At 34.5% G+C, this 139,585-nt stretch overlaps 18 protein-coding genes and 1 long non-coding RNA gene across 31 annotated transcripts in view; 7 read left to right on the plus strand and 12 right to left on the minus strand.

Moving 5' to 3' along the window:
• Nucleotides 1-4,616: 4,616 nt before the first annotated feature.
• LOC118047836 (aluminum-activated malate transporter 9) lies at nt 4,617-8,365 on the plus strand. 2 transcript variants are annotated; one of them, XM_035057248.2, is made up of 7 exons: nt 4,617-4,709; nt 5,297-5,682; nt 6,261-6,401; nt 6,520-6,789; nt 6,876-7,012; nt 7,095-7,241; nt 7,449-8,365. In XM_035057248.2, exons 2-7 carry the CDS (start codon nt 5,340-5,342, stop codon nt 8,046-8,048), a joined length of 1,638 nt encoding a protein of 545 aa, XP_034913139.1. In that variant the 5' UTR covers nt 4,617-4,709; nt 5,297-5,339; the 3' UTR covers nt 8,049-8,365. The 2 variants fall into 2 exon arrangements, with proteins under 2 accessions (XP_034913139.1, XP_034913134.1); XM_035057243.2 differs by having other exon boundaries at nt 4,700-4,825.
• Nucleotides 8,366-9,273: 908 nt separating this feature from the next.
• Nucleotides 9,274-15,821, plus strand: LOC118047819 (uncharacterized). Of its 3 annotated transcripts, none has more exons than XM_035057224.2 (13): nt 9,274-9,429; nt 9,688-10,104; nt 10,672-10,918; nt 11,226-11,338; nt 12,250-12,329; nt 12,486-12,627; nt 12,747-12,827; nt 13,319-13,423; nt 13,831-14,013; nt 14,509-14,601; nt 14,931-15,070; nt 15,162-15,228; nt 15,373-15,821. In XM_035057224.2, the coding sequence occupies exons 2-13, from the start codon at nt 9,712-9,714 to the stop codon at nt 15,490-15,492; spliced, it is 1,764 nt and encodes a 587-aa protein (XP_034913115.1). In that variant the 5' UTR covers nt 9,274-9,429; nt 9,688-9,711; the 3' UTR covers nt 15,493-15,821. The 3 variants fall into 3 exon arrangements, with proteins under 3 accessions (XP_034913115.1, XP_034913123.1, XP_034913128.1); XM_035057232.2 differs by having other exon boundaries at nt 9,700-10,104; XM_035057237.2 differs by having other exon boundaries at nt 9,285-9,429; nt 9,675-10,104.
• A 2,189-nt stretch (nt 15,822-18,010) lies between these two features.
• On the minus strand, nt 18,011-19,335 carry LOC118047795 (probable carboxylesterase 6). The gene has a single exon (XM_035057172.2). The coding sequence runs from the start codon at nt 19,233-19,235 to the stop codon at nt 18,195-18,197; it is 1,041 nt and encodes a 346-aa protein (XP_034913063.1). The 5' UTR covers nt 19,236-19,335; the 3' UTR covers nt 18,011-18,194.
• A 3,890-nt stretch (nt 19,336-23,225) lies between these two features.
• On the minus strand, nt 23,226-24,934 carry LOC118045807 (protein PLANT CADMIUM RESISTANCE 11). Its single transcript, XM_035054526.2, has 4 exons — nt 24,694-24,934; nt 23,854-23,925; nt 23,541-23,753; nt 23,226-23,443 (listed from the first exon to the last, which is right to left on the minus strand). The coding sequence occupies exons 1-4, from the start codon at nt 24,932-24,934 to the stop codon at nt 23,364-23,366; spliced, it is 606 nt and encodes a 201-aa protein (XP_034910417.1). The 3' UTR covers nt 23,226-23,363.
• Nucleotides 24,935-26,507: 1,573 nt separating this feature from the next.
• Nucleotides 26,508-28,852, plus strand: LOC118047803 (protein PLANT CADMIUM RESISTANCE 9). Its single transcript, XM_035057183.2, has 4 exons — nt 26,508-26,685; nt 26,791-26,862; nt 27,460-27,669; nt 28,179-28,852. The coding sequence occupies exons 1-4, from the start codon at nt 26,571-26,573 to the stop codon at nt 28,253-28,255; spliced, it is 474 nt and encodes a 157-aa protein (XP_034913074.1). The 5' UTR covers nt 26,508-26,570; the 3' UTR covers nt 28,256-28,852.
• A 1,206-nt stretch (nt 28,853-30,058) lies between these two features.
• Nucleotides 30,059-31,374, plus strand: LOC118047814 (uncharacterized). Of its 2 annotated transcripts, XR_012170891.1 has the most exons (3): nt 30,059-30,686; nt 30,773-31,156; nt 31,238-31,374. XR_012170891.1 is itself a non-coding variant. In XM_035057213.2 (2 exons), the coding sequence occupies exons 1-2, from the start codon at nt 30,308-30,310 to the stop codon at nt 30,826-30,828; spliced, it is 435 nt and encodes a 144-aa protein (XP_034913104.1). In that variant the 5' UTR covers nt 30,059-30,307; the 3' UTR covers nt 30,829-31,194. The 2 variants fall into 2 exon arrangements, 1 of the variants encoding a protein (XP_034913104.1); XM_035057213.2 differs by lacking the exon at nt 31,238-31,374 and having other exon boundaries at nt 30,773-31,194.
• A 91-nt stretch (nt 31,375-31,465) lies between these two features.
• LOC118047811 (transcription factor TGAL1) lies at nt 31,466-34,062 on the minus strand. Of its 3 annotated transcripts, none has more exons than XR_012170889.1 (6): nt 33,593-34,062; nt 33,276-33,473; nt 32,607-32,684; nt 32,444-32,519; nt 31,853-31,948; nt 31,466-31,738 (listed from the first exon to the last, which is right to left on the minus strand). XR_012170889.1 is itself a non-coding variant. In XM_035057196.2 (5 exons), the coding sequence occupies exons 1-5, from the start codon at nt 34,004-34,006 to the stop codon at nt 31,905-31,907; spliced, it is 810 nt and encodes a 269-aa protein (XP_034913087.2). In that variant the 5' UTR covers nt 34,007-34,062; the 3' UTR covers nt 31,466-31,904. The 3 variants fall into 3 exon arrangements, 1 of the variants encoding a protein (XP_034913087.2); XR_012170890.1 differs by having other exon boundaries at nt 31,466-31,758; XM_035057196.2 differs by having other exon boundaries at nt 31,466-31,948.
• A 2,645-nt stretch (nt 34,063-36,707) lies between these two features.
• LOC118047784 (uncharacterized) lies at nt 36,708-42,931 on the minus strand. Its single transcript, XM_035057162.1, has 7 exons — nt 42,590-42,931; nt 41,627-42,096; nt 40,629-40,812; nt 40,282-40,506; nt 40,061-40,177; nt 38,315-38,551; nt 36,708-37,295 (listed from the first exon to the last, which is right to left on the minus strand). Exons 1-7 carry the CDS (start codon nt 42,644-42,646, stop codon nt 37,080-37,082), a joined length of 1,506 nt encoding a protein of 501 aa, XP_034913053.1. The 5' UTR covers nt 42,647-42,931; the 3' UTR covers nt 36,708-37,079.
• Nucleotides 42,932-49,738: 6,807 nt separating this feature from the next.
• LOC118047776 (protein ASPARTIC PROTEASE IN GUARD CELL 1) lies at nt 49,739-51,722 on the minus strand. Its single transcript, XM_035057151.2, has one exon. The coding sequence runs from the start codon at nt 51,514-51,516 to the stop codon at nt 50,062-50,064; it is 1,455 nt and encodes a 484-aa protein (XP_034913042.1). The 5' UTR covers nt 51,517-51,722; the 3' UTR covers nt 49,739-50,061.
• A 3,597-nt stretch (nt 51,723-55,319) lies between these two features.
• LOC118047770 (lysine histidine transporter-like 6) lies at nt 55,320-59,338 on the minus strand. The gene is made up of 8 exons (XM_035057140.2): nt 58,969-59,338; nt 58,729-58,868; nt 58,249-58,632; nt 56,241-56,634; nt 56,016-56,121; nt 55,824-55,915; nt 55,664-55,732; nt 55,320-55,561 (listed from the first exon to the last, which is right to left on the minus strand). Exons 1-8 carry the CDS (start codon nt 58,990-58,992, stop codon nt 55,463-55,465), a joined length of 1,308 nt encoding a protein of 435 aa, XP_034913031.1. The 5' UTR covers nt 58,993-59,338; the 3' UTR covers nt 55,320-55,462.
• A 4,720-nt stretch (nt 59,339-64,058) lies between these two features.
• LOC118047752 (GDT1-like protein 4) lies at nt 64,059-69,407 on the plus strand. Its single transcript, XM_035057118.2, has 13 exons — nt 64,059-64,218; nt 64,328-64,396; nt 65,839-65,898; nt 66,000-66,047; nt 66,444-66,532; nt 66,632-66,668; nt 66,743-66,790; nt 67,577-67,645; nt 67,801-67,845; nt 67,942-68,003; nt 68,118-68,190; nt 68,300-68,387; nt 69,097-69,407. Exons 1-12 carry the CDS (start codon nt 64,201-64,203, stop codon nt 68,366-68,368), a joined length of 687 nt encoding a protein of 228 aa, XP_034913009.1. The 5' UTR covers nt 64,059-64,200; the 3' UTR covers nt 68,369-68,387; nt 69,097-69,407.
• A 306-nt stretch (nt 69,408-69,713) lies between these two features.
• LOC118047760 (ATP-dependent Clp protease adapter protein CLPS1, chloroplastic) lies at nt 69,714-71,280 on the minus strand. The gene is made up of 3 exons (XM_035057129.2): nt 71,083-71,280; nt 70,481-70,637; nt 69,714-70,247 (listed from the first exon to the last, which is right to left on the minus strand). The coding sequence occupies exons 1-3, from the start codon at nt 71,144-71,146 to the stop codon at nt 69,986-69,988; spliced, it is 483 nt and encodes a 160-aa protein (XP_034913020.1). The 5' UTR covers nt 71,147-71,280; the 3' UTR covers nt 69,714-69,985.
• A 1,290-nt stretch (nt 71,281-72,570) lies between these two features.
• On the minus strand, nt 72,571-82,851 carry LOC118047722 (mediator of RNA polymerase II transcription subunit 25). Of its 3 annotated transcripts, none has more exons than XM_035057090.2 (15): nt 82,683-82,851; nt 82,557-82,587; nt 82,105-82,168; nt 81,345-81,475; nt 79,272-79,481; nt 79,113-79,178; nt 78,681-78,891; nt 78,023-78,090; nt 77,042-77,893; nt 75,961-76,014; nt 75,800-75,828; nt 74,895-74,963; nt 74,712-74,796; nt 73,501-73,587; nt 72,571-73,276 (listed from the first exon to the last, which is right to left on the minus strand). In XM_035057090.2, the coding sequence occupies exons 1-15, from the start codon at nt 82,778-82,780 to the stop codon at nt 72,917-72,919; spliced, it is 2,415 nt and encodes an 804-aa protein (XP_034912981.1). In that variant the 5' UTR covers nt 82,781-82,851; the 3' UTR covers nt 72,571-72,916. The 3 variants fall into 3 exon arrangements, with proteins under 3 accessions (XP_034912981.1, XP_073268048.1, XP_034912997.1); XM_073411947.1 differs by having other exon boundaries at nt 82,105-82,314; nt 82,683-82,792; XM_035057106.2 differs by lacking the exons at nt 82,557-82,587; nt 82,683-82,851 and having other exon boundaries at nt 81,812-82,242.
• Nucleotides 82,852-84,599: 1,748 nt separating this feature from the next.
• Nucleotides 84,600-87,820, plus strand: LOC118047715 (uncharacterized). Its single transcript, XM_035057078.2, has 6 exons — nt 84,600-84,959; nt 85,510-85,677; nt 86,068-86,329; nt 86,413-86,579; nt 86,809-86,961; nt 87,232-87,820. Exons 1-6 carry the CDS (start codon nt 84,915-84,917, stop codon nt 87,577-87,579), a joined length of 1,143 nt encoding a protein of 380 aa, XP_034912969.1. The 5' UTR covers nt 84,600-84,914; the 3' UTR covers nt 87,580-87,820.
• Nucleotides 87,821-96,985: 9,165 nt separating this feature from the next.
• LOC118047695 (transcription factor HHO3) lies at nt 96,986-99,593 on the minus strand. Of its 2 annotated transcripts, none has more exons than XM_035057060.2 (5): nt 98,952-99,593; nt 98,539-98,861; nt 98,145-98,448; nt 97,963-98,036; nt 96,986-97,486 (listed from the first exon to the last, which is right to left on the minus strand). In XM_035057060.2, exons 1-5 carry the CDS (start codon nt 99,070-99,072, stop codon nt 97,136-97,138), a joined length of 1,173 nt encoding a protein of 390 aa, XP_034912951.1. In that variant the 5' UTR covers nt 99,073-99,593; the 3' UTR covers nt 96,986-97,135. The 2 variants fall into 2 exon arrangements, with proteins under 2 accessions (XP_034912951.1, XP_034912944.1); XM_035057053.2 differs by having other exon boundaries at nt 97,963-98,039.
• A 7,710-nt stretch (nt 99,594-107,303) lies between these two features.
• On the plus strand, nt 107,304-109,306 carry LOC118047687 (zinc finger protein WIP6). Its single transcript, XM_035057041.2, has 2 exons — nt 107,304-107,810; nt 108,038-109,306. Exons 1-2 carry the CDS (start codon nt 107,424-107,426, stop codon nt 108,476-108,478), a joined length of 828 nt encoding a protein of 275 aa, XP_034912932.1. The 5' UTR covers nt 107,304-107,423; the 3' UTR covers nt 108,479-109,306.
• Nucleotides 109,307-114,719: 5,413 nt separating this feature from the next.
• LOC118047680 (uncharacterized) lies at nt 114,720-118,595 on the minus strand. 4 transcript variants are annotated; one of them, XR_012170931.1, is made up of 10 exons: nt 118,394-118,595; nt 118,087-118,301; nt 117,493-117,789; nt 116,915-117,085; nt 116,658-116,799; nt 116,316-116,395; nt 115,731-115,826; nt 115,439-115,626; nt 115,122-115,170; nt 114,720-114,926 (listed from the first exon to the last, which is right to left on the minus strand). It is a non-coding gene; the product is annotated as an uncharacterized lncRNA (long non-coding RNA). The 4 variants fall into 4 exon arrangements; XR_004687347.2 differs by having other exon boundaries at nt 115,122-115,626; XR_012170933.1 differs by having other exon boundaries at nt 115,122-115,626; nt 115,727-115,826.
• A 4,360-nt stretch (nt 118,596-122,955) lies between these two features.
• Nucleotides 122,956-124,234, minus strand: LOC118047664 (AP2/ERF and B3 domain-containing transcription repressor RAV2). The gene has a single exon (XM_035057015.2). It carries the CDS (start codon nt 124,103-124,105, stop codon nt 122,996-122,998), a length of 1,110 nt encoding a protein of 369 aa, XP_034912906.1. The 5' UTR covers nt 124,106-124,234; the 3' UTR covers nt 122,956-122,995.
• A 13,683-nt stretch (nt 124,235-137,917) lies between these two features.
• LOC118047650 (receptor-like protein 4) overlaps nt 137,918-139,585 on the minus strand; it is an 8,998-nt gene continuing 7,330 nt past the window's right edge. The window contains exon 9 of the mRNA XM_035057002.2: nt 137,918-138,381. Coding sequence (XP_034912893.1) covers nt 138,275-138,381 — 107 coding nt within the window. The 3' untranslated portion in view covers nt 137,918-138,274. The remainder of the gene's footprint in view (nt 138,382-139,585) is intronic.

Here is a 139,585-nt window from a genome sequence, read left to right on the forward strand (position 1 = left end):
TTGTTTAAAGCAGCTACAAAGTTGTGAAAAAATCTCAAACAAAAATTGGATTTTTCATGGGCTATAATCCCGGGCTTGGGCTTGAAATGTAAGCTTTCATATCTGGGTCTGGTTGTTGGGCTTAATCGTTGGCTGGAAGTTTGCGTTAAAAATACACGTCCCTCTTGCATGAGGGACTCTTCAATGTTTAAATCGAAGAATGGTGGACTGGCTAGGGAGAAACTAGCAAAAAATTAAAAGTTATGAACTGATTTATCAGTGGCTATATACATTGGGGACTAATTTTGAATTTTTTATTTAATCCGGGATACAGACGGGAAGCTTCTTTGCACTTTGCTTTAAAATTTTAAATACAAGCATTCTTCGGGGCTACAAACTTACATGTCTATAAAGGAAGTTTTCTCTTTTACATTGGTGTAAATATATATTTGAGTGAACCGTTATTAGAGTTATTGTGTGAAAAAATTGAGATTTTATAGTTTAATGTTACGTAAACATGTGATTTGTCTTAAAAGAATAAAAGAGAAACCTCTCTTTAATTTACTCCTTTAATGAAAATCAAGTGAAAAGCAAGCGATATTTAATAATATCAGTATCTGTATTTAATAAAATAACTCAATAAAAAAATACTTTGAAGTTTAAAACGTCCTAGAAAATTGTATAAAAATTTGAAGTCCTAGAAAATGAAAAAAAAAGTCTTCTAGAAATTTAATCACTTTCATTTTGTGTCCCCGTTAATTATATCCGTTATATTAATCCAAGGAAGTAGATTTCTGCTATATATTAATCGGTACTAGCAGTAAAATGCACTTGGAATCTTAAGTGCGCAAGCTTATGCAAAGTGCAGCTCGGTCCACGTATGCCTGTAAATTCTCATTTTCTGAACTTTAAAGCTATATTCTCAGCTGCATCATGAACAAAACTGAGATTTGATGTCAAGCAGTTGGTATGATACACTTGAATACGGTCTCGACCAGATATATTTACCAAACAATTGTAGCCCATTTCATTTGATTCATTAATTTTAAGTCATTGCTTGTTTGCAGCTATTAATTATGATTTCAACCCTTTATTTATTTTCCTTTTTCTCAAGGAAATTCTCATACGTTGTTAAGTTAAATCTCAAGTGGAAGAAAAAGGGGGTGATCATGTAAATAAGCAACACAGGAAAATGGGGTCACATAGCTTGAGTAGAGATTTTTTTTTTTTTTGTAAGATTAGAGATGCTGATTGTAAAATAAATACCTGATTCAAGTTTCTCAATAATTCTTCCAACGATTTAAAAGCTTTCTTTCATGAGAAATGAGTTGCCGATCTGCTTCTAAAAAAGTCATATTTCGGAACGAGAGTCGCACTTAATGTTTTTGCGTGGTTAGTGATGAGCTTAACTTTTTGGTTAATTCTTTTACAAGGAAAAATCATCATAAAAAATTTATATCTTACTAACATGTTAAATTTAAAAAAACTTCAACTTGGGAAATAATCAAATACAAAATAATATAAGTCTCATAAATATATAAAAATTTAAAGAATTTAGACTTAAAATTCAACTAAATTTAAGATAACATGGATTCATTTCATACCAGATCTAAAAAATTTAAACTTGATATTCATCCAAACTCAAAATAATATAAATTTGACAAACATATCAAACTTAAAGATTTTAGATACTATCAAGTTCTAAACTTATATGCTTGATAATGAATGAATCTCTGTAATAAAAATATTAAAAACGTGATAAATTATCATTTATATATTTATACATGTATAAAAGGTTTCTTAAAGGACATACAACATTTATTATCTCATTAATAATATGTAAGAGATATTTGTCTTTCATTAATGTCAACGAAAATATAGAACTTTTTAGTCTTTTTTTTTCCCCCCCTAAAAACAACAAGTTTAGGGGATATAAATACTCCCGAACCATCCAAGTAAAAGATTTACAATCTTTACTCTCTACTAGATGTGCGCGCGCGCAAAGCATCTTTCTTTTAAAATATTATTGTACTTGTTTTTCTAAAAAGCACCAAGTATCAGCTATTATCTATTTTAATTAGAAAAACAAATAAAATTATTAAGACTCATTAATTAATTAATTATCCAACCGGAATTTCTATTTTTAAACTACTTAGTACTTCATCAGTTAAAAGTTATGCATGCATACACATAAAATGTATGCATGTATGTGTGTATTTGCATAGTTATGAACCATCAAGGCTCCAGGAGAGCTAGAAATTTATTAAATAATCCAGTCTATCCATTAAAAAAGAGATGTGGAAAATTGTTAATTAAGTAGATCCTTTTTACCCCACTAGGAATAGGACAAAACAAGTAAAAACAAGGCATAAGAAACCAACTCACAAGAAATTTCCTCAAGACTAGAGGGGGTTACATGGTAGGCTGGCTAGACTAGCTCTCCGATGGCTTCACCTAGCAGGAAGCTTCGTGGAAAATGGCTTGTAGCTTTATTTTTCTATGAAATTCAGCCGGAGTACCATAGATTGAAATCAATAGCCGATCGTGAATGGAATGGAATATTGCCTTTAACAAAATATAAAATTGAAGAAAATTAATTTAATAAACTAAATGGAGTCCACACGTAATTACCTTTTAATCGTACATCTTATGCATTCTATCCTCTCTGTGGCCCCGTTAATAATGTTGGAATAAGAAAAGTTCAAGCCCATGCAAGTCTCTTTCTAAGTTTAATTGTGATTATTTTTAAAATATTTTTTAATTTAAAATATATTAAAATTATTTTTTATTTTTAAAAAATTATTTTTAATATCAATATATCAGAATAATCTAAAAACACAAAAAAAAATTAATTTAAAACAAAATAAAAATAAATAAAACTTCAATTTTTTTTTAAAAATATTTTCAAAATAAAAAAACAAATAAGGTTTATTGGACAGCAAAGTTAAAAATCAAAGGCGGCAAAATTCAAAAAGCTTGATTGGGCTGCAAATCACTATTGTAAAGTTTCAACTTAATTATACTATTTTTTTATGCTACTTAATGTATTAATATTTCAATATTCCAAAGCTGCAACTTAATTATACTATTATCTATTTAGCAAAACAATAATTAAGGGAGGCAATTCAATTCCAGACCACTCTCATTACGCTGACTTTAATTTGCCTCTGTACTGAATTATGGTTTTTTAATTACTCCATTTTTTAGTTTTATATAGCCTTTAGAATTTATGAATGAATGATATAAAGTTCTTAGCAGGAAAGAACGCCCCTTTAAAGACTGCAGCAATGTAGTTCCTCGTTGTTTCCTTCCTCGCTTCAAGTCAAAAAACTTAAATGGAGAATGTACCTGGCTTGTTGTTTTATGGAGAATGCCCCCCCCCCCCCCTATTATCTATGATAATATCTTGTTGCAAATAAAGACCTGTCACAGTTAAAGAAAGAACAAACAATAATGGATTCGCACACATGGTCCTGTCCTAGCAAATAATTTTCTGTTTTTTTCTGGCTGTTTGTATCCAAAACAAAGTAGCAAAAGTATCGTGCATATAAGAACATGGCCAATGATGATGTTTTAAAATTTAATAGGTTAAGAAATGAGGATATTTTTTTGAGTGCATGGATAAACGGTGATTATACATTCATATTAATTTGTTTTTTTAGAATTCATGAAATTAATGATTAGTAATATAAAATATGACATTTTACAAATAATCTTTTTTATTGGATCTAAAGATTTTCTGATAATAAAATTAATAATTTTTAATAAAAATTTTCAATAAATAAAAGAATAAGTTTTAAATTATGAGAACAAAAATGTTTGTTTTTAGTTGTATATGATAAATGCTTTTTTTTTTGTCTAAATCCCAGTATTTAAAAATTCACTGAACCCTAACTAATCCGGTTGAACCGGGTCGGTTCACTAAAGGGTAGAGCTCTTTCAATGATGGTGTACTCTATTCACAAGGCTCAGACATATGATAAATACTCTGAAAATAAACATATGGAGTACCTTGGAGAATAAGAAAAATATGAGATTTTATTAAGATGGTTAATTTAAAGGGTATATAGAACATCTAAACTTTTTCATATTGCTTGAATAAAGGGGTTGAAATGTCATTCTTTTCTTGTAGCATTGATAAAGAATAAATATCCTTTGCATGATATTAATTAGGGATAAATTATTCTTATAAGATATTAATGTTGATGGAAATATGGTAGATCTTTAAGAGACTTCTATACAACTAGAAATGTAGGGAGAAGATTATTCTTGACTTTTAATTTTTTATGTTAAAGTACATGAAAATAAATAAATAAATACTTGTGATAAAAAAACATCTAAATATATTATCTATTTGGATTTGAAATGATGAGTATGACAGTTTACTAGATATATTTGTATTCAGGCTTGATATATCACCAAATCTAAAAATATTGAGTATGATATTTTTCTATATCTTTTTGTACTTAGATTCAGTGTAGTTTATCCCTAGAAGATAATACACACGAGCATATATATATATATTTTGCTGGAAAAATACAATATTACGTGGAGCAGATTATTTTTTGTATTTTCTCGAAAGCGGTGCGTTATCATATGATAGGTAACATGTCTTTCTCCATTAATATGACCACGATTGATGTCCATATATGTTTGCGCCACTTTGTTCCAGCTGTGGCTACAAACTTTCAAGATTTTGTTAATTTGGTTTCAGAAAAGAATCAAAAGAGGTCAGTGGGATTTTTCTAAATGCTTCCATGACTGCTAATGTTGTAAGAATAAACTGCAAATGAATTAGTTCTTAAGTACTGAAATCCTTTTTGAAACACCACTTCCCGCTTATTCGGTAAGTGTTCTAATCAGTAAGCTATATGACAATATTCTGAGTAAGAACTATACTATAATCCTCTTCTTCTTTCATGTCAAAGAAGTAGTCTGATGTGCCATGCTATTCTTTTCACGTCAAAGAATAGGATGTGTTATGGTATAGCATAATCTTCATCTTCTTCTTCTTCTTGTGAGCCAGTTCTCCAAGCTTTTACGTCGGCCTGCACTTGATGGTTTCTATGCATTGATCTACACCACCTTTGATCCAAAATTTTAAGCTACTGGGTTACAAAGCCATTTTTTGTATTTACTTCATTTTTTCCCCTAACCGATGCAGGATCCCCTCTTATGTAACTCGACATGTTGATTAAAGTTTTCGTTAGTATAGCTATTTATGTTTACTCAACTTCTATACTACTCTTTCATCAATTATTAATATTTTTTTTGTTATTTTTTCTGTTCTTAATTAAATGATGGTACTGCTGCACAGTGAATTTTCAGTTGAAGGAAGATCGAGAAAAATCAACAAGGTGATGAAAATGGCGCCATTTAGGCATAACTACGTGGAAAGTGGTAAAGAATGGCAGCCTCTTTTAGGCAGCTTGAGTGGAGATGTTGAACAAGCAGGAAAATGCAAGTATTTGAACTTGTTAAGTGAAAAAATCAGCAAGTCATTGAATGATTTCCAAGATTTTGCTGTGAGAGCTTGGGAAATGGGCCGTTCTGATCCGAAGAAAGTCATATTTGCTATCAAGATGGGATTAGCATTGTCAATTGTATCCTTGCTCATATTCTGGAAAGGATCCAACGAGGACATTTCTCAGTATTCAATCTGGGCAATCTTAACTGTCATTGTGATGTTCGAATACAGCATAGGTATGACTTTCAAGATCCTAAGAAATTTGTTCTGATTTTGTTTCTCCTTTTGGATATCGTTCCTAAAGCCTTTGATCCTGACTTTAAAACTATATCATTATGAAAATTTAAACTAATGTTAAAATTTAGGTAATTGCTGGAATCAATTTTGAAGTTTACATCTAAATAATTCATTTAGTTGTCCTTGGTGCACAACTGCACATATACAATGTATTGCTGATGTATTTATCTTTTAGATCTCTTGAATTATCCATACACTAGAATAAATATAAGTGCTGACAGTATTGCAATCTAAGTCCAAGTACGTGGGACTTCCTCTCTTATGCGATAAATATAACACAGAAAGAGTTGGCCTTCTCTCTTAAGTTTTTTCTAACAGTAATAATCAGTGTAATTGATCTGTTTGTGGGGAAAAACCACTTTGAAAGATAATCAATCTAGTTTCATAAACAAAAAGAACAGTCTTAGTATGTCTTATTGAAATTTAGAAAGTTAATTTTTTTTCTTTTTCTTTCAATAGCAATGCATTTTTCATAATTACTGATTAGAGTGCTCTGCAATATCACCATTATGTACAGGAGCAACATTTATAAAAGGATTTAATCGTGTATTGGGTACAATATGTGCTGGAATTCTTGCCTTCTTCTGTGCTGAGCTCTCTATGTTGGCTGGTGGTCAAGGAGAGGAGGTCCTAATTGTTGCTAGTATTTTTATTGCAGGTCTGTATATATTCTTTTGATTTGCTAGTGTCTGATAGATCGACTTATTTATTTTCTTTTCTCAGAGAATTTTGTGCTATATGTTCTAAATTTACCAACCTTTCCCTGTGGTGATCAGGATTCTTCTCATCCTATTTGAAGTTGTACCCGACAATGGCGCCATATGAATATGGTTTTCGAGTATTCATACTAACATACTGTATTCTTATGGTAGCTGGGAATCGGACCCGGGAATATACCACGGCAGTCTTAACTAGATTAGTACTAATTGCAGTTGGTGCTGGTGTTTGTTTTGTTGTAAATCTGTTCATATACCCCATTTGGGCCGGTGATGCACTGCACAGTTTGGTGGCAAAAAATTTCATGGACCTGGCTGTCTCCCTGGAAGGTTGGCTTTGACCTCCTGTTAATTATATTGCGTAAAGAGGCGTATTGTTCATTCGTGAGTGCATAATTATCAACTTTGTTCTTTAGGTTGTGTTAATGGGTACCTGAAATGTGTTGAATACGAAAGGGTTCCCTCAAAGATTCTTACATTCCAGGCTTATGACGATCCACTTTACAATGGCTACAGATCAGTGCTGGAATCTACAAGAAGAGAAGATAGTCTGGTATTCTGACAGCAGAGAACTTATGCTAATAGCAGTTTCACTGGACAACACACGTACTAACTTCTGGTTGTCATTTCTGCAGTTTGGCTTCGCTATCTGGGAACCACCTCACGGTCGTTTCAGAATGTTCAATTATCCTTGGAAAAACTATGTCAAATTGAGTGGTGCACTGAGGCATTCTGCATTTATGGTCATGGCACTACATGGATGCATTCTGTCAGAAATACAGGTGATTATTCATTGAACTCCTTTTAATCCTAATTCTAGAATCAAAATATACTAGTATTAAAGTTACCAGTCAATAACTAAGAGGCCTCTTATCCGGCATCCTTGTGGTGCAGTCACCTTTAAGACTAATTCAATTTGGCGCAGAAAAACCGAGTTTGTGGCATGCATGGCTAGAATTAAATTACCAGAAAGTAATTTGTGCATGTAGGCTCCTGCTGAAAGGCGGCAAGTCTTTCGTAGCGAGCTCCAGAGAGTAGGAGCAGAGGGTGCAAATGTTTTGCGTGAGCTTGGAAGCAAAGTAGACAAAATGGAGAAACTAAGCCCGGGAGACATACTAAAAGAGGTGCATGAAGCAGCAGAGCAACTACAAAAGAAGATAGACCAAAGATCATACCTTTTAGTAAATTCTGAAAGCTGGGAAATTGCAAGAGATCCTCAGGTATTTCAAGAACTTGAAAATCTTAAAGAGAACGGGAATATTAAATTGGGATTTAAATCCGCAAGTGAAGCAGTATTGGACTTAAGGTCACTCACTCTTTCTACACCTTCCCTACCTCCGAAAGACTCCCAGGATAATTTGTTTGCAAAACAAGCATCCTGGCCTTCCCGTCCTTCTTTCAATGCTGATACAGGCATTGAAGAGAGTGAGCGCAGAACATATGAAAGCGCAAGTGCCTTATCTTTAGCAATGTTTGCTTCACTTCTGATTGAGTTCTCTGCTAGGCTTCAAAATGTAGTTGAATCATTTGAAGAACTAAGTGAGAAAGCCAACTTTGCAGAGCCAATTATGAACTCTTCGATTGTTTAAAAGAAGGCTGGGTTTTGGACCATCCTGCCTAGGTGCTGCGGGTTACAAGATTAGGAGCTGTATTTAGGAAAAGAATAATGTATATGTTTTCTCCTGGGAAAGATAAGGAGAATTATTGTTTTTTAATTGTAATTCCAATAAAATCACGCTCTCTGTCGCGTCAAACGCACGCTTGGCATAGCAGTCGTCTACCTCATCGCGCTCTTTTTAGTGAAGCAGAGTTCAAACCTTAAACTAACTAGTTTTCCTTGGTTAGTTAAGGTTACAAGAGGGCACTATCTCATTGTGTAGCTCAAGATCTGTTCAGCGAAATACATAAATTAAATTGTATTCTTAATCCTAATTTTTAGTTCTTATTTAGACATCTTTGTATATATTATCACGAGATTAAATTATTTTAGAGATTTGGATGTTCTCGCCTTCTAGGAAAAGAATATGATCAGTCATTTTCTAAATTTCACTGTTGGTTTTGAATAAAAAATATAGATCAGGTAAGAAAAATAATAAATAATTAAATTGCTTTTAATTTCATCATATTACAAATCATATGACCAGTGGAGGGAGCCCAAGGGGCAGGTGGGAGCCATGGCCAACCTTAGGCCCAAACAATTTGTCAAGCTTGCAAATAGTCGTTAGCCCAACCATTACTCTGGTGATGAATCAGCAGGGAACAAGGAAATAGCAGATTTTCATTTTTATTTTTATTTTTATTATAGTCAATGAATTATAATTCAATTGATAATAGTATATCCTTTTTCCTTTAAAATTTCTCGAGTTTGAACCTATCTCGTGTAAAATAAATAAATAAATAAATCACTGTGGTCTATATAACTTTCAACAAGAAAAGTCCTCGTAGTCTATCCATTTACAATTTGGACCTTGTTCAAGTATTTTTGGTCCTATCTTTATAAAAATTACAGTAACCTGGTCTTTTTTTTTTTTGAACACCGAGTACTCTTGATCATGGAATGGCTCATTACATGAGTTTTTTTATATGATACTTGCAATGAATGCAATAAATCATTGCAATTGCAATCATTTATCACAAGATAATCTTAAAAATCTCACATTCAACACACAGAAATATAATGCAGCATTATAGTGTTCGTGGCGTAGCTTGTTAGCCTCCGGCTTAAGAGAAGAATACGGGCAATTTTCTTGGCCAAAGCCCGTTTCACAAGGATCCAAGTATTTACATACAAAATCCGGGCCTCACTTTAAGATAGTTTGGTATCAACAACAGCAATAATCCCAAAAAAGAAAGGCATATAAATACTCCAAACTATAGTACAAAAATCATCACATAAAAAAGAGATTAATAAATTCTCTCCCAGCTTCTGTAACTATTCAGAGGCAACCGGCGGGAACGCATTTCAGATCGGTAAGAACACTACAAACTTCGCTCGGTTTTTATTTATTTTTGAACCCTTAACTTCCTCTGTTTGGTTGTCAGAGAAAAAAACTGCGCATAAACCTTATCAAATTAAATTATTATTTTTTTCAATTCAAGATTGTTGACGGTTTCATTTTCTTATTATAATTGCAAAAATTAGCTTGTTCCTTTTTCTCAGCAAATCTATCAATCTGATTTGTTTATTATTATATATTATATTCACCAATCTATAGATTTGAATTCTAGGGTTTGTTACAGATCTTGGATATAATGTCAACGATGGAAGAACCACTATATCCAATAGCCGTTTTGATAGATGAGTTAAAGAATGATGACATTCAGCTACGGTTAAACTCAATACGTAGACTATCGACTATTGCACGTGCTCTCGGGGAGGAACGAACCCGGAAGGAGTTAATTCCATTTTTGAGTGAAAATAATGATGATGATGATGAGGTACTCCTTGCATTGGCGGAGGAATTGGGGGTGTTTATTCCTTATGTTGGGGGAGTTGAGTATGCTCATGTTTTGCTCCCACCTCTGGAGACTCTCTGCACTGTTGAGGAAACCTGTGTGAGAGATAAAGCTGTGGAGTCGCTGTGTAGGATTGGATCTCAGATGAGGGAGACTGACCTGGTTGATTGGTTCATTCCTCTTGTCAAGGTCAGACAACTTCCTTTTGCTGAGTTTGTAATAATGCTAATTCCATATGATTTAATTAATTGCATCTACCTGCCCAGCATAATGATTTTTCATTTTTTTTTTCTTAAAAACCCTGTCGGTCTTTGCTAGATTGTTATATTTACTTCGGTTACTCATGCCTGTCCTATCCATCACATATTGCTATTTCTCATCTTAATGAGAGTTACTTTTTTTTTTGGTTGCTCTTCCAAAGATACGAAGATTACAGAAAAAAGAAAAAAAGAGACAAAATTGGAAACTAATTAGTTTGAATGAATTGCAGTATGGAACGACCATTGGATTCTTCCATAGTTCCAATTTATTCAACTTATATCCTAAATATGCATTTACTCTGTGGCCTGCTATGGCACTTGTATTTGTGTTTGTATGCATGTTTGGGAAAGAGAGAGATTTCACTCATATTTTGAACCCCCGAGGAGTGTAATAAATTGTAATTTTGGATGTGTCCTGTTTGTGTTAACTGCTGATTTACTTTATTTTCCTGCTCTTGCCTACCCTCATTACCTTATTGTTAAATTTTATCTCCAGAGACTGGCAGCTGGGGAATGGTTTACCTCTCGAGTTTCTGCATGTGGGCTATTTCATATTGCCTACCCTAGCGCCCCAGAGATGTTGAAGACAGAGTTGCGGTCAATATACAGTCAGTTGTGTCAAGATGACATGCCCATGGTTAGGAGGTCTGCGGCCTCTAATTTGGGGAAATTTGCTGCCACTGTTGAATCTGTGCATTTGAAGGCTGACATCCTGTCAATTTTTGAGGATCTTACCCAAGATGGTAATTGAACTTTCAATATGTTGAAGGAGTGTGCTTTGAACTGGGCATGTTGAAAATGGAATAAGGTTAAGATTACTACTATCACGTGGTTGACTGCACATGGAACTCGTATAAAGTTTTGACTTGGAATGGTGGAATAGTCAAACAATGCATGAGAAATGAACTTGGTATCACGAATTCTGTGTTTATAATATAATATTCTGATATATGCAATACCATAATTTGTAGTGACATCAACTTGCATTTTTAATTTGATATGTTTGGATTTCTTCATACATGTAATAATTATATTATTTTTATCCTTCAGATCAAGATTCTGTTCGTTTATTGGCTGTCGAGGGTTGTGCTGCTCTTGGGAAATTATTGGAGCCTCAGGATTGTGTTGCACACATTCTTCCTGTTATTGTTAATTTCTCTCAGGTATTAATGAAGTTTATAGATCCAACAAAAGGAGCAATGTAGTTTATGCTTTCTTGTGTTCTGTTTAGTTTGCTGGAATTACTTTGGTTTTTCATTGTTGCTGGTGTGTAAGGTCTAGACCTTTCAATTCCTAACTAGAGTATCAAGTTGCTGAACATCCATTTCAGTAATCAATGTTAAAGATAGATATTTTCTTCTCTTGGTTTTATTAAATTGTGGATAAGGTGATTTGAACCAGAGTTACCAGGATAATGCTACCCCCTGCACCGTTATCCGGATTACATGTCCCAATTCATGGTACATTTTTCTTCCAGCCCAATTTGATGACTTGGCCTCCCTAAGTAATGGAAGCTTCCTATCCATTTCTTTTTCCTCTCCGTTTAAACTACCACCACACTTGTTCTATTGCCTTAGGCATTATACTAGAAAAATAAATATGGGTATGCCTGATACCTTGCCTTGTGTCAGGTTCAACCCTTAGGAAAAACCCGAATAAGCGGTTTAAAGTGTACCACCATCCAAAATGTGCCAATAAAGCTCCTCCCTCCCTCTGTGCCATAAATTAATGTGTACCATGTCCCAGAAGTTGTGCCACAATTCAGAATGCACCACATTTTGGATAACACTGATTTAAACCATTTGGCCCAAAAGCTGGCAGTCATTGACAACTTGGAAGATATGTATGAATTTGCTAGGATGAGGGATGGAATTTTATACTGGATTACATCCAATGTTATTAAAGTTTTATTGGATAAAAATTTGTACCGATATGATACCATATTGGAAGAAAAAGTTTATACGTTGCCTAGTGGCATTTGTAATATGATATCTGTTTGCTGATTCTGCGAGCTTTTAGCTTTTATCTTTTAATTTGTTTCATATTGGGATCAACTGTTATTGTCTCTGTGTAGGACAAGTCTTGGCGTGTACGCTACATGGTTGCAAATCAACTATATGAACTTTGTGAAGCTGTGGGGCCTGAGCCTACCAGGTGTCTATCTAACTTGAAATTGCTGGATTAAATGCGGATGTACTTTTGTGCCCATTTTCTTTTGTTAAGTTCCAATTCCATGTTTGATGGTGATCTAGTGATGGATTCTGTGGTATCTTAATAAATAAAAAATTGTTTGTGGTAATTGTTTCTAAGGATGGACTTGGTCCCTGCATATGTGCGGTTACTTCGTGATAACGAGGCTGAAGTACGTATAGCAGCTGCTGGAAAAGTAACTAAATTCTGCCGCATTTTAAGTCCAGAACATGCTATTCAGCATATTCTCCCCTGTGTGAAGGTGCATATCCTTTTCAAACTTTAGAATTCTGCACCTGAGTATGTTGTTTCTTGTTAAAGCATGAACTGATTTTTTGCCTGATATTTCTTTTAATTGTAGTGTTCTCACTTATTTTTCAGGAACTGTCATCAGATTCTTCCCAGCATGTCCGCTCTGCTTTGGCTTCCGTTATAATGGGAATGGCTCCTGTCTTGGGAAAGGTGAGGATGTAATATAGTGGGCTTTCCATGACCTTATCATTGTTCACGTGGTTCTTGTACAATAAGACGTGTTATTTATTTAAATGCTGTTGTCCTGATCTGACTTTGAGTCATATGAAGCTTTTCAACCCCATATTTTTCTTCAAGTTTTGGATGATATATGAAAAGTTTTGAAATAGATAGAGATGCATCTTTTGGGCCAATTTTGCTAGGTTTACTCGAATATTTACATGCTGTATTGTAGATGCTATATAGATGGCTATTTAGCAGTCCTCGTTTCAAAGTTCTCATTTCTGTAAATTTATATAGGTGATTAGCTGTCTGGTTTTCATTTTGTTTAAGAAGTGGTATTGTTTGCATGGTATTGTCAAATATCCTTGGTTATTTTATCCATGTCATTGTTCTTCCTATTTCAATTCCTAGTGCATGAATGTAAATTGTCTAAATTCCTGGGAATGGATTTCTAAGCTTTATTTTGTTTGTCAATGCAGGATGCGACAATCGAACAGCTTCTTCCAATTTTTCTATCCCTCTTAAAGGATGAATTTCCTGATGTGCGACTGAACATTATCAGCAAGCTTGATCAAGTCAATCAGGTTTGCAACAACTTAAGACAGCTCAATGGGTTTCAGTCTTTTGTATCACATGGACCAGCTCAATCATCTCTGTCACCTGGTTCTGCTTGATAGATTGCATTTTTTGCCTAAATGAATGCCCTGAAGCTCTCTGCTGTCAAAAAAATCCAAACATTCCTTGAAACATGTTTTGCAATAATTATTCCTTAGATTTTGTCTGATTTCCATTACTTGGATATACCAATATAAACGAGTAGGCTAATGCTGTAATCACTGCCAGAACACATGATATAGGTTTGACCTTTCTTTTGGTTCTGCGGGCTCTTAGAAATGTGGCTCAGCATGCTTTTAGCTCAAAGGAAACATGTAACCAAAATGCAATTTTTTCCCCATTGCCTATGATAATGTGGAAATAATCTTCACTGCAGGTTATTGGGATTGATCTACTATCCCAATCACTATTGCCAGCAATTGTTGAGCTTGCAGAGGATAGGCATTGGAGGGTTCGGCTTGCAATTATAGAGTACATTCCTTTATTGGCAAGTCAATTGGGTGTTGGGTTCTTTGATGATAAACTTGGCGCTCTTTGCATGCAGTGGTTACAGGATAAGGTTTGTATTTCCACATCATGTGTGACAACAGTTAAAGCTTTCACTTTTGCTTATGTATTGTACTAGACAACTTTTGATCTCAGTTTTTCTCTGTACCCATGTTTGATGCATCTCTGTTCAATGATTAAAATTTCTCATGTAAATAAGATTTTCAGTGATTCGTTTTCAAAGAGATGGATAAAAGTTGTGCATCATAGAACTAGAATGTTCAGGTCTTTATGAGGATTTCAGCTCTTCTTGGAATTTGTTTTGAAGTCTTTACATGAATCTTGTTCAAGTAGTTTGTTAGCCTTTGTTTACTTTTGGTTTTGTTGTATTTTCCTCTAGTGTTGCTTTCTGGAGGGTGTTTTTATTTTTTTGTTAAAAAAAAGGAAAAACAATCTTTGAATTTCTATATAATCCTTTACTATTGTAATTAAGCTCTTTTCTGCCAATCACGTTCTCATGAAGGTTAAATGGTTTATTTGGAACCATCTTGTCTGGATATTTCTGCAGGTTTATTCGATTCGCGATGCTGCTGCGAACAATTTAAAGCGCCTTGCTGAGGAATTTGGTCCCGAGTGGGCAATGGAGCACATAATTCCACAGGTCTGTGTTACAGTGTTTGTTTGAATTTCACCACTTTGTCTTGTGATTCTGACATTTCATTGCTATTTATTCCCCTATGGTGGGGTTGGACTTATTGAATGTAACACCGTACTTTATGATCAGTATAAATCCTGTGGTGATGGTTTAGCATCTATTCTTTCCTGATTATTCGATGGTTTCTTTCTGCTTCAATCTAACAAGCTAACTGTGTAGTAAATTTTTTTTAGCAGTTTCTTGCATGATTTTTGTGTTCTATTTCTTTCACATAAAATTTATGTTCTTATCATCAAGAACTGGATGGTGACATTTGTCTCATTTTGCTTGTGCAGGTTTTGGAGATGAGCACCAATCCCCATTATTTGTACCGGATGACAATTATACGAGCTGTCTCGTTGCTTGCTCCTGTCATGGGTTCAGAAATTACATGTTCTAAACTGCTGCCAGTGGTCGTCAATGCATCAAAAGACAGGTAATGGATATGTGGAACTTGTCAATGTGGTTTGTAAAATTGTGTCTTAATTGGGCAGTTTCTGAATGCGGGACTTGATTACACTATGCAGGGTGTCAAACATCAAGTTCAATGTGGCGAAGGTGCTGCAATCCCTCATTCCAATAGTTGATCAGTCTGTAAGTCTTTTCTTTTTAGCGAATATTATACTTATTTTTTTCCTTTTTTATCTGTTCAACGTTTTATGCAAGTGCTGGTTATGTTGTCCATGGGCGTCCTTTCACTTTTTAAAGCTCACTGGGCTGTAAATTATGTTCCCCCAGGTTGCAGAGAAGACAATCCGTCCCTGTTTGGTTGAGCTCAGTGAGGACCCAGATGTCGATGTCCGTTTTTTCGCGAACCAAGCTCTTCAGACAATTGATAGTGTCATGATGTCTAGCTAGTCAGACTCTTTGTAAGATTGGAATCTCGTTGCGAACCCCATGTTGTACTGAAGTGAAGACCCTTGTTGGAGTTGCCATAATTTCTGCTCATCGAATCAGTTTCGTCTTGGCTAACGTTTCGAGTGGCAGGCAATTGTATCTCTTGTGAGTTGTGACTGGCATGTAAAAAGCTATTTTTCTTTTGGCTCCTGAACCGCCCTAATATATTTTTCCCCTCTAATAACCCCCCCGAGAAATATTGTTTTTGCCTTTTTTGGATCCCCTTCCCCCTTTCTTTGTATCCTTTTTCCATAAGAAAGATATTTTTTATGAAACTACTTCCGTTTTAAGGAGTGGAGCCCAAAACAGTGAACTGAACGTATGGCCTGACATGGTTTAAGTAACGTGATTAGGAATGTGGTAACGTTTAAATTTTTTATATTAGAATATTAAAATGATATTAAAAATATTAATTTAAAGTAAAAACAAATTTAAATTTTAACTAAAAGAAAATTGAAATCTAATGTCAATCACTTTCTAAACCATTTAGTTGGTGTTTGTATTTGTATTTTTAATTATGCGTATCTTGACTAATTTTATAGGCTTTAAAATTAACAATCATATAAGTTTTTAATAGCTCTGAAAGGAATCAAATTCATAGTCATTGAAAAGTAAATCAAGTTTCAATTAATAGAGCTACTCCTAAGGGTTGGAAGCCTCTAGCTTATAGCATGCTTATAGTATGACTAGAAGATGCTCCCCTTGGGTTCCATGAGTGTCCTAGATCAACTATTTCAATGAAAACTAGATAGGTGATATATGATATGCTAAAAAGTTAAAAAAAATTAATATAAAAAAAATATTAAAGTGATGCCAGTGTTTTTTTTTTTAATAAAAAAAATATAAGATCTAGATCATTAATTTAACTAGGTTTAATAAACATAATTAATTTAATAATATGATTTAAAAAAGATATTGATAGTAAATAAGATAAAATATTTTTTTGGCAATAATTAACTATAAAAAATAAGCTATTAATATTACATTCAGGAGGAGAAGAAAGAAAAGTTGACAACCACATACGAAATATTTTTGGCAATAATATATATATATATATATATATAACTCCAACCCTAAGGAAATATATAGACAACCACAGACGGAATATTTCGTTGGCGGATTTTGAAAATTTGAAAAATTCATAAAATAACTTCTTCAGTAAATGTGTTTATCCACTGGATGCAACTGCGAGAATAAACAAACCTATTAATCAGGATACTCTCTCACCTGCCCTTACTTGTCGAGGTAGCCCGATTAAGGCCCATAATATTCAAACCAAATGGCATTTAAACGGCCGAGGAGATAATTGAGTTAGGCCCGTATCGTATTGACCACCCATTACCCTACTTTTTTTCACATAAAGCCAAGCCCACAGAAAATAACTAGGCGTTCAATGGGCTCGCGAGAAATTTAAAAACCCTCAAAGGTGGTCGCATCCTATAAGCTATAATTTGGCTCTATTAAAATAGATGCCACGTCATCAGCTTTATTTATAAATTATACTCATTTACTTAAATAAAAAATAAAATGAGTTGAATTATATATATATATATATTTTTAATTCAATTTATTTATAAATTGAATTTAATTTAACAGTGTAGTTGAATTTAATTACAATAAAAAAATAATTAAATTAATTCCAAACAAGCTAATAATAAAACCACGACCTGTTCTTGAGGACTCAAATTCTCACAGAAGAAATAGCGGGTTTTCTCAGCATCATTATTAGACTCCAGAAACAAAAACTTGTGATGTTGAAAAAGGTTCCTCCTACAGGAGCACTCAGGTTACTGAATCAATATTTTCTATAATCAACCAATCCACTCTCACATTCAACAACGAGAAATTCAATACATTAATCAATTAATAACCTTGCAATAAAAAGGCTCTTCCCACAACAACACTCGCCATGTTGAAATCGCGGGAGGAGCCTTTAATTTTTGTTGAAATATAATATGAGAATAATAATTTATATATTCTTGAAAAGAATATTTAGGCCTTCATGCACCTGCCCCAAACAAACTTAGATCATATTTATCAAATTTTACTTCTAGACTGGCCTATGTATAGTCACGGTAACCTGTCTTCTATACTCTTCTTCTTATTCTAAACCACTCTTAATTATTAATTATGTCACACTAGTAAGGGTATAGTCCACTATGTATATCATGAGCCACTTCCTTTATGTTTTCTTATCGTAAATTATATACACACACACACACACACACACACACACTCGGATAAGTGGAACAAGACATTCATTCTTAATTGACGCTCCTATTTAAATTGGTTTTGCTTTTCATTTCATGAGATCTGTTCAATTTTGTCTAAATGCAATGTGACTATCTAACATTTCTTCTTTCGTTTTCCTCTTTCTTGACCTACTGACATGCACGGCAGTGGCTCTATAGCCTAATTCTATTTGTGGCACTGAAGGCATTGACCTTTGCATCGCGATGGTAAAATCAATGTGCACAAGTACAACAATCATACGTTATATTGACATGCACTACACCACACGCATAATGGGCTACAGTTATATATACGTAGACCCTAATGTCAACGCTGGGAAGATTAAAATATTGCTACAATTGAGAATTAATCTCTCTGTTTTGTTTTTACTAAATATATAGAATTCTGTGTATTGTGGCTGAGGGAGGGGATCATATTCCACTAATGAAGACCTTGATCCGTGCCATAATTTCCAATGTTCGAGTTTGTGAGAGCTGAGACTTGCTTAGAATCTGAAATGCATGCCCTACACCTTTATGAACCACATGCTCCACTCTCTTACCTGCTCTACCCAAAGAAGCAACAAACTCCAAGCTCCTGTCCTTCAAAATATCCATCTCTGATATGCATACCATAATTGGAAATCTCACAAAATCCTCCAACTTCACTGACCCTTTTGCTAGAGGGTTGCACCATGGATGGTCCCGGTTAGCGCCGCAAGGCAAAGCTAATCGCCAATATGTATCAGAGGCTGCCAAGTTAAGCGCCGAGCGAGGTGATTGTACGGAGTGTTTTTCTGAATGAGTACGAGCCTCTCCTCCGAAAAATGGTTGAATCAAGATAATGCCTTTCAGAGTTAATGGCTTTATGGCCGCAGCAGCTTGTCCTGCATGAAAGGAATCAAGTCTTGTGATGACGTTGAAGGCTATGTTGCCACCAGCACTATCTCCAGCTAGAAACACGTCGGAGAAATTCCACTGACTAGTCCACCAATTATCAGTGCAAACAGAAAGAGCTTGTTGTTTTAGCCACATTAGAGCCTTAATTCCATCATCATAGGCTGCTGGGAGAGGATTTTCAGGGGCTAAACGGTAATTAACTGACATGATTATGCAATTGGCCTTAGCAGCTAGCCTTGCCAGGAAGTCATGGTAGCAACTCCAAGCAGCTGAGCCTACACAAAACCCACCTCCATGGAAATATACAAGTAAAGGCAGCTTACCATGGAACTTAATTGGGACATAAAAACGTGCCCAAATGTTTGTGAAGTTGTCAATGACTGTGTCCCGTGAAGTCACACCGAGCCCGGGAGCTAAAGTACTTGTGACACATGGAACAATCTGCGTTCTCTCCACACGCCCATCTTTGTACGCTTTGATGAGGCCATCAATTTCCTCGGCTACAACCCCATGTTGATGACTGTCTTTGCCAGTCTTATGACCTAAATTTGAACCAACCTTAACAGCAGCCATTCTTCTAGTTCTCGTGAGATGGAGGAATGAGAATGAAGAGCAAAAATCTTTGAGGGTTTTTAGGTCACGCACAGGCACTGCGCTGTCCCTTACACTTCCTAGCGCTGTGTGTATATATAGGAGGGTAAAAAGATAAGGGCTGACCTATCCTGATGTTTCTAGGCAAGTGGGCAATTAAAAATGGACACATGTCTTCACGAGATTCAAGTATGGGATAGGGTCGGGGCTGTGCTCCTGCCTCCTGGCTAGAGCTCCTCACTCTCGAGTTTAAATTAAAAAAAGTAAGGTTTCGTTAATCATAATGTTTTGTTGTCGTGCCCTTGCACGTTAGTGCGCTGCTCTAGCCTACCAAAAAGTGGGGGAAATTCTAAACAAGTTGTTCGGATTTAGGTGTGTAGGAAAGCATCAAAAACCTGCCGTTTTATATAGGGTTACAATATTTGACTAGCAATTTAATTAAGAATTGTAATATCATGATTATACCTGTACAATATGTCTTTTTATTTTTCTAAAGTTTTGTAGTTTTATATTTTACTTGTGGCAGGCCATGATAATATTTGACTCTCACTGAACGATATTTGCGTCAATTAAGCTAGCCAGGCATGAGAAGGCCATCATTGATGTAACCTTTTTTTTTTCCATACAAAAAGGTTTAGATTCAGGATCAGTGTTTTTTTTTTTTTTTTTTTTTTTGAGGAAGAGTAATTGGGTTCCAGATATTTTTTTTCCATCCTTGCCATGGGAATACATTTATCAAACAAAATGTGATTTTAAACCAGGGGCTTTGGTGGGCCTGAAAGAAGAAGAAGAAGAAGAATTCAGCCAGAGTGCTGGATGTACTAAAAAATCGAAGGTCAGACGCGGAAGATGCAAAAAATTAGGACAAGGAAGGAGAGCACTTAGCACTAAGAAACATTCGCTAGTGCGTGGCATGACATTGTTGACATTTGGAGAAACAAAAGCATATTGGAAGTAGTGGAGTCATAAAACCCATCAACATAACTTTTGGCTGCCTCCCAATAACATCTTTTCGAAACAACTGTTGGGACAAATTTCTCACATAAGTTGAAGTGGAGCGTTCTGGATTTTTTTCTCCCACTGAAAGGAAGAGTACGTGTCATGTGTGGCCTTGGATAGGGCATGTCGACAGAAGTAACTTTTTAGCAGCAGCAGCCCTTCAATTCCCTGTTCTGAGGACTGCCATGGAACATGCACTTCCTTCTTCATAACATCTCTTTCAGGACCCATAACCATAGCTGTTTGGTCAAAGGCCTTTGCTTGTCAAGTCTTTCTAAACATTTTCACATTCAATGCATACAGCTCGGGTTCGGGCATCTTATTGGACCATAACTTAGCACGCATTTAGATTTAAGGGATAATACCTACCTACATTATAGAAAAGAAAAAAAAAGAAAAAAGAAGGAACTTAATTGGTACAACTTAATTGTTACACAACTCTTTTATATATATATATATATATAAACTATGTATATGGGGTTTGGGTCAGCTTATGTACATTTCTATTAATCTTTTAAGATTCTGAAATTAATAATAATATAAGTCTACAGCGACTCTGAGATTTGTAGCACTCAAATTAGTAATCTCTAGAATACAAACTCAGGATTTGACTAGTTAAATTATATCCATCAGAATTCTCTTTTATATTTACCTATATATAAAAAGGATTCGGTTGCTTCGAGTTGTTTACCTTAAAATTATTTATATACATATCTTATATTAAATTCTAATTTAAATAGGGTGTTTACATTAACATCTCAGTTCAATGGATTAGTCAGATATAATTTCATGTTACAAATCATTGAATTCAAGTTTAAATTTATGGTTATCATTTAAATTTTTTTGGGTGCCATCTTCAAATTTCTTAAATAATTTGAGAACATTTTGCTATCTTAATTATTCTTGAAAAGATATTTCAAGATCAATTGTCATAAGATTTCTCCGAAACACTTGAAATAGTGACGCCTAAAGGGAAAGTTCCGATCGTGGTTAATTTTCCACTAAATTTAATTTAACAAGCATGCTTTTGCATCAAAATATATAATGTTCCTGTTCCTAGAATATTATTGGCACTCCCTTTAATTTATGTCTTATGTCATCACAACAAAATTAATTTTTGATGGATTTAATTTGTTTTTAAGAAATTACTCAAATAAATGTTGTCATATGTGTGTAGAAGAATAATGGGATTTTATAACTGTCATTACTGTATGTTTTAAACGGTATTTTTTAATTGTAGTATATTTTTATCAATATTGGATATGAAAGCATTTATTTTTAAATGTCATTAAATTTTAATGACCTTTGAAACAAATATCTCTAGATAAACGTCTATTGATTGTTAATAAAATTGATATAAATTAGTATCTTTAAAGATAATTGATAAAAATACGTATAATGTAGTTATTGCTACTGAAATTCTATTTTATAGCAGCGTGCATGCAAGCAAATGATATATAAAGTGATGCACCATAACAAATTAAAGTCATCAATAGAGTTCACGAGAGTAATACGTACAGTGAATATTCGTGTATAAGTGAAAGGGTTCTTGAATTGAGTCTCTTTTCTTGGGGAAGAATATCCCGCTGTTGTCATGTACAGAATACATGACAAATGTGTATGGATACTGCTAGTCAAGCAAATCTTGCGAGCCCTGCAATTTGGAAGCCATTTATCCTTTTGCACATGGCATGTGTCCGAGCCTTGCCGACCAGTCCTCCTCCTTGGTATTGCGCAGCGGGTTGGAGAGAAGGATGAAAATGAAGCCATGATCAGATAGATGCTATTGCACATGGCAAATGAACGGGGATAATTTTTTCATTAGGTGTGCCTGGAGGAAATTCGAATTGTATTATTTCTTGTTCGTGGAATAATTCTAATCTAATCAAATCAAATCGATCCTATCTTCTTTATGTTTTTGGGTACCATTTTTGCCTTTCTGAGATAAATCGATGTCTTCTTCTTCTAGAGAGAAAAGAGTAGAACAGAGAGGGTGTGTGACCGCTATGACAACCTTCATCATAATCTTGCTTCTTTTCTCGCGTCGAAGAACGATTCATGGGTTTAGATGAGGTGTTTGCCTGGTTGAGAATTGGCTTTTACTCATACAAGTGCTTGAATCTTAATAAAGATGGAGGAGGCGATGGAAAGCTGTAGTGAATTGCTGTTTTGTTTCAGGTGACAGTAGTTTTTGAAGAGCTGCGAGTTAAAAAGAAGATCCAGCTTCGCTCCAAATAAAAGAAGATAAAAGTTATTTTAAAGTTCATTTATAGTCCTTCAATATTAAACAAAATATTTTCTTGGTCCTTTGTATAGCTAAAGAGTCTGGACACATTAGGATAAAGTGTTAACTGAATTACAAAATATTCATAAATTAAAACTGTTCAATTCTTATTATGTGGTCAATATAGCTTACTCCAAGAGCACTTATGATTCTGTTGCTGTTTTGACAAAATAATTAAGCGTCTTATTTCTCGAGTATGATTTGTATTCTAATATTAGAACGTTAAGAGGTTTTGGATGTGTTTGAGATGGGATTGAGAGTTTTCCATAAATTCTTGATTTTTTTTTACTCTATATATATATCCTGGACGTAAGCATAGTTGAAGCCTTCTTCTTTGTCTTGCAGTGATTTTCTCTTCATCAGGATCTCAACATATTTATGGAGCAATCAGTTATGGTAGCTCTAAAAGATAAACAATATGCAGCTTGCTCCCCTTACGAAACAGAGGATGATTAAGATTGGCTGATGTCTTGGTTTAATTTGCTCCGATGACAAAACGCCAACACATAAAGTTACCTGCATGCATTTCTCAATTGCAATAATTTTATAAGCGGGAGGCTGTATGGCTGTACATGAACCTTTTTTGTTTGAAAACACAGCCCTAATATTGTAATCCTCTTCGCATAACCTTTTTCTTTATGGACTTGCGGGTAAAACTTGAGCATTAATTACAGGGTGGTGCTGCACTTTCTTTTACATTTACGGATCTTCCACGTCACAAAGGCAAGTACTGCTCAATGTGCAGAATAAAATCGAAAGAAAGTTTGTCCATTTAGGGAGCAAAAAATAAATAAAATTGGAGAAGCATTGGTTTCCCTTCCTTCAAGTCATGATCTCGTCATCCTCTCTTCAGTTGGAGGAGCAGTGGCAGCTAATCTTTTCTGCCTCTCCATGTTCCCGTGCCATCCTTTTCCATCAGAAACAGAAGAAGTGAGCCAGATAAAAATACAAGATAAAAACAAAAAACACTATTTCTCCAAAAAAGAGGGGAGGGAGGGGGTCACCGATAGACAAGTCGAAGCCGCGGTTCTTGAGCTCTCTATACTCTTGACACAAAGCACATTCCTCGCAAAAACAATGGACACAACAATCTGTGCATGGGCTTTCCTCCAAGAAAAACTGTCCTCTCAACTTAGATCGATAAAAGCACGAGTACATACAAGAGCACCCAGTCAAACATAGTATTAATGTATAAAGGGTTCCACTCGTTCCACATGCTGCATATTTCACCTTAATTAGTTAAGAAACAGTCAATTCTTACAAAAAAAACCAATGTAATCAGCATTAATTAAATTCATTTGAATTTTCAGAACTTACAAGTTGATCCTCTGTCAACAATTTCTGCAATTCGTCCAAATGCAACACATGGACACCAGCATGTTAGGCAACCTGCAGGACAATATATAGTCCGTTGTTAATACTCTTATTTCTTCCTTGCAAGATCCAGAATATTATATCTCTACAATAATGAGAGAAAGGAAAGCAGAAGAAATCGTACACTACATGTTAGTAGAAAAAGATTTTGGCAAATTGAAGTACTCAATCACAAAAAATAAAGAATAAAAAAAAAGATATACATGTTCAACTAGCATTTTTGGAAATCTTATTCTAACCGCATCTGTTTTTTATATACATGTTCACGTTATATTTGAAGAGCGATTCCTTATAAAAGAATATAATGTATCGGGTTTTCAAACATATAATACGAGAAATTATGCAAGTCTAAATACTCAAAATTTACTTATTTCTCGACACCACTTAATTTTTGCAGGAGATAAAAAAAACACATGATAGCACCATTTATCTCATTGAAGAGGATTCCTATGTATAAACATATAACATTGGGTTCGATTTACATGGCCTTTTAATCTTCAGAATCTGATTTTTGGCACCAGCGTTCATGCGATTTTGAAAAATCCACTGAAAACAAACTTTAAATCTTAGAATTGCAATGGTGTAGTAGAATCTAATTGTTTCTACAAGCACCATCAACTACAAAACAATCTTAATTACTTTTACACGTTATTAACTTAATTACCATGCAATGGCACCACACAAGTGCTTTGAAAATAAACTTTTGGTGACATCCAATAAGAACTGTAACACGGTCCATCCATAATGACTGTATATATATGTGTGCACATAAAAAGTACTCACAGCTATTAAGATCGCTAAAACAACCACAGAGACTAGTGGACCAAGGCCCTGAAGAAAGAGAATGGCTGGCATTGTTGAGCGGGAGAGGAGGACTTGGATCAGGATTATTTTGATTCGCTAAAGGGGCCCGGATTCCAGTAGCCACGGCGTCTTCATAATTGAAAAAATGTGGCTGCGGTGGTGCAGATGATGTTGCATGTGATGGCTCCTTTTGGAACTCACTGGAAATTGAAGGATACATTTCGTTGCAAAGGGTGAGGAAGGGGAAGGGGAAGTCACACAGTTGATTTTAAATAGGAAGATTGCACAGGAACGTGTCTCTTCAAAAATTAACTGTCAGCAACCGTTTTTTTTCCTTAGAAAATGATTTGATGATACGTGAACTTATCAAATTAATGTGTACTCTTTTGAGTAGCCTGTAAGAATTCATGTGCATCCATTTTTCTCTTAATGTTCTTCAATTAGTGGATAAAAATTAGATTTTTTTCTTAATATAAAATGTTAGTTTAATTTTAAAACTATCACAAGAATTTTTCCTAGTATTGAGAATTTTTTATAGAAATATAATATTAGGATTGGGATTTAATTTAAATTCATGTTCATCTATGTGATTTTTATGGATGTCTGGAAAAAATATTTAAACGAGGAGCCCCAATCCACGTTGAAGATCGTGTGAGGTCCAAATGTTGGATAAATCTAGGTTGAACAAGAGATATGATGATATGGAGTGTGGGTTTAACTTTAGATACATCAATGAGCCTATTTTAATAAAAAATTTGGAAAGAAAAAATCATATAATAATTAGATATTTCCTGCGAACCTCGTAAAAGTCCAGAATCTTAATTGGATAGTCAATGTATCAATGAATTTCCAATGAGATCCTTACATAAATTCTAGTCAACAAAACTATTAAATAGTAGTATGAAATTGAGATAGTTACTGGTCTTCATTCAAAACTATTGAATCTTGTAAGGTCTTGATTTTAAATTACATGATGAGCAAGACTATGTAAAGGCATATAAAGTCCTTGTGTTTTCTTATATCATGTGATCGGATGAATTTCAGTGAAATGAGAGAAAGAAAAATCAATCAAATATGATTGAGAATCTATTGATACGTAGGGTCTGATTTGAGAGAGAAAAAAAAAAGGTATGCTGGGGACCTTTTCAAGATTATCTTTATAGGTTGGGGACTTCTTTTCTTTTTTAGATTGAAGGAGAGAAATTTTAAGGTTAAATAATCACAATCCTTGTCATTGACCGTAACATAGTCAGGTAGAAAACGGATGTGCTCGTATGTCTTGATCTCATGAGTTTTATAATGAAAACATTATCCATCTCTCGGCTAATTGCGTCTCTTACTAACCTTGATTAAGATAATGTCAGGATTTTGAATTTGTGAATCTTCCTAGCAGGTTTCGTATACTGTTTTTTTAATAGGTTATACTTACAGCTAATCTTCCTCTATTATAAATAGCTGCATTTAGATTGTATTTGGTATTATGATTGTATTTTTATATTAATACAAATTTTTTTTTGAAAAACTCGGAGGCCGAGTCCCAGATCTGTTGCCCTTCGCCAGGAAAGAAATAACCAGGAAACCCTACGCTTGAGAATGACAAAATTAAGAAATGGCCAGTTCAACCATTTGTGAGGTCACATTTATAAAAAAGATTGAATAAAACAAAAAATAATAATTAGTCCACTATTTGAAGTTAATTAATTATGCACAGGAATTTCCACGCAAAATCGACTTCCAAAAATGTCAGCGATTGAGAGCCAGGCTACATGCCTATAAAGGGGAAGTTACACCTCCATACCCTTCCACCATCTTCAAATCTCCTACAGCAGCAGTATTATTTCAACCAAGCAAGGGCAATGGCTTCAAGGAGGGAAGGGACTGAATACCCTAAAGCTGTTCCACCACCTTCACAATTTCCTGAAGGGCAATGGTCCACTGGGATATGCAATTGTTTTGATGACCCTTCTAACTGTAATATATATCCTGCTGCCACATTAAAATGTCTGCTTGTTAATTATTTCTCTTGCTGATTTTAATCACACGTCTGTTGCCTTCTTTTTTAAATTCTTTTTGAAGGTTTGCTCACCTGTTTCTGTCCATGCATCACATTTGGACGCATCGCCGAGATCCTTGACAGGGGAAACACATGTGAGCTCTACTATCTTATTCAATTTTTCTCAATCTATACGCATGGTTGGTCGTTTTTATTTTATTTTTCATTTGAAGATTTATTGGATATATATATATATATTAAATTGTAAAGATTCTTGACATGTAATTATAACCAAACACTTTTGGATTATCAGCCTGTGACACTGTATATCATAACCTTATTTATGGGCTCATCCAATCTACATCCACTACTACCAGAGTAGCGTGGTTAAGACTTTTTTGATTTTAAGATTTATTTTTCAAGAGGTGATGGTAGGCGAAGAGGTGGGTGAAGCCGCCATCTCATCCGTCCTTGCTTATTAGGGTTGAATCTCTGTCAATCTGTAAGAAATAATTTTTGATAATTACTCCCGTAATGACAGCGTGAATTGCGTATTTTTAGCCAGAACTTAAAAGTTGTGGAATATGAAAATTGATGCAGGGACAATCCATGTTCCTAAAAACAAAAGGGATGTTGTTTTTTAAAGTAAAGTAAAGCATCACCAGCATCAAAATCTAACAATTCCACACCAGGTCGAATGTATCTTGTTGAAAACAACAGCTATTCTTACAATCCTTCCGTTTGATGAGCAGCATGTCGACTTCAAGGCCTCATCTACTGTGCCATGAACCATATTGGCTGTGCGTGGCTATATGGTGGTGTTTACCGATCTAAGCTGCGAGGTTTCCTTTCATTACCAGAAACTCCATGCGCGGATTGGTTGGTCCATTGTTGCTGTTGTGTTTGTTCTCTGTGTCAAGAGTACAGAGAGCTCAAAAATCATGGAGCTGATCCCTCTCTAGGTAACTATCCCTTTTCCTCTTTCGACAAGACCTATCTATAATTATATGTTGTAGATGGTCATACCAACCAATCAAATTTCACAGTTAAATTTGTATTATGATTTTATTGGATTTATTTTTCCTAGTTTTATATAGTTTTTTCTCCGGGTATTAAGCCTTGATTTTCAATAAAAAAGAAAGAAAAAAAAAGATGGCATATAATCCAAATTAATATAAATGAATTTAAAATGCATAGAATTACAAACTTGTTTATCTTAAAACTTTCCTGGTACGCGCTTCAAGAATCAACACGGGCATACAATTAATGTATCAAAAGAAACGGAGCGCGTCGTGTTCTAAGATTTTAAGCCGGGAGGAGTCTGGTGTGGCTGCCTGAAAATTAAGAAATTAAAAATATGGGGACGGTGTAAAATGAAACATTAACGGATAGAGCTATTTTGCATGATTCTTTGTTATCGTTAAAAATGATCTATAATGATTCCTGACGGTGGTTATCTTGAACTTTGAAGGTTGGCAGGCTAATGTTGAGAAGTGGAACCGAGAGGGACTTAAACCCCCCCTTGCTGCGCCAGGCATGGATCGCTAATATTGCTGGCTGCGACCCATGCTGTATTTATTCGGAGGAAAATTATTAGGCTAATTGGTAAAATAATCCTCAAATTATTGGTCAAGCTCAACTTAGCCTCTAATCTTTTAGTTTTTTTAATTTTGATCTCTCGAACCATCAGACGAAACAGGATGGGTGAATTGTTTTGACATGATAGTTCGAAGGATCTAATCATAAAATCAAAAGGTAAGGGTTAAATTGAGATTGACCAATACTTGAGGGATTATTTATCAATTAGCCAAATTGTTACCCCCGGACCTTTATTTGCATGTTAAAGAAGACAGTAATAGCCCAACAATAGTTACTGATTTATGGGAATAAGAAGAATTATGGGTCTGTAATATTATATTCCTTCTGGCGCACCATGGCGATGCCTCCTGTATCTGTAATGTATCTCTCTGTGTTTGGACCGTTTGTTTACCTCTTTCCTAGTTTCTTTCACTTGAGACATTCCAAGTGTAATTTGTTGATTAAAAATAAATATTGTAATGCTAATTAATGTTGGGCTAAAGGAAGTCCGTCAGCGTGGATTGTGATTTTTCAATTTTTATTTCTATTGTCATCAAGACTTTCCAATTCCATTTGTACGCGTGATGGTATTTCTTTCTACACACTACCTTTTCTTTTCTTTTGTAGAATGTGTTTGCTTGTGACCCTCGAATTTAAAATCTAAACAGAAAATTAAGAGTTTTAATTAAAAACACTTCGGGAATATAAAATTAATATAAACTAAAAAAATTGAATTGCGGTCACTATTTGTTTACATGAACAGTGAGTCGTTAGTTAATGTCAATTTATTATATTTATTAGGCAATTTTTTGGGACGTTAAATAAATAATAATTTTTTAAGATTTTAATTAGAAGTTTATTTTTAAATTTACAGGTTTGACAAAGATAATTTTAACTTATAAAAGCTTAATTTTGGATTGAATTTTTTTGAATGGTATGATTTTTATATGAAATAAGCGGTCAATTAGTTCGAATCTACATCCCTATTTATTTGATAAAATTAAGCACAGGTAACTGTGCAAGTTTCAAGTTCAAAAGGGCTTTCACTTGTGTTAGAGAATAAATATAAATCATATTGGGGCCTCACCTAACAGCTTTTTTTTTGAATTGGTTCTTTGATATTTTGTATAAATTTTTATATTTAATGTGCTAATTTTACTGGAAAAAAAATCCATTTGTTTCAAGCATTTTTCATGCGGGAGATTGTTATTATTACTTTATGACACAATGAAAACAAGATACATGTTGGACAATTGAAAATCAACAGGCTGCCGTCAATTGCTGGCTTGTATCTTACAGGCCGTTTGTTACTGTTTATTTTTTAAAATGAATTTTACTTTTTTTTATTTAAATAATATTTTTATTTTTTAAAATTTATTTTTATACCAGAACATCAAAAAAATAATAAAAAATAATTCAAAGCAAAAAAATATAAAATATATTTTTAAAATACAAAAACAAATATGCTTTTAAATTAAAAAACACCACCCGTCCAGAAATCCGTGTCTGAACATTTGACTAATAAATTATTATTACTGCTAGTTGCGATGGTCAACAAGAAGCCAGCCTTTTGATTCTTCTAATTGAGTTCACATATATCCCTTTAACAGCCGGAAAAAAAAATGGCCGTGTGAATCCAATATATGATCAATCCCAGGTTCCAGTAGCATTCACATTCATTGGATTCCCTATTTTAACCCTGAAGACATAATCATTCACACGGGCTAAAGGCTTTGCAAATGCATATATGAGGTTATTTAATGGAGAATCTCCATCAAAAAGGAAAGAAAAGAAAAAAGTTAACGGAGCCGTAATCAAGAACCAACAGAACAAGACATCCAATAACGTACAGAAAACGGAGAAATTCCATGTCCCTGGACTATTTGACTCCATTTGGAAACATTTCATTCAAACGTGGACCTGACCTCAATATAAGAACTTACTTACCGATTCCTTTATATAAACCCCACCAAGGTTTTCCATCAGAACATCCCATCCCAAATCTTCAACTCAAACCTTTCCATGGAGTTTCATTGTAGCAGTCATACTCGATCTGAAAGGCAAATGGGAACAGACCCTAATCTTGAATTCGAAGGTGTCGAGTACAGCGATGTTTACTATGCGGAGCTTAGGAGGCAGATTTTGCTTTTGACCGCCGATGATGACGAAGAAGTTGATGTTACAAACCATTTCAGGTTGGTTGATATTCAAAGGAAACAGGACTCGAACAGGTTAACCAACAGTTTTCCTACAACATTACAGCCAGGAAACTACTTCAACTGGTGGGAGAGGCAGAAAACTGATTTGGTACCAGCTTGGCTTGAGAACTTTTGGAGATCTAATGGCAATGGAACTGGGGTATTCATCCCTCAAATTGTGAAATCTAGAAGATACACGCGTGGTATGCGCTTCACATGATTCTCTAAACAGGTGAACCTGTTTCAAAGTATTTGATTTTCTCAACAAATGATTTTATGTGGATTGCAGGTAGAGTGAACAACGTGAGGAGACGATCACACAAGCCAGTGGAGTATTGCAGATAGCTAAATTTGATTCTTCCCAATCATGCTATTGATAGGGGGTTTTAGGTTACAATATAACGCCTGCAAAAGAATCAACAGCTGTAACAGTACCAACAAAAAGAGATGTGCTTTAACATGTATGCAAATCGATGGAAATATTTGAACACTGATGCCACATGAATTCTAAACATCACCCCAGCTCTGGGATCATAACCAAGAAATGGGATTTCTGGGTGCCAATTATACAGCAGAGCATCGTTAGATTACTAGGTATCTTATAACACTATTGTCGCAACGTGAGGTGACGATTACGTCCATCCATGGCTATAAGGCATGCCTAATTACACATGTAAGATAAATCTACTCAGCAACCACTCGACCTATAGTATTGCATGTTCTTCTCAATAACATACACTTCTATATGATGCAGAACCTTTGACAGTGGGGAAGGGGAAAAAAATACCCAGCAACAATCAAAGAGATCAAACAAAAAACAATATGACATGCATGGGGTACTCAAGTCATCTCTTAAGGTAGCATCACATCTAAGCATTTACTGCAGCAATGAAGTCACTTAGTCCATAAAGTAACTTCTTCATTTGTAAAAGGTAAAAGCACACTCACTCCAAATTGCAAGATTCATGTAACCAATGTCTAGCGGCATGAAATACAGCTTTTTCAAATATCAATAGAGTATTCAAGAATAAACAACTTAGTACAGATGGTTCGTGCATTCACCAAAATCTAACATACATATAACTAACTAATTTGTAAACCATTTCACAATCTATTTAAAACCATTTGAGGAAGAGACATTCAGCTGTGCTCGACATTAGACCTGAATCCATTTTGGTATATCCAAAATCCCTTACCATTTCCATCCATTGAATGGCCATGATCCCCACAAAATCCAGATGCAATAAAAAAATCCCTGCAGTAAAATTTGCAAAACTAGGAATGAAAGAAATTTAGCCTATGTACTTAAATAGAAACAGGACACTTCTCAGCACATTGCACTAGAGGATAAAGAAAAAACTTCTTGCACCTGCTGGCGTGCTCGTTGAAGCTCTTGCTCTAGTTGTGTAAGCCTGAGTCGACTATTCTCGAGCTGCTGGACATATGCCTTTCCAAAAACCAAAACCTATAAATGATCCAAATATGTTTCATCCATTAACTCAAAACTTCAGAATTCCTATAGCAAGTCAGCTCGATGACAATGTCAATTAATTCAGGTCCAAAATTAGATGTTTCTGATTCTCAGGGTGAACTGTTGTTCCTGGCAAAAGAAGCATTGAATTTTTTTACCACGTTCACAACTAGATATAGATTAAGGGACACCTCGTACAGAATATGAACTGGTGTGCTTCTATTATTTTTCTGTGAGTTTTACATGGTAGCCTTCAAGCTAGAAGGGTATGGATGAAACAGCACAATCTTTCTAATGAAATTTCTCTTAAACAAGTGTTGTTGGGCGTCTAGTGTAGATTCACGAGTTTCAATCATTATTTCCTACAGTAGGGGAATTCAAGGGCAAAACTGAAAGATAAAAGAATGTAAGACTTCGAAAAACAAGTTTAAAAAAAAAGAGAGATTTTAAGAATCCCAATCATCAGCGTGAGGAAACAATATAACATACCTAGCAAAGACATTACTTTCTTCCTAAGTCGACCCCTCCTTGCAGCTTCACGATTCTGAGCCAGCCTTCGAAGGGTCTGCAAGGAGTAAACACTTGAAACCTAACCATCGAAAATTAAACTATACTGCAACATAATCACCAATGCAACATCATGTCAAAAAACCTTTTGGTCACTAGTTCTTCCCTTGGATTGATCCATAGAATTCACAACCATGTCTGCACCGTGCGGAACTCCACGAAGCTACATAATCTTAACAAGACCACAATCAGAATCCTATATTTATCGAAAAGTGAGGCGCGATGTAATTCCTAGTTTTACCAACTAATGCGACTAGAAAAGTCCAAATTATTAACTGAGCATACAAGTAAACAATTTTAACGTTTAACAGAATTAACCACAATAGGTGGATCAATGGTGCACGGTTTTAAAACTTGAGATCTCATATTCAGGAGAGCTCAGGTTAAACACTCCCCAATGCCTGCTTCCTGTTTGTGTGGAGAGTGAGTGGTTGAGGAAGGGACGGGTTCCTGCCTTTGTCAAAAGGAAAAAAAAAAATCGATAGAATTGGAAAATTCAGGCACCATGAGTTAGCTAAATAGAGTGTAAATTAAAGTCACCATCACCAAGACCTAACTCAAGCAAAGTATTCTACAAAACCAAGCAAAATCTTAACACAAAATACAATGCAAGTACACAGTGATCGATTCCTCAATTGCCAAGCAGACCACCTCTCACAAAAAGATTCCCATTTTAAGAAACCAAATAAAGTACACAGCATAAATAAAACAACAAGAACACGGAGCAAATTAACAGAGAAAGCGACAAAAACACCTGGTTTTTATCATCGGTATTAACATCTGTTGAGGTATCAGTCTGTAGGCTATTATCTGCCATCCCTGAGTCTCCCCAATTCTCATTACTCTGCCCGTTTCCCAACGAGGAATCAAACCCAGTCCCCTTCTGGTACATGTATTGCCCTGTCTCCAAACACCTGGCTCCAGTTGTTGATATCTCTGCTGACCCAATACTCTTTGACAAATTATAGAAACAAAAGCAAAATACATTAGCAGCATTAATCAGCATAAATACAAACAACAAGTCATGTGTTCAAGAAAGAGGTGGGTGAGGATGGTGGAAGTGCACTGTACCGTGTTCAAGGCAGCTGCATAAGATAAGTTATGGGACACAACGGTGACATTGCCTGATTTTAGACAGAATATGGAGCCTCCAGAGTTTTTATTTTTTAAAACAAACAAATAAAAAAAAACACTAGTGGTTAGAGAAGCTGAATTCCCTGTAGACAAAAAACGCATACATTTTTTATTATACAGCAAGGCTTCAAGAGAAAGAAAGAAAAGGTGATGGATACTTGAGCTTAAATCGACAGCATCGTCGTGGAGAGAAACAGGAACTGGTTGATGAAGCTTTCCAAGATCCGCGAGACGCGTCTGATTCCTGCTACTAATATCTTCTCCTCTTTTTTTTCTACTCGACATAAAAGCAAACGAAAAGAGAAACAAAACAACAAACGAATAAATATACATAGGTATGAATATGATCATCTTTTACTGCACAAATCATTCCTTAAAAACCCAGTAGGCAACAGAAACCAAGAACTGAAATGAAGGAGAGCGGGAGAAAGTGAGTACCGAAGAAGGAAGGAAGAGTGGCACTGTGGCAGTACATTTCAGGTTGAGGAATAGCTGCGTACTAACCTACTGCTTTGAAGCTTTGCATGTGTGTTCCTGACTTTTACTTCTACGACTCCCGATATGTTTGTCTCACTATCAATAAAGGATTGTCCAGCTAGGTGCGTGTTTGGTATCTAGTATATTTTTAAAAATGATTTTTTATGTAAATATACTAAAATAATTTTAGTATACTTTTTTATATTAGTATATAAAAATTACTAAAAATGTTAATTTAAAATTTTTTTAAAAATAAATATATTTTTGATGTATACCTGAATACAGTTAAAAATGCAATTTTACACCATACACTAAAAGATTGTTTGGAATTGCATTGGCATTTTTTAAAAAAAATATTACTTGAAATTTAATTTTTTTATGTTTTTATTATTTTAAAATATTTATTTCAAAAATAAATTTTAAAAATAAAAAATTATATATTATTTTAATACATTTCTGTATAAAAAATATTTTGAAAAATAATTATTAGACTTTCAAACAACCTAATATATATATATATGTGTGTGTGTATAAAATAATTAGGTAAGCACATGTATGATATAATGGGAGTTTTTGCACTATAGATTAAAAAGCTAGATATAAATTATTCATAGCCCGGATTTTATAAAAAGAATTAATGTGATTTCATAATGTGTGTTAATTAATCAAGAAGAGAGTTTAAGTATGGTTTATGTAAAATTATAGTGCTGCATGATTAATTAAATATTTTTAAATTTATAATTATAGCAAAACATATCTAAAACACACAATGCCACGTTACAGTAACAAACAGAGCCTCAGGATAATAAAACAGGGACGGTGACGTTCGAGAATAGAGAGGAAGGGAGAAGAAGGAAATGTTCAGACAAGTGGAGAAAATCTTGTTGCGAATCGAGCATAGCGTGTCAGTACAGGCTTGTACAGCTTCTTTTCTTCCTAGTTTGGTAACTAGACCAGTGCCCGTCAATGGCCGAGTCCCGGAAATATTTAGGCACAGTAAGTGTGTTCTTTTAAAAAAATAAATCTAACAATCCAAGTTATAATTCTTACCAGCTAAATAAACGAGCTTTATTAAAAAAAAAATAACAATAACAAACTGGGATATATATGATATATATATATATCAATGAGAAAAAAATATATATCCAATGAAAATAATGTATTTAATTTTTAACCAATAAAATATGAAATGACAAAATAAGTAAAAAATTGATAAAAAAAAACTAGTGTGAGCCAACCCGAACCAACACGTTTGACAGGTAATCTGTATATTAAAAAGGCAAGCTAATTTAGATTAACCTCATAAATTTACATTCTAGGTAGTGAAATTATGATAATTTGATAGAATAAAAAAAAATTTTTTTTAAAAAAAAACCCAAAGTTATTATTAAAAAAAAAATAATAAGACAAAAAAGATATTAATTCTTATTAACTTTTAAAATTTATAACTCATATTATTAGACTTAAAGCACTGTACTTTAAAAAATCATGAGGTTTAATTCATAGGAAATGAAACATTGAATAATAAATTCAATAAAATTGAAAAAACAATCTACACAAAAAAAAAAATTTAAAATCAAAATAAAAAATAAATTAAAAAACAACAAAAAAATTCAAGGACTCATCCAAGAAGACAACAAAAAGTCAGTCTTGGCCATTAGATGGTATTACATGCATTGTTTGAAGGGCATATAGACCACCCACTTCCCGCAAACAGCTTTTTCTAATTAAAAATACTGTTTCAATAATAAATTATTACACAACCCCTATGAAAAATCAACAATTAACAACAAAAATAGACTCAAAAAACTCTAATACCTTTAATCCAATGCATTCCAGGGGTACATTTGTAATTCTATTATATATGAAAAATAAAAAATACTTATATACCCGGACCTAAACAATTTATTTATTTTTATTCTTAAGTGTATTTTTTTTATTTTAATGTCTCAAAAAGTACTCTATACAAACAAAAATATTTCCACACAAATTAATAGTAAAAAATTATTTATATGAAAATATAAATACACCCTTAAATAAAAATAAACGACAACCAATTTTTTTGCTAGGGACATGGACATCATTCCGTTATTACAGTGAATAGTGCAGTATATTTTTTATATAATAATAATAATATAACTTGTATTTATATTAACAGGCTTTTGATTACACCCTCTTAGAGCGTGTTTGGCAGTGTGGTATCAAATAGCTTTTCGTGCCAGGCAATCATTTTTGACATCAGCACATCAAAACGATTCAGAAAGTTACACTCAATTTTAGCAAAAAAAAAAAATTTGAATTTTTCAAACGGCTCTAAATCTCCGGTGTGTGTCTCTCATCTACGAACCATTTCTCCATTTCCCGGCCCAATTTGCCATTTGCACCCCTTGGGCTTACATATGTTATCCTAGCCTTACATGGGCTTGTGCTAAGATTATGGTGGCGCCTTCGCTAAACAATAGGAGCAGACAAGATTGGACCGAACTCAACGAGCAAGAACGAATACCAGATTGAAGGCTCGGGGTTCCAGATTTTATTTTATTTTATTAAGAAAATAAAGGTAAACATTTAAATATGCAAAAGAAGAAAATGTATTCCGAAAACAAAATAAACCACTGTAAAGCACAATGGCTGAGCTGAGACCGAGAGGGTTCCATTAATGATACCACTTATGAATCCATGAAGATTGGAAGGAACATCTGTACCATGTCTTGTAAAACGATACTATGACTTCATACACCAAAAATAAATTAAAAAAAATAAGAGGAAAAGCTATACCTGACTAAATGCAGCCTGCAACTGATTTTTTACCAGCCCTTTTGATTTCTAGGCAATCAAGGTCCCAGACTAAACCAAAACCAAATGATTCAAGATCTTCGATCGATGGAATATAGTACAACGAATTACAGTGCGTGTTTCTGGACAAAATTTGCTTGGGCGAAGCTTGTCAGAGAGGGACATTTTCCTGTATGCCAACACTCAATCGATTCTGGGTCAATACTTCCCTTGCCCGGGAACTTCTATGTTGAAGACGCTGGTGTAGTGCCTCTGACAATTGGATGAAGAATTCAGCATCCCATCTATGTATTAACAGGGGATCTTCTGCGTAACAGATATATATGGATGTAACAGCACTCTCAACAACCACCATAGCTAGTCCAACCTGTAGCAAGCATATCCATTGTTTAAGCTCCAACGGAAAATTATGTCTTTACAGATGAACTCACACAGCATCAAAATGAAATAAATGGTAGTCATGGAGGAATGAGAGCACGGTCAATGGTTCATGATTCAGATTAAAATCAACTCATTGTTGATTAGTGTTTTTGCACGCCACCCCCTAATTTTGTGGTTGACAAATGGTTGGCTTTCATTTACTTTTTTCCAGCATTGCATGGAGCCGAAGTCAGCCTTTAATTGATACAACCCAACAACTGTAAAGGGGTATTTGCTGTGTGGGGATAATGGAAAATCACTACTCGTATAATATGCATAATGAAATAAAAGAGGGGAAAGCTGATGGAATGCTCCTTACCATGCAGGGTGCCATCTCCCGTAAACTTATAACTCATTTGAGAATTAATCCCTCAACTTCTAATTTCAGGTTTGATTTCCCTCAACTATATTTAATTGGAATGAAGTTCTTTCATTTGTAGGGTTTCGTCCATAAGTTGACAGATTTTGCATTCAATAAGCATGTGACCACTATAAAAAATACTATTTCAATCAGGGGAGGAGGCATCTATGTGTTTATCTAGGTGAAATATCCACAAATTGATTTCTGCTTTATAAAAGAAATGCATGCAGCAGCAGCAGCAGCAGCAACAAGAAGGAGAAGAAGAAAAAGAAGAAGAAGAGCGCATGCTGTCCATTGATACTTCATACAATGGAAATGTCATGCAAGATCAAATTTGGAAGTGTGTGTGCGTGTGTGTGTGTCTGCAAATGAGTGATTAAATCTAACTAGGGGTGCAGTAGCTAGAAAAAGGGACCTGGTGATCATGAGGCCAGATGATGGGTAAGTTGCCACATCAATTAAGTTATAATTCTGAAACCCAACTTCTTAAATAACCAAGAAGGTTTAAAACTTCCAACTCCACATCCATTAAATGCCACACGCAGATTAAGAATATAAATAGATTATCAATTCCAAAAGAGACATCAATGAAAAACAGAATTTACCAAGACCATTCCCATCAACATTGCAGTGGATCCCACCATGGTCACTCTATCACCATCCCATTTAATATGAGTCCAAACACCTGAGCAAGTCCCTGTGATGAGCCCACCCAAAAGTGTTACCATCAGTAGAACTGCACCTGAACAATCGTAGGCGATGATTGCTTCAACTCCAGTTGATTGAAACAATTCCCAGGCATCCCTAGCTGAACGGTTAAAACTTTTCCCATGAACAGCTATCTGGAGGGAGCAAAACAAATACGTGAATTTTTGTATAATTTTTCAAAAAGTAGCACATGAATGATGACAAACCAACAAAGTTCTAATGAACTAAAAAAAGAAGTAAAAGTAAAATTCCATGAAAACAAGAGACTTCTATACTGAGCAATGCATTCGTCTGCATTGAAGCCACAAAAGTAGAAAACAAATGGCACCTTGAATGCTCAGGCCATGTTTGATAGAAATCTTGTAAACAATAAAGTTGTATTAAAAAGGTCAAGGCCAATAAAACAGAACATAGTTTAGTCATTAGTCAATCGGCAACACCAAAACATGCCAGCCCCTCCCCCCTCTAAAACAAGAAATCAAATGCTCTTATAGGATAACAAGTTCATGTGTATATTGATAGGTGTAGCATGAGACAAATGTCTCTTAGAATATGTTTGGAGTTGATGTTTCTGCTACTTAAATAAAAACTATCCACTTATGTAACACATTTCCTTAAAACTACTCTAACAAGCTGTCAAAATCCAAATAGGGTCTTAAAAGGCTGTTTGGTGAGTATTTTCACATGCATTACCATTCTCCACTAAAACCAGCATATTAGCAACAGGGGTGGCCTAAGACCGCCTCCTTCACTTTCCATAACTTCCATCAATCCAAACAAGCTGTCAAATTCCAAAAACTTAGAGTAACTCTTCTTATGACTTTGATGTGGTCTTCGCTAATACAGCCTTAAAGCCTTCAAAATGCGCCAAATCTCTCTTTTTCCAGTGAAAATTCATGATTTGTTTATGAGCGCCAGGGAGGTCCAGACCAAGAGGCTCATCACATTTCTAAATCCCATACATTGTCTACCCTCTGAACAGCCTACTAGTCTGCTCCAAAAAGCTTTCTGATGGAGGTCTGGTACCAAACATTTTGAAATTTGGTTTAGATGAAGGCTTTTTCTTAGAGCTTTTATTTTTTTTCCCAATATGATTTAGTTTTCAAATACATTGGTCATAAAGTGGTATTTAATTAAGAAATTTTATTTTATTTCCCAAGTTTTACTTGACTACGATGACCCTGTGTGAAAACCTCCCTCCATGCATTAAGGCTATTCCTTTCCATGTATAAAATGCAATTCATCATCCTCTTTTACTAACATGTTTCTCCCTCATTTTTCTCCTCCATCCCCTCTTTCTCCCTCACCATTCTCTTTTAAAATTCATGATATCATTTCCAGGTCCTAAAATTTCCAGGTAACTTTTTTTCTCCCATAAAGTATAATTTAGAGGCACCAATGTCAAAAAATTTCTCTGGAACACAAGCTTCAATCATTAGGAGAAAAGGGACATTTCATTGTCTATGAAATTCATGACTGAAAAAATTCAGAATGTTACAATTTTCATAAAAGTTTCTCTGTGCTGGCAATCTTCATGATTAATGGACCACAAGGTCATCTTGGTAGAGTGTTACTGAAAATGAACAGACACTTAGTTCGACAATAAAATAATGCACAGGAGACAAATAATTGACAGAAAGTACCTGGACGTATGCATACTTGTTGAAAAAGCGGACAAGAGTCTCCACGAGATGAAATAGAAAATCAACACAGCAAAGCAAGCACTCATTCTTGCCTATCTTTGACCGCAATCCCCTGATCTAAAATTCACTTTGAAGTTAAAAAATGGAGAAACAGAAACAAAATCAATCTTGGAAACAGGATAGCGAAACAGTTAGAGAAAAGGAAATTTTGGCATGCCTACCTCCCACCGCAGTGTCCTAATTGCAGCAGTAAAGAGTGATCCATAGCAAATGCTGCCAAAAGATTTCGTCACAGAATATCTCAGAGACTTCGTCAAAGAGTTGGGAGGCATTGATGCTGCTTCTCGGCCACCATGAATAAGAACAAGGAACACCATCCCAGACACTATAACATGTACAGTATTACAGAGGACCGCACCCGTCCAAAATAAGCTTAGTGACAAAACCTGGGTGCAATTAACAACATTAAAAAGGTCTCTTATAGCTAAGGGATGTTCTAGTAGAGCTTTGTTGCAGTTCTCATCCCAGTAACAAAAGATGGAATAAAGAGCAAAACTTGCCAGCTCACCACAAGAAGCCACCAGCGCCCATTGAGATTGATGTTTGAAGCCACAACACCAGCTGCCCCAAAAGACCACAATCCCATCCACAAAAGCATGACTAGCATGAATGCATATGAAACTCTCATAACTTCAGGAAGGCTCCATACCATTTTCACGGCTTTTTGAAGCACCAGCATGGTAAATGGGAGTCTGAAATAATAGCAAATGGTCAGAGGGATTTCTAGAAATTCAAGTTTTCAGTTAGACATAGAACCCTTAAAGGAAACTAAATATTGCGTCTGATTTAATCACTGAAACTACAGTGCATAATAAGTACCATGTTTGCTTTAAGATATAGACGGTGAAGAATAAACTTGACCCCTGCAAATTGACATGTTCCAGATCTTCTCCAGGAAGAAGAATATATCTTAGCTTTCACAAAACAAATTTAGCAGGGACTGCACTAAAACCTATTTTTCATGTAGGTGTGCTTCTTATACAGTTCAAAGCCTCGTAATAACAATTTCATGAGAATTGAAAAACCAAAAGTTATGGATAAAACAATTAATGACAATGAAAAAATAAGTAAAATTTTAGCCTATTTAGGCGATAAAATCATTCTTCTAAAGATTACACCGGCTAAAGTTGCAGATAATCAACTACATTTCAAATTTACTAAGGCAATACAATAAGTTAAAAGCTTTTGGCCTGACTAAATTAGAAGACTGTAAGTTTATAATATAATGATTCACAAGCAAGGCACTGATATAGAGGCCAGCATAACAAAAATGGTCAATGATTAAAGGAGAGAACATTGACAAGGAGCAATAAGGAACACTTCAAACTCAAATTTATGTGCTCAGCTTGTTACTGCATGAACATAAGATGCACAACTCTCTTCTAGAACTTTTCAACCTTTTGCACTAAAGTAATTAAATTGTGAGCTAGAGGACACCCCTTTACAAGCACCAGACACTCGCCATAATCACATTTAATGCAAAACCATATCATTTCAAGCTCGTACCTGTCTATAACAGATATGACATATAAAAACTGCAAAGCAGCACCAATTGCAAACGTGACACCCCATAAAAAATGCTCGCTCCAGAAACACAAAACACTAACCACAGCAAGATAAGTAGTCAAAATATGCACCGAGATCTTCATCATATGATTCGCCTGAAAACCAAGCAACAACAACCAAGCCCATCCAAGTACAGTCCCAACTCCACCACCAAGACCATACATTGGCCAATAATCTTCCGTGAGTCCATGATTATTTCCCACGGTGCCAGTTGTGTTAGTAGTGTATCTATCGAAATTAAACCTATCTGATTTCTTAAACCTATCGAGCCCAAGAACTGCAAGTGCAAGTGCTAATCCCATCAAATGAAACAAAAAGACTCCTGACCAGAAAATATCATGCCATTGGCGTGGTATATCGGTCGCCAGTGTTTGATCACCATTCCCATTTCTTCGACTCCTCCCTACATTCTTCAATCACAATCAAGCATAAAGAAAACAAACAAACAAAATCCGAATTCAGCATACTCAATCATTAAAATGGTACAAAATAATACAGAATTGTGCCCGTAATCAATTGTAAAATTAAATCAAATTTACAGGGAATTATATATATATAAAAGAGCTATCAAACTTAATTGTTCCCTAATCCAAACGTTAGTGTCGACATGTACTAAAAATGGCCACTGAACTGAAAAACTCCAGTACTAACGTTGTACGGTACAGGAACATGTTGGTCCCACCCGGGTGGTACGGGACTCGCACAGATACTGAAAGGACTCGAAACCAAAACATAAACACTGAATGATTTCTAAATTTGATAAAAACAAAGTAAGAAACATCGAACATCAATCAAACGTGAATTTTGAAATCACTGCCTCGTTATTTAAGATCACGAAATTAAAAATCACACTGTTGGAGAGAGAGAGAGAGAGGAAATTGGAGAGTTGGATGAAAAGAGAACCTGATCGATGGCAGCCTTGGAGGCGGAATCGGAGGAGGAACTATGAGAGTCGTTCATGGCGTTTTTTTGATAGAGAGAGTGGTTTGAAGGATGGGTTGAATGGTTAAAGCATGGTTAATGGGGAGGTCAAATTGAAAACAATTTTGTCAAAGTAAATGGAGAGGGTGGGGGGGGGGAACTGGAAACGTGAGAGACTAGGGGAGAGAGGAAGGTCAATGGCGAGTGTGTGAGACTAAATAATGGCAGTGTTTATTTTGAGGAACGTTGCGCGAAATGGAGGGGAAACTGAAACTCAACGGCTAGAGAGAGAGAAAATTTGGAGTTAACGGAAATGTTGGAGGAAGTCGCTTTGACTCGCCAACATGTTGCTTATTGTGTGTTTTGGACCGTCTTGCGACTTGCGAGAAGGAAATGCACTGCCGCCACGCGCTATTATTTGTCAAATTCTGCACCGAAATGAGTTTAATTTTTAAATCCAACAGAGTTTAGTTTTTAACTGGCTATTATAAGTACAGGCTCCCCAGGATCAGATTTATTTTTTTTATATCAAAAAATTATATATATATTAAATTTTTTTTGACATGTTTCTATATTAAAAAAATTATATAAATTAAAAATTTAATGCATATATTTAATCAAATAAATCAAAAACTATTATATATATATATTAATAAATGAGAAAAAAATCAATAATGATAACTAAAAATAAAATTAAAAAATAAATATAGATCAACATATTTAATATTATAGAAAGGGATATTTAATTGACTGTACTTGTTGAATTTGTTTATTAAAATTAATTTTTTATTCAATTAGACAATAATGTAAACAGGCACCGCATGTTAAATTAATTGGAAAAAAAATTAAAAAAATATCATGCAAGATAGCACATATTATAAATATTATATGAGAATAAATATTTTTATTATAAAAAAAAAAAGCTCATCTATATTAAATATTAAAAAAAATTATAAATGAATCAAAATATTATTTTCTAAAAAATAAATACACATGACTCTCTCCAAAAAAAAAAATTCTTTATCTAAAAAGGTTAAATAGAAGAAATCACACACAATACATGTCAATTGAAACATGAATTTAAAAATTATTTAAGAACAAATATATCAATTAAATAAAGCAATATTAGATAAAAAAAATGACCAGATGTTATGACTCAACACATCAAGCATATACTTTAGGTTATGAATTCAATTGGGTTCAATAAATTTTTTTCTTGAATTTATATTTAACTTTTTTTAAAAAAAAAAACAAAAAACAACTCAAACTCTCGAACACATAGCCCGATGTGTTTAGGCTATTGCATGGGAAATCACATACACGTGTGTGGGCCTTCAAGCCAAGAGCTGCACGCTTGAGTTTTGTTTTATGTTTTATATATCATAGAAGGGCTGGTGTCCACCCTTTTAAAAAAATAAAATACACGGACGAATTGTCATCTACAAGCCTTAATTCAAGTCACCTAGTGGTGATCAGAAAATCAAGGCAAGCCCTTTTTGTCCAAAAAATAAAAAATTTTAGTCACTTGAACTCAAAAACACATCACCAACACCTTTGAAACATCCATTAACAAATCCATCAACTCAGAATACCAAAAAAAATCCAAAACCACAAAATCAAACTAGGTTAAATTTATATTTCTCAGTTTATATTTGTTTTTTCATGCAACATTGAGGTTCTAAATAATCACCATCAAAACTCTTTCATCTCATGAAACTCGTGGACATTAAAAAAATATATTTTGGTAGTCAAAAATGGCTTGAATAATGATATTATTTATAATGAATATAATCTAGCAACCTCTCTTATCTCATGAAACCAATGGACACAGAAAAAATCCACTTTGGCAATAAAAAATGGCTTGAACGGAGATCTTTTCTCTTGTCCCTGAAATTACCCTGCAACCCCTCTCTTTAACAAAGGACTAAAAAAATACTATAGATAAATTTTTTGTACAAGAACTAATTTTCCTGAAATCTAAAGGAAACTAAATTGTCTAATTTGTATTATTTTTAAAGTTTGAGAACTTAAATGTATTATTTAAAAATATTATAGCACGTCACTCATGTGTAGTATCTTTTTCATTTTGATTATTTTTTTTATTTAATTTTATCCTTGTTTAAGAAATTAAAAGCAATTGATTTTTAATTAGAATTAAATTGTACAAAATAAAACTTTAAAGGGCAGAATAAATTATTGAAAATACATAATAAGTCAACAATAATTCGTCAATGTATGAACAGTATCGGCACAACAATGTTTAATTAACCTTTACCCTTTAGTTTTTTACTTAATTGGACTGTCTTTGCTATTAACATCAGTGCTGGTGTAATTAATCTCTTACGACCTAATTAAAACCCATCCATAATAAATAAATAACAATCTGAAAATCTCACCTATATGATTGGCGATTCACTTTTTAATGATAAAGGATGTATTAGTATCATTAATCGAAACTATAATTATTTTTTAGAATGACCTTACAGATGCATCCCTTGTATTAATATAATAATTTTTTTAAAAATAATTTCTCATTAAAAACTCAATAAATTAAGTAAACCTCCACGATCATTAAACCTGTTCTTAGATTTACAATTGATAAATCATGAATTGTACTCTAATTAGGTTAATAACAAATAATTTCTCATTAATTTTTGTGTGGTCATGATTAGATTAAAATTAAACTACACATACCATTTGAAACTTTTTTTTGATACATCAGTATCAACAATCTAATCTCATAATATATTTATTTTTGTGTTTTAAATTTTTTTAATATTTTAATATAATAATATCAAAAAAAATATTTTAAAAATAAAAAAATATTTCAATATAAAAGATGAATAGCGGCGTTAGTTCTAGCCTTTTGATGACGGGATGGGATTGAGAGACATCCCGACTTAGAGCGTGTTTGACAGTGTAGTAGCGGTTGCTTTTCAAATAATTTTTTCGTGTCGAAATGCATGCTAATGATATTTTTTTATTTTTTAAAAATCATTTTTAATATTAGCACATCAAAACAATTCAAAAAATACAAATCGCATTTAATTTTAATAAAAAATAAAAAATTAAATTTTTTAAAAAATATAAGTTAAACGGCGCTCGCAAACTGTATCTTTGGCAATGCATTCATCATGTTATCATATAAATGACGGTGGCGCACTTCATCAGTGATAGTGAGTCAGAAGTACTTATTACATTGGGCACGTGACATGTACGAGCCTTTCCTCTAAATTCTTACTCATGATCACTCTCCACGCCATCACAATCATGATGGTCGCGCAGCATGAACATGCATTGTCTTCGCCTATGCACGCACCGCTCCAAGCTTGAGGAAAGCAGATGCTTACCAGTACAGATGCAACATGTTTATATGAAAAGATTGGAGGTCGGAACTAGCACTTGAGGTCTTGACCAATAGTTGAAGGGACTTGTTTCTTTCCTCTGCATCCTGGGTTCAAATTTTACTGTGCATGTCTGTCATCCTCGCAGTGCCTTACATGCTCATTGGATTTGCAGGATGTTTAGTGAACCGTGAAATTAGTCGTGGTGCGCGCAAGCTGGTCCGGACATCCATGTAAATCAAAAAAAAAAAAAAAGAAGGTCGAAACTATATTCTACCCAAACTATGTTAAACTTTTCAAGGTTGTCTTCAACACGATTGGATTATTTGAGGTTTCTGTTGGTTACTCATGAGATTGTTTGCAATAAAATAAATTTATAGTCATTTTGTGCATCTGTGAACCATAAGAGGTATTTCAATTTCATAAAATTTTAGCCAAAGAAAAGCTAGGTTTTTATGCTACTACCCCCGATTAATTAAAATCAATTAAATATAACCTAATTACCTCGCCGTCACCAACAGAACCTCCAACTCTCAGCATTTTTGCCTCCTGTCATGGGCTGTTGGATCTAGGAACCTTATTAAGGATATTCCCTACACACCTTGTTCCTTCAAGAGAGTTCTATTGGGGTGTTGTTTTCGTGCACAGCCAGGATGATTGCTGCCTGCTGACTGTGTCCTTTGTTTTTCGTAAATTCAATTTTTCCACCGAGCCTCTTTTTCAGCAGTTTTTCCTCGTTCTTCCTTTTCCATTGTACTGATATTTTTGGATTACCTTTTGCATATCAACTCAATTTAAATTTCTTTACATTGCCTTAAAAATACATTTCCTCCTTCATCGGCGCGTTTAAGATTTTCTTAATCATCCAAAAAATTAAAAGGAGAAAACAACCAGAGCTACTTTTGATACATGCTCGGTAATGCAATGCAAGTCTTTAGAAAACTGATATCTATAGTTTGATTTATAGTGTGGTTGACCACTATACTTTAAAAAATAATTGTTGATTTAATATAAATTTTCAAATTAAATAAAATATTTTTCATCTCCCCACACAAAGTTACAGAAATCGAAGGCTAGGAAAGCCATCTTATAAACATCAATTCTCTCTCCGTGCTCAATCATGACAGCCATAGTCACCCTCCTCTCTGGTTTATGAGCACACCATCTCCCCACACAAAACCACAAAAATAATTCTAAGCGGACTCTTTTCTTCAAGAATTAAGGAGACTAGGACTTTCTTTGGATTTTCTTCATCAGATTTGTTTGGTTTTTGGTGATTCTGTCTTCATGGTGGCAAATGGGTTGCATCCACTTGAGCTTCCTTGTTCTGCTTTTGTTTTGGTGCCCTTGTTGGATATCTGTTATTCTTTGTGCCATCGATTTATTTTGGAAGGATTTCATCGCCTGCTCTCCTTGAATCTGGATATGTTTTAAGGCCCGATTCTTCTTCAATGCCTTTAAACCCCATTGCTAGTGCTATTAGTTTATCAAACCAGACAAAAAGTTAGCACCATCAACCTTATCTACGTTGTTGACATCGTTGTCGATGTCAATTCTTTGGTCACATTTTGCCTAAATGCACCGTAAATATATCTAGGATAATGAAAAAAAAAAAGTCTTTGGAAGCTAGATGAAGAGTGTGGTTGTAATTGTTTTTTAAAGTGTTTTTTATTTAGAAATGTATTAAAATAATAATATTTTTATTTTTTAAAAAATTATTTTTGATATGAGTATATAAAAATGATTTAAAAAAATATTAATTTGAAGTAAAGAAAAAAATATAAAAAATTTAATTTTTTTTTTTTCAAATCCAGAGCTTATATTCATTTTGTTGAGAAATATTTGAGTTATTTAATATTTGGTTCAAAAAACCTTGTTTGGTATTAAAATTTTAGGAGGTATATTGCAAACATTATAATTTTACAAACAATAAAATATTTATTCCTTAACAACAGCAAAAGATTCATTGCTTTAAAATATTTTAACAAGTAATTACCCTTTTTATTTTAACTTTAATATAGTTAATTTTATTATTAGCATACATGTTGTGATTTTTTTCATTTTATATCAATTGCAAATTTGAATACATGCTTAGAATGCATACTAGTATTTTATTATTATTTTCTTGTGTTAAAACCATGTTTGTTTTTAGTTGTATTTTTACATGTTTATAATTTTAAATATATATAAATTCTACGTTTTAATTGAACATCATTTATTTAGTATGCTTTCAGGATAATACACTAAATATTTTTAATATATAATTTACAAATCTCAACACTACTTATTTTGCTTTACGATCTCAGCAAGCTCATCAACCAACGTTTAGAAAGAATAAATCCCGTGATTAATTGATTTTAGATGACTGAGTTGTCAATTGTACGTGTCTCAATTCTATGTTTGGTGTTCAGGGGAAGATGATGGGTGGAATGATAGCTAAGGTTTTGTGGCCAAATGTTTTTTTTATTTAATGGGAAATTTATAATATTTAATATATTGATTTTTTAGTTATTAAATGAAAAATAATAGCAATTTAATAAATAAGCAAATATTTTTTATTGATTTTTTTTTCTGAGCACGTGGTAGGATGCTTATAAAGTTTAAGATTTAAGATGTGATTTTTAAAAAAGTAAACGTAAAATAGACGATGTTTTATGTAATTTTCCAAAATATATCTATACACGGTTCAAAGTTCTAAAGAAGGCATTTCAGGCCCCACAAACTTCGGGCCAATCCTGCTAGACAAATTTAATATCATCCATGTTTCGGGTAAATTTCAACAAGCGTGGCCCAATAAATGGTTGCGTTGGCACGGCGACAGGCAGTCGATTCGAGTCCACTGCATGTATTGCTCATTTTGTTTCATGTCAGGAAGCATCCTTTGAATTCTTCAAAATGTATGCCATAGAATATAAGCGCATGAAAATTTAATTTATTTTTAAACAACAATTTTATATATTTTCAATCATTTTAATATACTAATATCAAAAATAACTTTTTAAAAATAATAAAAAATATTATTTTAATAAACTTGTAAGTAAAGCAGTGTTTTTAAAAGCAGCCCCTATTATTATCTCTCTTTTCATTTGCCTTTCGGCGATACTAGTTGAACAGGCCTAGTTCTACAAAAAAGGACACGGATGAGATCCTCCGAAGAAATCCACGATGTAAACCAGCGAAATCTGCTCAGTAAACCAGGGAACGCTTCGCTATAACACTTACTATTACGGTTGCCATGGGACTTGAATTAAAACTTTACCTGCAATCAACCCTTAATTTTGACGTGAAAACACCAGATCAACTGCTAAACTTGCCCCTTTTATCGTGGAAAGGCGCCATGGCTCGCGAGCACACACACCAACAAAAATCCCAGGCCCCAGGTCAAAGACTCAAGTTTCCCTGTCAAATAAGGCACAAATGCCATGAAAAAGCATGTGAGCTGTTCCCCCACGGCCCCACCCAAACGCAAACAATACTCGTCAATCAATAAAGTAGTACTATACTACGTGAAAAATCCCTAAAAGCTGAAACAGGACGAAAACATCCCCTGCACCAAAACAAATAAATAAATAAAAATTCAAATGCACCATGGATCCCTCTTTTAAAAAAAGGAAAAAATAAAATACAAGTGTAACAGCATATTTTATCAAGCCATGAAAATGAAAGAAACTTGTAGCCAACGTTTTTTTAGTGTGGTCGGTGACAGTGAATAATGTTTTTTAAGGTATTTTTTAATTACAAATATATTAATATTAGTATATAAAAACCATAACAAATAACTAAAAAATATCAATAAAAAAAACACTAAATTAATACTATATATCTCCTCACTGCATGATTCTTTCAAATAACACGAAATGACAAGAGGGGGCAACGGTCACCCATCGGCGGTCATTAATTAACATCCTTACACTCTATATCACTTTTTTTTTTTTTACTTTTTGAAGCTTTCTTCCCATCTCTCCAAAGCGGTAAAACCCCCCTCTTCAACACTTACCATGGTTAACTGAAACAGTAAGAAAAAAACCTCAACCATAAACATTAGTCAACACTGACAGTGTCCACGACCTTCTTCTTTCAAGTTTCAAACTTCTCTAGCTGTTAAAAAAACTAGCATTTATTAGGCACGAACCCAACTTGATGGTTAACCAGATCATAAACGACACGTGTCCCCTGCTGCTGCACGTTCCCAATAATTGACAAAGACGATGCCGTTGGTGCAAATGCAAAACAAAACGTTCCTTCCGAGTCTAGCGGAACCAAGTAGTTTTTCGCCGGTAACGGTAACTCCTTTCCATCAGGAAAATGAAACGACACCGTTGGCACCTCCACATTCCCTTTAGAAGACAAATTATAACACGTGTCAAACAACGCCATCCCATTAGTCGACGGCAAGTCCCTCGTTCTCTTTACAAAGGCATCACGCAGAGAGTTGTAAACGTCCGTTTGCAACCGAGTAATGGCCGTTCCCGAGTCAACAATTACCCCTCCATTTCCCGACTCATCAATTTGAAACGCCGATTCAGGAATCGAAACCAACTCCCCACCTACACTCAGTCCCGTTAATCCAACGTAATAAAAGGTATCAAGATGGTGGTTCCGGAGCAACGGAGCAGCAACAGCGTTAGGAGGGAGAGTTGAGTTGAACTCGAGAGTTGAAGCAGACTCAGAATCGCGATCCACGAGGCAATAAGAAAATGACGTCGCCTTGATCTGAGAAGGGAAGGACAACGAGCCGCCGCCGAGCCCAAGCAAGCCAGCGGCTCCTACAAACAATCCTTCATTATTGTGTCCACAGCCGATAGCCACGTTATCAACTGGGGCCGAGCCAAGAGTAATAGTCTCAGTAACAAAATCACCAACGGTGTAAGACCCGTCCCCATACGAAACCTCGTAGAGACACGTGTCATTCCGGCATTCTGATACGTCGAGGGACCTGCATTGCCTGGTGTTGCAAGATAGAGTTGAGAAGGAAGCCGATGAAGCCGGCTCAAAGATGGGGTCCGCTTGCTGGTAACAATCAGCGCAGGGTGCGCATTGTACCCAGTTAACGTCACTACCAGTGTCGAGTATTAAATAAGCTTGACTTGGTGGTTTTCCGATTCCAACTCGGGAGAAGTACTCGCCACTTCCTTGACTCGTGCCAGATATAATCGGGCTCTGTAGATCCTCAGATTTGAATTCTGAATCAGTCTCAAGTGGTTTAAGATCTGCCGAGGAAATGGAATTGATGGCTAGATCTAAACGAGTCACGAGAGATTTGACTCGGGAAGAGTCACGCTCGAGGCGAGATAAGGTTAGCGACTTGTAGTCAGTGTGTGTGGTTTTTTGAATGGAAGTTCTAGAAAGCAGCTCTACTGTTAGTTCTGACGAGGTAGTTTCTTTCTCTTGCTGGTTAAACGGTGAGATTTTAGGGCCAGAAGAGAAAATGTTTTTGGTTCCTTGAATGGAGGCGGCGACATCAAGGACTGTCGTTTCGGAAGGCTGTGGTGTTAGAATTCGAGAGGAGGAAACAGGTGGTGAAGCGAAAAACAAAGAGAAGATAACGTAAAAGAGAAGCCCCATTTCGGACAATAATGACAGAGAGCGGCAGGACAAGACAGCAAAGCGAGAGGAGTCAAGGAATGCTTGTGCTTGCTTGTGTGATGCATATAAAAAGGAAAGGGTTCACGTTTGGCTTGCTGAGGAAATTAAAGACAAGCAGGGAGAGACAAGCTTTGAGTGAGAAGGGATTTCGAAGGATAAATTTTAAAGAGAGGAGTATTCTATATGTCTTTTGTGTTGTCTTTGACAGGGTGTTTTGTTTCGTGTTTTCTTTAGCTTTGCATTTTTTTGTTAATCTCTGTGGGTCCAGTGAAAGAGACATGTCTTTTAAGCCCAGCCTTTGCGCAAGAATTTGAGGATTTAATTATGGTAATTAGGGTTTCATTGCGATTAGCATGATTAATTGGTTTCTGTGACTCATCTATACGATGATGCTTTTCGATGTCCACTGCTTTACTCTTTTGACCACTAATGGGCTCTATGATTTTGGTTCGCTGGACCTCATCATTGAATGACCCGAAGGAAAACTTTTTGGGCCTACATTGTAGCTTTAGTGGGTCAAAAGGTTGTCTTCAAGTCGTCTCCCCCCCCCTGTCTCGAAAAGAGAGCCCTGAAATTTTGCACTCCTTCAATTATCATCTTTAGAGGCATAATATCCATGAAAACATGATCCGATTGAGCATCGGTTCCATCATTCCGTGTCATTTAATTATTATTCAGTAACTTGGTGATTTGTTTCCTAAGGATCCCAAAAAAAAATTGTAAACAAAAGCCAGATCGGCTTTTGAAAAGTACTAACATGTTTTTTTTTTTTTTTTTTCTCTGAGTGTTCTCATCTTATTTTTCTTACATCTATCATTTTTTTTTTCTCTTTCCTAAAGCAGAAGTAGTATCGAGCTAGCGTGATTTCCAAAGTCATAAACGCACCAAAGAAAATTTTTTATTTTTGTAATTCCAATTTTATAAAAAAATTCATTGAATTTTTTAGATTAATTCTGTTATTCAATAATGTACAGGGTTTTTCAATGAATAAGTTCGAGAAAATATTCATTTAATTTAATATGAAAGCTTTGTTTTTTAATTTAATCAAATGAGATTATATTTATACTCATTGATGTAATGGAAATCTTAGGGAATTAGTTTGATGATTAAAGAGGTTTCTTTCCTTATTTTTTTCATTTTCAAATCTTGAAATCAACATTAAAAAAAAAAAATTCTTAATATACCATGTCAATGTGGGAGATACACCTTTAAAATATTTCAATCTCGATTAACATCAAAGCATATCCTAGAAGCCATGAGAATTATTAAAAAGCAATTTTTAAAAAATTATTTTTCAATTTTTTTCATGTTTTTTTATTGCTAGAAAAACTGGAAAATATAAAATATTTTTTAGATAACAAAAAAACTGGCTTGGTTTTCAAAACAATATATTTATTTATTTATTTATTTTAGGAAGAATATATTTTTTAGAAGTTGTAATTTTGTTTTTTAAAATACTATGTTATTTGTATCAAGTTCAATTATCAATATTTGGATTGATGCATATTTTGTTTTGAATGTTATTTTTTAAAAAATTTATGCCCTAAAATTTGATTTTTATATTAACTTTATTCTTCATTATTTAGATTTTTTTTCACTTTTTTTTTCAATTAAATTTTTTTATTTCTTAGATTTGGTCCTTGTTTTTTTATTTTAATTTATTTTATTTGAAATAATTTATGAAATCATGTTTTTTATTCTTAATTTTATAATCTTTCAACCTTTTCATTTGTTGGATTTGATCCCATTTTTTTTTATTTAAAATATTTTATGATTTTTTTTAATTTCACAATCATTCAATTTTTTTTACCTCTCAGATTTAATTTTTATTCTTTTAATAAACTTGAAGATACAAATTAAAACATTAAAATGTTATTTTTCACCTTATTTTTCATGACAATCAAATACTAAATGATATTTTTTCAACTTATTAGTCATGATACTATCAAATATCAAAAAATAATTTATTTTTAAAAAAAAAATCACTTAAAAAAACCAATTTTCAACAAAACAAAATTAATAATAGCATCCCTCCTTGCGCCGCAGTGTATCCAATATCCATCACTATCCGGAAGCTCCTTCTTCAATTAGATTAGTGATCACTCTCGGTAACCACGTTGGGAGAGAACGAGAGGGGAGCATTGGCGTATGAAGAGTTAGGTAAGAGGACATGCACAATCGTTGGCCTCACTTTTCATAAGTGGTCTCCGGTTAAATCAAAAGTGTTTTCAGAGTCATCCAATGGGCTGGCTTAAGTGCAGGCAGGTCACCTCTACAAGACCACTCATTAATGGGCTGCCTTAAGTACAGGCAGGTCACCTCTACAACGACACCAGACCACTCGTTAATGGACATGCACAATCGTTGCCCTCACTTTTCAAAAATCCTTCTCCTGTACCTTCTTCATTGGCTGAGCTGATTTGCTATAACTCTCTTCCTTCTCCTTCATTTAGTTAATCGGAAGAATGATGACGGGGTAAAATCAAGTCAATCGGATGCTACTTCTCCGGTTTAAAAATAAAATCCAGTCATAATTGTCAAAATACACGATGATGATGTTAAGAATCCAGGACGAAATTACAGTCTGTTTGCTGAATATGACAGCACTAAGCAGTACAGTATTATGCTGGACTTAAATAGTTGCTTGCATAGAGCAACTCCAACACGCAGGTGCTAAATGGAGAGTTAAAAATAAAAAAATAATATTTTGACTATTTTTTTTTTGTTTTTCATGCTATAAAAAGAAATTAAATAAAATATTAAAATGTTTTTTTCCCCATAGTTATTAGTTCTATATATCTCTTAAAAAAATCAAAACTAATCAAATAGGGCTAATAAAAAAATAAACCAGTAAAATATAATCATGTGAAAAAAAAAACTTTAAAATTATTAAAAACAAACAAAACACTTATTTATTCCACTGCAATATAATTAGCTTTTCAAATGATTTTTTTATTGGAGTATACATGTAAAAAAAAACTATATTTATATTATTTAAAATATTATTTTATCAATTTAACTCTTTAAAATAATATCTCTTCTTAGAAAATGCTCTTAAAGAGTGTTTCGTATAGATTTTGCTTGTACTTTTAGATACTTCTAGTTTGAAAGAAATGTGAAGGATGTGTCTAGTATAGTATAGTGATAAAAATAGTTTTTTAAAATATTTTTTAATTGGAATTATATTAAAATAATATATATTTTTTATTTTTTAAAATTTATTTTTGATATTGGCACATCAAAAACGATTCAAAAACATTCAAAAAATAATTTAAAGCAAAATAAAAAAATTAATTTTTTTGAAAAATGCTGCCCAACTACAACACCAAATCAATCACTAAATTAATGTTTTATTTTTATGGTTTTGATATGCCGATATCAAAAATAAAATAAAAATAATTTGATGTTTTTTAAAGTAGAAAGCTATTTTAAAAAGCAATTGCACAGCAATCTCAAACACCCCTAATATAACAAAGGATGTAATTGGGTAACAAGCCCGCCAACTTTTAATTTTTTTAATAAAGTAGATGAATTTTAATTTATTTCATTCAAATATATTAAACTAGCAATCAGGTATTTTTCATCCATTATTTGTTGATGTGTCCTTTATCCCATGCTACTAAATTGTAGCTTCACCTTTTCATTCCTGGTGGGAACTTTCTTGCTCAAATTATTTTGCTCCTTTCTATTTTTATATAGTAAATACTCAAATAAAGGATACAACATCGAAAAAATGGAGCAATTGATAAAAACTGAACAAAAAAAAAAATACTTGATTGAAATTAAAAAAAAAAACTGGTATACTTATTAAAAGTTGGAGTACTTGATAGTGGCGATTATCCCACAACAAAGGCAGCGCTAGCAAGCAGCTGATAAGTAAGAAGAACAAGTATTGCAAACTCGTTCATATACATTTTGCCATTATTTATGTATAGAACCTATAGGTGGAGGAATCGGTAACAATATTCCGGAACCCACCAATCGTGGATGCTATCATGATGAACACTCCGACGAATATGGAAGCCTGAAGACAAGAAGAATTACTGCTATTAATTAATAAATAATTCACTGGTCTATTTGTTGCTTTAATTAGGAAAGGCATGGCATTTTGGATTGTTCTGCTTACCCAATTTATAAACCATTGGGTGCTGAATCTCTTGGGTTTCTTGATTAGCAGCCACATCACGCAAGGGAGCTGCAAGAAAGCCCAGAATGGATAGATCATTATCTTGTCTGATTCTGAAAGTAATCTAGTGATTATCGCAATTACCCTAAGAGAGGCTTACAAAATATGAAGTGGGGGCAAAACCAAATCCACCAAAGAAACCAAGAAGATCTCCAAAGAACGGGAAGGTGACTCCAACAAATAGTGTAAATGCTGCCAAATATCAGGGGCATGTGTAGTTTGTAAATTCAACGGATAACAAATAATTGGAAGATGCAAGTTAATTTAATGCCAGAAAAACAACAAATCTCACCAACGTAAGTAGAGCGAGTTAGGAGTCTTAGTGCAATTCCTGGTGGGAAATTGAGTCTTTTCATCATCATCCTCTCTAGCATGTCAAAAACAGGCATGGCATAGACCTAGAAAAGGTTTCTGTTAGGTCCAGCAGAACATGTGCGTGCGTCTGTGTTTTTTTTTTTTTTGAGAATGTGAACATATGTGTACTGTTAATTTCATGAATATAGTCTCTTATACCTACCTGGTAGCTACCAATGACATGAACTACCACCATTAAATTAGCGGAGGCGATGAGCCATGCGGGTCTTTTGAGATCAGTAAGCACATTATCATCAACATCTTGTCCAAATGCCCAGTACCCTATAAGGGCAACAGGAAAATAGCAAATTGCATTGATAAAGTAAGCACCCAGTGCACCTTTCCACATTGGTATTTTGGAAGGCTTCTCAGGAGTCGATGGAATTGTAGCTTGGATTTCAAGAACAACTGCATGGCCAGCAAATGCAAAAGAAATTTCTCCCAGTGCATTGAAGACACGAAACATGTAGTCAGCTGCGCTGGTGCTTTTGTAAGCATAGCTCACATTATCAACCCGGCCATGGGCCAAAGAACCTGCCCATGCTATGGTTGAATAACTGCAATCAGAAACTCAGTGGAGTAAGACAGCACTGCACAATGTTAATCAATCAAGAACCTGTAGTTTTTGCATGATTCGTGCCCTTATGATCAGAAATTAAAACTTTTTGTCCAAATTCAACATAAGAATAATAGGAATATTGAAAAGGTATACAAATTAAGTTCATGTCTTGATGTCCACTAAGCATGTTTTCCTGTTTGGTTTCACCTTTTGACTTTGATAGTAATCTGTATGCGTTCACTTTAAGTGTCTGCTTTACTTCAACATCGATCTGATTGTAAAATGTTGAAGAACTAGCTTTGCCTTTGCGTCATTTTCTTAGCTTTTTTTGTCACCAAAGTTCCACCAAACGCATAAAAAAGCCTCCGAGTCTAAAGTCTAAACCCATTTCCTTCCGCAAGATTGATAACTTATCCTCATAATTATGGCTGTCACTCAAAAAGCAATCAGTGAGACTGATATATTCGATACAAAAAGGGATCCGAGTGACCCTACCAAAAGCAACGAATAGCTTTAAGCAATGGCCCTTTTGAGGGACAGAGATCAGAATCGCATAACTTTCTACTAGTCATTGATCCATAGTAAATTAATCAGCAAATGCTAATACAATAGCGAGTGTGGCAATTGTCCAATTCTAGCCACAAATTTTTTGCATGCTCGATAATTTTCACAATCTGATGCAAGTGAGTCTGATAAGGCATGACTAGAATCGTCACAATTGTTCGAAGCCATGCTCCTCCAGTAAACAATAGATCTCCTAGTCGTATCTTGTGTATGGTAATTAAATCATAGAGATTCAATACCAGAATCAATGACTTATGGTTGAAACCACAGCTAGTAATTGGAGAGTAAAATGAAATACTATCTAATACTACTGAGTCTAGCTATCAGCTGAAAGAATTTCATATTTTTGCATTTTGTTTCAAATTCGGAGGCTGATGGCAGGTGGGCGAGGGGAGATCAGGCCTTTTTAATTAAGGTCGAAGATCATGCCGGTGGAAGTCGGGATATGGAAAAAAAAAAAAAAAGGAAAAGAAAAGAGTGACATATAATCCTTTGTTAAATGACTAGGTTATGTATCATCAAAAAAGGGAAAAAAAACGCTTGATTATAGCCGTGTCGTTTTTTTAACTATGGTTAAGTTCTTTTTGTATCTTAATCTTTGGTCTCTTGAAACATGGCCAAATGACTACGGTTCAAGTTATTGAAAATCTCTTCACATGAGGTGTTTTGGTGTGTTCATTTTGCGCCAAAATGAGATTCTACTCACAGATTAGTTTACAAGCTAACCAAGTCAGCAGTGTGCAAGGCTTTTCAACTAGTAGTTTATCTAATTTTTCTTCAATTTTGGGAAAGAATATTCTTGCTCGCTAATTGACAGTTATAGTTCAAGACTAAAATTCCTTTATTTTAAATGGATGGTGCCTTTCATCCTTGTGTTTAGAAATTGTTTGTCACTCTAAGAACTTTATTTAATGCATTTTTGAGTAAAAAATATTTTTTAAAAAAAAAACTTCCGCAACACAAAAAAACACCCGATTTCACAGAATTACCACGGTTATGTTCTGGTTATAAGCAAGGAGCAAGGAGATAAAAAATTTAAACCAAATACCTGAGTGACATGACTGCTGCAGCTAGTGAAACGCCAGCAACAGAATTGAAATTAGGAAGCTGGGACAAGAAGAAATGAATGCCACCAAAGATCAAAATCCAGTAAGACTGCCTTATTGGTGTGCAGGAGGCGCAGGTCATCTCCATGAACTTCTTCAGACACTTTCCTCCTGTGACCATGTACACAATATCACAACCAACTTGAACAATCAGTTGCTGAGGCAGGACAATCCATGGTCCCAATTTCGGCCCGAAGGCATGTCGACCTAGGTCGATGTAGCGATCAAAGCGAGTCCCGGGAACACATTCATGGAGTTGGATCATTTGCCACATTGTGTTCAAGGTCATGCACCAGGATAACGCTAAGACCATTATCCCTGGACCCCTGATGATCAAGAACAGAAATATAATTATTTAGTCTTCTTTGCTGCGCGTATTAATAAGTATCTGTTAAGCTGTGTTACAGTACTGACTAACATACCAGCCTAAGTAAGCCATGGCATAGGGCAGACTTAGAACACCTGCACCGATCATGGCTGTGACAGCGTGGAAAGTTGAGTACCACCATTTGGCTCGGCGAGCAGGGTCGCCTTCTGTCCATTTGCTCATGGACTGAGCTTCCTGTTTAGATTTCAAGAATGGAAAAGAAAAATGGTTACATTTTTTCGAAATAATAAGCATGCAAGATATGGGAAACAAGGGTATAACTGGTTCTGCTCACCTTGGAAGGAGAAGTTGAAACCATAGTCACAGCCGAGAATAGCTACCTCTTCAATATGGGAGTTGAGTGATCAAGATCATCAGCTATTATAAGTAGTGGTTTGGTGACTCAAATATGATATTTTTTTTTAATGGTTGGATTTTCTTTATATATGAATGTGTATTAACCGGGACAAAATTTAATTTCAAATAATTTTAAAAATATACCTTCATACTGGCCTAGGCCACTCTTTAAAACAAATTGATCAGATTCCTTGGATTTTATATTTGAATTCATAGAATTAAAAGACAGAGCAAACATCTATAAACAGCCGAGTGCAATAGGCATAAATAAGAAAAAGAAATTTACTTGGGGTTTGGTAAGGAGCTTTCCCTTGGATTTTTTAGTCCTGTCAGTAAGAAACTCAATTGTAATGGGGAATCTGTTTGTATATTTAAAGTGAAATGAGAGCCCACCATCCACTGGTTAAAGTGTTAAAGCCAATTTGGAAAGACCAACTTGTCTGATAAACATAAGGAGTCTGTAATCATGAAGAGACATTTTTTGGCTGAGTACACGGGCTGCTGTGATAAAAAAAAACTCTCTAGGAATCAGAGAAGTTAACTATGCACAGCCCCAGCACCTTTCCTTTTCTCTTTCAAACTGGGACCATCTCAGGGATTGTGGGATTTGTAGACCTGGAGCCAATAACAGGGAGTTTTTGTTGGTTGGTTGGTGATTTAGATCTATCCTAAAATCATTGCCTTTGAAGGAGTTTCTTTGTTAGAGGGCCATGGTTTCAGGCACAATGATTAAAGGGGGGATAAGGCTACTCCTACTTGTTATGCACCGTCCGTCCGTCGTCATGTTCTTCTCCTGTGAAGTGTCCCCGTTGGCTTTTGGAGACGGAAAGGCACATCGCATATCATTAAGAGAGTATATTGTTTTTTATTCTGGGCCTTTTCTTTGTGGGATGTTTTCCAAAGAAAATAGCTTTCATCAGTTAGAACAGGGCCTGAGGCCGAGTACAGATGCAGATTCTGAGGATCATCTAAGCTCCAAATGTGACTAATCAAAGCTGAATAAGGAACCCTACAGTATTTCTCACAAAAAAGAAAAGAAAAAAAGAGAAAGAACACACCGGCTATTACTTAGAAAGTTAAAATTCTCGATCGTCAGGAGCTGAGCTTGTATGTTTCCTTTTGATTTAAGGGAAAATCCGCCATTTTTTTACAATACAATGAGAGGTAATCTTCTCTTGCTCTCAAGTCTCCCTTTAATGAGAGAATCCAGATGATTGAAAGGAAAGATTCGACTATACATATTAAACGAAAACTACTGTGATATATATCGTCGAAGATTATGCTAATTTTATGCAGGTGTAGAAAAATAAATAAAGACTTTTGCTCCTTTATAAGGGTGCTCCCCTCGGAATTTTATGTTAGTCTTCTTCGCTCAAATTTCCTTTGGAAAAACGAGCTTGCAAGTTGCAGACACCATCATAACAGATACAACCACAATAAATATTTTCTCTTACCATTAAAATTGGGTTCGATCAGTGCTCAAGCTCTGTCGCACAGAAGTGCTGGCAATTCTTCTTCTTCTTTTTTTATTTTTTTTATTTTGAGAATTTAACGGAAGTGTTGGCTTTTGTACATTAGACAACTTAAATACTACCATAATTTTTCATCCGAGAAAATAGGAAACTCGACGTGGGAACGTGTCATCTTCACTCTTCCATTCATCGATCCATTGCCTAGCTTACAGGATTTGTAGGATAAATCGGAAAATTAGCATACAAAATCAAAACAATATGCAAATTAATATAAGAGCAAAGAGTTTTGACAAAGTAGTATATTTTTATGTTATCATATTTCGTAACTTTGATATTTATTAAATGTCATTATTTTTAGCTCCAACAAGATAGTTGTCGCGTTTTAAAATATAGATATTTAATAAATATTGTCTTTTAAAGCGCGACAAGGTGAAACTCCAATTATCTAACTCAATTAATCGATCTACTCGTGATAGTTATTGAGATCAATCAACCGGTTCCTAAACAATAAGAAACTCAAAATTGATAAAACTGAGGCTATCAATAAGATTTTTTGATATTTAAATATATGACAGTCCATGTAGTGAATCAATAATTACTATAGAATAAACAGTGTTCAGAAGCTCCTATAAAAATTTAAAAGCGATTCAACGATAAAATCAAAAGTTATAACCCTTTTGATTCGTTATTCTGGTCTGACGAGACTAAATCTCATCTTGAGCTTAAATTTGTGATTCATAAATATATTTGTTAAGCCATTCAAATAATTTGTTTAAGGTATATCCTTATTTAGTTATGACATACCCACGCCTAACTATAATCATTTATTATCGCAGGTCGACTATATTATTGACATTGACAAACAAATGATAATTATTATTGTATGAATAATAACTTTTTGAGATTTTATCTAGAGTATTTTTTTGTTTACAAGCTTGAAAAAATATGTATATTTTGACTCATAAAATATATTTGAAAGAAAAGATTAATTAAATAATAATTTTTGATCGAAATGATTAACAAGTTCATATAATTAGATACCGGTTGAACTAGATGATTAGAGTTTTACTTTGTTATGTTTCAAAAACATGATATTTATTAATTTTAAATTACAACAATTATCTTGTTACACTTAAAAATAATAATGTGCTATTTTATCATATATTTCTCAAATTGTGTTATTTGTCAAAAAAATTTAATAGAAGTGCTATTTTTTTAAAGAAATCCGGATTTGAATGTAACAACTTTGTTTTCACTTTGACAGACGCTTTGTCGTAGTTACTTAAGCTATATACTATAACTTCAGTTAACAGAAGAAAAAAATAATCAAAGAATAAAAATAAAACTCAAATGACAAAAACAAAAACTTAAATGCACAATATATTATAAAAGATTGATAATAATATGGTTTGATTTAAAAAATAAATAAATAATATTTTTAAATATATCAAAATAGAATATATTTTATCAATTTAAGCTATAACTTGTATTAAAATATCAAATTTATAACTTGGATTAGAAGCCCCTACTAACTTTATAAAATCAGAACAAATTAATTAAACATCTAAAACATATCAATAATAAAAATAAAATACCTGTAAAATTAAACACTAATAACATAATCAAATAAGGGGTTGTCGGTACTTGTTGACCCCTTAGTCCAACTCTCTGTTGTGCAAGTCCTTTAATTTTACCAACTATCGTTAGTTGATCGAAATGAAGAAGGGTTTAAACCATTTCAACCATGCAATTTATAATAAATAATAATAAATGATCCAAATTCCTTAAAAATTAAAAAAACTAATAAAACCGCTTGGCTCAGCTGAATAACTTAAATCATGAAAAATCAAATGATAAAAATTACCCAAAATTCTAAACTTTTATTCCCATGGGCTTTCTTCAAAATCCAAAATAGTAAAGGAAAAAAAAAGACTACCAAAAAGCCCAATGCCGATCCTCCCCTTCCCAGAAATGAAAGATCAAAACTTGAATTCTGCGGTGGCCATTTATGAACATTTACTTGACCACTCGGTCGCCCATGGACTCCCTTGTGATGCCAAGATAGTATTTAATCATAATCTTATAAAGCCCTTACACCTGCTGCTGAGCTTCTGACCACCATGTGATAGGTATAAAAATTAAAAAAAATTATAATTTTTTAACACAATTTTTTTCATTTGAAAATACCTGAAAAACAAAATAAAAACTCAATTAAACCCGCTTGCAGCATAAAATCACCTCAAAAAATCAATGTAAGAACTGAAACTCAACTTGAATTCTATAAATTTCATAAGATCCGGTCTGTTTTTTCTGCAAGGTGAAAGCTTAAAAGCACGACGACACCAAAGTTAATTATTTTTAGTTGGAATTCTAATTAATAATTTTCTTTATCTTTAACCGGAATAAAACTAATCTCTCTTTTCAAAATTGATTTTTTTTAAGAAAACCATGGACCAAAAATGAATTGTCAAAAATTACAAGGACTGAAAATGTATCAACTTTGAAAAAGGAGAGAGAGAGTTAACTTCTCACGCTAAGCGTTCAACAATCACATGGTTTTTTTTGTATTTTTCACTTTGATCCCTTATCATTTATTTTTTTTCATCCTTTGCAAAGTTTGACATTTTGATCATTAGCTGTGGCCTAACAGGGGGTGCAATTAAAAAGAAAAAAGTTGAAGTTTTACCAAGGCACCTTGGTGTAGTGAAAATATGCGTGTGAAAATCTATATCAATAATACAACCTCTAGTTTTTCTAGGAAGCAAGCCATTTTTTTACTTTTAATCAGTTCAAATATTATAAATTTCTTACTTTTTTATAGAAAATTATACCCAACAACAAATAGTTATGTTGGATACTGCACACCATAAAAATTTCTTACTTTTGTAATGTTTACTTTTTTATTTTTATTTATATAAAAATATTTAAACTAATTTACATATATTTCATCTAATTTTCATAAATCTTGAAATTCACAATCAAATAATTCTCTAGTCACTTTTTCTATGGAGGAGTGATGGCAAAATAAAAAAAATATGTCCTTTCAGAGTTATGTTTCAGTTTAAAAACAAAAGTAAATTCTCTCCAAAAAGTAGCTTATAGCCTTGTATCATCGTTTCTGATGTACGTACACAAGGGCAAAACATCTCCCGCCACGTTGAATGTCAACCAGTTACATTTAACAAACACAACCATTATTCATACTTGGTTCAAAATTTATTTTATTTCGAAAAATATCTTTTGTGTTCATTAATCCTTTCATATTATCTATTTCTTCCTTTTCTACTTCTTAAAATAAAATAATAAATAAATTTAAAAAAGGAAAAAAATAACTAATTAATTAGTTCTCAAGAGTAGAAAGATCATTTAATTCATCTTATAAAAATAAAGAGTGATTTATGACTGAGGTCACGCGCTGATTTCCGAAACTATAAATTGCAACCCTAACATCCTCAAATACCAGACGTCCGTCCAATCACAACACAACAACAGCTGCCGCGTGTTAAAGCCCCAGACAAAAAGCATCTTTCTTTCTCAATAGGAACTGAAACTCACGCTCCTTATAGGCTTATAGTCTTATACTAACCAAAACTAACCCTTTACACGAAATTTCGACAACTGTGTCTTCGAAGAAATTTCCCACTGCAGCTCAAGTTTCTCTCATTGTCAGGAAATCTTGTTATCTTTTACTGGAAAACATGACCTCGGTTGCTCAGGTAATTTGTTCGTGAAGCAAATATTAATCTCTGTTGATTTCGCTGTAACCTGGATTTAGAACTTTTTAATCACAGATCTTCTTTCATTTTTTCTTTTTGCTTAACCAAGGGTTTCACTAAGTCTCTTGCGATGACCGTGCTATCGGAGATCGGCGACAAGACTTTTTTTGCTGCTGCGGTTAGTTTTATTTATTTATTCTCTAAGGAATTTGGTGTATTTTCTTGATCTATTACTTAAATTAATTTTGAACCTGTATTTTTTTTTAAGGATATAATTACAGAAAGTTGCCTGTTATTCTTTTTTCCTTATGATCAAGTGGGAATTTCTTGAGAGAGAGATTAATTTTTGGGAAAAGCTTTATGCGTTGACTTTTAATAAACGATGATTAATGTGTTGAAAGTAATGCTATTTTTTTTTTAATTAAAGAAAAAGGAATATACTTATGATATAATTTAATATGGATAGTGGTTTTAAAATTTGATGAAGGGATAAATTCTCTTGAGTTTGAAAGGTGCTGTTGCTCACAGGACCGTTAGATCAGGGATTAATTCTTTTGTTGTTTAGATTATCATTACCGTACCTTTCCCCTTTTTTTTTTTTATGGTACGTTACTTTATAGGATCGGGTGGGTATTGTTTTCTCCACAAAGTACCTGCCTGGGTTGTTTATCGCCATGTTGAAATAACTGAGACTGTATCTGTAAGATGGAGTTTCAGCAACTTATTTACGTTCGCTGTCGATGATGCTTTTCTGTTGAAAAACCGAAAAAACTTGCATGTTTTGTTTTCTTCATTACACTTGCCCATCCCCATCCACCTGCTTCGTCCTTGTCTCATTTAAACTTGGTAACCTTTAGTTGCTTTCAACCACTGGGATGGCCTTTGCAGTTATGGTCATAGAATTCTGAAAATACCAACAAAAAATAAAGAAAACGATAATGGTAAAGAAAATTTTAAATATATGCTTGATGGTACCAAAAGTACGAAGCAAGGTTAAATCAAATTGACTAGCAAGTTACATAGGTTCAAGGACTTCCTGTATTTATGGACAAGCTGGAGTTTGGAAAATGAGTATCTTTGATAACTTTCTGGCAACACGAATATGGAAAATCAATCCAATTTAACAGCCTTTATATTTGTAATTATTCATATATTTTTGAGCTCTCCAAAGCATATGTTTTGAACCGAGTGAGCACAAGAGAAGTTGAAAAAAGACAATGATTGTAGTTTACAGCCAATTTGCATCGTGCATACTGCCTTTACTTTTAGTAAAAGCTGCCACAAAAAAAAATTGTGATGATAGATACACGGAGAAGGATTCAAAATCTCATTTGACTTGTTCCAAAATGACATTCTTTGCTTAAGTGGCCAATGATGGTGTTTTTTAAGTTCTCACTGCTCATTTCACTTGAGGATTTCATAGTTTCTGTTCGAGAGTGTCTTTTATGCCCTGTAGTTTACTTAGTATAGAGAATCAGGCATCATTCTGTCATGTATGCTTTCTCCAATATCCCTTATGATTAAGAGCTAGAATTTCTATCACAATTTCCCTATAACTAGTTATTTATAATTCTCTCGCATTTTGTACCTGCTTGCCTTACTTGTGCTGCTTGTTTCTAGATCCTGGCCATGCGTCACCCAAGAAGACTTGTTTTGTCAGGCTGTTTGGCAGCTTTGATTGTAAGTGTTTTCTCTTGTTTTTTTCATGCTTGACTGTAGATTTGACAAAATTGCCCTTTCCGAGTGCCCAATTGTTAATGATAATATTTGTTGATTTTTAGGTGATGACTATCCTTTCTGCTATCGTTGGCTGGGCTGCTCCAAATCTGGTAAGCAGTCTGTTTGAGGCCTGGATAGTTTTTTTGTTGGTTAATTTTGTGTTTCTATTGGGGTGCCCTTTTTGATGTTTTAGCAGAGCAATTACACTTCTGTTAGATGCAATTGAACTTTTTAAACAAGTAATTGATATATTTTGCATCCTCTATGTCTTCCTTGGGACACAAATTTCCTGGTAGTACACAAGAAAAGCCTATGTATAGCCTGTAGCATTGACAAACATAGCTTATTAACACCCCATCCCCTACCGCTCTCTCTTCTCTAGTCATCTATCTGTTCTGCAGTATTTGTTTAAGTGCACGTATCTATTTAAAGTTGTTAAGTGAGACTGCCTTGTTACTTTCTTTTACATATGTTAATTGAGTTTTCATCCATGTTTGCTGATCTAGATCTCTCGTACTTGGACTCATCACATAACAACAATACTGTTTTTTGGATTTGGGTTTTGGTCATTGTGGGATGGATTTAATGACAAAGGGTAAGGGTTTGATCTTCTTTCTTTGTTAGCTTTCCTTTTCACTCTTCTCCAGCTTCACAAATTGTTCTCATTGGAATTTATTTCTATTGTTTTGAACAGGGAGGCTGAAGAATTGGCAGAAGTTGAAGCTAAATTGGTTTGTTTCTTCCTTCTGATGATATTTACATTTAACTGGAATGGTAGTTCACTTTGCCTCTGTTTTATCATTAGGATGCTGATTGGAAAGCTAACACAGGAACCACCAAAGCTGGTAGCAAGGTATAATAACTGTGCTTTGTGTACTGGATAACTAGCACTTCCTACTTGCATATCTGATCGTGAAGGCAATAGTCCTCTGAACTGACCTTGCTCCTTTTTTTCCCTTCTATTTGGGTTTGGGTTGACTCTTGATGTGGGGGCACTTTCTTCAATGTTCTTGTCATAATAATGTTTATTGTATTATTTCCTAAATTGTTAAGATTTTCTAGGTTTTGAAGAGGTCAACACGCAGTCTAGTAAAACAAGCATAATTTTAAAGACCTTATTGTCTATAAGGTTAAAATTTCATAGTCATCGGAGATCGGGAAGGCCTTCAAAGAAGGCTCAGGAGTTACTATGCGAGATTGTTTTTATTTACCTTGTTGTATTTAGATTCCTTTTCCTATTTACCTTGGTGGAGGTTTGTTTTTTTTTTTTTTTTCCTTTCTGTATTAAATGCAAGTAATTGCCCATTGTGTGGCATCTCTAAACATGGACCACAGAGCTGCATATATCTGAATTTCAAAATAATAGGAGGCTGGGGTGCAGCTTATGTGCTATCAGGTGTTGGTACCAGAATGTGGCATGTCTAATGTACATTTTTCATTAATCTTCAAACATCTGGATTGATGATAAATGGAATCATTAACTGGACATTTCCTATATTTCATGAGACAAATGACTCAGTCATGCCTAAATTGGTTATGTGTACCAGAAATTTAGTTTCATAGTTGAATGTTTCTAACTTTGTTCCTTGAATATGCTATGCTTGTTGGTTTCAAACTTTTTTAACAGTTTTATTTCCAGGACGATGATGAGTTGAAAAAGCAGAGGCGGCCATTTCTTTCACAGTTGTTCTCGCCAATACTCTTGAAAGTAATGCCTTTTTTTTTTTTTTTCTTTTTTCTTTTTTCTTTTTTCTTTTTGAACTATTAGATTTGGAACTCTGAAGTACTACTGTTGGTCCAGGAAAAAAAAAATAATCTTATTTGACCCTTGGGATAACCAGTTTTATCATGCGTGTTCTGCAGGCATTTTCCATTACATTCTTTGGTGAATGGGGTGACAAGAGCCAGGTAAGAATCACCTTCAGGACCCATACAACCTATTAATTTATTCTCATGGTGATGGTGCTTCATTCTTATTTTGCATTATGTTCAATTACTTTTCAGATAGCCACCATTGGCTTGGCTGCTGATGAGAACCCATTAGGTGTAGTTCTTGGTGGAATTGTGTAAGTTAAAGTGTTTTCTCCATGCATTTATTGGAGTCATGCTATTTTTCTTGTTTGAACTTACTATATATACCACCAAGTTTATTGTGATTGATTGTTTTTCCTTTTCTTCAGAGGGCAAGCATTGTGTACTACTGCCGCTGTTGTTGGTGGAAAGAGCTTGGCATCTCAAATATCTGAGAAAATAGTAATTATTGATCTTTGCATTTTTCTTCATAGCATATTCAGAATGTTTTTCTCTACATTATGTATGCAAGCAATCTTTGATGTCAATGCTGTGCTTTTTTGCCATTCAGGTTGCATTGTCAGGTGGAGTTCTTTTTATTATTTTTGGAATCCAATCCTTCCTATCAATGGTTGAGTAGACACATCATCTAACTAGCAGTAAGTACTTTCAATTCACTTAGATACCTCATTCATGGTGTATAAGATGAGAAGAGGAGGGGTGGGAGCTGGGGTGCATGGGCAAGCTCTATAATAAATTTATTGGAAAAAGAGAAGGAAATGCAGAAAAACTGCTGTCCAACAGATAATTAATTGGGGTTGTTTGGGAGTGAGTTTCAAACTGTTTTTCATCAAAATTTGAATTTTTTTTTTGCTTCAATTTTTTTTTTTTAGATGTTTTGATGTCAAAAATAAATTTTTAAAAAATAAAAAAACATTATTTTGATGTTTTTCCGAGCGAAAATAATTTTGAAAAATAACCACTACCATACTCGTAAATACCCTTTTAGAATTGGTTGGGTGGTAATATTTTCACTGGTGTGAGAAATATTTTCACTCCAGGAATCACCCTCTCACAGAAATGTGCAGGCCCCTTGCTTGCACACGCACACAGAGAGTCATGAAAATAGACTGTAGCAAACGTAGATGCAAAATTTACCTGTCAGAACAGGATGCAAGAACTAGTTTATGAAGGGCTTTGTCATTAAACTGGAATGCCTTTCTATCAATTAACAAATAGAACTCTGAGAACAATGGCTTCAAGTGGCTGCACAGGCATGATGCCGGTTAATAGGTGAAGAAATTTGCATTTTAACCTGTACTATTCAATACTCTAACAATGGATCTGTTTGTGACTGCTTGCATTCAGGGATTGAAACTGGTTAGGTATAACTTGCAAACATCAAGAAGGTGATCGTTCTCCAAGGACATGACAAGATAATTTACAAGAGCAATTGCTCAAAACAGAAATTCCTGATTCGAAGAGCAGTAAGCGTGTTTGATTGTCAAACTCAAGGGCGTGTTATATGCTCTACTTAAATGATATTTTGTTGGATCTTGATATATCTGTACTTGAATGAATGAAGTACGAGACACCAAATTTTCCTGCACGCAGTTGATTTTCTGCATGCAATTTGAAGGTTTCCTGTTGATTTGTTAAAGCAGATAATATTTGGGAAATTGGTCTCGTATAACTCAGAATGAATAGAAGACGGGGAAGATTCTGTACTGGGTGCTGCGGCTAGTTGTGAAATAGTACCGTGGCACGTGGGTGCCTTGATCAAAAGGTTCAGTGACATCACAGCCACGATGGCTCTAATTAGAAGAGGTTCAAATTAGATTTCTGCAGCCAAAAAATAAAATAAAAAAGGATCCAAAAAGAGGAACAGGGGATGTTTTGTGAGTCTGCTCATTTGGTAACCAACAGGTTATTAAATGGAACGGGTCATGATATATTGAAAACAAAACGGTACTGCTAGTTCCATATAGTTCGAGAAAATCAAATGTCATAAAAGCTTTGGGGAATTGTGTGTTCAGCACAACATCCTGTTTACGACATGGATAGCAACCAGAGATTGCAGTTAATGTAACAGCTGCAGATCATAGTCTCTTTTTATTCAAAATTAGCGAATCCTGCCATTTGCATCTGAACATGGACGAGACCGATACGTGTAAATATGAGCACTGCTATGTTATATACATCTATTGCTTTAATGACACTTTTAACAGGAAACCATGTAATTTCATCAGGACAGCCCTCAGCATCCACCGCTGGCAGGTTCGATTGAACTCAGAAGTCCATTGCCCCTCAGCTGCATGCAGTGCCCTTCAGCATCAGCCTGAGTGCAAATAATCACCACCGACAAGCCATTGTGGTGTGCTTCTTGCATTATGTTAACAGCATTGTCAAGGGTCATCCCCGGGATAACTTTCATCAGAACTTGTACAACATATTCACGTTTATTGTAATTGTCATTGTGCAGTATCACACGATAAGGTGGTGCCATTTTCTTTGATTTCCTGAAGATTATTTGAAGATAAACAAATATTTACTCAAGTGAATGACTGGAGATCTATAGACAGTGCAAATAAGAAATAATAAATCAACACCACTGTGTTCACGTAAAGGGTAACCCTGATTTGTAATTAAATCTAAAATGATATATATATATTCCAACTTTCATCAACCTGAATTGTTTCCACAGGAATGCACCTGAATCGGGGTCATCAGATAAAGTGGTGCTGGTACGTACCTCAAATCAAACTCAGATTCGCGACCAGGAGTGGTTCTCTCGATAACGGGCTTCTCCAATATCCCTCCTCCTCCTCCTTTGCCTGAGACTGTTGCTGATATAGACATGAGAATCCCACGGCTGGCACATGGTCCTCTACAAACAGAGTTCTTGTCACCTACTAAAAAAAAAAACGGAAAAATAATAAATACTGGCAACCAAGACCCGAGACCCAACTACCACTCTACTCAATACCACCAGTTAAAACACGAACATCTCGCCGGAAACCAGGATTGATAAAAGAGATGAAATGAGATTTACGGAAATTTAAATTCAAAATCCCCACCAAAACTCAGAAAACTGATATCCTCTGTCCCTTCTTAATTAATTATTAATTATTCAACACCAAAGAAAACAAAAGCAGCTGGAGAGTAACAAACTGCAACGACCAACTAACTAGCATGGTGTTTGTTCTTGGACAAGTATATAAACAAATAGCAGCAAGAAATACAGCTCGTAAACCGTAGCCAAAAGTAATAACTGATGGTCGTTATAAAATTGAATTTAGAGAAATAAATTCGAGTAAAATAAAAGCAGTTAAGGGAAGAAAAAGTAATAAGTACCGGGTTTAGGGTTAAAGACGTTATTGGGTGAGAGAGCTATTCTCCCACAAATTGCAGTCTCCATTGTCGCCCCCTTCTCCCTCTCCCTTCCCGAAACGAGAAATGGACCCTGTTTTTTTTCCTTTCCTTTTCTTTGAAAAAATATAGTAATTGTAAAAGATTTTTTTTTTTTTTTTCGTTTTGGAAAAAGAATGGACAAAACAAACTGGTGGTGGAGTTGGGTTGTGACTTGTGCAGACAAAACATCTCAGAAAAAGAAAAAGAAAAGGAAAAAGAAAAAACTTATGTACGGAATGTATAAGCATGAAAACACGTCGTTTTGGCACTCTTATGAGCAAAAGTTTTGCTACATAGGTTTTGCAACTAGTTATTTTTATTTTTAGTGTTGTTATTCCTTTTCATTTCTTCTAAGCTTCTAGGTTAAACATTATTTTGTCTTGATAATTTTTTTGCTTCCTTTATGGTTTAAGGTCTGTCAGATAATACGGTAAAATTTTTTTTTAAAATATTTTTTTTATTTAAAAATATAATAAAATATTTTTTATTTTTAACATCATCACATCAAAACGATTCACAAACATAAAAAAATTAATTTAAAACTAAAAAATTTTCAAAAATATCCAAAAATTTAAGTTAAATCACAAAATCAAACAATACCTTAAGGTACCTTCAAACCAACTAATTTTTGCCATGAAATTAAATTTCTTGTCTGTTTATTTTTCCATGTATAATAATAAGACATTCATTTCACAAAATGATAAATGATAATAGCAATAAGTATCATGAATCCAGTTATTAAGCTAATTATATTATACCATATGTAAAAAAAAAAAAAAAAAAAAAAAATGAGATGGGTTCATTATGCAATTTGTATATACAAATAAAATAAAACATTAATGAAATTTTAAGAATACTTGAGCAATCTTTAATGTTTAGTATATGAAAAAATCAATTTGGAGAAAAAAATAATTCAAAACAATTTATGAGGATTCTTTTGTGTTCTTTAATGTTTTGAAGATAAAAAAATAATATATAACTTAGAAGGAAAAGAAATAAATATCAAAAGAAATGTTATCTCGACAACTCCATTTGATGCAGTCCATAATGATGTTATTGCTAAAATTTGTAAAAATGTCTTTCAACAACTATCATAAAAATGTAAAATTAACCTAATTTTAGTCAAATATTTTACCTTTGATTTAAATAATATTATAAAGATATAAATGATAATAAAAGTTAAATAAACGAAATCAGCGAAACTATACTCGAATTTTAAACAAGTTACAATACCGCAAAAGTACAATTTGCAAGGTTAACCAGCTAACAAGGAGAACTTGAGTAAACTTACCTCAAGGGTTGACAAGTAAATTTCTTTTGTATAGAGTACTGTCATAGAGGTCCAAGAGTTCTAACAATTAAATTTGGAAATGTTCGTGTCCATCCCATGAGGCATATGTTAATTGCTACTGATCAATTCACTTCAGTAACAACACGAAATAATCAGGAAGATCAATAAACAAAATAGGATAAAGAAGCTCCAAATTAAAATCTTAACAATAATTTACTTTCTAGAATAGCAGAAATGACTACAAGAAACCTAAGAAACGTAGTGCAACTAGCAATGAAGAAAATCTCTATCACATGAGAGCACAAGCGTGAAAACTTGCGTCATTATACGAAGTGGAAGCCAAGCAGCCTTTTCAAATTCATTAAGGTTTCTGCTACTACACATCAGCCTTGACAGAGAACATTATCAATAAATTATCTATGTGAGTGATAGAATCGTTCTCTGTTACAAAGGTGCATTCTGCTCCCTACTGAATTGGAGTTCTTATTAACTCATAAAGCCTCCTCCAGGCATGTTTGCTGGCCCTTGTGAAGAAACTTGTCCTTGAGAAACTAATTGTGGACGACCTGGACCTTGAACATAAGTTTGACCCATTCCTGTTCCAGCCATTTGCTGTTGCTGCAATTGCGGAAGCTGCTGCTGCTGTTGCAGCTGCGAGAGCTGCTGCTGTTGCAATTGTGGAAGCTGCTGCTGATGTTGCTGCTGCTGCAGTTGTGGATGTTGTTGTTGTTGTTGCTGCTGCTGCATCTGCTGCTGCTGCCGTTGCATTTGCATCTGCTGCTGCTGCTGTTGCATCTGCTGCTGCTGCTGCTGACTGGATATTTGTGGCTTAAACACAACCATATCCTGGTTCCACATAGTTTACATTAAGTTATAATGCAAGAGATACAGGTAAACAGTTGATTCATCGCCTTATTTTGATGGCTTAATCATATGTCTTAACAACAATTAAAAAGGAAAAGGCACATTGACGTGCAAGCCCCCAAAACAAATATGTAGCTAATTTTTGTGACTGGTAGGTCTAAGAGAATTTCGAGGTACTGAGAAATAGAAGTGCAAATACATCTTACCCCAGGAAAAAGCATCCCTATCAAGCGGCAGGCTTTGTCAGAAACAGAGAGAAGCAATGTCTGAGATGGTAACTGGATTACTGCACACTAGGGAAATTAAGAACGACAAAATCAAAGTCAGAAAAAAACACATCAAATAGACATGTTTTTTCCATGAGAAATGAAGCACTATCCTGAACTAATTAAATCTAAAATAAAATAGAAATACAAGAATTTGTAACTAACTGTTTTTCATTAATTCATTTTTTTTTTTTTGGAAGAATTAGGACAGTCATCCTCTTAGAGTTGTTAACATGAGAGTTTTAGAAGGTTCGATTGAGCTAAAAATGTAATTAGTTATGAGTTTACAGAACTTCATCAAAGGAGATTCATAGAGGTTTCTATTATTTCAATTAAAAAAAGGGTTTAAATTATTTGAGCATCAATAAACTGCAAAATTCCATGCCTGTCAGACAACCAAGCTGACAAGATAAAAGGACTTTCAACCATGTGTAAGCAAGGAAATAGGTCCCCACATTCCTACAACTATATCCATTCTACAGTAGAATAATAACAACTTTCGATGACATTCATGCATTCGTGATTCACCCTCAAAAGTAGTGAGTGCAAAATTTCACTCAAGAGATCAGGTTGAAAACAATTAAAATATGTGAACATTCTAAGCTTGACTTGATAGCATCTGTGCAACTACTATCATACCCCTGATATGGCTTAACAAAATCAGAGTGCCTAAGCAGGCATTTTATAAAGAACAATATGAAAGGGGAGAAATAGGAGAGGGTGGAAGAATGCAATGAAGGGTTGTTAAAAACAATACGTGAAGTATGGCATTGATTTGCTACTTGTTTCTCATGAACTAATTTGGCAACTGTTTAAAAAGGGCAACTTCTAATCCTGCGATTCCACTCTTTTAAGTTTCTGCTTAGAGAAAAAATAATATACAGAAAGTGTCTTCATTATCCTTTTATATTTGGTTCCAATTCACTTTAATACAAGCAAATTTCAACCAGGAAAGTAGTAGCATGCAATGAATGGTGAGCATCAAGATCCCAACAAAAAAGTCATATCACTGAAGTTAACATTGAATGCAGAAGGGAGAACTGATGGATGACATAAGAATTGACAGTAACTTTTCAAGAAAATATCAAATTGGAAAGCATTGGGATACCTACTAATCCAGAAAAAGAAATTAATGAAAGCAGAAAACTTACAAGCTTCTTCTCTTGGAGTTGTCCAAGAAATCCATGCTGATTCATTGCCCGAAAAACTAGAAAATCAGCCTTCCCGACATATTGCCTTTGTCAAAATAAACCAAATTAAAAAAAAAAAAAACATAAATACAACAAATAAATGCGAAAAAGACATGCTGAAAATCTCAAGTAAGACGCAATTACTTGTTATTCATGTGGTCCTGAGATATAAGCCGAACTATTTGCATTGTCGGTGGCCAGTTTGCTGCAAGCCTGAGAAGCACACAGAAAAACTAAACCAGTTTACCCCATCTTGACAAATATGTGTGCTAACAAGGGAATCTAAAAATATTAAACAATGAAAGAAAAAATCAAGTGATCACACAAACACTCAAAAACTTCATAGTTTGAAAGGTCTAGATCAAAAGTTCAGAAGTTGGGGTCATCTATCTTAAACAATCGAATGAAATCTCACAAATATTCTGTCTATTCATGAATAAATAAAACATTCAATTTTAATACAACCAACTATAAGTTTTACTTAGAATACAGTTTTGATTTTAATACTAAAGTCTGATCCTTGGCACTTGAGCAATATATACCCTGATCAATGAGGCTGAGATTTAGGCAACTCTCAAAACTAAACATGTCCCATTGCCAATAGTGTTTTTAACATGGTTAGATGATTAGATGGACAAAGTACCCTCAAAACTAAACTTGTCAGTAGCAAGATGCTGGGACATATAGCTAAAGGGCAGTGGCATGAAGGAACATCTACCTTCAGAGTAAAACTCGCAGTCCCAGACAAATCATCTGATGACCATGTGATGATTTTCTCAAATGTAAACCTGAATAGAATTAGTACCATCGTGTTTTTGTAATTCTTTTTAGTTAGTTGATACGATTTTCTTTTATCTAAAAACTGTAACAGTTAATTTGTGACTCGTATTAATATACAGCCAACAAATATAAAATCAATGCATCTTTTGGAACCAAAGATAATTTAAAAGTTGTTCCCAAAAATGTAAATCGAAGATGTAAAAGACTTTAGGAAGTGGACAGTGTAGATTGTTTTTCTACTTGGACTAAATTACTATGCCTGAACTTACGTCTCAGAGGCCGAAGCACTCCTATAACCCTGCATCAAAGGAAAAAAGTATAAGGTCCATGTGTAAAACTATGTCAAATGTACCAAGATTAGTTACTATTAAAAGGAGACTGAAACAGCATTATGTATTAAGTGGAGATTTCTAAGCCATTTCAAACATACTTCTAATCTGGTGATAAAGACAGGCTGCCCTTGCCGTTGCCCAGACAAGTTTCCCTGTATGAAGTTCAAATGTTCAAAAGAAATTATAAATTAATGAGTTCATAAAGACACCTTTTTGACAGTTCAAGAAATCTACACTGATATTGAAGAAAACTTTTCAAGTGAGTTAAATACAATAATTTTGAAAACAATAATAATGATGATGAAGAAAGTAATTAAGCAAAATCTAATCGACTATTTTATCATCCAAAGGACAGTTAAGTGATTTCATACTTGCTATTCCATACATGATCAAACATTCCCATTACATTTTGGATTGTTTTACCTGTCTCATTACCCACTCGAGGGTGTCAGCAAACTATTACCAAATCTAACAAGATGAGACTCAGGTAGATATGATTAATTAGAAACTATCAACAAATTTTAGTTTGAGGTGTTCAGCAAGAAAGGGGAAATCAAAGGGTTTGTATGCCTTAACTGATAGCAGAGGTTATATCCTCAATGATGGCATTGAAACCATTTTTCTACTGGCTTTGGAGTATCAAGGTTATGGTGCTTTGACTTTCAGAATCAATATTATCAGCAAAAAGGGAAATGAAGAACTTTAAGAGTAAACCTCATCCTAAAAGGATAAAAGTCTAATTTTTGTTTCACATAGAATAACAGCAGTTAGAAGGGCTCTAATGATTTTTCACCCATACCCCGTACCAAAAAAGAAGAATAAGAAGCAAAGGGTACCGTATAAATTTTAATCAGATTAGTGACTTCTGAACATAGGTTACACCCCAACCCCACCCATGACCACCTGATTCAAGGATCATGACAGATTTGTCCATCATTTGGTAAAATTTGTGGAATGGGCAAACTTTCCAGAAGGCACTACTGTACATACTACAAACCAGTCCATGCCAAAAGTCCATATGTTAAGAATAAACAACTTTTTTGACGAAAGGCAATAAAAATTATGTTCTTTGCTTGAAAATAAGAGTGAAATACTTTCATCACTGGCTTGGAAATCCACTATAATCTTGAATAACAATTTATGTACACTTAGTTATCCCAAAGAAGCAAGCAAACTTACCTCCCAGACTTTGACATATTTCGATTGTGCTGGTTGCAAGCCCCCTGCTGTTTGTTGCGACATTGGCAAATTATCTGCTGAGTTACTGTTTGCACCAAGAGGCTGCATCCCGGATTGTACTTGTTGAGACATTCCAGGGGTAGGAATCATCGTGTTCATACCAGAAGAGACACCTGATGGACCCAGACCGTTCATTGTGTTTGGGTTTGCACCCATCCCACTTTGTACCATTTGTGCTCCTGAAATATTTCCTTGGCTCATGCCTGGTGCTGATTGACCAATGCTAACACCTGCTTGAAGATTACCCATTGGTTGTGAAATCCTCCCAAGGTTTGAATTTCCAGACATGTTAGAAGTAGCAGAAGTGAATGATCCAAGGCCAGAGTTTGGCCCAATTTGTGTTGTCCCAGTAAGAGTCCCTGACCCTGTTATCGAAGAGACACCTGGTTGCCCAGATGAAAATACAGTTTGAGCAGCAGGCACAGAAGATGCCATTCCACTCGAAATCATATTTGACATATGCATGGCCACAGAAGTTTGATTTATTGATGGGAGACCCAAAGAAGTTCCTCCACTTAAACCTGCAGAGTTCATCACTTGCCGTGCTTGAGAGATATTGTTCAGAATGCTCACATTTGCTGCAGCAGGAGGCCCTGGACGTGCAGACTGAGTCATCACACTGACATTTGGTTTCAAGTCCTGCACATCATCACCACTTGTTGCCCTATCTTGAGTAGTAGTAGATGGTGAAGAAGTCTGCAAGATTGGAACTCCTTGAGATGCAGGGCGTGGAACAGAAGGATTATGGGGAAAATTAGGTCCATTTGCCATGGAAGTTATAGTACTTGGCTCCTGCAAATATAAAATCACAAAAGCTCTTAACCATGCCCATAATGCACAGAATCAATGCTGTCATGAAAACAACTTTATTTCCCTTTAATAAGAGAGCAAAAACAAGATTAAAGGATTCACTAGACTTACAACTTTCACAGTTGCAGTGGGAACATTTCCAACTGAAATTGCTGGTCGATTTGTGATAGATCCATTCACTGAAATTTTGAAAGAAAGTAAGTCTTCCACCAGGAAAAATATCAAACAACAAATTTAATATTGGAAGTAACCAAATAAGCCTAAATCAAGTGGTCAATACCTGAATACCTAAATGCCTAAGGAAAAAACTGGCCATTTTCTTATGGTTTATTTCTGATGTTTCAAGTGCAATAAGAATCAATAAATTAGCACTAAGAAGATATCATCTTCCACAACAAATATCTCAGGACTTCATGGGAAAAAGCATTTACAGGCTTGAATCTTGCCGAAATCCTAAGACCTATGAGAGGAGATGTACTTGAAGCCTCTCATCACAACAATGTATCTTTAACATTAAGGAGATGAAAATTTTGAAGGATAACAAGCTAAGAGCTTCTACATGAGAACCAATGTTACAGGGGGTTAAACATACACAGGATAGAAAATGTTGATTGATCTGATTGTTATATCTTTCTTTCTCTCTTGTACAAAAACCATGTTAGGTGAGGGGCTTCAGAAGAGAAAAACACCAAGCAAAATAACTTAACAAGTCATGCCAATATTCAATCACACTCAATAATAAAAAAGCAGACCAGACAGCATGAACAACCTGACGGAATAGAAGTTGGAGCTGGCCCAGTTACAGAAGTAACTGAAGCAATATCCACTTTTACAGGAGTTTGATTAGAAGTCAAACTTGTAACTCCAGGAAGGCTCAATGCAGCACGAGCCTCCATAAAGTTCTCTGAGATTAACACAAGAAAATGAGGATTTTTTACATTGTCAACAGGTGGATCTGCTGCTCGGCTGTTGCGCTTCCCCTACATTGTAAAGTGTGTGTTAAATAGCGTACCCCAGATAAACATTAGTGATTTCCACCAATTTTAGAAGAGCAAAGTATGCTGTGCAAGGGTATTCCAAACCCCATCCCCCAAATGATTTTCGTTATCTTCCCTCCATGCAAGAAGCAACAGTGCCATAAATGCGCTTTTGCTAGCATCAATACAAAAGAAAAGAAACCACAAAAAAGCCTCATCCTTACAGCATTGTAGATTGACCTAAGTTTTGGAAGCTGTTTTGGACAAATGATTGAAAGAGAAACCGAGCACTGCAATGAAACTTGGGATCAGTTTTCACATACCAGTAAATTTCAAAAATAGAGAGCACCAGTAGATTAGGTAAGAAAACAATATCAATGTACCTGAGGAAATGATTTAGCAACTGTCTCTGCATCAGATAGACGACTTTCATTCTGTGCATCAATATTTTCAGTCTGCTCCAAATTTTGTATTTGTGGACGATATACTGGTGTGGGCAATGGGTGTGGGTTACTTGCAGCAATAAGAATACAGTTCCTTTGCTCGTCTACATTTGATTGAGTTTGGATTCCATTTGGATCAATAGGGAACATCTGAACAATACAATAAGGCATAAGCCTAGGGAATATACTTTGCAATTGAAGTAGAAAAAAATTCCTCGATGAGAGTAACAAAATAAACAGGTTTCATGAATAAACCTGTCACTGACTCCTTTGTGCAAACCAACATGAAGATAAACAGCAATAAGAGAAAATGCTCTTGCAAGTTGCAATAACTATCCAAATATGTATCAAAGTATGTCATCAAATGCACATGCAGGAAACAAACAAGGGTCACAAAAGATGGTCAAACATCTCCTACTTTGCTTAGCAATCTGGTGAATGGTCATTTAGGCAATATAATATTCTTCATTAAACAACAGAACATGCATATAATAGCATGAACCAAAGTTAAAGAGCCATTGATAAAAAAAGGTTACCAATCACCTTGCATGTTGCAAGGAGCTCAAGTCCTGCATTTACACCCTGACAAGACCAGGACTTGGGTCAGGTCTGCCTCATTTCATTGCACTAGCCATTGGCTCAGCACAGTGAAAGTTTGGGTAAAGCCACAAATTTATGTTTATTACCAATCCTCTAAAGCAATTGGGACAAAGTAGGACTGTTGCACTACTTTAAACATTTGAATAAAAAAAATGTGCATATGAGAGGGTCCAGAGCAGAGCCTAACAAACCTCTTGGATAGTTTTTTTTCAAATAAAAATATTCCATTAAGAGAAAGTATAAATTAAATTCAATGCCATTGAAGATGGTTGTCAATACACTAATCACCCTTTTGTTTCCTCTTTTCACAATAGCCACCCTTATTTCATGCTATCTGGTTGCAAGGCAAAGTTTTGGTTTTAAAATTTCATGGCTGCTGTCATCTATCTATTTGGGTGTGCTGTTGGGGGCTGACAAGTAGTTTAAAAAACAGGAAGATGCTCAGTACAAGTATAGCACTACAGGCGCAGCCAATGTAATTCGCCAAAGGACAAAAAAACGTTGAGATTTCTTCAAGCAAAAGAGCACCATATTAAAGGGATGATAGTTCAACGTGAAGATGCAACAAACAAAAGAAAAAATCCAAAACGAAAATTGGTTGAAATCATGATAATAACCATGGAAGTAAGTCTGTTTTTTTTTTTTTGTTAAAAAATGGCAGGAAAACAATGAATAGTGCCTGAAGTAAATAAGACATCTTCCTTTGAAAATCAACACAATAGCATTCCACTCCCATCAACAGTTACAAAAAGACTATTCTAAGAGCTCCTGCAGCTGTTCCCCACAGTATAAAAAAGATGTGATTTGACAAATACTGAAAAGAATGAAAATCAATAATGAAATTCGATTAGAAGGGCAGAAAAAGGATAATAACAAGAGGGCACCCCCCTAAAAAGAAAATGAAAATCAAGACAAGCGTTCCAATTCCAATCCATTAAATGTCATCTAAAGAAACTCCTCTAGGAACCACTTTAACCATGCTCCATAATACATAACAGCATTGAATTAACAATTATATTTTCCTTTTTGAGAAGAAACCTGACAAAAAATTTGATATAGCAAACCCACGTTTTTTTCCAACCCTTTGTATTGATGAAAGCCAAACCCAATCCATATTTATGTCTGTTAGATTGAGTGGCCATGCATGACACCTTACATCAATGTCAATCTCCCACACCATGGCTTACATTATTAAAAAAAATAGTAAAAAACTCAAATTTCTAATGAAAAGGGACCTCAAGCTTCTTCTGCGCTTTCCCTCTTACAGGGAAGGAAAAGGAAGCAGAACTATTATAATAATAAGCTTCTGTTCAGGGAATATCATGAAACACAAATAACCATTAACTGGAAACAGAAAGTGTTAAACTTAAAAAACCAAAAAAAAAGAAAGAGTAGAATAGGAGCATGGCATACCATTAGAGCTTCAGAAAGCCCTTCTGCAATTGCAGCATCATTGAAACCACCACCAGCAAAGGGAATTGCCGATAGCCACTGTAAGAAGATATCAACATCTCTTGTCCAGCCACTCCGTTGAACCAGGCAAGCTTCACAAAGAAGTGGATACTCTGTTAGTTATCCCGCTATAGTAGAATAGGAGAAGAAGAAAATCATGTTTCAAATTTCATGTAGCCATATCACAGAGAAGAAATAACCACTGCTGCCATGCATATTGTGAGATTGGTGTAACTCAAGCTTTGAATATTTTGCAATAAACAACGGTAATACAAGAATCTCTTTACTAGATAGCTATATTTCCCAAATTAAACACATCTCAGACAGTTTTTATGACTTTTTGGATATAGAAAAAACTAAAGAGACTTAAAATAGTTCATATAAATAAAGTGCAGAGTAGAAGTTCGAAGGAAGTTTGATATACAAACATTAAGTACATGCATGTGAATCTCTTTAGAAATCTTCAAGTTTCAACTGCAACTCCAGAATTGCAGAACGGAATTAGTTCAAAGATTTCTAATTACTTGAAATTCAAATCAACAAAATCTCGTATAAGCTTCTTCTGCCAAAAAAATCCTCTCAGCAAATACAAGAAGAAGAAGCCAACGATAAACATGAAATCAGCCTTGTTCCTCGAAAAAGTAGTCCAGCGTTAACATGGAATAACCCATTGGCCAAGAAAAAGACCGCATAATATGAATCAATCAAGAAAAACACAAACCAGAATATGATCCATGAGAATTAAACGTGACAATTGAGAGCTCAACAATGGAAGTAGGGACCTTCTGTATTTGAACAGAAGAAAGACACAGAACAATAGTCAGCAAAATCTGAAATTTACAGAAAAAAGAAAAAAAAAACAATACAAGCATCAAAAGGAAACATAAGTTCAAACGGAGCATCCCGTCGGATTGATTCCCATTGCTCAGCCCTACAAAGTGATAAAATTCTAAGATTCATTCAAACCAGTGTAAATTGAGCAAGGTAACTAGCCCTAAAACCGGAAGACACCTTTCCTATGTTTCGGAATCGAATCAGAAGACACCTTGTAATGTTCTTTCAATAATCAAATCACAAACCAGTGTTTACAATTAATTTAATTCTAAAGTTACAGCATTTATCACTGTCCAAGTCAATGCAATTAAAATTTTACAAGATAAGATTTTTACTTACCTGCCCTAACAATTCGTTACCACAATAACACCTGCACAGAGTGATTGGGCCGTTGAATAAAAAATTCAAAACAAAACCCTAATTCACAGTTTCAAACTTTTTTTTCAAAGAAAGTGCCGCACGTACCTGATGATCTTTTCAAGGTAATCAGAAACGATGATCGACCAGAAAGGGCCCATGGCAGCAGTGCCTTCAACGGCCACGATCAACTGTTTCTCCGCCATTCTAACGGTTGCGTAGGAGAGAAAGCGAATCAGAGTTGAGGTCGTTTGCGTTGCTGAACTAACTGAGTAAGTGTTTGGTATTTTTTATTATTTTAAATTAATATGTATTTGATGTTTTTAAATTATTGTGATGTGATAAACTTCAAAAATAAATTTTTAAAAAAATATTATTGATATATTTTTCTAAGTGAAAAACATTTTAAAAAACAGTTATAGTTATACTCTCAAACAAATATTCTAAAAAGGCTGAGTTATCAGTGTATCATAACATAAAAAATAATAATTAATGAGTGGATTATTTATTAATATCTTGATTTATTTATTTATTTTCAACTTAGTGGGGTATTGTTTAACTCAATTTTTATTTTTGTTTTTAGATGTATTTTAAAAGTATTTTTAATTTTTAAAAAATACTAAATTAATAATTTTATGTTTTTTTTAAGGTTTTAAGTGTTGATATTAGAAATAAAAAATCTAAAAAAAGTTATTTTAAAAACTACTATACATTATAATCTCGAATATCATTTTATATAATATTTGAAATTATGATTGTTGTTGTTTGATATATTTCTATTTTAATAAAAATTACTATCAGATTTTTGAACACCCTCAAATCAAGAGTAATGTCAAAACACTTCGTTTTGATTCATGTTTTACATCTTATTAAAATTTAAAATTGAAATTCAATTCACAAACAAAATTGAATTCAATTATATTATATCACTTTGAATACTCGGATTGGCAATCTTAGCTATTTTTTCTTTAATTAATAAATTATTTTTTTTGTTATAAAAAAAATTATTGTTGTTATAGGATCTTTATATTTATTTTAAATGACATGAAACATAGATATTTTTAAAAATATCAATAGATCCATCTTGTATTATTTTTTATTAAAAAATCTAAATTTAGATATATATATTTGTTAAAAAAATATTAAATCAAATTAATCTTTTTCGTTGGAATGTTGAAAAACAATTCTAGAAATATCTCAATAAAAATTCTAATATTTTACTCAATCAAACTTAAATAAAATAAATACCAAATCAACATAAATTATATTATCAAATATACAGACTAGTTACTTACATAATTTTGATAGTGTTAATAAGTTCATAAAAATACTGTAATTTTTAGCTCTAGTAATTTAAAAGATATCACTATATGAAATAAATTTTTTAACAACAACATAAATAAGTTTGTGATAATTATCTAAATATTATTTCCAACTTTCATGCTTAACTTGAAATTTTCAAGCTCATTTTTTTCACTTAAAACAATACATGTTTCAGTTTTAAATCACCGCATGTATCGACTAAACACTGCTTAGAATGAAAGGTAAATTATTTAGTTAGCAGATTGAATGAAAGGTAAATTATTCAATTTGCTCCTGTATTTCAATTCTTCAATCCTGTCCTCACATCTCCAATTGTATTAATCTAGTTGTTGCAGGTATAGCTTGTAAGTGAATACAGAAATCAAACCATTCCAGTTTGAAAGAAAGAAAAAACCATATGTTTATAATAAGTATGAGTTTTTATTTTGTAATAAATTAAATAAAAGCTAGGATAATCGGTTTTCTAATATTATTACACGAATATTTATAATATCAAAATACAACACACTAAAAGGTTAAATTAGAAGAGCTCATCGACCATAATTTTTATTTAATTTACTGTACAATTTACGGTAGAGAATTGGTATAACCCGAGGATTTAATATGTTAACAACAACAATAATAATGTAGTTATATTAAAAAAAAAAAAAAAAAATAAAAACAAGGTAGTTGTTATTAATAAGAGCCGAAGACTTTACAACTACAATTCCGCGGGAGGCTTGGGGGCAGACTCAGCAGATTTCTTCCCAGATATTTCTTGTAATCTTAACAGAGAAGGAAACAAATATCAATAATAATAATAATAACACCTTCCTTGACAACGAATTTTAAGTTATAAGTCCATCGTACTCTTTTCTATACAGAGATGATGCTACAGTAATGCCTGTCATAGCATAGCTGTTAAATCCCAAGCTGGTTTTTTGGGTAACGCACAAGAAAGATAATTGAAGTCCGTGTCTTGTTTCTAGTCTTTTGTTTTTCCTTATCTCGGTTTTGTTTTCTTGAGCGCTTGCAAAGATGATGCTTCAATATCGAGACCTGGCCAAGCTTAAAACCAAAAAGGTACTCTCTTTGTTTCTCTTGATTGATCTTTTTTGTTTCCTTATTATATCACGTGGGCTTTTACTGGGATTTAGTTTTGGTTTGTTTCTTGACTGGAATAAGTAAAGGGGTTTCCTCTTTTTCAATTTTCATCATGTGAATCACTGGCGATGCCAATTATTGGTTCTAGATAACTTCATGTCAGGGTGGTTTTCCTTATTTCGTGGCTTGACTGAGGTAGAAAACTGAAATGCTAGTTTGATGCTTAGGGAGTGAAATGCAAAGGGACTTGAATTAAATAACTGGACATTTTAGATTTTATGAAAATTGAATTTCATTGATTTCAGGAAAAATCAACTCATACTGATGATGCTGCCTCAAGAAATGAAAAGGGTTCCCTGGAAATGATTTTAGCATAGAATAAATTTTTGTAGATGTATTTGCATTTGTTTTATGCTATACATTGCTTCTATATTTCTAGATTTCTAGCCATTGCGATATCTAATGGCTGCACAAAAATGCGGGTTTAAGTTATAATCTGTTTTTTAAAATGTATTGGCAATGGAAACAGATTGTTTTTGAAGATGTAATCGCTGCACGTGATTCTGCTACACTAGAGCATCTGAAAGAGTTAAGCTCCAAGCGCAGGGTAATTGAAGAGTCTATTAATCAGACTAGTTACATCACCGAGGCTATTGCTAGAGAAATATCCGGTGGATTGACTTCTCGTTGCGAGCAGGTAATCTATTAATTTCTGAATGAGAGTCTGGCTAAGCAAAATGGACGTTTATGTCTTCTGTATTGTGTGAAACTAGCCCTTCCTTCTGTGTGTTATCTAATTGCCAAACTTTCTTCAAAGTGACGACTGTTGTGTTCCCTGTGTCTTCGATGAATGAACTCAAGCATAAAAGTAATCTTAATATCTCCTAGTGATATTATAGTTAAGAGCCATATTGGAGATCCTGAATTTGTCAGTTTGGTTTTGAATCCGTGTGATGTTATATGATCCAGTAAAAATGTAGTTGTAATAGAATTAAATGATTCAATTTGCATGTATTTTACAGTTGCCGTGGTCTCTGTAGCATTTCACATATTATTCTGAGTTGATAACTTGTTGAAAATATCTCAGGAACGTCTCAGACTGGAACACTATTTACCATTACTGGAAAATTTCATTTCTCATGCTGATTTGATTAGCAGCAACAGCCAGATGGTTCAGTGGACTTCACAACTCAAGATACGATGGAGTAGTGCTACTAGCTCGTCATCTTTCTTTGACCTTAGAGGTCCAAAGTTTTTTCAAATCGATAATTTGCGATTTGAGCTTGCTATGATCCATTTCCTCTATGGAGCGACGCTACGGGAGAGGGCTTCGGAGTTTCTGTCAACAGGTGGGTATTGCTGACCACTACTTATCACATCTGCATGACTCTGTTGATTGGTATTCTATTCACTACCTCTTTTATTGTTGCAGATTTGAAGCAATCAGCCTTCATTTTCAGAGAAGCTGCTGGAGTTTTTCATTACCTGGCTCATGAGGTTATTCCATCTTTACAGTCACCAATATCTGCAGAAAGACCTTCAGAAGCTTCCTCGGCTTTGTCTGCTGCTATGAGTTTCATTTGTTTGGCTGAGGCCCAGGTTAGCTCCTTTCTGTTTAGAGGTCATTTCACACGAATAACATGAGAATAGACTACAAGAAATCTTGAGCATCAGATCATGGGATTCAAGTGTGGCCCATTGATCCCACCAATCCATTGGTTTGCACTTTACTTGTCATCTATCTATTCGTGGAGTTTTTCTTTATATTTAATTTAATCAGTCGATAAAAGTTTGCATATTGATAACTGATGATATGGCAATGTGATAGGCGGTGTATACAAGGAGGGCGGAGGAAAAAGGTAATACTGGTTTCGGTGTTCTGGCAAAGCTGCACTATGGTGTTGTGGAATTGCTCAGTGAAGCCACAAGTGCTATACACTCAGGGACTGGAGAAGGCAATACTATTTCATCACGGTTTTTGGTATGTATGCAGTGCATGGCAGTGTCAAGATTGTTTGCATTGTTCGATGAGTATACATATGCATCTTGGTGGAAACCATAAACCGTTTTAGTCCTATACGGTCTCTTTTTCATCAAAAAATAACTAGCTCGCACAGAAATATTGGCAAGTGGCTGGAGGAAGGAGACAAAATAGCCAAAGTTAACTGAAAATCCTCTTAGGGGGTATATTCCTGTTACATGGATTTGCTATTTGCTAAATGTTAATGGATGCTTTCTATGTTTTGTTTAGGAATTTATATCATCTTGCAAAGCACTACATGAGTTACGAAGTAAAAAACACCTCGCAGAAGGTTTGAGGAACGATGGCCAAGTTGGTGCTTCTGTTGGAGTTCTTTGTGATGCACTGATCAGTTCAAAAAAGAAAACGCCAGGGGAGGATTCATGGAAAGCTGTCTTTAAGAATGAAATTGAAATTGTTGCAAATACACTAAGGAAATTCGAATATGAGAACGAGTTTGTTTGGCGTGAAAAGATTCCTCATGGGGATGAGCTGCCATCACCCCAAGGTACCAAAATTGTGGAGATTGTGCCCTTTAAGCCTAAAAAATGGGAGAGAGAACTTGCTTTCAAATTGTAGTTAATGTGCAGAGATTCATTGTATAGTACCTCTAAGACTGGTCTTCTTTTTTGTGGATGCGAAGGTAAACAAACTTCTTGACGTCCTCACCTTTAGTGAGTACAAGGCGAGAAGGGGTTTTTATTATTATTTGTTTGGTAAGGGCTCAATGCCAAAGGTGGTTGAGTTGTTTGAACAAAGGTGTTTGTGTAGTGTTTATTATTGGTTATAAGATTGCCAGTGGGCGGTTCTTTCTCTCTTAGATTAGAATTGTGCAAGCGTGCATGGCCTTTATTTCCATTTTATCCGTGGGTTCAGAAATCAAAAGCTGTGTTATTGCTTGATTTTGCGTTAAGCTGTGTTCGCGTCTTTATGGAACAGTCAGGGGCTACTGATTGGTTTTATCTTCGGAGTATATTATGTGAGATTCCGAGTGATGCAAAGAAAAAAAGAGTCAATAAAGAACAGCAGCTCGCGTTGGCTCGTCTGTAAAAACATTCGAGCTCAGGTTAGCCCTTCGCCACTAGTCTGTGCATGTGGTATTTCTTCCATCTTGAAACCAGATCATCGTTGGTTCAATGGAAGGATGGTTGCCGTACCCATTTGTCTGGTGGCGAGCCTTCAGCATCCTTTAAAGTAACACTAGTATCTTTGATATGTGTAATTAAAAAAATTCAAAAAACAAATTGGCATTTTTTTTAAAAGCATAACAATATCCTTTAAAGTAACACATTTTGATTTCAAAGCAAAACGACATTAATCAGACAATTTTTTTTTTTTTTAAAGAAAGAAGATGACTACTTTAAAAACGTAACTATAGCACCTGTTAAAAAATGATGGGTGATTGCTAGCCACGTGGCAGAAACAAACCCATGCGATTGAGAAGAGTCGTTAGCCATTTACGGAAGAAAGTAAATTTAATGGAAGAATTCGCGGGAAGAAACAGCTAAGCGGAGGGAAAAGAAAAACTTCACTAAGCTAAAGAACACTCGTTACTCTGCCTTAACCTTCCTTAAATTCTCTTCTCATCGCTCTTCATCAACGCAATTGTTACTCTCTTTTCTATAATCCTTATAGGAGAACAGCCAGACCCCTTTCTCCATTTAAGCTATTCTCACCCACCCGTCCTGAGAAGATCATTCAAGTTACTCCGTCTCTGAAGAAGAGAACACAGTTGGGTCCACTTCTGCTGCCACTGCCACTGCCACTGCTGTGTTCATGCTCGGTTACTTGGAGGTGACATTTTCCGTCTCCTTCACCTGGGAATCCCTTCCCTTCTGCATGATTGCCTTTTTTTTCCAGTTTTTTTCTTGTTAACAATATTATCCATCTTTCTTTTAATTTTAGGGGAATAGTTGTTTATGAGAGGCGGGCGAGGCTAATGTTTTGGTCGACCTCTTCCTGGAGGGTAACTTGGATTTTGGAATCCCCGGGCTTCATGATGCTGCCAAGGAGGTCCTAAAGAACTTCCAGGTACTACTCCTAATATTTGAATTATTATGTTAAGTGCTAATTGCCAGCTTAATTTTGCCCTCGTGCAGTTTGCATTTTGGTTATTCCAGTATACACACAGTCAATTTTGTAGTCCATTATCCATTAAGATTTATGTGGGATGGCATTTTACAATTGTTTTCCTCTGTAATTCATTGTGGGAATGATTGTGATTGTTGGAAATTGGTTACAATGTTAATGCAGCTCAGTGATCTTCCTGAAGTGGATTGCCTATAGATCTCTCAAAGCCTACATGATCATTGCCACTTAAAGACACTTTCTCGATCATCCAAATGCTAAGCCTTTGCCGCATCCATTTTTAGTAATGTAAGTTTTTCTCGGTTGCAAATCTTATCCCTCATTTCTGGCTGTATCTATTGTACAAGCTTATATCTTGAGTACAAGCAATTTATTCAAATAGGACATGAACATTATCTACTGTGTGATCAAGAGAGAAAAAGAGATCAACACAGAGACTTGCAAAGCATCTACATGGACTTAACTGATATCTGTTTTAAGTGACGTTTTTCCCCCTCTCAATAGGGGGTCTTCTGTGAAATCTTTATGCCCATCCAAAGCATTTCATCATTATGCCATTCTCATGGAAGAAAGTATGATTTTTCTTTGCTTGTAAGAAGAATGTCTTATTTCTAGTGCTTTAAAAATTGACCGTGCAAGAAGACAAGCTAGAGAATTGGAAAGTTGCTCTTCGCTCTTTCAATGAAAATAAATTCCAGGTTGTTTCTCTTTGTCTGCACGCCTTTGTGTAGCGCATGCCTGCTTGCTAAGAGTGCCTTCATGCGTGCGTACATTCCTGCACATATGCATGCTTGTCAATTGAAGCAGCCTAAACACTTGCCAAAAGCATAGAGTAACTTTTCTTGATTGGAGTCCTTTCTATTGTCAGATTAGCAGAGCATGGCTTATGGTTCCATTTTCAGATTAGAAAACTATGGTTATGTCGCATAAACAGGATGGTGTTTAGGCTTCTAAGTCTTGCCAGTGCACGTGTTCTCTCTACTCTGAACCTTCTTCTTGACATTGTTATGACCAAGCTATGCACTGTTACTTTTAAACCAGTTTGAAGCTTTGCAACCGGACATGCAATGCTATGATACAAAATAAGCTGTGTCTTTTCTAAGTGATGATGATTTAAGGCATCTCCACATTCAAACACAAACAAACCTCAGATTCTTTCAGGTCACATATCTAGAACCTGGTCAGAGTTTTGAAATGAAAGCTAAAAATGGTTCTAAAGTCGGAGTTAAAGCTCCCGCAGGGCCAGTTTTAGGTCCTCCTTGGCAGCATCATGAGAAGGGGTTAGAGGTTTTCGTGCTTGAAGAGAACTACTAATTACTTGGATTGCCCTTGGTTTAGTACCTATTTTAGTACTTGCTAACATTATGGTGTTTTGTATGCTATGAACTCAGATACCTCATCAATTCTCCACAAGGTCAATTAACACTCTACTGTGAGCCTCACTGTGTATACAACAAGGATTTTCTTGAGAAGGAACGTGCCAACATTGTTATCACACTCGTCATAGGAACTGTTTTCAGGACAAAGACTCGAAGGGCCTGGTTAAACAGCTTCTGCCACAATTTACTTTGGTTTCAGGACTAGAAGATGCAGTTCAGCTTGCAAAGTTGCTGAAGGCCAGGTATTCAACCTGTTCCTTGATTTTTTCTACTTCATTTATGTACTTCCTGATAACATTTTTTTTATCAACTTCCTGTCTTTATTTTCTAGGTTCATTGCACCAATGACAAATGGAGACCTCGATAGCAAAGGGTTTCTTGCCTCAATCATTCAAGGTTTACTTTCTTTTATCTAACCTCGTCAGTTTCCATTGAAATAAAATTAGGATGGGGGTACATAAATTTGGATACTGCAAACACGACATGGGAATTACTATAGCTAGCGCACCTAAATTGAAATTCTTGCACAACACAGAGGAAGAATTTGAAAAGAACAAAAAAAGGAGAGAAAGGATGAACTATACGTGTAAAATCCACTGTATGGAATGTGATATAAAAAAATGTTATTTTATACGTGTAAACTTGTTCCCAACTGAGTTCTGGAAGTTAAGGAGCCTCTTCTTGAATCCATTTCTTGGTTTATCAAAGACAGCCTAATTATGCTGGAAAAAGTTGATTGTCATCAGTTCTCTACCCATAAGCTGGTACCATTTCATACTAGGCAAGACCGCGAAGGAAGAAAATGGAAAATGAAAATCTGTTCAACCAATTTACTCGAGTCAAGTTTTATTAGAAAACGAAAAAATTGATAAAATATTTTTTTTTTCTTGTTTTTAATTTGAAGAAAAAAGAAGGCAACAATAAAACACCTTATCTTTAATACACAAAATTTTAGCACCTTGAAATCTTTAAAATTCACGCGGGTAATGTTTAGTAAATCGATTTTTGGTTTCTTTGTCATGTATTGCGTACTTGTTTTCAGAATCCTGAATATTGTCTGTAAAAATGAAGAGAAAATGACTTGTGCAATGTATTCATTCTAAGAACATGCCAGATTAATGTACAATATCGCAATACTGCCAACTAAGATGGTATAGAAACAGTTACAGAAACTGGGTTTTTTTTTCCCAGTTCGTGTTCGTACGTTCGGATCACTGGTGTGTTTCAACTGGAAAGACTTTGATATGCTTTTGTACTTTCGCTGAAATTGTGCTGTCTTGTCATCATCAAAACATAAGTACTTTTTCAATGGCATGAAGAGATGTAATAAAATACTTACAGTCGTGCACAGCTGTTCATGATGGAATTGGAAACCATTATAGACGGCACAGCTGTCCATAGGTATCTGATAACAGGACCCGCAACCTGTAAAAAAAGAAAAAGAGGGGCATATTTGTTAGTGGTTAATTTTGTGCTAATTTCGTTTTTAGGGGATCAAATGCTGTGATAAATGCGGGAAAGCAGGGGGATTAAACAAATTGCAGGCCTCCTTGTTCGTTTTTCTTTCTGGTTTCAGATCTATTTATATATATATATTTTTTCATACGTCCTTAGGCTCACACGGAGAGGCCACTGGACCGACAAAAGGTGCTCATACGGAAAGGCCAATGGACCAACAAAAGGCGTGAACGGGAATGCCCATAAGCACAAGTGCATGCATCTTATATTAAAAGTAGGAAGCCTTTTCATTAAGATTTGAGACGTTTTCTAGCGCTTTGAATCTTCCAGATTTCCATTAAAAGAAGTCTCAGGTCCAATTCCAAGATCGAAAAAAGGATTTGGAGATGAGAATGTGACCTGTTCCATGTTATGCTACGCAGTCAAGATTTATCGGGTCCCTCGCATGGCAAAAAAAAATATAATATCCAAGCGACCAGCCTTAATCAAAGTATAAAGCAGAGCCATCTTTAGCCACGAAGCTACGAGAATGATATACAAGTATATATACATATATTCAAATACGCATCAACTATATTCCATTAATGCATGTTGATGCGATGGCTTTGCTTCATTTATTAATGGTTTGCACCTGCCATTTTATTTGGCTCTTGCGATAAAAAAAATATTCAAAAAATAATTGATCGATCATCACTCACAGCGCAGGGCGTTGAGAACCCCGTAAAATTAACACACAGCGGCCATCCTCTTGGCTTAGTTGATTGATGTAATTTACAATTGTTTTTTTAAAATATTTTTTATTTAAAAATATATTAAAATAATATTTTTTAGTTTTTAAAAATTATTTTTGATATAAGTATATCAAAGTAATCTAAAAATATTTAAAAATATATTAATTTAAAGTAAAGAAAAAAAATTAAAATTTTAAATTTTTTAACAAATATTTTTAAAATTAAAAACAAATAGTATCTTAAAAAATTTATTGGGTTTGAGTATATAAAAATATAAGCGGCAGGAGTAAAACAGTACTGTTCTTCAAGACAGGTACTGTGGATTTGAACAACATTTTTACTATTTCGCCACCCATTCTAGAAATCCATGGCATATTATTGTTATTTTCACGGGATTCATTAGTTAAATTAATCCTTTTTATTTTTTGAAGTGCAATATAATTACTGATTTAATATTGGTTGCAAAAAAGAACTAGCACCTAGGATTTAGAGATATTTTAGTCTTTATAATTTAGTTAATTTGTATTTCTCATGTTTTTTTCAGTTTCAGGGGCAATAGGATCATTTGCAAGGAAAAAAATAATAAGAAAAGGACGGGGGAGCATGAACAATTGCTGTGGGTTTCAGGCAGTGCATGCCGTGTTGTCCGGTGATTGAAAATCACTTGCAGGGCGACAATTGAATCTCCACACTCGGGGGACACATGCTGTTTACATGTTTCTAGTTTAATGCCGATAATTTTTATTATTATTTATTTTATTTAAAATGATTTATTAAATTATATATATATATATATATATATATTATATATATGTGTGTGTGTGTGTGTGTGTGTGTGTGTGTGTGTGTGTGTGTGGATGTTTTCATTTGTAAGATTTGGTGTTTTGACTGATATTTTTTATTTAAGATGGTTCTTGAAATTGATTTATATATATATATATATAATTTTATTATTGAAGATTTTATCCTATTAAATTTGATTCTTAATTTTTTATTTTTTATTTTTACCTTGATTTTTTTAAATTGATTTTTTTTTTTTTACAGTTTCATCTTTTAATATTAAGTTTGTTTAGGCACTGAGTTTCTTAATTGAACCTGGGTCTAAATTTTAATGAATTGAGGGTTTGAGAGAATAACCGAGCTCTTTTTTTTTTTTTTAAGCTCATTTTTTTTTAATCCTCTAGTATTTTTTTTTCGCTTTTTATGATATTTTTAACCTTGAGTTTTTTTCTTTCCTTATTAAATTTTTTTAAAAGGATATTTTTTAAATTAAATTAGTTAATTTTATTTTTCATTAATAAATTAATTGAGTGTTGAGCTTTTCGATTGATTTCGAGTATAAAATGTAAGGGGTGACAAGTTTGAGAAATTGACATGGGTTTAAGAGGTTCACCGAGTTTGCTTACTCTTTTTTTTAAGTTTTTTTTTTTTGTTTCATCCTCTAACACTACTTTATTTTTTTTCTTTGTTAAATTTAGTTTTTTTAATAGAAATTTCATCCTAAAATTAATTAAATATAAATATGAAAATTTTGTTTTATGATATTTTATTTGGTTTGGTATAGTTGGTAGTAACTGCTCTAGTAGCACGTTTAATTTCTTTCAATTATTCGAATCTTAGGTTTTTTTATACTTCTTTAAAAACTCAGTGTTGGATAAACATATCTTTTTATGTTAGCAATCAATTTTATAGCCGGCATCATAGGGTGTGTCATGTAGCTAGTTCTAGAAGTATATATGAGCGTAGAGTTTTTATTTTATTTTATTTTATTTTTAGAGAGAGAGGTGACACAGGTGATAAAAATGCTTTTAATATGACTGATTGAAATGAGATTGTTCTGATTTCTCAGGTGGGTCATTGGAATATTCCAAGGTCCCATTATAGCTCCACTTCGCCACATAAACCAAGAAATGACTTTATTGGTTTTAAGAAACTGCAAGAGTCATTTGGCCTTAAGATGCACTGAAGAGACGCTTTCTGCCATAGACCATCCCCACCGCCTTCCGGCATGTACTGTATATATTCTGCAGGTTATATAACTCCAAGTCCCATGGATTAATTCTCGTCTATCTTTATACAATATGCCCAGAATCCATGCTCAAATAATGAGATTTCACTACCCGTTGATTTAAACAGTGAACACCATACATGATTGCAGACCAATAAAGAGATGGAAATGGCCAAAAATGTACAGCAGGGAAGCTCCAATCTGGGAAGAAATGTATCCGCGTGTACCTAATCCACCCTCTTCATTAAATTAACACCTGTTATTGTTAATTGACATGGAATCCTGGACAAGGTAAGATTCTTAGGTATCAGATCAATATACCTTGCCAGAAGATAATTTAAACAAACAGAGAATATTTATACTGGGACACCAAGGTCATCATGAATTATAATATGCACATTTCAAGTTTTTATTTTAAACACCATCTCACGTAGATGCGAGGGCAGAGAAAACACAATTTCACATTATAAATATTAACGTTGATAAGTCAATACGATATCATATTCTAACCAGAAATCTTTTGAAACCGAGTTCAGATTATTCTTTACCCGTCAGATCTAAAATTAGTGCGTGTTCATGTCACTATATGTCATGTACGCACAGTATTACAAAAAAATTTACCTTCTGATCTTGCGTTAGTCGTGGAATATGCTAGGACAAGCAGTATTCCCATATAATATGCCCATATAGAGATCACAAATCACATCATGCAATGTTATTTTCTCCAATCAATCATCAAGCAAACAAAAACACGTTTAATATTATAATGGTACTGTGGCTGACTAAAGTTGCAGAGTTGTTTGAATAACACCACTGTGACTCACATCGCTAGCCGGCTAGGCAGGCAAGCAAGATCTTTTTGTAAGGCTTGACGAATCCTTGCATCTCACGACACTTTTCCGCTCCTTTATGTTTCTCGTTTTCATGTCAATCCCAAGTCGAGCAATGCTGGAAAGTGGAAACATTTTCTTGAACAGTTATCTCATTGTGCGCCCCTTGCTTTCGGTTGAAGAATAAAATATTGTTCCATGACACTAATTCTGGATAAGTTAGGATTACTCTCTCCTTAGACCTAAAACTCTTGCGTGGAACCTTTCAATATCGATTCAATTTTCTTCTATTTGTTTTCTTTTATATATAAAAAAAAATTGTTCTTCGAATAACAAGACCTGGAATACATGGATGCGATTTGAACTGCAAATTTGTTTAAAAAATTACACGGCTTTACAATCAAAAGTTGGATCTCTATATATCATATATAATTACATTCGGTTCTATATTTGCACGTATATATTTAGCACTTGCTTTTATATAATAAGGTAAAATTTTGCGAAAATGAGGCAGAAAGCATGACACTGTGCTTATCACATTCTCTTCTTTTCACATTTTATCCCTCTAGTATGAAAGAGGGGAAAAAACTACGTAATGTGGGCAGTGCTGCATTTTCCTGTTACTGTCGGAGGAAGAACTGGCATTTACGCATGCACAACAATCAGAGATATTATCATCATCATCATCATCATTATTATTATTATTGCGCATCGAACTTGTAATTATTACTGGTGTTTCTTGAAAGGGAAGACTTCATACAAGTCAATAAATATTCCTTTTCTTGTGATTGATGATTATAGCCGAGGACCTCCCTACTTTTTTCAATTAGTGAAAAAATTGAAAGAACACTGTTTCATTTCCGCGATTAAGCTTGAACTTGTAGCGAGAGGAATTAATTAAAGAGATCCTCATTGTCTTCTTCGTAAAACAAAGTGGTCCTCACAACAGAAGTTGAGCATCCTGTTAATTACTAAGCATTATCATGGAAGAATCTAGTTTTTTTAGAGACTGGTACAAATGGAGAAAATCATTCGGCTCTTCGAAGAAAACTGGTAAAAAGATTGGCTTCGCTATGTATTTGCTTTGTGAAGATGGTAATTTTTAAATTGTTTTTTTGCATGAAAAATCATTAAATTAATATTGTTTTGTGTGTTTTTAATGATTTTAATATGTTGTTGTAAGAAACTAAAACTAAAACTCAAACTAAAAATACAAAAATATCATTTCAATATATTTTTCTTTCAAAATTATTTATAAAAATCACCGAAATTCGTATGGTGAAGTGAGAAATGCTTGAACATGCATGTGTGAAGCCTCTGCGTTGTTTTCCATGCCAGCTGTATTGCCTTCTGATCTCTAAATTACAAATGTGGCTTATTTGTCTGTGTCCCCGATATTTTGGAAACCTCAGTGTGCTAAAGTACACGGATCGCTATTCAAAATTTGGGCTGACGAGTTGCCAAAAAAAATAAAAAAATGGCAAGGAAAAATACAATCCAGAAAAACAAGCTGCACAAGAAAACTCCGAATGATGTCTATGTCACATATAGAGGCCTTTGATCTAGTCTTTGGTTACAAAAATTATACACCACTCTTCTTATTTTTATTTTAATTCTACACCAGCACTCACGCTATGAAACTCAAAACACTGGGGAGGATGTCGTGGTAGTATGCGTGGAGGAAGATGTAGCGGGGGAATTATTAGAATGAGCACCCCTTTCACCATGACTGCCCCTCCCTTCTGACTGCAAGTGCTCAGGTTGTGTATGCTGTCGATTTTGTGGGACAGCGGGCGGTGGTGCGGCTAATGGTGCATAAATTCCATTGGCCGCGGAAATAGTGGAAGTTTCTCCTGCTGTTGTTGTGGCAGCCACTGCTGCATACTCAGTCGGTGGAACCCAGATGCCACCAACAACTACAAATTGTGGTGCCTGTTGACTACTGTTATTATGGACTGTAGAGCTTGGTCTTCTTGTATGCAAACGGTATTTCTGAAACAAATGAAACATAACAAGGATCAATACTTTGTTTGACTTCATATACATTATACAAATATAACCGAAATTGGCTGGCCTTCATATAGCTACCATAACCAAGGGATATTGTTAAAGAAATTTTGTATTAAACATATACGTACTTCATTCTAATTCTGTGTATGGAGATCCTTATCTTGAAACTGTTGGGACAAATTTATACTGTACCAAATTCAGAATTCCTACGCAAATAATAGACAATCTCGTCTATGAACCCAATTACAAGTTCACTTTTATATAACACTAGCATTCAGACATGCTTTCTATCCAACTACAACTTTTTTCTAATGTTGTAAGCAGAAACAGCCTGTATCATAAACTAAGCTATGGTGATTCAGGTTGTAAGCCTAACAGATTTTGATAACCGTATGCCATTTTTCTAATTGAAGATTAATTTCATAAATAACAGTAGATGCGTAATCATAGGTATCAACCTGTAAATGACTCTTAACTTCATCGTTGGTAAGTCCATCCACCTTCATGAGGTCCCTTATTTGCTTTGGAGTTGCTGCTACATTGCATTAAATCGAAACCACTTATCAAAACACAATTCAATTCCATACCACAATAAAACAACAAAACCATAATCTCCCCTAAAAAAGAACCATTCACTCACCATGTGCGCCACCAAGCTGTTGAAGAGCATGTAAGAACCTTCTATGCAGCTCAGGTGACCAACATCTTCTTTGCTTTCTTTTATTTCCCTCTTCTTTGTCTTCCTTTTTATTGCCTCCACCACCAGTTCCTCCTGTCACAGCACCCGCTATTGAACTAGTTGCAGAAGCCGGCACTGAAGGTGGTGCCTTAGAGATTGCCTGATTACCACTCTTCCCAACACTTTTCTCTCTGTGAAATGGCTGGAATGCACCTCCAGCCCCATTTCTTTTCACTTCTGTCACCACTGCCTTTCTTGGCAAATCCTGCAAGAATCAAACACACAAAATAAAACCCTCTTCTTTTTTCGTATCATTCTCCAAATTAACTCAAAAGTGTGGTGGTCAATATATTACCTGTTTTTGAGGTGGATCTGGGGATTGATTCCACAACTGGACAGATCTAAGCCAATCGGATTTCTTCTTGTGATCGTTGTTGCTGATGCTGCTGGTACTCTTGTTTCTCTTATTCTTATTCTGTGATTGTTGTTCTTGATGATCATCATCATCATCATGATTATTATCATTTTCATCGTCATCAGAAGAGTGAGTTCTCTTAATAGGAATAAATTCCTCCAAAACAGGCCCTTCACTCGATGTCTGCTCAGAGCATTCCGATTGTCCATGCATATTATGATCCTCAGTTGTCCCTGATAACTCCCTCTTACATGCCTCGATCGCTACAGCAAACATACAAACTTCAAATTTCCAATCTTTCTCTAACCCACCAAGAAATGTTCAAGAGAAATTGAGTTAAAAGAAGCACAAACCTTGAGTAACAAGCTCTAGACACAAAGGAAGCTCGCGTTCAAACACTTGAATCTTGCGTCTTTCTTCTTCTAATGCTTCTACATATTCATGACACCGTTGCATTTTCTCTGCAAAATCCATTATTTTTAATCTGTTCAAATATCTATCTATCCAGTCTTGGGAAAAGGCAGTTCCTTTTTTACTTCCCGTTATTATTCCTGTAAAGGCTGATGATGATGCAGGTAGTGGGGTAGAAAGATTGTAAGTAGATGTACAGGTGGGCTGATCTGGTTACAGAGCATAGATAGATCCGAAAAAAACAAGAAGAAAGGGAGAGAAGAACACTGAGACAAGAATATGGGATCCAAGTAGAATCACAAAATGGAATCAAAATGACAGCCAAGAAAAAGAAAAATACACTCCTTTTTATACACACACACACACATATACAAGCAGTAGAGCTAGTTTCTAGCGAGAGAAAGAAGGGTAATACTGGTATCGAGACTAACGGAGAAAGATTGATGGATGATTAAGATAAATAATACGGGATTAGCTAGGTTGTTGTAAGGAATTAAGGTTGCAATGAGAGAGAAGGAGGGGAGGGGAAAAAAGTTATGAAGGTAGGGAGATCGAGGTCGGGGCGTCGCGTACAGAACGAATCTTGGATATGCGATGTATAAATATATTTATTTTCCTTGTTTAGAGAGAGAGAGAAATTAAGATAAGGAGAGGGAGGGAGGGAGGGGTTGAATATTCGAGGGTGCGATTCCGTTTTCGTCTCCATTGCTGGCAATTATGTCAGCTTTTTTGTCCTTTCTATATTTTCTGATAAGATCAAAACAGACCTGTCTTTTCCTTCTTTCTGTCCCATTTTCTTCCTAAATTGGCTCTTCCATGAAATGGTTTTGTGACATAAAATATACGTATATTGTAGCTTTTGCGTATGTATAAGATTATAGTTAGGAAAGACCCTTTTTTTTTACAATTCAACCACTGAAAATGTACAGAAATAAATAAATCTAGTGATAGAAATACAATCCATCGTTTTATTCACACTCCATTAATAATGCAACCAACAGTGCTGCAACCATCGTTTTACACATGGAACGGAAAAGAGAAATGTATTATTATACATGGTATAATCGATGAGAAGAAATTTGCTTCTCATACCCATTTTATGCATGAGTTAACATGACTTTTTATGTACCATCTTGTTATTGTTAATTATTATGACACTGTATTTTTGTACCGTCGCACTTGGCTTTTCAATGGACACCAGAGCTTCTTCTTTTCTTTTTTGTTGATAAAATGCAAGAAAAATCTTCGGGAAGAAAAATGGAGTGGATATTAACTCGAGGCAAAAGATAATAAAAGAGCTGTACGAGTGTTTAAAAGTACAGGAGATATTATATTTCAAAATGTTTTTTATTTAAAATATTGATATGGATATTTTATTTCCATTTAAACGACGAGGAAGAGTTGTTGATATTCTCTGGTATCAATGGAATATACCAAGGAAGGAGGGGTTGTTGAGGAAGAAACGAGAATCCTGCGAGCAGAACCTGAGCGGGCGTGAATACACACTGACGATGCCGCGTCTGATTAGGCCTGTGGACATATTAGGCGATCCTCTCGTTAATGCGGCTTTTCACGCTCTGTCAGGGCCAGTCTTCACCTGCTTCACCCTTTCCTCGTTTTTCTGCTTTTCATTGACCATTATCTTCCCGAACCGCTCCTCCAGCGCGTGCTAAAGCACCCGCCTGGGATGGACCACGTTTCCTGTCCTGCGACTACACGGTTGCTTTTCCATATCCGTGTAATCGTGCTGTGTGGTGGTCGTATAGCAGCGTGGGCGTGTATGCTATCCTTCTGACTAAATAAATTAATTAAACACTGATAATTATGATGATATAATTATCTCTAAATCTCTAAAGCAGCCCTTTTACTTTTGTCGTGGAGGGTAAACTGTCCTCTCATTGCTGGTCCGAGTTTGGTGCGTAAATTAACAATTTATAATTACCCGATTCCAAGTCATGGAACGACACTGATTGCTCATCGAAAGGCCTCAGATCTTTGTCGAGACAAGATTTAGAAGCCCACCTCTTCAAGGGATGCGCGATGCATTGGGCCATTTGGTAACTAGTCCTTATGAAAAGCCCATACTCACTTTCCTGTCGCCAGGATGTCTATAAAAGCCCCTTTTGTTTTTGCTTGACTTTGGAAGAACTAGGTGGGTGGGGGTGTGTTTGGAATTATGATAACAAATATAATTTAAGTATTTTTTATTTAAAAATATATTAAAATAATATATATTTTTTTATTTTTAAATTTTTTTTTAAGAGCATACATTAAAATGATTTAAAAACATAAAAATATAATTTTTAATAAAAAAAATTAAATTTAAAGAAAATATAAGTTCAAACTAATATTTTCAAAGAAATAATAAAGGAGTCCGTTCCGGGGCAGAGGTCCTTTTTGGGTGCCTGATGTTACCAGCATTGAGTTTGTTGGGCTATGTATCTCCACTCTTTATTTATCAACACGCCACGCCATACCATAACAATAAATAAATAAGTAAATATATATATATATTTTTAAAAAATATATCAACGCTTTTTTAGAAAGTTTTCATGCATCAGAATTAATAAAAAACACCTGAAGATGTATTAATTAAAAAAACTTGATATATTTTCAGTTAACAAATATTCTTGTAAGACTATTATACCGAACACACATTAAATTAACTTAAATGAAATCAAATTAATCACACCTATTGTACAATCAGCGCGGTTCCCAAACCCTATTAATTCCACACATTAGCATCGCGCACAAAAATTAATTCTTACCAAATCTTCTCGGAGACCAAAGTCAGGTGAAATTCAGATACAATAACCAGGTGAAAAAACCAATCATGACCAAATTCTTTAGGCAACGAGTAAAGAGGAGAAGTGAGAGCGGCAGAGATGGGAGTAACCGCTGCAGCACTGTGGAAGCGACTCGTGAAGAGGGCGGTCATGAAGGCTCACAGGGGCTCCATGACCTTTTTCCAGGTTTTCCTCTCTCAAACAAGACGAATATTTGGCAATCTTACTTGCATCTTTCCTACAGTTATTTTACAAGCACACCAAATACGACAAAGCATGGCCATGACTGAGCTACAGTCTTCTCTTGATCCCCTACGCACGCATCCTGATTTTTGTCATTTATAATGCATGCATTTATAGGTATCAGGCACTTTTATGTATTTGTATTTTTGGTCCTTCAAGCTATATAATATTTGCTCGTTGAACATGTATTACCCTACGTCTCGATCAACGTCTCTTTAAACGACAAAAGTGGTGGCTGGCGAGGGAGAGAGAGTCACGCCTTCCCTTCTACAGTTAACATTGCTCCATGTCTACGTACTGAAAATCATTATCATGCACTCTCACTTTTGCTGGGAGAAGGAGAGGGACAGATATAATGTTTATGCACCCCAGAAGAAAAGGCAGAGAGAAGTAGGGGAAAGGATCAGGAGCTCGGAAATCGAGCATTTTGGAGCAGAGAGAGAGAGAGAGAGACGAAGGAGTTCTTAGCAGTGTTGGTACGCTATTCAATGCATCTTTAATCTTCAATACCTCTCCTCCTCTGCCGGTTGTCTGTCTCCTTCGTTCCCAAACACGCCGAGACCAGCAGAAGTTTCAATTTCCTCCGCTACATGCGGTGATCTTTTAAAACCTTTTTCTTCTTTTTCGTTTTCTAGGATTGGTCTTTTAGATTACACGAGCCATGTTAGTGTGAATTCACTTTCAAAACCAATCCTCTCTCTCTCTTTTTAAAGGAAAGAACGCATTAACCAAAAATAAATATTCTTTTTAGAAAATTTTAAAGAGGCATCATTATATTTTGTTTTAGAGCATTTAGAAGAATAAATCCTTTTGAATTTTAATCCTGGAATTTAAACACAAGAAAATATATATATATATATATATATATATATATATATATATTATCTTCTTAACCATCAAATCCAACTATTTAAATTAAAATAATCTCTTTCTAAAACCATACATACAATGCAATTTCGAGAAAAAAAGCACGGTATTATCTTTAACCTCTTGAACAAATAATTACCATCATAACTTTTACTATAATGAGTTCCAAAGAACAAACTAAACAGCAGATGAATTAGTATTGCTACAATATATATAAATTCATATAAACTCAATTCATGTATTCGAGATAAACCAACCATAATTTTAAATATCTCAATTAAAATCATTTAGGATGTTATCCAGTTATAAGAACTTAAAACTAAAAAAATTGTTTTCTCTATGGTTTCAAATTCAAGTTTTGTAGTTGCTAATATGATGGTTACTAGAGGCTCATGATCGTTAATTTCAGGACCCGTGAAATTAGTCGAGGTGCGCGTAAGCTGACCCGGACACCCACATTAATAAATAAATAAACAAATCTCAATTAGCCATTCAAACTATTTTAATTTGCACAAACATTGTCTACACATGGAATAAACCAACCATAATTGTAAATATCTCAATTAGCCGTTCAAACATAACAGTATCAAATAATCACAGCTAACGGTTCTCAATGATCCCGGACAGAATTTTTCATTACAAAATCCAAGTCATTTAACTGTGAATTCCAATATCTTCCTAACAGGACACCATTGAAGATGCGGGTCTTGGGTTCTAAACGATCCAGTAATTTCGTTGATGCGATTTGGATCAAAACTTTTGGTGGGCTCTCTTGCTGGGCTCCAATACGATTTTTAGATTTTTTTCCGTGGATGCTATTGCACAGCAAATCATGCTGCGCTTTGCTTGTAAATCCTGGGTTGCGAGAACCATGAAGGGCTTCTCGTCCATCTGTTACCATTCCTCAACCACGGAAGCGGTGAAGGTGAGAACCATGAAAAAGAAGCAGAGTCACCACAAAGACTGCATCAACAAAATTTAGTTAGCCTCTCAAGAACTGAAGGGCTGGCTTTATATTTAAGCCACATTGTCAATCTTTTGAGCAATATTGCTTCCTTTACGGTGGCCTCTAAAGATGGATATCTGGATTCACTGGGTCCACAATCCATACTGAAGGTGGAGCAAAGAATGCAATTGGTCTAAAGGCTTTGCAAAAAAGAACTCAAAAGGGAAAGTTGAACGATTATTTTGCATGATTGAATTAGGAAATAGAACAAATAAACGTTACCAATCAGCAGTAGCTCGAATGGTTTTGCAGAAGGTTACAGGTGATGTTCTAAATACACACCTTCTCTGAACCTGGATTGGGTCACCATTTTCACTTGCTTTTCCTCACAAGCAATTTATGGAAGATGCACAAAACAGAGGCACTCTTAACGCTAAGTTTCAGCCAAAATCAAAGACTCTGGAAAGTGAAAAGAAAGCTGGCAGCAGGATCTGTCCCTGTGATATCCATGGTTACCCATCTGGAGTGAGAAAGTCTAAATATTCTCCCCCCCTTCTCATCATGGATGCAGAAGAACAGCGAAAAACCACAATCCACACCAGGCAATCCAAGTGAACGTTTTCTCACAAGCAGAACAAGATTTCTAAGTTTAATCTCAACCCACATCACATTCGGTGCTCCCTTTCCCAACTTCAGCTAGAGCTTGGATTCACTTGGTCCGCTTATATTGCTCTGAAGATGGATAGAATTAAAAATTGGCATTCCCGGTTGCAGTTCTGATTCTTTTGATGGATTCATTCCTCGGCCAGCAATGTAAATGTTTTTGGAAAATGAGAAACTTCTACCTATAACTTTCATTTTCTTCATTGCTTGATCTAGTTTAGAGGCTTCGGAACAGATGTAGTACTATTAAGCTTCTTTCGATAGACAATCACAACCTTCACACAAATTTCTCCATAGTAGTTTTATTTTAATCCAGTAACGTACCAATCATTCATTGTTTAATCAAGATTCAATCATAAAAGATCATATGTAAAGAATGGGTTCAAAACCTAATAGGCCCTAGGCCTAGGGTATCTTGGATAATCAACTTAATCGGTGTAACCTTGCCTCGTTCGCTCTGGATCAAATTCAAGACCCGTTCTGAATTTACCCTGTTCGGGATTATATGCATCAGGATCATAAAACCCTTCAACCAATCCATCAGATGCGAACACCACAGGCACGAACCCTTGTGCTAACTCTTCACCCCCTGGAAGTAATAACGATTAACCGAAATCTCCATTCTATCTTCTTCCAAAGAATCCCGGAACCAATCATGCAAAGGGGTGTTTTCCACCACCTTCACCACACGTCTATGTCCATTATAATATTATATCATAATTAATGTCCTTCACTCTTTGGGATTTCACACACTTCCTTGAAACCTATTTTTCAATGTCTTGATAAAGAGAACCTCCACATGCGACATCTAGAACTTGGAACCCTCTGCAAAATCCCAAGGTGTGTTTATTTCAAGGCAAAATTTTGGAATGTTTATCTATCAACAATTGCATCTAATCTAGAGCCTCTCAAGAATAGAACACAGAAGAAAGCCCCCAGCACAGTATAAGGCTTGGAATCCCAATAAGAATATAAACCTGCAAAGCAAACACTTCTAATTTGTACATGAAAAGCACACAGGCTCTAACCAATGTCCACACACAATCAAGAAAAGATCAAATGCAAACAAACGTGATTGACATGAAGATACTTTTCTTTTTCTTTTTTTCAAAGCTAAAACCAACACAGAGGACAACAACAAAAACATAGCTTAGAAAAAGAGATCAAAAGCAACAGAAGAAGGTCAACAAAGCAAAATCACAACCCGAATAGCAAGTAACAAACCAAAAAGAGACTGAAAAAACAGTCTGGATAAATCTAGAAAGGCAACTAACAAACATAGAGAGGACAACCAACCAGGGCCAACAATCCCTCCCAAGCCAAAACTCAAAGCCCTGAGAGAACCAAATCATAAAAGAACAAAGCATCAAAAAATCCAAAATGAAACAGATAATAAACAAAACAAAAGAGCCAGCGAAAGCAATGCAAAAGTGAAGACTGGAAATGTAAGAAATTAATCACCATAGTAGAACAACGCGGGACAAAGAAAGAAGAGAAATAGAGAGGCAGGATAATTTTTTATAAGAGTATAACCCCTAAGAAACAAAACAGTTATATAGTTTCTCGCAAACCCATTCTGATCCAATCCCAAAAAAGAGGAAAACAACAATCAAACCCTCCTACCACAAGTCTCCCAATCAACCACGCAAACAATTGACATGAAAAGCATAGAAACTACCAATGTAGACGGAGATTAATAAGCCAACCAAACCAGAAAAGAAACAGAGGCTTATCCGGCAACATTGCAACGAAACCAGAACAGGGAAAAGAGAGAAGAGGCAGCAGCAAACCAAAGAATCTCGCCAGAACAAACAGAATGTCAAATCCAACCAAAAACAATTTCCACTCTTCCAACGCACAGTAGAAGGCAAAGGACATGGCAAATGGGCGTGCATTTAATGCACAATCATGACACACCCACTAGCTGTAGAAGAAAAAGACCAACAACACCAGAGACACCGCAAATAAGGAGATACTTTTACGGCAACAAAGAACAACATCTTTAGACCCTAGCCATCGCGAGATTAAGCAAAAATTTTAGGAAACACACCGCTTAAATCCACAGTAAAAGTAGTCTAGATCCACTGTTTTCCTGATCGCTCTTCTCTCTCTCTCAGTTTTTTGTTAATGCACAGTTGCACCTTACAAGCGGGCCAATCTTTCACTGGATCTTACGTGGTAATATGTGATCTGTTCTTCGTTGGTTATAGTGTTTCCTAAATGGGATAATTGCATTGTTCATATGCCAAATCTTCATCTTTTCTCAATCGAGTTGAATTTTACGTTTTAAGCTTAAAAACAAATAAAATTAAGATATTCTATAAACTTGATGGATGAAATTGAATCTTACATGCCTCCTATTATTAAAGGAATTGAAAAAAACAGAGTGAAGAGAAAAGTTAGAATAATATTGGAAGTTTGACTGAACTAATTAAAACAAACTAAAAATTTCAAATAAAATAAGACAATACATAAACTTCATGAGACCATATTAAAATCTATCCAAAAATTTATCTCTAACATTACTTATGAGATTATCAGATCGTGCAGTATCACATGCATGCATCCAACACTTGTAATTTAAACCTTATGGAGTAATTTTCAATTTCTTTCTTCTATTTCTTTTTATAAAATAAATATAAATGAATAACTAATGAAATATTATTAATTATAGATTGAGTAACATAAAAAATTTATTATAATATTCCCTTTTTCTGATTTTTTTCAACACATATAAAACCTTAAAGTAAAACGGTTCCTTGCAAATCGACAGAATAAAAAACCCAAAATACCCACCTCTTTGCTTTCTATATTTGCCTTTCTTGTTCCAACTAATCCTCGCAACACAGAGCAAAAATCTCTCTCTCTCTCTCGCACCCCCTCCCTCGTCTAATCACCATCATATCGCCATGCAAACTCCCTCCTTCGCCTACATATCCTCTATTGAAAGTGCCTATATAGAAGCTGATGACCAAGAAGATGAGGAGTCCCTCTTTCTTTCTCTTAGCCCTCCTGGACAACAACACATTACTAGACACCCAAATCATCGCCGTTCTTCAATCCATCCTAGGAATATTCAAGAAAACCCTAGTAATTTTGAAAGTGGTGTAACAATAGCTCTCCATATTGGTCCTCCAACAGCCGGAGCTAGGACCAGCAACCACCCAGATAATCACATTGGCTCTCTAGTTGAAGGACAGTACTGGATTCCTTCCCCAGCTCAAATCCTTGTCGGCCCGACACAGTTCACTTGCTCTGTCTGCAATAAGACATTCAATAGATACAACAACATGCAGGTTTAATTCGTTATGATATGTTGACATGTTTCTCACTTATTGATTTAGTATCACATGCTTACATATATAGGTATATGTAGCTATAAATATATATATTATACCTTCCTCCTGTTGCAATTTCTTTTTCTGTTTTGTTGGGTCAATTTTTATTTTATTTTTTAAGATTGCATTCTGGTCTCATCATTTTGCTTCATTTCTACTACTTAATTTGCATTTTAATATATCAGATGCATATGTGGGGGCATGGATCACAATATCGAAAGGGACCCGATTCACTAAAAGGACCAAAACAAGCTTCTTCTACGCTAAGACTGCCATGTTATTGCTGCGCTGAAGGATGCAAGAACAACATAGAGCACCCAAGATCAAGGCCATTGAAGGACTTCAAGACTCTACAAACACATTACAAAAGAAAGCACGGTGCAAAACCATTTGGATGCCGAAAATGTGGCAAACCTTTTGCAGTTAGAGGAGACTGGAGGACACATGAGAAGAATTGTGGTAAGCTTTGGTTCTGCATATGCGGGTCTGATTTTAAGCATAAGAGGTCCCTTAAAGACCATGTACGTGCTTTTGGTGATGGCCATGCTGCGCATACCGTGGACATGTGTCATGATATTGATGAGGAAGAAGATCAAGAGGACGATATTAATAATATGGAAGATTAACATTATGATAATAGTAGATTAGCTGACAGTGAAGGTCTACATATATATATCTAGAATTATTTAGAGTTTTTTTTGGTAAGAATTTCCATAATTTGCCGGTCATGACTATTTTAGTGTATTGCTCATCCGTGGGAGAGAAAGAGTGGGAGAGAGAGGGGATGAGGACAAACAGTACAATGAAAGCGAGGAAGGCAGCATTTAATGTTAAAAGTGTTAGCTCGATTGTCTTATTAAAGAAGCCCTTTTTTTTTCCAAATTTTTTTATGCGAATAAAATAAAGAGAGAGAGAGGTCATCAGTCGTGGTCTGGCCAGAATCATCGAAGGTAGTCAAGTGAGTAAATTCAGTGGTGAGTGCAGAAAAGAGCAGACATGCAGACATGTACAGTAGTCACATATTCTACTATTCACAGCTTGGCATATGCCACAGATATGGCGTACTCTCTCTTTCTCTTCTCTGTCACAAATTCATACAACGCAGAGAGAAAGAGAGTGATATCGCATATGGGTTCAGTCCCTCCGAGCTTCGACTACCACTACAAACACTTTGATCGAGCCTCTTTTGTCAGTGAGAGAAAGAGAGTAACGAGGGACCACTGAATTTTACTGTTTTTGGGGTTTCACCCAAAGAGCTACCTTTTTTCCTTTTCAGATGAACCACAAACAGATCACCACGACGCATTTTTCAGGCCTCTGTTCTTGCCGCTTTTAACCCTAATGATGTGTCAATGCATGCCCTAGCTGCCTAGGCTTTTTGCACTATTCATCATCGTCAGTTTCTTTTGTCTGGACTTGTTATCCCTTTCTTTATGTTTAAATTATTCCCTTATGTTTTGTCTCAAATCTTTCATCCATGCATGCATGGGTTATTATGTGTGTGTGTGTGTATATTTTTTTTTTTTTTGGGTTTTTTTTTAAATTAATTTTTTTATATTATTTTAATATAATAATGTTCAAAATAACTTTTAAAAAAAATAATAAAAATATTATTTTAATATATTTAAAAAAACACTTTAAAAATCAACATCAACATAACTAGGGGTGTTCACGGTTCGGTTCGGTTTAGACCCAAAAAACAACCGAACCGAATTACAGTATTCTTGTTAAAAATTAACCGAACCGAACCGGAAATGGGTTCAAACTAAACTGGTCCGGTCCGGTTAAATCCGGTTTTTTGAGGGAAAAATCCGGTTTAGAAGTTGATTTTTTGCCCACCTTAGAGTTTTTTTTTTTTACCCTAATGACAACAATGAATCTTGACCAAGAGAGCACCACACATTACAAAGAAATGAAAGCGAGCACCTCTGGGCATGTATGGTTAGTAATTGACAGCCTCATCAAATGTTCAAAGTTTTTTGCAGCATGTTCAGCATCTGGAAGGACGCTTCCAGATGCCACTCAAGATTGGTCACAACATTTATTTCTTGACCAAGAACCAGTGTGTTTTGGTCCCCATTCCATCATTACAAGGAAACCAGATGAAGCACAGCAGTAAATGAGCAAATCCCACCACCAAACTCACCGAATCGGTTCCCATTATAAATCCTACTCTGATAAAGGCAACTTGGTTGATATATGCAAAATTATTTCACCGACGGAGAAAAACTTGGTTGCCATTTCTCAGGTGGAGTTGAAGGTTCATTCTTCTTGCCATGAAAACAAATGAAGAAGAACTGAAGGGGAAAAGGAAATGGTTAGAAACAAATGAAGGGGGCAAGAGGCAGAGAGGATGAAAACTGAAGGGGAAAAGGAAGAAGAAGTGTGGGCGGCGGCTTCAAAAGAAAATTGTAATGTCATTTAGGTTAGGTTTACTGTACTATTTATACTATTTTGTTTTTTACTTTATTTTATGAGTGGACCGGTTCGGTTCACCGGTTTTAGTGGCAAACCGAAACCGAACCGAACCGGAAAGATTTCTGGTTTTAGCAATCGGTTTAATCAATTTTTCATCTCGGTTCGGTTTTTTCAGTTAATTTTCCATCGGTTTTTTCGGTTTTTTCGGTTACTCGGTTTTTTTGAACACCCCTAAACATAACTAGCAAACTTTCATAAAGATATTAGACTATTTTTTATTTGATTTTGTGAACTTTATTTTTTTAATCAAAATACCACTCCTCATCAATTGACAGCAAGGTTCCTCCATGTCTTAACAAAAATATGAACACGCATGACATATATTTGTATCTTAATTAATTAGATTTTAGATTTATTTTTTAAAAATTACTAGTTTGAGTTTTATAAATCTCGGAGTAACTAGAGATTTATATGGTCATTAATTTCAGAATTTATAGGATTATTCAAGGTATACACAAGTTAATCTAAACACCTACATTAATCTAAAAAAAACAACTACCCTCATTTTAATTCTTCTTCTTCGATTTATACATATTGAGTATCATATTTTTATTTATTTTTTTGACGGTAAAGCCTATATCCATGCATTGCATAGTTTCTATAAATTAAAATAGATAAATACCATGTCAATAAAATATTATAGACCAAACTATCAAGTATAAACTAAAAAGGAAAAAAACATTAATCTGCATGTATATGTTAAAAAAACTTTAAAATTGAAGTTATCACATGAGCAAAGATTTAAAAATAATTTTATATTAACTTTAACACTCGTATTTCAATAGAAATTTTTTAAGCTTAAAATTTATACAACCCCACCATTAAACTTAAATTGAAAGTTAAAAAATAATCTCAATAAAAAAAGTTAAGCAAGCTAAATGAATTAACTCTAACAATACATAAGTAAATCTCTTTTGTGTCCATCACTCCACAAATAACGTCCACTTTATAGATTTTTTGCATGAATACAATCCATATTTATCAAAATTAATGAATTAGAAAGAGCAGATTAATTACAGACGCCATTAATAATCAAGAGATCGAAAGCCACTGAAGAAATTGGCCACGGAGCTATAGGAAAACCAAACCCTGACAACAGCCTTAAGAAAATACCATTAATAAAAAAAGAAATTGGTGTCACCCGAAGTCAACAGCAAAATACTCCATTGGACGCACGAAAACTCACTTCAATACAGTAACAGTAACTAAATTGCTGAGAGCCTGAGACCGTCTCGCAAGCCAGTAAAACCCATGTCCAGAAATCATAATAACAATACAGGCTTGACTGAAAGACAGTAGAACACGAGCATCCCTAGGAGAATTATCTGCAATACATATCAAACAAACTCTTATGTTATGAATATCTATTAAATAATATTTTCAAGAGATATATACTGATATTATATAATAGCAATTAATGCATGGATGTGGCCACATCATTCTGGTTTCAGGTATTATGAAACGTATCCAATTCATTGAAAGCTGAACTTCGAGCAACAAGGCTGGAGGTGCTTGTCTTCAATTATAGTGTAGGTGAGAGCGAAATTTCCTACAACAATGGTAGTTTCGATGGTGAATTTGCGATTGGATTGTTTTCTTTTCTTTTAGTTTTTTTTTAATTAATTGAGACCACAGGCCCGGGGAATCCTTGGGACACATGCAAGTCGTGTTGGATAAAACTCAACATATCCATCGGTTGACATTTCGACCAAGAAAAGGTTGGGGACAAAAATCAGACTTCAAAAATAAGGTTAGAGACCGAGTTTTTTTTTCACACAGAAAATAGGTTAGTTTTTACTGATTAGCCTTTCTGTAAGGACTGAACTTTCCTTAAATCCGAACAACATGACATGACATATCATGCTAGGTAAATTTAGACTATATATTGGTTTGTATTTAAATATACTGTACATAATTGCAGGCTACTAGACCTCTCTCTCTCTCTCTCTCTCTCTCTCTCTCTCTCTCTCTCTCTCGCTCTCTCTGTGTATGTATATATATATATATATATATAGAGAGAGAGAGAGAGAGAGAGAGAGAGTTGCATGTGATGGACATATCGAGTTTGGTTGCATCTATCCGTGTATCTTCCTAGGAAAGTTTTACTGAGTATTAATAGTATCTTTATGAAATCATCCATCCATCTATCCATCTATAGACAGCATTATGAGTATCGTTCTCAACGTCCCATAGGATACTACTGTTGGGTTTTATTTTATTTATTTTTTATACTACTGTTGGGTTTTATCGTTCTCAACGTCCTAGGAATCTCTCTTTCCTATTATTTTTTTTTCTTTTATATCATTTGTAACAGGAACATTTTATTTTCCTATAAGGCCAATTAATTTTTCAAGAGTCATCTTTTAAATAATCATTTTTTGATCAATACACTTAATTTTTATATAACAAAAAAAAAAACATGAGGATCTACATATTTTTTAAAAAAATTTTGAGCTGGAGTTTTTTTTTTAAGAAATCAAAGGCATGATGTTAATCCAATGATAGATGAGTGAAACTTATATCTATACTCAGTATCTTTAAACTTGGTAGAATATCAAACCAAATGATATAGGTTTAGTTCGCTTCCAAGCCCAACGTTGTTGGGCATGGTTAAGAGTAGAGCTCAAGTGGGTAGAGGTCCAGCGAGTTGCTAAATTTAATGTCATTGAGTTTAGTTACATGCTAAGCCCAAACAAACATAGATTTGGTGAGCTATCAAACTCAACATTCTTGGATTCAGCTAAACACTGAGCACAAGCGAACATTGATTTGATGACGTCCTTGAGTTCAACTATATGTTGAGCACAAGGAAACATGAATTTGACAAATTGTCAGGCCCACCGCTAATACTAGGACTTTTCACAAGTACTCACTATTAGTGACCTTAAATTATCAGGCACCAGTTATCTTTGCAAGAAAAAAATAAATCAAATTACTAGAATCAAAAGATTAATTAATTATCCAACATATCGACTTTTCTACTAAACTAGTAATTTTTTAGAAAGACATGATTTTTTTTTAACTACAATAGTACTCCCCACAGTAGCGATGTTTTTGTATTGTTCAATCAATAAATCTAGTATTAACAAAGTGTTGATTTAGTAGTTAAAGCATCTTTATATCCCTACAATAGTGAGAACATAAAGTTTGATTTTCAGAAAACGTATTTGTTGAGAGGAACAACTTGAACTTTAAATAAGACTAAATTATTTTTTAAAAAGGTGTGAAGATATCTTAGATAAAAAAAAAAATCAATCAATCAAGCTGAAGTCGATTTTTGCTTCACCCATGTCTACTTCAAAATATCTAAATTCATTTTGTTTTTATGTTTGATTTGCTCAAATTGAGTCAGATAGAGAACTTTCTCCACGTGGCGTGAGTACCACCGGGCACTTGATCCAATATGATTTTAATAAAAATTCGATTATATCAAGAACCACGTAGATGAAAAACTTATAGATGATTAAGTCTAATAATTAGTTGATTTAAAATTGAAACAAATAAAAGGTTATGTAATCCTTTTATAGTTCAGGTAAAGTTACAAGAACTTTTTAAATGGTTTCTGTGATTTGAAAAAATATTAGGAAACTGTTGTTAATTACCTAAAAAGACAAGAGAGGCAACCCCTCCCCTCTTTCTGTGACATTGCTGTGCTGAGGGTTGCAAGAACAACATAGAACACCGGAGATCAAGGCCATTTAAGGATTTCAGGACTCTATAGACACATTACAAACGGAAGCATTGTGCAAAGCTCTTGTAGCTGGATGAGACTGGAGGACATGTGAAGAACTGTACTGGTAAGCTTTGGTTTTGCACATGTAAGTCTGATTTTAAGCAAAAAAGATTCTTAAAGACCATTTGCACGCTTTTGGAGATGGTCATGCTCCACATATTGTGGAGATGAAAGAGTGGTCTGCACTTGCTTGAAAGAATTGTGGTTATTCATAATCAAAAGTTTAGACTTTTTTTTCATTTCTTGAATTTGAAACATAATCGAAATCTCTTAGTATCCTCCAACATTTTGTGGGATCCCGAAGTTACCCTTTCTCAAGTAATTTTACAAAAATCAGGGTTGGTTTTTCATTCAATAAAATTATCATTATAAAACAAGTGAAACATTTAAATATACAAGCAAATTACAAATACTATAAACAAATTTCAATAGATTAACTTAAAATAAAAATGGGTTAAAACATAAATAAATGAGTTTGTTTATTTGGTGGATTGAAAAAAAGAAACCAGGAAAGGAAAGCTTAGATCTTTGGAGAGTTGTTGTGCCGGCACCAGCGGGTTGCGATGGATGGATTTGTGGAGGTTGTGGTGGTGACTGTCGGGGGGTTAGGGAGAGGGTTTTGGTTTGAAATTTACGAGAAAAATGAGTTGTTGAGAGCCACAACTGGATTTTCATTTCTCTTAAAATCATCAACATAATCTTCGTCAGTGATTTGACATATCGAGAGATTGGCATAGACTATAGAGAGATTGTTAACATGTTTTTTATTTTTCAGATGCAGTTAGGCTTATTTATAGCAGAAACCCGCGGCTCGCTCCTGCTTGGCTGGTTTGGGAGCCCATCCACTTACAATTAACAAAAACCTATAAAAAAAAAGGCTAAATGAGTCATCGCCTACTCTTTTCTGTTTTTTATTATAGGAGAATGATGATAAAAGACCTGCTTCGATGGAAGAATTAAGAGAGATCGAAGGTGGAGAGCATGGACTAAAAACTAAAGCAAGGATTACAGGATAGAGTTGTCAAATAAAGCCAGGCAACTCCAGAATATGAACTCACCAATGGTAAAATGCTTCACCTTCAACCATGGCACCAGGTCCGTCATTGCCTGTCAGACAATTAGAATAGATTTAGCGGATCTCTTAGGATGAAAATTCAACAGCATGCGAAAAAGATCATCAACTAAACTACGAGGAAGCTTTGCAGACGGAAAATTCAGTTCATCTGTGAATTATACAAATATGATGCATTTGGAGGATTCCATCTGTAAATCCTTGAATAATAAATAATAGGTCAATGAATTTTTTTAAAACATTGGAAAAATTAAAATGGATTAACAATAGGGGAAAAGAAACAAAAAAGGGAGAATAATGGACCCAAATAGTTCAGATCGAGGCTTAGTTGAATTCATTTGAATTTGTAGCTTGATATTCAACCAGTAACAGAGCTGAGAGAAATTAGTCCAGAACCGGCTCATAAAGCAAGGATGATAGACTGCTGCTGCTGCCCATGACTCTCATAGCCTCTTGAGTTATTGGTTCAATGCTCAGTGCAGAGGTAAATACTGAACCGTATACAAAAAATTCCATCTTTAACTCCTTGGAACTTAAAAAAAAAAAAAAAGAAGAAGAGTAAAACAACAAGATGTTGTTGTCAAGAGATACTTGCGATTGTGTAAAATTAATGGTTCAGAATGAAACAGTCCCTACACCATGCCCGACAAAATGCTCCACGACGCCAAAACCATATTTTTCAGCATGCTCACTGAGACAATAATGCAAGCATAGTGTTATAAAAGGTTTCAGCCACCATGAAATAACAAATATACAACAACGAATTTTTTTATCCTAACCTCCTATGGGATTGGTGACAAATAAGTTAAGTTCAAGTGGTATTTTAGCAAATACATCTACGCAAAATCTGTTCTTATACCATTAATGATTGATAAAAATAGCATTGATGAAAGAAATTGATCAGCCAGTAACTTCACAACTTTTGAGTTTTTCATAAATCTCCATACAGCTTCCATCTTCTATCCGAATAAACCCATTACAGTTGATCAGTCTGAACCCAGCCATAACACTCGGTAACAAACCGTCCAATCCAAAGAAAAGTAGATTTAGGTATTGCTGTTTTATTTGAGTATCAAACTGTGAGAATGAACATCCCACCATGACTCTGATGTAGTACCACAGCCACAATAAAATTGTTCTCTTCTGAATCCAACAAAAATACGAAAAGGAGAAATAATACCTAATTCTCTTTCCAATTTTCTTGAAACTAGCACCATCTTTGCAAACATCTATCCCTCTTTCCAAACATTCCTCAGTTCCCTGCAGCAAGGGGTATAAAAGATGCCTGAATAACATTTCCAGCGAATGCAAAACAGGAAGAAAAAAAAAAGATATATCTATTATAGCATCTCCATAAAGGGATGTGCAAACTTCTTTGACAGAAATGGCAAAGCAAGAATCAGTTGTCAATGTCCAACTTTAAAGACTTAATAAAGATAGTCAAATAACCAAAATCACAATTTGCAAAGCTATCGACAAAGAGAAATAGCTGATATTCTTACTTTTACAAAATATAATTTACCTTCACAAGACGCTTAATTCCATCGCTGACATTCCCACAGAAATGTTTTTGAAGTGTCTCCATGACAAAGAACCAACCTAATTGATGATAAAATAATGAACCAGGAACTTACATTTAAGTTCTAAAATGATGAATCAGGAACCTGCATTTAAGAAGGCAGTCACATCAATGTAATGTTTATCATGTCATCATCCTGCACAGAGACAATTATTTAGCAACGATCTATATGCATGTCATACAAGCAGCAACAAACAGACCTGTAGCTGACGGGAGTTAGGTATTCCATGACACATGCTCTCATTAACTGATGTGCACAGTCTATTTTGGAATCCTCCATAACCAAGAGGTGAAGGATAAGCACCAGTATCACCATCATCGATGATCATTTGGCACACTGCTTTGTCAATCTCGTTTGTTGTAACTGACGGCTGATAGAGATGTACAAACAAGCAAAGGCCATATCAAAACCATAGAATCTTACAAATCTCAGGTATCACTAAGAATAAACAGACCCAAAAGATAAAAATATATGTATATATATCTACTATGACAAAAATAAAATAAAATCCTCCAAAATTAGATAAAAAAGGAACCATTTCTTAAAGAAATGTCAGGGGAAAATGAGAGCTTTTATTTCCCTGTTCCAGTTCTATTATACCTTAAGAGCATAAAGCAAGAGAACAATCCATTTCAATGCATGGAAGTTAGAGAATTTCTGTTCACAGGAACAACAAAACTTCGAAAGTGTTCAAGGGAGAGCAAGTGGAAAGATTAAAATACCTGCCTGCCCTAAATAAGATAACTACACTATGTTATCCGAGGATCGAAATCCTACCTCTTAAAAGCCTTTATGAGTACATTTCTTCCCAGAAGCAAAAATTAAATTTGGAATGCAAAAGTGTTTTCATTGCTGAGCAGGCATAAAGTCATTTGCGATAAATTCCCATCAAAGCATGCTCATTCATAACACCTAGAAAACAAGTCAATTGACAGCTGGCCACACCAGTCAAGCAAACGCTTTGACTATTCCATGACAGTTGAAGAAATTTGTTATCATGAATTGATGGATAGAAATTTGCTTTCCAGAAAATGATTCGTCCAGCGTGACAAGCATATGAAAGCTGGAAACACCCTGCAGTCGACACAATGCATCAGAAATGCTAACAGATAAAATTTTGAATTCAGAAAAATCAACTAAAATTCTAAATGTATTAAGAAATGGGACATTTTGATCTAACACCAAAATTCACCATGCAAGCATAGTGACGACAAACCTAAGAAACTCTAGCCTTGCATCATAGAAAATGTTAACTAGCATAAAAAATGGATCCCATCCCACGTGAATCTATTTAACATTGTATAACTAAATAACAAAACATAGACTTAAACATTACTAGACAAGTCATCTAGTAGATAGTCTTAAATTTACCAGCATTCTCCAAAACGTGAGCAGCGAGCTCGCAAGCAGCCCTCATTTTAACAATCCATTCAGAGTCATGAATCTGATGCTCACTTGAAATCTCTGGCAACTCATTTGATGGAGGCTTTGGAAAATCACCAGGCACTGACAACCGTGGCGATACGCTTCCTCACCTCAATGGCGGCCTTTTTCTAAACTTAGTCGTCTTCTGAAGCTCTTGTTCTCTACGGAAATTAAATAAAACACAGCAAAACCAATCAAGAAAGCAGGCAAATAATCTTAACACAGTTAACACTTCAAATTCTAAATGGTGTACCTCCTGGTTCTCATGGCCTCTTCTAGAGGTGATACTCTCTTTGAGAACACGACGAGTCGTGTGAGAGTTTGTGCATTTTGTTTAGTGATTTGAAAAGGTATTTAGAAGGAGTACATCTTTGTAGAGTGAACTTAGTACAAATGAATCAAAGTTTGAGAATTTTACCGGTTGGGGGAGAAAAGGAAAGAGCCCCCCCCCCCCCCCCCCCGGGGCCCTGAAAAGAGTTGGGTTTGACCAAGATGATGAGGAGGGGGAGGGGGGAGAGAGTGGAGCTGGGTTATGGGTTAATGGGTCAGATGGTTGGTCCTTTAACCCATTTTGATATGGTCTGATCCAGTATTGGGTCTTTCGTTATTAAGCCCATATGTGCGATATTTGGATACCTTCAACCATCAAAATCTGGGCCAAGTTAAAGATAATGGGTTGAAGCCCAGATGTGTCTGCATTTAGATAGTTTTTTTTTTTTTTTTTTTCATCACGAGGTCAGCTGTACTTTCGCCTCCTGCCTCTGAATTGCTAGATTGAAGTTCAAGGTTCCAGAATTTGAATCCGATAACTACAACCAGGAATCTGAAGTCTTAACCACCGAGTCCCTTAGGACCTTCCTTTCCCATTTTTTGATAGAGAATGTGTCGATAGCAAATTCAAAGAAATTTCACTCAGTAGCATTCGATATTAGATGACAAGTGTAGTTTCATTGAGTTTTCTTCTCTCTTTTTTGTAGGTGCAAGTTTTGTGCAGTTTACTTCACTAACCGCACCGGTTCAGGCCAACAAAAGGAGAAATATTTATTTTTGAATTGTTCGGGCATGATATAAAAGAAATTTCTCGAACGATTTCTATGCTATGATAGAAACGCAAGTATAGAAAATGTGCTTGTAATTTATGTCTGTAAACAAACTAGCGTGTTTGATATCGTGGTAGCTTTTGTAGTTGTGGTGTGAAAAAAACAGTTTAATAAAAAGTATTTTTTATGAAGTTGATTAAAAACAAATTGGTGTTTGTTTAAAACTGCGGTTGAAGTTGTGGTGTTAAAAAAAACAGTTTCTTGTGTTTGGTTAAAAACACTGTGGTTATAATTGTGGTTAAAAAAAACACAGTTTTGTGTTTGGTAAAACTGTGGTTAAAAAAAAATATTTTTTGTGTTTGGTTAATAAACTTTGTATTTTATATTTGATTTGAATTAATTAAAAGAACATATATAAACACATATATATAATTCCAAAACATATGTGTTTTGTAATTATGATTATATAACAAAATGCAAAATCCTTACACATTAATGTACTCCTTTATTGTTCCATCAAACTATTTACAGTTTCATCACGTACAAAATCCATACGTGAAGGCCTCTGTGAGCCTTGAACGGCCGAAGCATGAACAATATCAGGTAAAAAGTCATCTGGAATTAAATTGGGGTTGCGATCATACTCAGAAAACACTGCATCATCTTGCGATCTAATAGTTTCACCTAAATTCAGGGGTGCAGTTACAATTTAACTAGGGACTTAATTACAAAACTTTTCAAACTTCAAGGGCCAAAATGAAAATAGCCATTTAACACTAAAAACATCGTCGTCCCATTACCGTTCATCTTCCTCCCGATTGAAATGGATGCCCACCGCTGCTCCCACCATTACACCTGCAATTAACACATTTTATGGCTGGAAGAAACGACATTGTTCTCTAGCTATAAAAGATAGAGAACGATTGCTCGCTAAAAGGGGGGAAAAGCTTAAAAAAACAGATGAAAAGGACGGGGAAAGAAAAACAGAACCAGGGCTTCGACAAACAAGCCTAACATAGAGACGAAAACGAGAAAACACAAAGGAGAGAGCTTCCTTTCAACCAACAGCACATCATGCCTTTATTACCATCTTCTTTGTCCTGAGCAGGGGGGAGCCGAGAGAAACCAAGGTAGAAAAATTTCGTTTTCCTGTTTCTTCTCAAAGAAATAGAGGCCGTCCTCTGGCTTTATAAAAGCTAGAGAAGACCACGGAGGAAAAGGGACCATTGCCTTCTCCATCTCCAGCACCAGAGATGAAAAACAAAGACATGGGATGGAAAGCTGAGAGAGAACAGAGAGCAAAAGAAAGGGATACAACCATTCACAAAATAACAAGAACGAAGAAGAAAGAAGGAGAAAAGTGTTCAGCAAGCTAGTCTTCCCTTACGTTTTCTTTTTCAAAGTTACTAAGTAAGTAAACTTTTTGTTCTCTGCATTTAGTTTTATGAAACCACATGAAAGATCTACAACAACTGCTTTCAGTGAAATTTTAGGTTTGTTATTACCATTGGAAAATTGGGTTATTGCAAATTGATGAGGGACATAGAGAACAGTTGGGAAAGCAATTGTAAATTGTTGGTGATAAAAGAGAGCGGAAACGCATGAAAAGCAAAAGATAATTGTTTTTTTATTTTTTGCAATTGAAACACAGTTTCTAATGGAACCCACGTAAAAATAAATTGTGGTTCATAGTTAACCAAATAAATATTTTACTGTTTTTTTCTAAACCATAGCCACACCAGCATTGCGAAACACCATCTAAGTCCATGTCTCAACTTTCGTTGGCCTCTTAAGACAAAGTCTTGGGATTGATTGTAGAAATTAATGAGTACAGCTACGTGCCAAAAAAAAAAACCAACAATTCCGAGACTAAAATATTTGAGATTCCCAGTCAATTATGGCAAGATTATTTTTTAAGACATATTTCAACAGCCATGTGTAAATTAGCCAAAAAGAATTTGAAGTTTTCAACTGAATTTAATGATGACAAGACAGTCACGAATATTTGGCTTTCCATGTCCATATCTGAAAGAAAAGTAGAAGAAGAAAAACGAATCCGTCGGGCATGGAAGGAAAACTATGGCTGTCCCTGATATCCAGAATGGTTGAATGCCACTTTATTAAAGTTGATTTCCATTGTGAAGCCACAAATTAAGCTCAGTGCAAGTGGTAAGGGGGGGCTTGCCCTACCCTCTAAGAAAATGGCGGGAAAATACTAATCCTGCCAGAGGAAACTGCAAGCAGATTAGCATGATCTTTAGCTGTAAGAAGACTTGGGATCAAATCTGACTAGTATCTTCGAAATTCTTGATTAAGTTATGCAAATGTCAATGATCTTGCGTGGTTCAGAGGGTGTTTCGCATAAAAGTACAGTATCCCATTTATTTCTTTTAAAAATCCCATCTTTGACTACAATATTGTTGTTGACATTACTCGTGATTTGACATTTTTCAATACATTAGCAATGTCAAAGCTCTGCTTTAATTACAGAGACCTTAACAAATCACTGGGCTGGGCCAATCTTGAGGTGTTTAAGTTGCCATCTTCGAACAAATATTAATATGCCAAAATCAGGGTAAAGGTTGGGATTTGAAAAGAATTATACATTCAACAAGCCACGCAATTTGTCACCCTTGTTCTGTCTAAATGCCACATCCTGTATCCGCCTGGTGAGAGGGAAGATCTTGAATGTACAGATCATGCACAAGAATCCAATTACTGCTAGCATTTTTAGATCATGAATCTGGGTTACAAATAAAAATTTGAGTTTTTTTAATTTTAAATTAATATTTTTATTATTATTTTAATACAGTGATGTTAAAAATAAAAACAAATAAAATATTATTTTAATGTATTTACAATAAAAAAATATCTCGAAAAACAATATCCATCACACTTTTAAATAAACTATAAATTAAATTGGCTTAATTATATTTGATTTTTGAAATATCCCATTGTAATGAATTTCATCCAGTCGAATATCATCAGAATAGCGTTTTCTGAAATTGTGAACCAGAATTTTTTAACTATATGGTTTTCAGAGTTTTGATTCATGACATTTTTTTTTATTTGTCTTTATGAGGGGGGGAAATCAAAAACACACAAGAAACCATAATAATATAGGAAACCACACAAAGCAGGCTCAACGAACTTGAAAGTAGAGCTGCAAATTAATCATGTTTGAAACAAAATAAAACATCACCCTCAAAATCTCCGCAATGCTTCCAGAAAAGCATATGTTTCACAAGAAAAGGTTTTGCCGCTCGCCAGCTTAGTTGTCCTTCTGGAAAATAAAGGATGAGTTGTCTTCTACTTGTTCCACAAATCTCCATCATTTTTTTGTGCCACAAAGGCAGGCTGGGAGCGTGTGTGAACATGTAATGAGATTAGGGGTAAAGTGCAACACTTTTTAATTTCGACAGGATGCGATAATGATAAATCAGCCAATTAGCCTGAGATTTTTTGAGGATAAAGGTGATATCCACACCTGTTCTCTCTCTCATGTCTCCTGAAGCATATATATATATATATATATATATATATATATATAAAAGGCAATGTGAACAGAAACAGATTTACAGTTATCCATTTTCTTTAAAACTTTGCTGTGCCTAATTTCAAGCTTTATTCAGCCTTTTGTCTTGTAATTATAATATAATATACAATTAGCCTTTTGCAACTTGCAGCAGCAGCGGCTACACCTCCTGACCCCCCCACCCCTCATTCTCCCCCCTAACCTTCCTAAAATTCACAAAATGCCAAGAAGAGAAAAACACAAAGTAAAACCAAGAAACTAAAAACAAAATTACAAAATGTTACAAGGCTCCAACGATCCTTTGTTTCTTACTATACTGATGATCTATTGACAAAAGCTCCATATCCCTCATTGATCTCTTCCCATCACACCCATTTTCCATCCCAGGTACACTAAAAATGTTAACCCCGAACAACCTCACCATCTGAACGGCCGGTTGAACCTGGTTGGGCCCGCTTCTTGCTTTCCAATCAATGTAAAGCTGCTTATCAGGTCCAGTTGATCTTTGAAAGCAAACAATGTCACCAGCTTTCAAGTTCTTTTCTTTAACAAATCTGCTCCACCCCTTTGTCAAAACATAACTTTGGCTACTATTCCAATAAGAATAACGAAACCTCCACACTTTGCCGCTCACATCTTCCAAGTTAAGCAATACACCTTTGGTACTATTGCTTGATGTACTTTGCAAAGGAAAATTCTTTTCCGCATGTTGTTTTGGTATCACAAGCCGATTCAATTTCCCAACATCACTCGGAGTCACAGCTTTCTCAAAAAGCTGTTCACGCGCTTTCAACAGTACCCGACCACAACCATGATCATAACTATTATTCTCATAGCTTGCTGTATTCTTGTATTGCTTCCCATTTACCCCACTGTTACTCCTGTGGTTCCTTTTGCTTTGCTCTAGCTCGTCGTTGTACGTGTGTTTCCTCAACATGTCGACGATTTCAGCTTTGGAATGAGCGTTCAGGAAAGCAGCCTCTATTTCATCATCTTCGGTCTCATTAACTTGCTTGAAGTTAGTCACGGCATCCCTTCCACGGAATCTCTGAGCAGCAATATCATACGCTCTTGCTGCTTCATTTTCTTCATTGAATGTCCCGAGCCACACACGCTGGTGCTTCTCGTAAATCTGTGCACCCCAGCGACCATTTGGCTGGGGGACAACACCTTTGTATTTAGAAGAAGGGAGTTTTCTCGATTCAGCTTCGACACCTGATTCCGAATCAAGAACAACACTACTATTGCCGCTCCCAACACGGCAAAGTGACTCGGGTGGTGATTTTGTAGTGGTAGCAGGTGGTGGGAAGTGAGAGAGGGAGGTTGGTGTGATGGTTATGGAGTTATCAGTACTACTAGTTGTGCCTTCATCTATGCAGCTTCCATCCATCTTTTTTCCCTGTTGTTGTTGTAGTTGTTGTAAAAGAGAGAGGAGCAAGAGAGAAGGAAAAGAAGAGACAGAGAGATGAGGTGTTTTTGTTGACTAAAGAGAGAGGTATGAAGTGGGTTGTGTAGGAGGGTTAGAGATTATATATATAGAGATGCTAGAGGAGTGGGTTGGCTAGTTAATTGTTTATTACTTTTATTTTATTAGTTAGGGAAATTAATGTGGGGTGGGGTGGGGTGGGTTTGGGCGGGTGGAGTTTAGGAAAATAGAGGGGAGATGTGGGGGAGTTGGGTCAACCCAAGATGGTGGCGAGTCACGAGGAAGATTCAATTCATAGCGAGGCGAGGGGGGAGGGGGGGCTTTAGGTTTAGGGTCATGACCAAGTATGTGCGTGTTGTGGGCTGCGTATGTAGAGTGGGACCCATGCCAACAAGTTGATGGGGTTCACATGACTGGGGACCGTGTTTTTAGTTGAGTTCATTCCCCCTGAGCTTAGTTTCGCTGCTACTGCTGACCACCAAGCATGGTCTCCTCTTTCTACCTCTTGATATTGTTTTTACACGCACCAGGTCACAGCGCTACCTTCTATCTTATCTGATAATCACCCGACTGCTACTTGCATTCCATCAAAAAAATCTTGTCTATTATTTCTTCTTGTTTTTATCACGCCAGTTGGAATCTAGATATACACTTTGAGAATGAGATCATAGAGATAGGGTTTGGTTCGGTTCGGTTCAACTCGGTTCGACTCGCCTGACACGCTAGTGGGCCTTGCAAGATCAATGCTGCTGTTACTTGCCAAGGGTAAGGGAATGGATAGACACGAAGGACAGAGGCTCGCCCAACAAGAAACTCCCAGAAGGGGGGGATCATTTCAGACGTCGTTGCCTGGTTTGATTCCTTCTCTTCCAACCTTGGTTTGTCTTATTGGCTAGGTTCACCACAGTATCTCTCAAATCAAAAACCTCCTTCGATAATATCATCATTCCATTCATTTGCCCAACCAACACTTGACATTTTCTGCCACCAAGTGGGTTTCCTCTTGTTTGTTTTTTACCTCGGCTCATAGGGAAGATTTTATTTAGAATCGACACATATTTTTAATATGATTTTTTTAATAGTATAAATATAAATTTTTTTTTTCTTATACGATAAAAAAAACCATTTAAAAAAATTGATTATATTTTAATATATTTAATAAACATTAATGCTAAAAACTTGAATTTAAGAGGGTTTAAAAACAAACCAAATAATTCTCGATCAATTTCATATTAAAGAATAAGATTGAAAAAAAAAAATTTTAAAAAACAACTTGAATCAATTGGAGTAAACTCGTCAAACTCATAACATGAATTATAAAATCAGAATAACTTTATAAAAAAATTATGAAGTGAATAATGTTTTGAAATGCTTTAAGATTTTTGTAAGATGTATAGAAATATCATTTTTTTTTATAAGAGAAGTGATATCTTGATATTTTGCTTGGTATGAGCGTGTAAAATAAGCATTAAAAAATCAAATTAATATTTTTTTTATTCTTAACTTTTCATTTTAGGCCCTCATTTATCTATACGACTAGTACCTTGCAAGTTGGGGTGCCCTGTTTTTTAATCCAAGGGTTAAAGAAAAATACATCTTTTGCGAGGCCCTGGATTTGATATATTTTGGTGGGCAAGAGATTCTGGCTAGCCCTGTAATAATTTTATTTATTTTTATGTTTTAAAAATATTTTTTAAAAATTATTTTAAATTAATATTTTTTTTATTTTCAAATTATTTTTTTATATTGATATCAAAAATAATTTAAAAACAAATTTTAATATATTTTTAAATAAAAAATATTTTTAAAAATAATCACTCAAATACTTTCAAACACTAACTATAAAATAGGAAAACAAACAACATAAGAAGTGGTATTATAAAAATAAAGGTGCTTTTGTACGGATGGTCCTGGGTCTCTAAAGGGCCCACGTGGCAAGTTGAGCATAACATTTTACCGTTGGCTATGGTTCTGTTTCTTTTGGTTTCTAAGTGGGTCCCAACTAGAGAGTCCACTTGATTTCATGAATCCACCAATCAAAGGTTAATTAACAGGAAATTATAGGAGTATTACTAGTTTGAATGCGTCAAAAATACAGTAGTTTTTTTTTTAATAGATGTACGGTATTCCCGTGTGGTGATGCGAAAAAGCTGTCTCTCTGTTATATTGCCCCTCTTTTACAAGTGGGCACGTGTGAATAAAACGGAGGGTTGTCCTAGAGAGAGAGAGAGAGAGAGAGCATTCTAGCTCTTGCGATAAAGATGGAGCTCCTGTTTGTTTAATTAATTTTTTAATATTTTTTAGTTATTTTGATATTTTAAATATTAAAAATAATTTTAAAAAAAAAAACGAAAAACTCCAAAATATATTATCTGTAATGTACACTACCAATCTAAATTTATTGGATTGATTTGAGATGTCATTTGACAATTTCAGCGCAAGCGTGTGGGTCACCCATAAATGGCGTAGACCTAGTCTACCGATTAAGGTTTTTCCTCCTTACATCGTAAGCTGTCCGGACAGTGGAATGATTAGTATAGTTACTCAAATCCAGGGGTGGACGAGTTTAGTTGTAGGAAACAGGTGGGTACAGGAAACCAAAGAAAAAAACAAAAAGGTAAGAAAGAGGATCTTACGGTGGTTTGTTGGCGTGCCATGCCCGTGATGATATGCAATTATTTTGCTTATTTAAAAATTGTCAGTACCCCTGACCAATTACTGAGATCGCCTAGCAACTTAAGAACCAATCAATTCACATGATTAATCCCACGAATTTTTTGTACGACTTGATGGTACTTAATTTTATGTTATATATTTTTTTTTTATATGAGATGTCCGGGTCAGTTTTCTTGCCTGTATCATGTTTAATTTTACAGTTTACTGAATGTCCTGCAAACTCAATAAGCAAAATTATGTTATATTCTTTTTTTTGGAGAGGGAGGGGGAGGGGAAGAGAGTTGGTGGGTTTTTTTTTTTCTTCATTTAACTTACATGTACACCGCTAGTTTCAATTTCTGAGTTCTTAGAATTGTTCTATGAAAAAAAAAGCTCTCTTTTCACAAAGAAATACCTATTTGCCCTTAACTTTGTCGCTGTTCCTGGTTGGATAAATTTTATTTTACATAAAAAAAAATATATAAGTTTTTTTAAGATATTTTAAAAAAAAATCTAAATGACAAATAATAAAAAACTTATGCATATCCATGGATTTAATTAAATAAATAAGGAACAATACATGCCAATAAATACAATGAAAATAAGAGTCTTGACGGGTCTCTTCGACTCGCCTCATTGCAAGCAAAATTATTATTTTTAGCGCAAAAACATAAATACATGAATGTTAATAATATATTTTTTGATATCGAATAAAAATTATAATAATGAATTAGAATACTGATATTTATATATATAAAATAAAATAAAGATCATGCATATAAATAAAAACATTTAAGATCTCAAGTTAATTGTTAACATAGTAGAAAAATATAACAATGTTGTAATTACCACACTAAAACATCATTTTCCCAATCACCACGCTAAAATAGTAATTTTCTTTTATTTTTGTATAATAATTAAAAAAAGAGTTAAAAAAGACCAAGTAATTACAAAAAAAAAAATTTATAAAAGAGTGAAGATAAGAACACAAAAATTTGGTATAAATAGATCAAGCTATAGCGATAAATATCTAAGTGTAGAGAATAAAAAATAATTTTTAACAAAAAATATGTATAACAAATATATTATAAAAAAGTGAAGATAAGAAAAACAAATAGTGAATAAAAAAAAATATAGCTGAAAAAATCCAAGTAGGAATTTTTTTTTTTTTAAAAAAAAAGAACTGCAAATTTGCCATCATTACATTAAAAAAAAAATTACAATCATGTCATCAGTAATCATATCCTCTCCTCGTTAATTGATTATTGATCATGTTTGTATCTTACTATAAAGTCTATGATAATCCAGGTACCCAGATTATGCTGACTTGGCAGCCTACCTGATCGCATGAACGGCCAATAAAGTTAAATACGCTTGCACACATAGAACATGACAATGAAGCCTGACTACTATAGTTAATATGGCAACTTTTATTTAATTCGCCGGATTAGCTTAAAGAGATTAATCAATGTTATCTTCCAATTATCACTTGTTTAATTCCACTGGACAGTCTGGTAAAACACTCTTCAAGATCTTAATTCCATCAAGGACATGATTAGCGCATCTTGATTATATACTAATTACCTCCTCTTGATCATTATCAAATTCATCTATTTAGTTACTTTTAGTAATTAATGGGCCATTTTGTCTACCATGATTTTTTTTCCTCTTGATTATCTGGCCATGCTTATCCAGGAGATCCTTGTCACATCCGATAAACACTTTCCTTTTTTAATATTAATATGAATGTATGATTTTAATTTGTTACTTTTTTTTTTTATTAATGTGGGTATTCGAGTCAGCTTGCGAGCACCTCGACTAATCCTATAAGTCATAAAATTAACGATCATGTAAGTTTTCCAGTAAGTCATCATACTAGCAATAATGGGACTCGAATTTGAATCACATGAAAAACAAATTTTTGATCTCAAATTCTTATCACTATACCATCACATGACTCAAATTTACTGCTTTCTTGAATCTTATGCCAGCCTATTAGAAGTACATTAAATTCTCACTTTTTTTATTATAAATTAACGAACTTAGTTCATTTTCTCATAGATATAATATCTTCAATTTTTTTTATAAAAAGAAATCAAAATATACGTCACACCCTTATCACAAGACAACCAAACAATATTTGATGATAAAGAGAAAGAGATAAAAGAGGATCTAACTTACTCATATGTCAGCAATCCCAATTGGGTGAGTGCCTCATATGCCTCAAAAGCAAGAGCACGTGTTCATCTATCTCCAAGATAAAAAAAAGAAAAATATAACTTCGTGATTATCTTAATATGAAACATAATATATATATATGTGAATGACATGTTACCATTTTCCCACTCCCTAGGGCTTTCAGTCGGAGATGACTTAGGATGTCTACGCCACATCATACCCACCGAACCCATGCCATGCCATGTTAATTTAATTAAAAACTGAAATACAGACGATACACGTATGTGATGGAATCTTTGATTTGGATGCATGCTTAATCTGTTTTGGGATTTAGATTAAGCTACTAACCATTAATTATGCTCATAGTTGTTACTGATTAGTAATGCCAAAATGGGGCAGACAGGAATGTATGCATGCATACATACAGTGATTTAATGCCCGCAGGTTTGGGTTTGTATGTACCTGATGACGTCACTGCATTAAGAAATCCGAGGCTATGGCTCTTGGAGTGTTGGAGGAGGAAAGGAGAATTGATCTGGTCATTTTTTACTTTTGTTTTCTATGGATGTTGGTGGGAAATTGCACCACCAATTTCTCCTCCTGGCCTCAACAAAAGCAGAGGAAATAAGCACCACTCGACGTGAAGTTCTCAAACAGCTGATCATCTAGAAGATGGGCTCAAAAAACTGAAATTTTACTATAAATAAACACTAATTAATTAATTAACAAAAAAAGATATACTCTATATGCCGATGTTTCCATGAGAAATTCCCTGACTTGATAGGCAATTATCCAACCTCGACAACCGTTCATTGCTGTTGTTGTTTGGTGTGTAGAGATAAGTATATGGTCTTAATTGGTTTTCAGCCAATGAAATGCGTAAAAATCAAATTTCAATTTGAACCGAAACACTATTCCATTCTTGGTTTTTTTAAAAAAATATAAATTAATATAAAAATGTTTTTATGATTTTTTGTTTTATACTCATTTGATATAAAAATACTAATAAATATCATTAATTACAAAATAACATCAAACATCCGAATCAAATAACATGATCCATAAATCATAAATATAGCACTGGAGATTTTTTTAAAAAATTAATTACAAGCTTATCCTTAAGATCGGTATTTAGATTCTGGCGTCTTTTCTTTTACAACAAGATAATTTATAATGAAGTTGATGCATACGTGTCATGGGCTATTTCCCCCTTGCATCGAGCATAAAGTAACTCGTCCAGTACCTAATCCCTAGCCTCCAGCTTTTGCCACTTGCATCAAACTGAAAGATTAATTAAGTAGATAACCTCTAGTTATCTGCATTAATCAAAAAAGGTGAGTTAGCACCACATAAAATTTGCATTAGGAAAAACTAAGGTAATTTGGGCAAAGTATAACTAAATAATTTATTTGGCCTTTTGTTTATTCCTTTAATATTCCTCCAACTTGTTTTGTTTGTTTGTTTCAACATGTTCACACGCACGCACACATTGCAAGAATTAGAATAACAACAAAAGTTAGGGGTAGAAACATCAATAATTAATTAAACAGATAGAAGGGTCGTGATATTAATCATGATATCTTTGACCGTTGCTTTGATTCTGTACCGACGTGGACAATGACCTTTCTTTTCGGGTCAATCCACCACGTGATCGTCGTCTCATAACTCTAGAACGTAGCGGTGACCATGATTGCTGCTTTCTACTCCTGTGGTAGTTTCTTTCTCAAAAACCTGTCATTTTATTTCCCCAGCAAACGACATGTCAAGGCTTAGTAATGAAACCGTGCTTGAACCTCCTCGTTTTATTCATTTATCTTTTCTGCTTTCCCCCCCAATGTCGTTGATGCAGTAAGTGGACATATTTTTTAAAATCATCATTTTGGATTTGAATCAATTATACAAGACTCGATAGAGAAGTAATTAAGTTTCCATGGATAAAAAAAGCGAGGCATTTATTGCATAATCTACTACTTTGACATGAATATTTCTTATATAAATGTGTGTGTGTGTGTGTAATTGATTTTTTCGTCTCGACACAGCCAATTGTTGGCCACCAACTGAAAATTCTTAAATCTACCCAGGGTCCAACATTAAAAACTTGTTCAAAAAGGAATTATTCTAGTTCTAGAGCCTGTAGGGAAATATTTTTGTACTGGGAGTCCTAGTTGAGCAGTGGTGTTCGCACTGTGGTACAATTGCAATTTTTTTTCTTCATGTTTTTGAGTTTTAAATTGATTTTTTATATTTTAAAATTATATATGATGTTGAAAATAAATCTTAAAAATTATTATTTTAATAATTTTAAATAATAATAATAATAATAATAATAAAAACACTCTTAAAATCCCTTCTAAGTTCTACAACGATTTTTCAGACAGACACTGCCAAAGAACAAACAACTAGGCGGAAACAATTGTTTCAAGGTAAACCAAAAATGGGTACAGCTAGAGCAGCAAATAGGCTAGGCTGTAAAGTGGGGCAAGGCATGGAGCCCACATCATGTAAACACTAGAAGTTGCTTTTGTTGACTGTTTTATATGTTGCAGTATTTTTTATTTTTTTAATTGAAGTATCTATTAATTTTTTAAAAATTTATTTGAATTAAAAACATATTAAAATAATATATATTTTTTATTTTTTAATATTTTTTTTATTATCAATATATATTAAAACGATATATATAAAAAAATTAATTTTACGGGGAGACACATCAAGCAGCTAGCATCATCCCATTGGTCATAAATGGGCCCACCACCTCTGCATGCCACGTAACTCTTCCCATTGGTCAAGATGTGGTGTGTGTCAGAGAGAGCCCTTAACAGGTAAGGGGTAGTTTCTCAGAAGATAAGGCACCAATTTGGCAATTTGTGCTCTCTCTCTCTCTCTCTATCGTCCGTTATCTCTTCTGTAGCTTCACAGCCTTCATTAATTATTAGCACTGCAAACAAGAGGGGATGTTATGGGGGCGCAGGCGATCACAATTATAATGTTTTTTATTTAAAAATATATTAAAATAATATATTTTTTAATTTAAATTTTAATTAAAAAATTAAACTGGCCAGCCGAACATACACTTAAGAATTTTCAGGTGGTGACCAAACAATTAGAGCGTGTTGCAGTGTGGTAGTAGTTGTTTTTTAAATAGTTTTTTCGTGTTGAAATACATGCTAATGATTTTTTTCATTTTTTAAAAATTATTTTTGATATCAGCACATTAAAACGATTCAAAAAATACAAACCGCACTCAATTTTAACAAAAAAAAAAATTTCAAAATTTTAAAAACACAGCCACAAACACTACCTTTAATCTTCCAAGTTTAAATCAAGTTATACATGATTTTCATTCATTTTTCATTTTTGTCTTTAATGTCATGGGAAATTAGGTTTTATCACTTTCTTTACGGCAAAACAGAGAGAGAGAGAGAGAGAGAGAGTTATGAAGTCAATATTTATAGAGTTTAATTGAACCTGCCAACTGCATGTATTGACGGGGTCTCATTCGGTTTTACCTGGTCAAAATCAACTCTTTAAATAGTTCAGACGACGGTCTCATTCAGGCATCGTTTTCTCGCTTTTGGAGACTAGCTAGTGCGACTCCTCTGGTTAATTAGCCATGCATGCATTTTAATTTCGCTTAATTATTTCTTCATTTTATGAAACCAGATGCAGATTTTTACTGGCTTTAAGAATCAGGACAAAATTTAAAGTGAAACATTTTCCAGAAGAACAAATAAAAACACAAGAGAAAATAACTTTCCTGTCCTTGGGGTTATAAACTGGGTTAAGTCCCGCATAATACTCACAGTTTCTCTTGGGCCCCTAATAATCCTTGTTGGTTTTGTGCATAGATTAGCAAATTAATTAATAAATAAACAAGTGAGGTCGACGAATCTGACCGACCTAAATAATGTTTTAAGAAATTACCCTTTAAATCACATGCATAAAATCCAATGTGATGCTAAATACAGAGCTACGTCCGATCTCCAACTCCAGAATATTGGGCCCTCCTTGTTTTATTTTATCGGTGGAAATTAAAACTCTAGCAGAATATAAGGTATAGTGTTGCCGACATGGCACGCATAAACCAAACATTTACGTACGAAGTCAAAAATGTAAATGCGTCCACTTGGTTGCTCGCTGGTTCTATTTAAAAACAACAGCGTTCTTGTTTTCTTCTGCCGCAGATAAGCATTCAAGCCAGTTGCGTCTTATTCTGCTAGCACCTAGTAGCCCTAGTTGTCAAAGTATACTATATTTTAATTTAATTGAAGTATTATTTCATTTCAAATTCAAGAAATTAAGTGGAAGCAAGATGATCTCAATTAATATAAGACGAATTCACTGTTATTTATGTGCAAGCTCATGTGGACTTTCAGTACAGATCACTCAACCACAGGCTGAATTTTCACTACGTGGGGAATAATTAATTTAATAGATTGAGATTTTAATATTCAGGTATGTGTCTGTGTTTGTACAGAGTCATTTAGTTAGGGGAGAGGAGCCTTCTTCTCGTGCATAAACCAAGGTCAACCAAGTCAACACATTTTTTAAAAATACTTTTTTCGTACGAATTTGTAGAAATTGTGGACCTCTATGCATGCGTTTACATTCAAAATAAAAATAAACAGATATACTAGCGGCTGTTTTGGATCTTATAAAGCTACGCCCTGGCATGGGTGTGATTCTTTGAAATTGGATGAATTAATTAATTAATTAATATGGATTTCAGAGAAGTACAAAGATTTTAGTGTTATATGTTATTTTTAAAACAAGGTCATTGATTATTGGTGAATTGAGGTTTTCTCCTGAAGTTTTTTTTTTTCATAAAAAAAACTCTAAAGGATCTTGGCTATTCATTGAGAGTAATCATCTCTCTCGTTATATAATAATAATAATAATAATAATAGCTGAAAGTTGAATTCGTTCACCAATAATAATAATACTTTATAGGCATAGACATAAATCACTGTTCACTATAATAATATAATTAATTTTTTGCCCATTCAACAAAAAATGGCGAGCTTGCTCTTGCGGTAATTGATATTTTCAATAAGAGACGTAATTCATTACGCAATTGTTTGGAGACGATTGATTTTTTAACCTTTTAGAGCGCATTGTAAAAATTATATTGTGCTTAAAATAAAATTTTATTTAAAGATTGATATGGAATAATTTGATTTTTTTATATTTGTTAGGAACAACATTAAGATTTTCATACCCTTAAAAGCATAAAAAATTTTAAAACTTTCAACCTAGGATATTTAAGAATTCTAACTTTGGTTTTTTTTTAATTACAGGTTGATTGGGTCATTTGATTTTTTTATATTTTTAACAAACAATATAAAAACTTTCATACCTTTAGAAAAAGAAATCAAACTTGCAACCAGAGCATTTGTGTATTTTCAAGCTATTGTTTTTTTGTTTTGTTTTTGTGATTAAGAGTTTGGATTGAGAGAAGTTGTTGGCGTTTGCTTCACAAGTGGGCGACACTCGTACCCTTCAAGTAGCGCCTACGCGACTCTTTGTATTCTTTTTATTGGGCTATGCATGTTGCTGTCATAGCAATGGTTGGGTTCCAAATGATTTTTTTTCTTCCTCTCCCTTTTCTATCTCTCTTATCCTTACTAGATAAATAAATATGTCCTTTCATTTATTAATATTTTTTAAGCCTTTTTTATTACATTTCTTGCTTTAATATTTTTTAGGGTTTGCCTTATATGAGGGTGACCATGACAAGCTTATAAATAGGGTTACAAGTTTTCAAGGTTAACATGAGTTAACTTTGATTTTTTTTTTTATATATATTTTTTTAAAGAATTTTTTTAATTTCATTATTGAACATTGAGAATTGGTTTTCATGTTTTTTTTTTCCCCTTTCTATGGAATAATATATATATTGTGCCAATGGTCACAAGATTAGCGAGTTAACCCAGATTTTTTTTTTCCACCCATGAACATTGAGTTGTTATATGATTGAACTTTATAGTTTGACTTGGACGTGTTTGGGTTGGTGTTTTTGGATTTTTTTTGTATATGTTATTAAGTTTTTTGGTAATTTATTTATTGTCTTTGTATTTTTTAAAATTTGTATTATTTAAAAGGTGATTTTATTAAACCTAATAAATGACCTAATTTTTATTTTATTTTTACCTTAATTATTATTTTTTTTACATTGAAAAATACCAAGCCCTACAGTATAGCGTGGCCGTATCTAGCAACATCCAAGTTTAAGTCCGCATGGTTGATTTTTCTTTGATTATATTTGGGAGTGTGGTTGTGGTTATTTTTCAAAGTATTTTTTACTCGGAAATACATAAAAAATAATGTTTTTTTAATTATTTTTTATATTAATATATCAAAATGATCTAAAAATACCAAAAACATAAAAATTAAATTTTATTAAAAACACTTTTAAAATACAAAAATAAACAATATCTTTAGGCCGTTTGGCACTGCGGTCCAACCATCTTTTTGCAAAAATTCATTTTTTTTTTTTGCTAAAATTGAGTGCGGTTTGTACTTTCTGGATCGTTTTGATGTGTTAATATCAAAAATGATTTTTAAAAAATAAAAAAACATCATTGGCATGCTTTTCGGTACGAAAAGCTATTTGAAAAGCAACCGCTACCACACTCCCAAACACCCTCAATTATTTCGGGCACACGGGAAAGTTGGGGCTTCAAGATTTTTTTAAACAAAGTCTTATCAGATGCTATGATTTTTCAAATATCACAACAAGTATCTGATTTAATATGTCAAAAACAGACATAAAAACTAACGAGTATGCTATGAATTTATCTCTTTTGATATTAATTTCGAGAAGTGGATAAAGTAATTCTTCGATGTTTAATAATATCTCGAGAGGTCCATGATAGTTAGTTAGCACACCAGCAAAATCAACTCCATACATACGGCCACAACTTGGACAGCTAGGTATAATTAATCAATGATTAGTCTACCTTCAATTTATTATATTTGAATTATTAGTTATAGTCAATTTTCAAAACCCCAGTTGGAATCAAGTGTGGAAACATCAATCATATCATCTCATCTCATCAAGGAGATAGGGTGAAGTTGAAAACAACACCTCTCACCGTCGTATCAGCTACGCACACTTGCATCACGATACAGTCCCCAACCATACACATTAATCACCATGCTGCTTGCTTAATTAGGTATAAGATTATTCAACTTAACGCGCTATAATATTGTGTTAAAAGAATCATCTGATGAATTCTCAAGGATTTGTTGTCGAATTCTACCATAAAAAGGGGGAAAGATTAGGTCACCTGATGCGGCTCTGTCTCTTGAAAGGGAATGAACATATATTTACTCCGTATAAAAAAATAAAAAAGAGTGAGGACTTGATGAAGTATGCTCATCGGATTCCTTTTCGAAGAGCATAACCAGCCGAGAAAAAAACAACCAAGAAGGAAGGTGACAAGTGAACACGAACGTGGGGTCTAAGCTAGAGATGATAGAGCACAAGTGCTGACGTGATGACAGGCTTCAAAGTCCAAAGTTATGGCTTTTTGACATTTCGGGCACATAACATATGATATGTGAAACCATCAGAGATTCCCGCAGTTTTTATTTGTGAACGGGGACGTACGATTCTCAACAGGACAACACTTCTGCAACCACATCTTTTCTTAAAACCGCGTCGAAGATATCATTGACGACAGTGAAATCTCGAGCTTGTACTAATACGATGAATATTAATTATCGTTCCTACGCATCCCCAGGACCTTCCATCCTTCTTTCTTCAGCTGCTAGCTAGCTAGCTAGCATTCATCATGTGTTTGCCGGGAGTTATTGTTTTTATATTTTAAAAATATATTTTTTATAATTTTTATTTGAAATTAATATTTTTTTTAGTATTTTTATATTATTGATATAAAAAATAGTGTTTAAAAAATAAAAAATATTATTTTAATATATTTTTTAATAAAAAATACTGTGAAAAACAACTGTTAATCCACTTTTAAATACTTTATTAATTATTGTGCAAGAAATGACTGGTTTGAGTTTATGTTGGTATTTATTAAAAATGTTAAATAAGTGCTACTCTACATGGTACCGTTTTTTAATTGTTTTTGATAAATTTCAAATAAAAAAAAGGAGATGTTAAGAACATTAAATGACTCTTAACAAGTACCCTGAAAATACATGTGAATCGAATCCTTTCACTGTAATACATGGTCACTAATCACAATTTCACACATGAAAGCTAAAGCTTTGAGTTTTTTACCATGAGAAGATAGTCATGTTCATCCACACACATAATAGATTACTCCGAAGGAAAATTAGATATCTAGAGAACAATGCATAATGGATGATCGATCCTTTATACAAAGAGACTTAGCTTGAAGATTATTCTTTATTAGCCATGGTGTGTTCTATAATTAGTGTTTGTTTGGTGCTGTTGTAATTTCAAAGCACAAATGTTTTTTTTTTTCCTTTTCTAGTTTAAAAGCAATCCTTGGTTAATTCCTATTTTGATTTAAAATAATGCCACTCTGAAGGAAAACAACTTGATTTTCTCTTGATAAAAATAGGAATTTAAGGTTTGATCAACGGTGATTTCTGCTATAACACAGATAAACAGCGTTACACGTCATAGCCACCAGCTCTACAAGAGAGTCAACAGTTAAAGAATTTCTCATGGAAACGGCACAGCCATCAGAAAACAGTAACATTATTGACAGTTTTTGCCTGGAGTGGAGAAAGATCTTTAAAAAGCATGCATAAACCATCTGAACGATGGATAGCTTAGCCACGGTGAATACCAGAAACAGCTTTGTGTAAATTTGTCGCAGATATTACAGGATGGAAATGCCAGTCCAAAACAGATGAATTAACAATGCTTCAGCTGAAAATAATTACTGAGAAAATAATCAGCCAAAAAGTTTATCATCCAACGCTACCAAAACTGGGACCAAATGGTATAAATGTGTGATGCCCTTTTCATAAATTGAAGATGAACTCACAGCATGTTCTCATAAAATGCTGCAAAGCCGGTATGATACATCAGGATGGCTTATCCAGTTTGTTTTGTCAGTAAAAAAAAAAAAAAAAAAATCTCAGATACATTGCATTGTATAGACAGTGTGACTTTACAAGACCCCATCTTGTTTCCATTGTTGAAAGATTCCAAATAGACGAAGTCCTCTTTGTGGAGTGGATGCTGCTCTCATCTACTTGAGCATTCTGCAACAGCTGCATCCAGGGTCCCCTCTCTATGCTCTCTTAGTGAGCTGAGGAATATCAAGATCATTACTACCTTTTTCTAAAAGACTGTTATTGGGGACCATAAGGCGATGGCAATCCTTTGGCATGTTGGCTCTCCATTTCAAGAAGCATCAAGGACTTCTGCCTCTGGTACCTGTTTCTCTTGGCAGCCATTGCTGGGAGAATACAATTGTATGAATTGAATTTCTAATGCCAATCAAGACACAGGAAAGAATGCATGATACCTAACCAACTAGCTAATGAAACAAAAATGACAAATTTGATAGAGAGCATTTTGTTGTCACATGCAAACTGAACGGCTCCAATTCTTTCATAGCAGCAACTACAGTTTTGGAGTCAACTTTCAGAAAGGTTGAAATCAGACCAGGAGGAATGAAACTACGGAAAAAATATCTCCTTCTCCCTTTTCTTTTTGGTTAGGTATTATAATATTACATTTAAAACGGAGTTAAGTGAGGATGAGAAAGCATCTGTGATGACAGCTAATAAAGCCAAATTGAAGGTGATGGTATTATTGTTACTGATGAGTGAAACTACGGAAAACATATCTCCTCTTTTTCCCTTTTCTCTTTGGCTAGGTGTGTGATAACATCGAACATAAAATGGAATTAACCGAGGATGAGAAAGCGCTTGTAATGACAGCTAATAAAGTTAAATTGAAGGTGATAGTGATAGTATTATTGCTACTACACACTGTGCTACTTACAAACAATTAAGATCTATGTGGATTCAGTTAGGAGGTAAGGATATTTCAGATAGAGACAAGTGTGAGAGGAAAGTTGAGCTTCCTTGCCTAACAAGGATGAAACTCTTATGATGATGAGATGATTTATATCATAGGGCATAAGACACCATTACTTGTTTGGATGGATTTCTCAAGACTCTGGAAGACAAGTCAAATTGGACGGATTCTAAGTGGGACGTTACTCTGTGTGGCATATTGTGAAAAAAGCCATCGAAGGATGAAAACTAAGTGCACGGTGTATTCACTGGTTTTATATCGCTATCTAAAACTCTGGGATCTAGGCAAACAAAAGGACGGACTACAATACAGTACCAACATCATCTAGCAGCAGAAGTTCACTGACTAAAAATTTATCAGTGGTGGGTACATGCAACCTTTCTCCTATATGGAGGCTTGTGCTTTGAATGACATCTCACTCCCAAGTCCCAATCCTTGTTGATCTCCTTTTGCAGTTTAATATATTATATACTGCTCCAAGTATAATCCTAGTCCCTGATTCCAGATCCTAATTTAATCCATGGAAGTTTTTTTTTTTGTAATTCTAAAACAACATCTCCAAGTGGTTGTTAACATAGGAATTTTAAGATGTTTTATCAGGAATAGATAATTCCAAA

This window comes from Populus alba, chromosome 10 (genome assembly GCF_005239225.2).
Source record: "Populus alba chromosome 10, ASM523922v2, whole genome shotgun sequence".
Taxonomy (NCBI): Eukaryota; Viridiplantae; Streptophyta; class Magnoliopsida; order Malpighiales; family Salicaceae; genus Populus; species Populus alba.

Bases quoted from the DNA above. Each gene is read 5' to 3' on its own strand.
- LOC118047776 (XM_035057151.2), bottom strand. From the start codon at position 51,516: ATGGGGCTTCTCTTTTACGTTATCTTCTCTTTGTTTTTCGCTTCACCA.
- LOC118047687 (XM_035057041.2), top strand. From the start codon at position 107,424: ATGCAAACTCCCTCCTTCGCCTACATATCCTCTATTGAAAGTGCCTAT. The intron at 107,811-108,037 runs GTTTAATTCGTT...TTAATATATCAG, and splicing joins ATAGATACAACAACATGCAG to ATGCATATGTGGGGGCATGG.
- LOC118047695 (XM_035057053.2), bottom strand. From the start codon at position 99,072: ATGGATTTTGCAGAGAAAATGCAACGGTGTCATGAATATGTAGAAGCA. The intron at 98,862-98,951 runs GTTTGTGCTTCT...TGTTTGCTGTAG, and splicing joins TCTAGAGCTTGTTACTCAAG to CGATCGAGGCATGTAAGAGG. The intron at 98,449-98,538 runs GTAATATATTGA...TGATTCTTGCAG, and splicing joins CAGATCCACCTCAAAAACAG to GATTTGCCAAGAAAGGCAGT.
- LOC118047752 (XM_035057118.2), top strand. The intron at 65,899-65,999 runs GTAAGTGTTTTC...GTTGATTTTTAG, and splicing joins GCTGTTTGGCAGCTTTGATT to GTGATGACTATCCTTTCTGC. The intron at 66,669-66,742 runs GTTTGTTTCTTC...TTTTATCATTAG, and splicing joins CAGAAGTTGAAGCTAAATTG to GATGCTGATTGGAAAGCTAA.
- LOC118047814 (XM_035057213.2), top strand. From the start codon at position 30,308: ATGGAGTTTCATTGTAGCAGTCATACTCGATCTGAAAGGCAAATGGGA. The intron at 30,687-30,772 runs GTATGCGCTTCA...TGTGGATTGCAG, and splicing joins ATCTAGAAGATACACGCGTG to GTAGAGTGAACAACGTGAGG.
- LOC118047811 (XM_035057196.2), bottom strand. From the start codon at position 34,006: ATGATCATATTCATACCTATGTATATTTATTCGTTTGTTGTTTTGTTT. The intron at 32,520-32,606 runs GTTTTTTGACAT...TACTCCTTGCAG, and splicing joins GAAGAACTAGTGACCAAAAG to ACCCTTCGAAGGCTGGCTCA. The intron at 31,949-32,443 runs GTATGTTATATT...GATCATTTATAG, and splicing joins GAAAGTAATGTCTTTGCTAG to GTTTTGGTTTTTGGAAAGGC.
- LOC118047664 (XM_035057015.2), bottom strand. From the start codon at position 124,105: ATGGATGGAAGCTGCATAGATGAAGGCACAACTAGTAGTACTGATAAC.
- LOC118047784 (XM_035057162.1), bottom strand. From the start codon at position 42,646: ATGAACGACTCTCATAGTTCCTCCTCCGATTCCGCCTCCAAGGCTGCC. The intron at 40,813-41,626 runs GTACGAGCTTGA...CTATTATTTCAG, and splicing joins GTCATATCTGTTATAGACAG to ACTCCCATTTACCATGCTGG. The intron at 40,507-40,628 runs GTGAGCTGGCAA...AATTGCACCCAG, and splicing joins GGCGCTGGTGGCTTCTTGTG to GTTTTGTCACTAAGCTTATT.
- LOC118047715 (XM_035057078.2), top strand. From the start codon at position 84,915: ATGATGCTTCAATATCGAGACCTGGCCAAGCTTAAAACCAAAAAG. The intron at 84,960-85,509 runs GTACTCTCTTTG...CAATGGAAACAG, and splicing joins CCAAGCTTAAAACCAAAAAG to ATTGTTTTTGAAGATGTAAT. The intron at 85,678-86,067 runs GTAATCTATTAA...AAAATATCTCAG, and splicing joins TGACTTCTCGTTGCGAGCAG to GAACGTCTCAGACTGGAACA.
- LOC118047795 (XM_035057172.2), bottom strand. From the start codon at position 19,235: ATGGCTGCTGTTAAGGTTGGTTCAAATTTAGGTCATAAGACTGGCAAA.
- LOC118045807 (XM_035054526.2), bottom strand. From the start codon at position 24,934: ATGTATCCTTCAATTTCCAGTGAGTTCCAAAAGGAGCCATCACATGCA. The intron at 23,754-23,853 runs GTAAGTTCTGAA...TGAAATATGCAG, and splicing joins TGTTGACAGAGGATCAACTT to CATGTGGAACGAGTGGAACC. The intron at 23,444-23,540 runs GTGACCCCCTCC...CTGATGGAAAAG, and splicing joins CGGCTTCGACTTGTCTATCG to GATGGCACGGGAACATGGAG.
- LOC118047770 (XM_035057140.2), bottom strand. From the start codon at position 58,992: ATGGTTTCAACTTCTCCTTCCAAG. The intron at 58,869-58,968 runs GTGAGCAGAACC...AAATCTAAACAG, and splicing joins TTTCAACTTCTCCTTCCAAG to GAAGCTCAGTCCATGAGCAA. The intron at 55,562-55,663 runs GTAAGCAGAACA...TCTTGTCTTCAG, and splicing joins CCCAATGGTTTATAAATTGG to GCTTCCATATTCGTCGGAGT.
- LOC118047836 (XM_035057248.2), top strand. From the start codon at position 5,340: ATGAAAATGGCGCCATTTAGGCATAACTACGTGGAAAGTGGTAAAGAA. The intron at 5,683-6,260 runs GTATGACTTTCA...CATTATGTACAG, and splicing joins GATGTTCGAATACAGCATAG to GAGCAACATTTATAAAAGGA. The intron at 6,402-6,519 runs GTCTGTATATAT...TGTGGTGATCAG, and splicing joins TGCTAGTATTTTTATTGCAG to GATTCTTCTCATCCTATTTG.
- LOC118047722 (XM_035057090.2), bottom strand. From the start codon at position 82,780: ATGGCGGAGAAACAGTTGATCGTGGCCGTTGAAGGCACTGCTGCCATG. The intron at 75,829-75,960 runs GTATGTTTGAAA...CCTTTGATGCAG, and splicing joins TCTTTATCACCAGATTAGAA to GGTTATAGGAGTGCTTCGGC. The intron at 73,588-74,711 runs GTAAGTTTTCTG...TAATTTCCCTAG, and splicing joins AACTCCAAGAGAAGAAGCTT to TGTGCAGTAATCCAGTTACC.
- LOC118047803 (XM_035057183.2), top strand. From the start codon at position 26,571: ATGGCTTCAAGGAGGGAAGGGACTGAATACCCTAAAGCTGTTCCACCA. The intron at 26,863-27,459 runs GTGAGCTCTACT...TTTGATGAGCAG, and splicing joins CCTTGACAGGGGAAACACAT to CATGTCGACTTCAAGGCCTC. The intron at 27,670-28,178 runs GTAACTATCCCT...TGAACTTTGAAG, and splicing joins TGGAGCTGATCCCTCTCTAG to GTTGGCAGGCTAATGTTGAG.
- LOC118047760 (XM_035057129.2), bottom strand. From the start codon at position 71,146: ATGGAGACTGCAATTTGTGGGAGAATAGCTCTCTCACCCAATAACGTC. The intron at 70,638-71,082 runs GTACTTATTACT...TTTTTTTAGTAG, and splicing joins CGTCTTTAACCCTAAACCCG to GTGACAAGAACTCTGTTTGT. The intron at 70,248-70,480 runs GTACGTACCAGC...AATAATCTTCAG, and splicing joins GAATCTGAGTTTGATTTGAG to GAAATCAAAGAAAATGGCAC.
- LOC118047819 (XM_035057224.2), top strand. From the start codon at position 9,712: ATGTCAACGATGGAAGAACCACTATATCCAATAGCCGTTTTGATAGAT. The intron at 10,105-10,671 runs GTCAGACAACTT...TTTTATCTCCAG, and splicing joins GGTTCATTCCTCTTGTCAAG to AGACTGGCAGCTGGGGAATG. The intron at 15,071-15,161 runs GTAATGGATATG...TACACTATGCAG, and splicing joins GTCAATGCATCAAAAGACAG to GGTGTCAAACATCAAGTTCA.